Source organism: Oncorhynchus kisutch, linkage group LG6 (assembly GCF_002021735.2).
Source record: "Oncorhynchus kisutch isolate 150728-3 linkage group LG6, Okis_V2, whole genome shotgun sequence".
Taxonomy (NCBI): Eukaryota; Metazoa; Chordata; class Actinopteri; order Salmoniformes; family Salmonidae; genus Oncorhynchus; species Oncorhynchus kisutch.
Genome location: NC_034179.2, coordinates 33,031,175 through 33,134,857, shown reverse-complemented (window position 1 = coordinate 33,134,857; position 103,683 = coordinate 33,031,175). Strand labels below are relative to the sequence as shown.

Below are 103,683 nucleotides of genomic sequence, written 5' to 3'. Positions count from 1 at the left end.
ATCAACCACCATGAGTTGGCCCATATAAAGGGAATTACTTCAGGAGGGTATTTCTAAACAGTCCTCATTTTACAAATTTGCTCAAGTCTAATACCAAAACACATGGACTTTTATATGCAGAGATCCACTGCTGCTCAATGATTATATGGCAGCAACATATCTTGAAAGAGGCTTAATGACTAATTAGGCCCGCTGATAGTCCACAGATATGTGTTTTTCAGGTATAAAATGTCCTTAATCCAACATCTTTGTCCTCTAAAACAACGTATGTTGATTCAGTGCAGCCTGCTGCTGTATCTATTTCAGTGCAATTTAACAATGGTCTTTAATACGTGACATGTACCAGCCTGTTCTAGTGTTTCGTCTCATGCCAGCATCATGGACACAACACACAGCACCTCCAATTTGGCACCAGAATAAAGAGCTGTTTTTGTCTGAATGATTCTGCTTTATCAAACCAGAAACATGCCTTCCCCATTTCAAATCATACAAATCTGATTTGTGTTGAATTGATTGTTCAGTAGCCATCACCTTTAGCTTTATTATAGGGACTAAAACAAACAGACAGCTGTAGCTTCAGTAGACAGCTGTAATTGAGGAGCTTGTGAACCATAACAAATGTACCACTATGCTAATATTCTCTTTGTCCTCTAAAAATCTACATCACAATTAACACACGTGTAAACATGATGGACAACACATCATAAAGACAGGGTAACAGAGCCACCTCCTGGCCAGACAAAGTGCTACAGGTGCACAACCTGAACAAAGTCTCATGACCTCCAGCAGGTGGGGTGGGTGAACATTTTGGTTCTCTGCATTTTAGGGGGTGAAAAGTTAGGAACAAATATTTATTTAATCATGTAACCAGCTCCCAAAATGGATCTAATTCACTATGAAGAAGCACTTGTATTGTAAGAGGATGAACAACTCAAATGACTTATGCAGGCATGCACTGTATGTGGGCATACAACTACAGAGGCAAATGTACTATTTTAATCTGTAAATAATGTTGAACAAAATGAACAGATTGAAAATAGGCACATCAATAATAAAATACACAGTAACATAGTTGTCTATATTATCTAGACACAACAGAAATAATATTCATTAAACTGTTTGCTTTCCAATTCACTGGACATGATCCTGGTCATGCCTGTGATAACACCCACTAACCAGCCACCTTCTCTCTCTGCCTCTCGACTCAGTCAATGAGTAACTTTCCATGAGTTCAACACTGTGCTTTTAGCGTCTACGTATCCAGCCATTAATCTATATGAAATCATCATGTCTGCCTCAGTGCACCAACATCTTAACCCCGGGGCGATCTCTTGTCTACAGGTTGCTGCTTGTTCACAACTTCAGAGACACCAGCTCAGATCTGGTTAGACAAGCTCTGTCAGGTTACAAAAAAAGAAAGCAAAACAGTCCTCAGATTTCAGTGAACATGTGAATTGTTCTAGCTCTATGATGTAATATGTTAGGCTACTGTTAAATTACCACTGTTTCAGATAATCCCCTTCTCTAATCTGTCTTTCAATTTGGTATATTTAATTTTTTTAAACGGGTCAGTCTATTTGGCTAATGCTCCTGTTGTGTGACTGACTACTGACTAGAGTGTCTGATAAGATGACAAATAGTCTACTGGCTTGCGTAATTTCAACCTTTAGACTCTTGCCTTGTTTCCTTGTTTGAAACAACTGGGAGTTTGGAACTGGGAAAAAATTATCTCCAACTGGGTAAAAACAATTTGAATGATCATCCAACTCAGAATTCTAACTCGGGAACTCATTCCTCTTTCTAGAGCTCCGACATTTTCCGACAGCAAGGTCACTGACATCACGATTTGACCTCGTATTTTTCCAACTTCCCAGTTGTTTTGAACGCAGCATAAGTCTCCTGTCATTGAGGTGACTCCATTCATCACAAAAAGTCCCTGTTGTAGCATCCAGGTGAGCACAACCTGTACCAGTGTATTTCAGGGTAGGGATCACTTTACTTTTGAGACAGACCCCAACAGAAAAATGCTGAGCTAGTCAGATGACCACACAGAGAAAGTAAACAATAACATCTTGTTTCCAATGAAATACAGTTGGGGGTTATTCACTTTCAGATGGAATCACCTCAGGAATGTATCTGTTGTACAAACCAAATAGGCTACCATTAGAGATAATATTGTAATGACCTAAATAGATCATGATTAAATGAATGTCCAGGACATAGGATCAAGCTCTCTGCGAAATACAGAGCAAAGTGATAAACGTGTCCTAATCACCACACAACAAAATAACATCAGAACACAAGCACATAGCTGTCCAAGCAGGTCGCTACAATATTATTAATTGGGTGCATTTGTAAATTCTACGATTTCAGAGCACTCTAGTCTGTGTGCCAGAGTGCAGATTAACTGAGGAATTTGCAAACGCGTAACAGCCGTTGAATATGACCTGCATCAGTAAATGTCAGCAAAAAAAACATTTAATTGTTGCTAACAGCACAGTTACATTCTGAACACACTGCTGCATTGCATGACTGAGCGTTGCAAAATAAATGTACACATACATGTTAACGAGACTGTGTAGCCAGACGCTAAAATATAACTATTTTTGAAGCTTAATGCACTGCAAGTCCCGCCGCTCCCATCTCCTCATTGGTTTTTAGAAGCATACAACCACATGGTTGATTGAACACAAAGCTTTTACTATCTCATCCTGGAATATACAAGGTCGGAGGTCACCTGTCTTTGGCCTAAACAGCAGGAACCCAGACTTCCTCATATAAATTGGAAATACAGACATTGTCATCCTACAAGAAACATGGTACAGAGGAGACAGACCCACTGGTTGCCCTCTAGGTTACAGAGAGCTAGTAGTCCCATCCACCATACTACCAGGTGTGCAAAAAGGGAAGAGACTCTGGGGGTATGCTAATTTGATATAGAGCAGACCTAACCCTCTCTATTAAATTAGTCAAAACAGGAACATTTTACATAAGAGAAAAATGCCCTTGTGTGCGCTACATATCTCTCCCTCCAATAGAATCCCCATACTTTAATGATGACAGCTTCTCCATCCTAGGCCCAGGGACATGTACTCGTCTGTGGAAACCTAAATGCCAGAACTGGACAAAAACCTGATGCTCTCAGCAAACAGGGGGACAAACACCTACCTGGAGGTGACAGCATTCTGTCCCAAATATGCCCCCCAAGACACAACCAACAAAAACGGGTCACAACTCCTGCAGCACAGTCACTGGGTCTGGTGGGTCTGTACGTAGCCAAAGGTAGGCTTCGAGGAGACTTACAGTAGGTACACCTATAGCTCATCCTTTGGCAGCACTACTGTAGATTACTTTATCACTGACCTCAACCTGAATATTCAATCATGAGGCATCAAAGCCAAAGGAAATGCATAATGTTAAGAAATGCTATAGTTGGAAGGAAAGTAGTGTAGAAACCTACGAAAAAATTAGGCAACAACAAATTCTGTCTTTTTTATACAACTTCCTGGACAAAATGTTTCACTGTAATAGCGAAGGTGGAAACTTGGCAGTAGAAAACTTAAACAGTATAAACAGAAAACAGGTTTTAAGACATTTTTACAAAACTGAAATACCTTATTTTCCAAATGCACTGTATTTGACCTCTCAGCTTCCCAAACAAATCAAAATATTTCAAGCAGACAACCTAAGAAAATTAACAACAATGACAAATGGTTTGATGAAGAATCCAAAGATCTAAGAAAGAAACTGAGAAACCTATACAACCAAAAACATAGAGATCCAGAATACCAATACAGAAATAAATATAAGGTACAGCGTATCAGAAATCAGCTCAATGGAACTGAAGAATCCATAGAATCTAACCACTTCTAGGAAAATGGGAACACACTAAACCAACAACAACACAAAGATTTGTGTATGGAAATGTATGGGTATACCACTTCTCCAATCGTTTTGGCTCTATAACAAAGAACAAAGAACAAACAGCAAAAACATATACAGTACCAGTCAAAAGTTTGGCCACACCTACTCATTCAAGGGTTTTTCTTTAGTTTTACTATTTTCTACATCGTAGAATGTGAAGACATCAAAACTATGAAATAACACATATGGAATCATGTAGTAACCAAAAAAGTGTTCACCTTTGAAAGTAGGGGGCACTATTTTTATTTTTGGAAAAATAACGTTCCCAAAGTAAACGGCCTATTTCTCAGGACCAGATGCTAGAATATGCATATAATTGACAGCTTAGGATAGAAAACACTCTAAAGTTTCCAAAACGGTCAAAATATTGTCTGTGAGTATAACAGAACTGATATTGCAGGCGAAACCCTGAGGAAAATCCAATCAGGAAGTGCCTCTTATTTTGAAACCGTTGTGTTCCTATGCATCCCTATTGGCCATTGAAAGGGATATCAACCAGATTCCTTTTTCTACGTATTCCCTAAGGTGTCTACAGCCTTTAGACGTAGTTTCACGCCTTTATGTTGAAGAATGAGCCTAAACGACTACATTGCGTAAGTGGCCAGCTGAGGGCTCTCAGAGTGATTCTTGCGTAAAAGACAGAGGTAGTCATTTTTCCTCTCGCTCCTACTGAAAAGCCAATTGTCCCGGTTGATATATTATCGAATAGATATTTGAAAAACACCTTGAGGATTGATTATAAAAAACGTTTGCCATGTTTCTGTCGATATTATGAATATAATTTGGAATTTTTTCGGCGTTGTCGTGACCGCTATTTCCGGGGGATTTCTCAATGTAACGTGACCAACAAACGGAGGTATTTTGGGTATAAAAATAATCTTTATGGAACAAAAGGAACATTTGCTGTCTAACTGGGAGTCTCGTGAGTGAAAACATCCGAAGATCATCAAAGGTAAACGATTAATTTTGAATGCTTTTCTGATTTTCGTGACCAAGCTTCCTGCTGCTAGCTGGACATAATGCTATGCTAGGCTATCGATAAACTTACACAAACACTTGTCTTGCTTTGGCTGTAAAGCATAATATCAAAATCTGAGATGACAGGGTGATTAACAAAAGGCTAAGCTGTGTTTCGCTATATTTCACTTGTGATTTCATGAATATGAATATTTTCTAGTAATATTATTTGACCGTTGCTCTATGCTAATTAGTGTAGTTGATGACAATTCTCCCAGACAATTCACCCAGAGACAATATCTCTCTCATCATTACTCAATGCTTAGGATTACCTTCAATGTACTCACATCCTACCATACCTTTGTCTGTACATTATGCCTTGAATCTATTCTATCGCGCCCAGAAACCTGCTCCTTTTACAGTTCTGATAACCTTCAGCCGTACCCTTATCCTACTCCTCCTCTGTTCCTCGGGTGATGTAGAGGTTAACCCAGGCCCTGTGTGTCCTCAGGTGCTCTCATCTGTTGACTTCTGTAACCGTAAAAGCCTTGGTTTTATCCATGTTAACATTAGAAGCCTCCTCCCTAAGTTTGTTTTATTCACTGCTTTAGCACACTCTGCCAACCTGAATGTCCTAGCCGTGTCTGAATCCTGGCTTAGGAAGACCACCAAAAACCCTGAAATTTCCATCCCTAACTATAACATTTTCCAACAAGATAGAACTGCCAATGGGGGTGGAGTTGCAATCTACTGTAGAGATAGCCTGCAGAGTTCTGTCTTACTATCCAGGTCTGTACCCAAACAATTCAAGCTTCTACTTTTAAAAATCCACATATCCAGAAACAAGTCTCTCACCATTGCCGCTTGCTATAGACCACCCTCTGCCCCAGCTGTGCCCTGGAAACCATATGTGAATTGATTGCCCCGGACAGCAACACAATTAGACACAACCAAATCATGAAAAAACAAAAAGATCGTTACTTGACACAGTAGAAACAAAAAAAAACAGCGCAAACTAGAATGTTATTTGGCCCTAAACATAGAGTACACAGTGGCAGAATACCTGACCACTGTGGCTGACCCAAAACTAAGGAACGTTTTGACTATGTGAGTATAGCCTTGCTATTGAGAGAGGCTGCCATATGACCAGACCTGGCTCTCAAAAGAAAGGCTATGTGCACACTGCCCACAAAATTAGGTGGAAACTGAGCTGCACTTCCTAACCTCCAACCAAATGTATGACCATATTAGAGACAAATATTTCCCTCAGATTACACAGACACAGAAAGAATTTAAAAAACAAATCCAATTTTGAGAAACTCCCATATCTATTGGATTAAATACCACAGTGTGCAATCACAGCAGCAATATTTGTGACCTGTTGCCACAAGAAAAGAGCAAACTGTCACACCCTGATCTGTTTCACCTGTCCTCGTTATTGTCTCCACCCCCTCCAGGTGTCGCTTGTTTTCCCCAGTATATTTATCCCTGTGTTTCCTGTCTCTCTTTGCCAGTTCGTCTTGTATGTCCAAGCCTATCAGTGGTTTTCCCGTGTTGCCTTTTCTAGTCCTCCCGGTTTTGACCCTTGCTTGTTCTGGACTCTGTACCTGCCTACCTGACCATTCTGCCTGCCCTGACCTCGAGCCTGGCTGCCGCTCTGTACCTCCTGGACTCTGATCTGGTTATGACATTTTGCCTGTCCACGACCATTCTCTTGCCTATTCCCTTTGGATTGATTAAACATCTTAAACTCCAACCATCTGCATTTGGGTCTCACCTAGTGTAATGAAACAAACAGTAAAGAACAACCATTGTAAATACAACCCATATTTATGTTGATTTATATTCCCTTTTGTACTATTTGCACAACGTTACAACACTGTATATAGCCGTAATATGACATTTTAATTTTCTATATTCCTCTGGAACCTTTGAATGTAATATTTACTGTTTATTTTTTTGTTTATTTGTTTATCTTTTGCAATGTAAACATTTCCTATGCTAATAAAGCCCTTTTAATTTAATTGATTGAAATTCCGGGTTCAGGAAAAAGATTGCGGAAGTGGATGCTGAGTTTGAATCAAGCAGCGTGTCGAGCAAAGTTGGTGAAGACGAATGTTCTGAATGGACAACAGTAGTAGCAAAAACTGTAACAAAATGGAAATTTTCAAAAATTAGAGTGGACGATACGTGCATGAATAATAATGATTCACTTATTGTTTGGATGTGTTTGTTAAGTAAGGTGTTTTAAACTTCGGAGTAGAGCACCCGGCAAAGGAGTCATCTCAGGGGTGACGACAGATGTTCAGATTGAATACCTGAAGAAAATTCCCGTTGTGGTTGGTGCCTGGTGTCTGACCCGATGGGTGAATGGAGAAAAATAAGAAGTCTGTCGGTCCTGTAGTTTTTTGATAAAGAGTCATGTAAGATACACTGTAACCAAACTATTGCAGTGTAAGAATTGTAAAGGATTTGGCCATGTTTCAAGCGTGTGCAGACAGAGTATATTGAAGAACGGTGTGTAGAAGGGCAATGGTGTTGCAATTGTGTTGGGGATCATGATCCCGAGTGCCCTCTAAGAGTGAAGGAGATTGAGGTTAGAGTGGTCAATCTAATCTTCTATGCGGAAGCGATTAAAATAATTGAGAAAACAAGTGTTGCGAGTGAAAATATGGAAGTGGACGCACCCCAGCCTGTAGTAAATGTTTGCTGCCAGTCAAAAGATACTGTTTGTGTTAAAAAGGTGGATTAGTGCTGTTCATTGCCACAGTTATAAACTGTACGGCACAAGTCTCAAAGAAGTCTACAAAACGGGACATTATTGTGGCTGCGGCTGAAACGTTTTTGGGACTGAAACATTTTACATCTGAAGACTTGCAAAGGGTACTGGCTCCGGAAGACCAGCCCTCCTAGGTTCCCCTTTAGCCTGTGTAGGGATCAGATTGGTTTTATTTGTATTTTTAAAGAAATGTTATTTGATTTAGTTTATGAATGTATTTTTTGGTAGTTTATTTTGTCTTTGTATTTTGTTAAATCTTTGGGAATCCTGTTTCCATCCCGCAAAGTAGGTGGTGAGATGCACATTCAATTGCACGATCACCAATATACCACAGAAGAAGAAGACTGAAGGATGAGAGACTACTAGAAACTAACTAGGTTTCCTCTTTTATCTGTTGATTCATTGTCAGAGTAGAGAACACATGATTTTGTGTGACTCAAAATGGGTTGATATTCTACAAATATCCAGGGATCTTGTACAGTTCAGGTAAAATATCAACCTAATGTTTACAGTGCCTTGCGAAAGTATTCGGCCCCCTTGAACTTTGCGACCTTTTGCCACATTTCAGGCTTCAAACATAAAGATATAAAACTGTATTTCTTTGTGAAGAATCAACAACAAGTGGGACACAATCATGAAGTGGAACGACATTTATTGGATATTTCAATTTTTTTTAACAAATCATAAACTGAAAAATTGGGCGTGCAAAATTATTCAGCCCCCTTAAGTTAATACTTTGTAGCGCCACCTTTTGCTGCGATTACAGCTGTAAGTCGCTTGGTGTATGTCTCTATCAGTTTTGCACATGGAGAGACTGAAATCTTTTCCCATTCCTCCTTGCAAAACAGCTCGAGCTCAGTGAGGTTGGATGGAGAGCATTTGTGAACAGCAGTTTTCAGTTCTTTCCACAGATTCTCGATTGGATTCAGGTCTGGACTTTGACTTGGCCATTCTAAAACCTGGATATGTTTATTTTTTAACCATTCCATTGTAGATTTTGCTTTATGTTTTGGATCATTGTCTTGTTCGCAAGGCACTGTATATACTACGACAAATTAGCTAGTAACAGCAAGCTAGCTGGCTAAATGTCCATGAATGTTTCATGTGTTTCGAACTGTCCCAGAATTAATATTGTTGGTTCAGTGTTTGTTTTGATATTTCAACCTGCGTGTCCTGATTGCGTCCAGATGGACAAAATCACATGCGTGTGATGGCGCGTGCCCGTTGAAGTCAGCATGTTATAGCCACCAATGCTCTAGAGAACATGAAAACAGCCGAACCAGCTCTGCTAGGGCGAGTAAAATGGTTGGTGAGGTTCTCTCTCATTTCTGTCTGGAAGTAGCTAGCAAGCTAGCCAATTTTAGCCAGTTAGCTTGGGTGCTTGACTGCCATTGTGAGATCAGAACATTCTGATCAACCCTACTCCTCGGCCAGAGCGTCCAGTGTGCGCTCTGAATGCTCCAAGCACGAAATGCTCTGAATTTACAAAAGACCAGAGCGCACTCTGAGCGCACTCTGGCACTCCAGAGTGAATTTACAAGCACACCCATAGTCAAAAACATTTTGAATCTTAGAATGTCAAAATATCAATAGAACTTGGTTTCCACAGGAACAATAGCAGACAGAATGATCAGAAATCATTTGAATCACAACAAAACAATATAGTTCTCCCACCAGAATATTCTTATGTCATAAGGGCCTTCATCCATAGAACATCGTTGCCTCAGGAATGATGCCAAACAGAATGTTCAGAAATCACTTGAATTACAACAAAACCAAATGATCATTCACCATCTACTCTTGAAAGAAAGTGACATGATTCAATTCCCAACCTCAAAAGACCAACTTCTTCCTGTCAGAATAACTGGTGGCCTCTCTCCAGGTGAGACCTAGCTATATCTTCAACTTAATTGGTAGTTGTTCAAGTGAACGTAGCTTGCTTGGTAACCAAAATGTTGTGCTGTAAATTCAGGGAGAAACTTTCACACTGGGCTCAGACGTCAGTTCATCGTCTAGTTTTGATTTACATTTGGTTGAGTTGTCAACTAACAAGAATTCCTTGTGAAATCAACAAAAAATGTCACCATGTTATTGGATTTAGGTTCAAGTTTGGTGAAAAAAATACAAAATTCCCTTTTGGTGAAATGACGTCGAAACAACGTTGATTCAACCAGTTGTTGCCCAGTGGTTGTTGACATTCCATATTCATCTCTGTCTAGTGTGTGACATGAGACAAATGAGCTCCTCAGCCATGCTGGACACCACTTCCACGCAGATGCAGGCTCCATACATGTGGCCTCAGCAGCCCAAGGGGTCATGGGTCCACAGTCATGCCCAGGTGTACTACCCACAGACATGGACAGGGAGGACCCAGGGCTACCTATCCCATTCTGCCACCCAGGCCCAACGGGTGTCTGCCCAGTACATGCACAGTGCGTTCTACTGCCTGCCTCAACACCAGCTACACCAAGACCAGCGTGCCACACAGTGGAGGCCTGAGTCAAACAGGATGGCTTACCAGGCTAGGGTCCCCTGGTCCTACAGGCAACACCTCACAGGAGGGCCCATGGAGGCTAGGATGTACCCTATCTTCTCCACAGAGCCCCAACAAGCCCCCACTGGCCTCCTGCCTCAGGCCGGAGACAGCAGCACTCACCTGGCCCCTCACCATCAGCTTGGAGGTCACTTCCAGGCAGGCTCCAACCACCCTCTGTTCGAGTTCCAGAGCTATAGCCTCAGGGCTGCAAGAGTCTCCCAGGCCTCTCTGACCCAGGTCACCGGCCCCAGCCTGTCCCTGCAGGGGTTAGGAGATAGTTCCCTGCCTGCAGTCACCTCTCTGGAGGAGGCTATGAAGATTTTCCACTGTGAGTCTGAGGAGGAACCCAGCCAGCAGGCTGAGGTTGGGCTGAGTGTTCTGGTGCCACAGGGAGTGTTGTCCAGCCCCGCCCAAGAGGATTCAGGCAGGGGTCAGTGTCCCTCCACCCTGGATCACTCCCTGGACCAGGAGGACCTAGAGGCCTGTATGCAGCGCCTGCTGAAGTCTCAGGGATCAGAGGGGTCTGTGGGCATAACCGCAGCAGGGGAGTCTGGCATGGAGTTCTTCTATGAGGTAGACTGCCTGGGCAGCCTGTGTGACCTCCAGTTGTTTGGACAGTGTGTGTCCAGCAGCAACACAGAGGAGGGCAGTGCCAACAACATGGATAACTGAAATAACCACATCTTTTAGCCTTATTTTCATGTTCATTCATTATTATTTTTTTATTACCAAAGCATTATCATTAAAAATGGATTGTTGAAAAATCTTAATGACTTATGACTGCTTCATTACTGAACTACCAAGTACTCTAGATGATATATTTGAGTGTGAAAATGTTCTGCACATTGTCACAATCAAAAGATGTAGAGATGAGGGCCATTAAGAGGGAGCAATGAGTCATAGCAGTGTGTGCTATTCTCATGAGAGGCATATAGAGTCAAATCCATTTAAATGCTCTACTTACTTATTCATCAAACACTACAAGGGTGGCACAGTGCAATTATAGGGAGTGTACTTGGATAACAAGCTACTGTGTAAAGTATGTAGAAAGGGTACAGTGAAGGAACATAATAGAATGCCATGATAAGTGAGGCGGAAGATTGCTGTTACTCAATCTTCCCCAGATTGAGTAACGGAGGTTCCACACCACTGAGGCTTTTGTAGGATCACGCAGCAACAGGTGACACACACAGACACACACAACCCCCTCACCCACCCACCCACACACCCACACACACACACACCAAAGCCTCTGATTACACAGAACTCACCACTAAACCAGGGCAATTACAAGGCTCGCCGGAGCTCAGCTCGGGAGGGCTTCAGACTCGGGTCTCAAGAGGCCTAGCCCTGCAGGCGTCAACATCAAGGATGGAACGTTGGTTTAGGAGAGTGATGAGAATTTTAAATGGTCTGAGGAATTAGCCAACAGCCTGGAAAGCCAGGTATGTTCCCCCCTCCCTACCCCACTCCCCTCCCACTAACCCACCTGCCTGGCCTGCGATCCCCCCCGAGGGCAGTTCCCATGGATGATGCCAAGTTGAGAATGCTCTGTAGGGTCTGGGGGAGAGGCAGGCAGGAATGATAAGAATAAAGCCAGCTGCAGATAGAGACATGTCCATTCTGCCTGGCAGTGAAGATGGCCATCATTCTTTCATTCACACATTTACAGGGGCACGTGGGTGGGTGGGTGCGCGCGCACACACACACACACACACACACACACACACACACACACACACACACACACACACACACACACACACACACACACACACACACACACACACACACACACACACACACACTTGTATTGACACTGTTGTTTTATTAGAGAATATAGCTTATGGACATGTTTAAACATACCAGCTACAGTAAGTCGATAGCAAAGGAAAATACAAATGGCATTCCACAGATAATGTCAACATTATTTTTTACTGGGGGCCATGAATGTGCATATGCAAAGTAGAAAAGCTACACTATTAAGGGAAAAACATGACATGGAGTCTATATTTAACATAAAGGAACAAAGTGATTTATATGAGCTCATGGTTCTCTATACAGTATACATATTTACATTAAAACTTTCCTTCTCTGACAAGATACCAAAGTAATGAAGGGCGGTAACAGGGGCTTTGAGAGGCCCAAATAACCAAATAATCATAACATCTGGAAATGAATGATCAACCACAGATTGCCATAAAAATAAGACACAATCAAAATAGTATGTACAAAAAAAACGAATACAACTGCTGGTCTCTTTAGCTTGAGACACCTCTCCCATCACATCCAAGGGGAAGGGAATAGATGAGATCCCTGACTGTTTTTAATTCCAGGACAGTTCTGTACAATCCAGTCACAGCGTGACTCCCTCCTCTGGACAGTCATTTCCTTCACGCTCCGTCAGTTTCAAGATTACAACCTTTCTCTGGAGACACTTGGCCAACGAGCTTGGCTGATAATCCAGAAGCTTTGGGTAGTCCTCTGCTGCTGGCTGCAGTGTGTCATGGGGGATAGAGTCCTGTGGTACTTCCTCTGGTAGGGGTATGGAGTCCTGTGGTACTTCTTGTGATACCTCCACCCCCTGGGCTAGCAGCATGCTGGTGATATCTGTGTAGCCTCCTCTCACAGCCAGGTGAAGAGGGGTGAGGCCCTGCTCGTCTGACAGACTGGCACCCTCAGGGCAGTGGACCAGAAGCTCTTTGAAGACCTCACAGTGCCCCCCTTCTGCTGCCAGGTGGCAGGGGGTACGCAGGTTTTGGTTGGTGCAGTAGGGGTCTGCCCCTTCCTCAATCAGCATCTTCACTGTGGGCAGGTGGCCGCGCTGAGCAGCGAGGTGAAGGGCGGTATGACCCTGGGTGGTCCGGGCCTGGATATCGGCATGATGCTTGACTAAGAGGCGAGAGGTGCTGGTGTGGCCTGTCTCAGCCGCCACATGCAGGGGGGTGTGGAGGCCCGTGGAGGTCACGTGGACGTCTGCCCCCAGCTCTATCAGGATCCTTGCCACCCTATACTGCCCCCTATGGGAGGCCATGTGCAGCGGGGTGCGGCCATCAGTGGTCTGCCCATCTACGTCCGCCCCGGCCTGCTTCACCAGCAATTTGACGATGCCCAGGTGGCCCTGCCAGGCAGCCAAGTGAAGCACCGTCCAGTCATCTCTGCCCTTCACGTGGACGTCTGCCCCGCGGCTTAGCAGCACCCTGACCACGTTCTCCTGGCCATGCTGGCAGGCGATGTGTGCAGGTGTACGTCCCTGGGCATCCGTCTCATTGATGGAGGCGCCGCGGTCCAGCAGTAGGCGGGTGATGGCCTCGTCCCCGTTCTGAGCAGCACAGTGCAGGGCTGTGTATTGGTCTTCGTCCCGGGCGTTGGCGTTGGTGCTCCGGCGGCCCAGCAGCAGCTCGGCCAGGCCCTTCAGGTGCTTCTCGGTGGCCAGGTGGAGGGGGGTGGAGCCGTGGGCATTGGCCAGGTTGGTGTTGGCATGGTTGAGGAGCAGGAACTTGACGGCCTCCTCGTTGGCCTGCGTGACGGCGTGGTGGAGCAGGCTGTAGCCGCCCTCCAATAGGAGGTCCACGTCCTGAGGCTGCAGGATCTTCATCAGCTTGGACATGTCTTTGGTACGGATGGCGTCACACAGCTTCCTCCTCTGCACCTCCCCAGAGTCTAAACAACAAAGAGATAGAAGACACAGTATAGAGTCAGGGACAAAACCACAAAGAAATTATCCTAAAGTTAAAAGAGACACTCTGCATGCTCCAGAAGTCATTCAGAACTGTACTACTTATATGTAGGATATAACACCATGAGAAACAAGAATTCATGTCATCTGTTAAAGGAAACCATAGACAATGCCAAGGCACAACCATTCTTACCACATGTATTCTCTTTCTCAAAGGAGAGGGTAATGGAGTCTTGAGAGGAAAAGGCAGAGTCTACAGAGGAGATTCCTGACAGTCTCTTGCTGGTGTTGTCTTTGCTGGGACAGCAGTCCTCCTTCACATGGTCAAAGCTCCGAGATATCCCAGAGTCTACCTGGCTCAGCAGCTCTGATAGGCTGTAGTCTTTCTCTGGCAACATGGCAGACTTGGGCCTGACTGGCTTCTGCTCTTTATTCTGTTGGAGACACAGCTATGTTAGAAATACAATAACAAACCCCTTGACTCCTTGGCTCTTTGACAACCTTTATATTGACATGTTGACATCTAGTTATGTAGCTATGTACACTACCATCCAAAAGTTTGGGGTCACTTAGAAATGTCCTTGTTTTTTTGCCCATTAAAATAACATCAAATTGATCAGAAATACACTGTAGACATCGTTAAGCTGCCAGTTGAGTATTTGTGAGGCGTCTGTTTCGCAAACTAGACACTAATGTACTTTTCTCTTGCTCAGTTGTGCACCGGGGCCTCCCACTCCTCTTTCTATTCTGTTTAGAGCCAGTTTGCGCTGTTCGTGAAGGGAGTAGTACACAGCGTTGTATGAGATCTTCAGTTTGTTGGCAATTTCTCGCATGGAATAGCCTTCATTTCTCAGAACAAGAATTGACTGACTAGTTTCAGAAGAAAGGCCTTTGTTTCTGGCCATTTTGAGCCTGTAAACGAACCCACAAATGCTGATGCTCTAGATACTCAACTAGTCTAAAGAAGGCCAGTTTTATTGCTTCTTTAATCAGAACAACAGTTTTCAGCTGTGCTAACATAATTGCAAAAGGGTTTTCTAATGATCAATTAGCCTTTTAAAATGATCAACTTGGATTGGCTAACACAATGTGCCATTGGAACACAGGAGTGATGGTTGCTGATAATGGGCCTCTGTACGCCTATGTAGATATTCCATTAAAAATAAGCCATTTCGAGCTACAACAGTCATTTACAAGCAGGGCAATATAAGTTAATGGTATGTGTGGTTCTACCTGGTCAGTGGTTAGTCCATTGCAATGGTTATTCTCAGGCATAGGAGTTTGGTTCTTGGACTCCTCTTGGGGTTTAGAACACAGCTCCTCTGCTTCTGATGTGATTTCTGCAGACAGAAGACAACAAAGGTCAGGTTTGATGTACAGAATAGCATCCCATGGTTTACATTTCACCATTTCAGAAAAATATATGCACAGTACATCATGACTTTGTGTATGTATTACTACACTTGAATTGTGTTCTTCCTGCTTTCAAGCCTCAATATAAACACAAACACCTATCCCGTACAGGCATAGGCCCCATTGGATGTCTACTCACCCTGGAAGCTGGGTCTGGCATCAGGTAAGGAGGCCCAGCAGCGCTGCATGAGGCTCAGGAACCCCGTGCAGGCTTGGGGTCGACTCCGGGGCACAACATTGAGATCGGGACGCACCCCTCTCACCACCTTCACCATGATCTGCAGGATGTTGTTCTCCCCTGGAGGAAATAGAGGACATAAAGATACAATCAACACAATATATAAGACACATTGATACACTTCATTCATTTCTCTACTGTTCAAATGATAACTCAGTCCAAAAGGTGTACCAGGCCCCATTATTCAAAAGACAAATTAGAGCCTGGATCATATCAATGAATTATGCCTTGATCGTGTGCTGGTGAAAGTATGGAAAAGCAACATAAACAAATGTCTGGGTAGGACCAATTCAAGTATGTACCCCTCATTATTATAATCTTTCTGTATGCTCAGATAAGGAAGGCATATATAGGTTTTGTTAGAGTGGTTGAGTTAAATGCCGGAAGACACATTTCAGTTGAAGGCATTCAGTTGTACAACTGACTAGGTATCCTCTTTCCTTTCTCTCCCACACCAAGCCTGGAAAAACGTCTCAGACTTTCTTGGTCATGGTATCTTTGTTATTAGGCATTGGGATCAGCCAGGAAGCGATTCAAAGCAAACAGAAGCAGAGTTAAGCTCAGATCACCCTGGCTTCTTTTGTAGCTTTAATACCATTCAATAGAAGGATGAGGAACATGGGAGGAGGAGAGTGCTTTTCTAGGGCTTCATTATTGGCGGACACAGGTGCCAATGCCAAGGATGTCAATGCCCTGAACAAGAGCTTTCAATTCAAAGGATATGCCTGGGGAATACACCTGTCAGCCTGCCTCCCTTGAATTCACCAGGTAAACACTCAACGGCACGGTCAATATGTGCACTGTGACTAAATGTCTGTTACCTTCACTTAGTGAGACGCAGGACGAACTAACATGGGTGGTCATGTCACAAGGAGTCTATATGCTTAATCACGGTCCAGGAACCAGGCCTTTTGAGTTTAAGAAAGACTAGGAGTGAATCTTATAAGACAAACCCTAAACGACCACAACATGTCTCACACCAATCCTCAACCCATCCATACATTTCCTCAACATGTCTCACCTTGGTATGGTTTCTTCTGTGTGAGAATTCCCCAGATGACTATCGAAAAGCTGTAACAGGAAGGGAACAACAGGTCAGTAGCAAGGAATACTGATAAAGGTGATCAATGATTGAACTCACTATGTGTTGTCCAAGCATAATTTATAACTGATTAATATACATCCATTTCATATTCATAGTGATTAAAACCAATGTTGTGAAAACAAACAATGGAAGGGAGAATTGAAAAAAACAAACATCATGACTAAGCATTAAACAGACAACGTTCCACTCCTCTGACAGACAAGGGGAGAGAGAAGTGAAGGTGAAGAGGCTCACCTGTAGACGTCATGCTTAGTGTCTGATACCCTGTCCTTCTCGACGATGCTCTCCGGCGGCAGATAGGCGATAGTGCCACAGAACCCATCACGGCTGATTTCATCAACTCTGGATAGGCCGTTCCATCGGGCCAGACCAAAATCTGATATCTGAAGGGGAGATTGGAGATACAGAATATATCTTATTAAGACAAGAACCTACTTGACCTCTCCCTTTCCCATTTGTTGTCATGGCTATGGCTACCGATAACGAACTTTACCCTCAAGCTGATGGCTGAGCCCTTATTGTATTCTACGCATCCAGAGCCCTGATGAGGGCAGAGGCAGCCACGTCCTGTCCCAGTCTGAGGGTGCTTCCCAACCACGTCCTGTCCTAGCCTGTGGGTGCTCTACTTACCTCTCGTGTCAGGAGTTGAGGCCCTGTTTGACTGTGAGTTACATGTATGGGCGAGCAGCTGAACACACACTCAGTCAGTGTTGGCAGAGTACTGTACTCAGCCTGTTAAGACAGGCCCAGGCTCCTTGTTTACATCAAGGTATTAAAACAGATGAGGTTCCCACCCATTTCTCCTCCACCTCCATTAGTCATCCAGTGGGAGGTAGGAGAGCAGGTGGGCTGGGAGGGAGACACCTTTCTGCCCGTAGCATGTGTGTGCAGCAGGGCGGCCGTTTAAAGCAAAATGAAAGTGGAAAAAAGATTTCCTCCCTCTATACATCTCAGCTGTATATTCACACCTGAGCAAATCCTATTAAAGGACATACCACATGAAAGCTCTTGAGTTTGGGCTGTTGTTTTAAAGACTCACTCTGTAGTAGAAATTACATAATTTGGGTGAAAGTTTGCTAAATGCACACTACAAGGTTCTATTGGACAGTGTATTGATTTGACATATTTATGTCTCAAATGTACAAGGACTGCCCACACAGTGCCCTGTACGAACTCCAACGAACACACCAAGTAACTGTTGTGTCTCACCTTGACGTGGTAGTGTGCGTCCAGTAGGATGTTGGCAGGTTTAAGGTCCAGGTGCAGGAGGGGTGGGCTCATGCAGTGCAGGAAGTTCATTCCCACCGCCGTCTCGTGGATGATCCTGAACCGCAGCTCCCAGGGCAGAGGCTCAGCAGCCAGCAGGGTCTCCAGGGAGCCTGTCTCCATGTACTCCATCACCAGGCCCTGGGCGTCGCCACAGATCCCATACACTGGTAGGATGTAGCGGAACTTAGCCGCCTCCATCTTCTTAGCCTCCTCCAGCAGCTCTGCTCGCTCCCTACAGAGGACATGCTTGTCTGTTAACTTAGACTTCATCACACCAAGTGGACATAAAGCCCTCGTATAGCTGTCTGTTTAGACTGAACTACATAACTCATACACATAACAGTGATTTTAAATGTAGCTGCCCATCCATCCACGTCCCTCGATCCACAACAAATTCGTAAAATGCTGTTATTTTATCTTACTTACACAGGTATTCAAAGGCTTGTTAAAAATAGCAGCACTTGAAAAACCTTTTACCATCGACCAAAATTACACGAGGGAATAAAAGGAGACAGTAAACTGAGACGCATGATCTTTCCTATGCATTAACCTGTCTCTCTGACAGGTTAAATCAGTGAACCCCTGCACACATGACGCATTTATGGGACAGAGATTCTCCAAGTATGGCAGCCAGGCAGATCTGTCCCAGCGACATTCCTCAGAGAGCCTAAGAATCCATCTCGGTTCGGAGTTATGAACACAACAGACCTCTTGTTCTCTGTGCTCGTTGCTCAACCTTTGAACAATGATCTATTTATTACCTTTATCAGTGTTAGCCCGACTAGGCTAGCAGACTCAAACAGAGCCGTGTAGCCCATCACCACTGACCTTAGTATAGAGATCTAAAGAGAGGTGGCTTTGAAAAAAAACTTGGATAAACTGCTTAATCTCGTGAATAATGTGTGTGTATACGGTAGTGTCTTCACTACAAAGGCAATGAGCAACAACTTGGGATTTCAAAGGATACATTCAATATTAAATCAGCATGCTGATAAGATCTTAAAATGTAAAAAGCTAAATAAACAATGTAGTGTAGTCTCTCTGTCACTAAGGCGACCATTTTTTATGTTTCGAGGGGGACAATTCCATGGGAATGAATTACGCTGAGACTCAATATACCAAACAAAAAACATTGATTTCAAAGTTTTAAAAAAACATACAACTCTATGCACAACCACCACTTTTAACAATTTCCACTGAAAAGTTTACAAAAACACATTTACAAGAAGAACTGTGCAGATAAAAGTTTTGTAACAGAAAACCTTGCTGATAGCTTTGAGGAAAAATTTACTTACAATGACTGTGATATGTGGTTGTCCCACCTAGCTATTTTAAGATGAATGCACTAATTGTTAATTGCTCTGGATTAGATTGCCTGCTAAATTACTGAAATCTAAAAATCTAAAATGTAAATTTCAGGCAGTCATTTCAATCAGCTCTTACACTAAAATGGCATTATCATGATTTTCACAGTATTATTCCAACATCATAGTGTGGAAATATATATAAAACATGTTTTTGAGACAGGTGGGTCCACCCCAAAGTGCTGCATGTCATGATGACACTCGCATGTCTCCATCAATGAGAGAAGATTTGAAAGACAAGATGGCGGCATACACATTGTTGGATTACTTCATGGAGCTGGACACTGACATTTTAGAAGGTACATGTTTGGCCGAATCCAGAACAAAGGTAGTATCCCCAAGTTAAGGGTTTTATATATATATTTCAACACGGAGGTGAAAATTATGATAATGGCATTTTAAGAGCTGTTTAAAAAGACTGCCTGAAATTTCAACCTGTTTTGGTGGGATAGAGTTTTGGCCTGCATGGTGATATCACCAGGCGGTAAATTAGTTAGACTAATAAGAAAGAGAGTTCCAAACCTCTTTGCCAATAACAGCTAGTTTTCAGTTTTCCCTTCCCCACAGTCCTAGCAAAATTATTACTTGAGAAATTGCTCTTTGCTATGAAGCTTTGTATTTTTTAAATATTTTTGACCATTTAATTTAAAACAAATACAGTATTGTACTTTAATTGTTACCCCCCCAAATAATTGGATATTCAGAAAAACAGTTGCATTGCACCTTTAAAGTTGGTTGAAAATTCTCTGTGCTATGCAAAACAGTACCTATCCTGTAATGGCTAATGGAGCATCACATTAGACCATTACAATTCACTAGCTAGCTTTGAATCAGAGGAGTGTGTGGAGGCAGGGAGCAGGCAGGCAAATTACAGTTTATGTACTTTGCAGATGTTGAGAGAAGATAACATCTTTAGCTCAAGTTCAGTTGGTGCCATGAGTCTCGCTACTATTGATTGGAGAAGGATGTCAATGCTTGTCATTGGCAAAGCTAAAGAACTTCCTCCTTGTGCTTTGTATCCGACATATTTTTCTTTGTGAATGTTTTGCAAAAGCAATAGGGTAGAGAAGTGAGATAAATGGTCATAGGAAGTAACACAATCAAACACAAATAAAGGAGTCAATACACTCTGTTATGTTTGTCTGCTAAAGGACGATTCCATGTATAAGTCAACCTGAGAATGCACAAATAAAGTTAGTAATTTCCAAATGAAACCACTTTCATAATTATCCTTAAGGTCTATATGTTGGAGTTCAGGCTTAGTAGGTGATTGCATGAATTTTGACCATTACAGAGTAGGTGGCCAAGTCTCAAAAAAGGCTTTGCAGTCAATGATATTTCACAACTTAGTTAATGAAGAATTATATCCCAAATTGAAGTGTCTTGAGTTTTGTTTTGTATGTTCTACAGTCTTGTAAAGATAGAAGGTGACTGGAACAGGCAATGTAATATCCATAACCTTTTTAAGGAAAAGTTTAAAAAACAAACATGCACTACATCAGTTCATCTTGAAACTTTCTCTTTAAAGCCAACTTTTATTATGGTTTTATATGGTCTATAATTGGGATCTCTTTTCATTATCGTATCTTTTTTTCAGCGTTATGATATCTGCACCTTCCATAACGGCTGTGGATGTGATGGATATTGATGTATCATATCTTATCTTCAGAAGCTTGTGCATTCAACACATTTTGTCTGCTTGTTTCGGGATGTATTCTTCAGACTTGTACTGAAGCACTTATTGATATCTTGTTTCAGCTAAAATTCTCTTGGAAAATATATGCTGAAATGCATTTCTCATACATGGCAGTTCTTTTTTAGATAGAAAGATGAGAAGAGTGTTTATCAACAACCTGTGAATAGTGCTGGACCCAGTTTCCCAAAAGCATCTTAAGGTTAAGTTCATCGTTAATTGTTTTATTTTATATAACCTTTATTTAACTAGGCAAGTCAGTTAAGAACAAATTCTTATTTACAATGACGGCCTACCCCGGCCAAACCCTGACGACGCTGAGCCAATTGTGCACCGCCCTATGGGACTCCCAATCACGGCCAGATGTGATGCAGCCTGGATTTGAACCAGGGACTGTAGTGACACCTCTTGCACTGAGATGCAGTGCCTTAGACCGCTGAACTTAGCCTTAAGAAGCTTTTGGGAAACTGAGCCTGCGTCTTTTTCAAGTGAAAGCCCCCCAAAATATACTGACTTCATCCAGTATCCAGAAAAATGCATTTGCACTATAGGGACATGTATATTGTTTTATTATCATATTTTGTTACAATAGTTCTGAAAAAAAATGTTTTATACAAAATTGTAATTAAACTGTTAATTTTGATATGGTCTTGTATGATATTCAGACTACCTGTTATTGTCACGCCCTGACCATAGCTATCTTTGTTTTCTTTAATATTTTGGTCTGGTCAGGGTGTGACTAGGGTGGGTAGGTTTGTTTTTGCATTGTCTAGGGGTTTTTGTAAGTCTAGGTTTATGTAGGTCTATGGTGGCCTGAATTGGTTCCCAATCAGAGGCAGCTGTTTATCGTTGTCTCTGATTGGGGACCATATTTAGGTAGCCATATTCCTTGGGTATTTTGTGGGTTCTTGGTCTATGTTTAGTTGCCTGTCTGCACTATGCATATTAGCTTCACGGTTTGTTGTTTTGATAGTTTGTTCAGTGTTCTTTTTTTAATTAAAGAAGAATGTACGCTTACCACGCTGCGCGTTGGTCTCCTCACTATGATGAACGTGACAGTTATAATGCAATCTTAAGGTACTATGCCTCCTGTTGACATTTTACAAACATTCCGAATGACAACAAATTATAGATTTTGATCAAGAAATCTGTAAGAAATGAATGTCTATTTCAGACTCTGACATCCATAATGGAGAGTTTAACATCTATAGCGGTTTTTCCTTTCCGAAGTAATAATTTAAATTAATATTTTTTTAAATTAGCGTTTTTGTGTTCAGCTAAGCCTTTCCTTCGAAAATGCAATCCATGTTTTGACTTAAGACTTACAAATTCACAGACATATGCTAATATGTTCCGTCTTCCCAAAAAGCTTGTCCATTTAATGTAACATCCATTCTTACTTGCTTCATTTCTCCAACATATCAATATTTACAAGTCTGCTTTTTTGGGGATACACTCCCCCCAGGGGACACTATAGACACACACACATCAAAAGTTTCATTTATATTCTTTTGTCCATTCTGTGAGACATTTAAGTTGGGATGTTGCTAATGTAACATCCATAACGCTGCCCTAAATAACTCAAATGTAATATGCACTGAGTATACAAAACATTAAGAATACCTTCCTAATATTGAGTTACACCCCCCCCCCTTTTGCTCTCAGAACAGCCTCAATTCATCAGGACATGGACTCTGCAAGGTGTCAAAAGCATTCCACAGGGATGCTGGCCCATGTTGACTCCAATGCTTCCCACAGTTGTGTCAAGTTGGCTGGATATCCTTTGGGTGGTGGACCATTCTTGATACACACAGGAAACTGTTGAGCGTGAAAAACCCAGCCGCATTGCAGTTCTTGACACAAACAGGTGCGCCTGGCACCAACTACCATTCCCAGGCACATAAATCTCTGAACAATTGGTGTCTCACTTGTCTCAAGGCTTAAAAATCCTTCTTTAACCTGTCTTCTTCCCTTCATCTAGTATGTCAAAGAAAGAACAGGTGTTCTTAATGTTTTGTACACTCAGTGTAAGTGTCTGACTAAATCTCTCAACAAATTGTCAACAGCAAAAAGTTCAGCCTGTGGTCTATGGGTATATTGCCTCAAGTGAAATGAAGTTTTAGGAGCAACCTGATCCAATCATTGTATTCAAAGCTGTAAAAGCTCTCAAAACGACAGAGGCCTCTTGAATACAATGTTCCCAACCTCATTCTCTGACACCTTCAGAAACATTAACTTGATATGCCACCAAAAAAAAGTCAAATACACTAATATTTCTCACTGCTGGTGAACGTAAATAACAGTTGTTGTGCCAAAGGAATGAAAGGATATTGTACAGATTCTTGAGATAATGTGTTGTAAATCATTTACACATCCACTCCGCTACATTTTGAAATCAAGTAGGAAAGGAATATTGAAAGTAAATTAAGACTTGGTAGTCCTCTTTGAGGCTCCCGGAGGGAGTTGGGTCAGGGTGGTGACATGGCGTTCTACGGAGTGTAAGAGAGGAAGGAGAGTACTAGCATAATGTTGAACTTTTCCCCCCAGCACACCACGTTACACGCACACACACTTGGGACAACACCTGGCATAAAGGTCATACTACTTCTCATAATCATGAGTCAAAACAAACATCACCAAACTGAAGAAGAGGTTTACATTCCAGAGACATAGTGTAATGTCTGGCAGGGTCTCCTGGACAAAGGGCCAGGCATTAGAGTAAAGAAGACTGATCTGTTCATCGGAGCCTTTGTGGCTGGCTCCGATAATTGTAGTGGTAATGCCACCAGGGGTGAAAGAGTCCTCTTTCCCACACTACAGCAGAGCATGAGAGTGTATCACGTAAAAAAATCTAGTCAAACATTCACAGGTGTACTGCTCAAGGGCCTTCCATTGTAACCACATGTGAATGACTGCTAAGTGCTCACCTCAAAAACATCAACATTTACATAATAGAAATGTACCCCCATACATGTTCACCCTCCAGAACCCACAAGATAATGAGTCTGTGACATAAGGCTGACTAAGTTTCCAGCATACGTCACACCCTCAGATAGATGAACAAACTCATAGAGAACTCCTGCTTTTTAGTCTGATGCCCACAGAGGTTATCAAACATATAACATGTAATCTAGGCTTAAATACTTTAAACAACATTCTTCATACCCCCACACACCATCAATCTCAGAATAAAAACAGCTGTCCAACATACTTGTCATCTACATGAAGGCAGGGAGGGCACTTGATAGCCAGCCATGTTTTCCACTGTACATGCCGGACTTTGTATACTTGTCCAAAGCCGCCTGAGCCGATCTTCTCCCAGCTCCCAAACTCAGAGGAATCAAAGGTTCTCAGCAGCCCCATATTCCCATGGGAAGGGTCCGGAACATCCATATCAGTCTTTAGAAAGGCCCGAGTGGTGTTAAAATCCCCAAATCCTTATTTTTTCCCTCTCCAACACACATTCAGAAGAAGTAAACATACACACCTGCCTACCTACTGAGAGCTCCCTTCCTTGTTTTCACCTCTTGCCTAACTCAATCTGGCCCCTCCTCCTCTTCAGGTGAAAGAAGGGGAAGTGCTTATAGTTGTGACATCATTTCCTGGGTCTGGCCAGACAGACAGATAAGTCTTTCCAGGTAGCACGCCACTGACCAGGTTTATCATTAATCTAAGCCCCTGAACTCCAACTCTCTCATATTTCTGTCCAGAAAAAAATAGTATTTGTAAATAAGATGGAATTCAAGAACAGTGGAATGTTGTGATATCACCCAATACCTTTGTCCACCTGAGAACCCTAACACTACCAAAGACCCTGTAAATAACCAGAGGAAACATTGGGAATATCCTTCAACAATGGTTGGTTACGTGATATTGCCCAGATGGCTCTGGTTTGGAATGTGTGTTTATCTGGGAAGTATACTACCCTAATCATACGAGTTATACTACCAGGATAAATGTATCCAAAACCACAAGCCTTGTCATATACCTGCCCGATTCCTTTCCCGTTCACACTGAGTGTGAGAGATGCCAGTGACTCAGCAGTTGTCATACATATCAGCAAACATGAACAATGACTAAGTAGAGAAGACTTGTTTCTCGAAAGTACGAGTCGTGTAAAAAGTACCTAATTACCATATTTTCTTATTAAAGCTTTTCTATTAACTTAATAGAAAATGACTCAAACGGAAGTCAGCCAATGAAATTCTACTTGAGAAAGTCTGAAAGTATTGGGTTTTAAATATACTTAAGTATCAAAAGTAAATGTAATTGCTTAAATGTACTTAGTGCATTTAAAAAGTTTAAGTACAAATAATTTCAAATTCCTTATATTTAATCAAACTAGAAGGCGACATTTTCTTTTATTTACAGATAGCCAGGAGCACACTCCAACACTAGCACATAATATTGATAAGCACGTGAATTTGAATACTTTTGGGTGTCAGGGAAATTTTTTGAGTAAAAAGTACATTATTTTCTTCAGGAATGTAGTGAAGTAAAAGTTGTCAAAAATATGAATAGTAAAGTACAGTTAGCCCAAAAAAAACAAGTAGTACTTCAGTCTTTTTACTTACAGTGAGGGGAAAAAGTATTTGATCCCCTGCTGATTTTGTACATTTGCCCACTGACAAAGAAATGATCAGTCTATAATTTTAATGGTAGGTTTATTTGAACAGTGAGAGACAGAATAACAACAAAAAAATCCAGAAAAACACATGTCAAAAATTTTATAAATTGATTTGCATTTTAATGAGGGAAATAAGTATTTGATCCCCACTCAATCAGAAAGATTTGTCTCCCAGGTGTCTCTTATATAGGTAACGAGCTGAGATTAGGAGCACACTCTTGAAGGGAGTGCTCCTAATCTCAGTTTGTTACCTGTATAAAAGACACCTGTCCACAGAAGCAATCAATCAATCAGATTCTAAACTCTCCACCATGGCCAAGACCAAAGAGCTCTCCAAGGATGTTAGGGACAAGATTGTAGACCTACACAAGGCTGGAATGGGCTACAAGACCATCGCCAAGCAGCTTGGTGAGAAGGTGACAACAGTTGGTGCGATTATTCGCAAATGGAAGAAACACAAAAGAACTGTCAATCTCCCTCGGCCTGGGGCTCCATGCAAGATTTCACCTCGTGGAGTTGCAATGATCATGAGAACGGTGAGGAATCAGCCCAGAACTACATGGGAGGATCTTGTCAATGATCTCAAGGCAGCTGGGACCATAGTCACCAAGAAAACAATTGGTAACACACTACGCCTTGAAGGACTGAAATCCTGCAGCGCCCGCAAGGTCCCCCTGCTCAAGAAAGCACATATTCATGCCCGTCTGAAGTTTGCCAATGAACATCTGAATGATTCAGAGGACAACTGGGTGAAGGTGTTGTGGTCAGATGAGACCAAAATTTAGCTCTTTGGCATCAACTCAACTTGCTGTGTTTGGAGGAGGAGGAATGCTGCCTATGACCCCAAGAACACCATCCCCACCGTCAAACATGGAGGTGGAAACATTGTGCTTTGGGGGTGTTTTATAAGGGGACAGGACAACTTCACCGCATCAAAGGGACGATGGACGGGGCCATGTACCGCCAAATCTTGGGTGAGAACCTCCTTCCCTCAGCCAGGACATTGAAAATGGGTTGTGGATTGGTATTCCAGCATGACAATGACCCAAAACACACGGCCAAGCCAACAAAGGAGTGGTTCAAGAAGAAGCACATTAGGGTCCTGGAGTGGCCTAGCCAGTCTCCAGACCTTAATCCCATAGAAAATCTGTGGAGGGAGCTGAAGGTTCGACTTGCCAAACGTCAGCCTCGAAACCTTAATGACTTGGAGAAGATCTGCAAAGGGGAGTGGGACAAAATCCCTCCTGAGATGTGTGCAAACCTGGTGGACAACTACAAGAAATGTCTGACCTCTGTGATTGCCAACAAGGGTTTTGCCACCAAGTACTAACTCATGTTTTGCAGAGGGGTCAAATACTTATTTCCCCCATTAAAATGTAAATCAATTTATAACATTTTTGACATGCGTTTTTCTGGATTTTTTTGTTGTTATTCTGTCTCTCACTGTTCAAATAAACCTACCATTAAAATTAGACCGATAATTTCTTTGTCAGTGGGCAAACGTACAAAATCAAATACTTTTCCCCTCACTGTATGTACTTTATACCACTGAAAAGTATTGTTTATAGTAGCTTGTCCATGAATTAAGTAAAATTTTTAATGACTGGGTTCAAAAATATAATTGTTTTTGTTTACATATTCAGAGGGAAATCCCCCCAAAATGTCTTACAATGCATTTGTCAGACGCTCTTATCTAGAGCCATGTGCAATCAGTGCGTGCATCTTAAAATAGCTAGGTGAGGCAACTACAATTTAAGTACATTTTCCCTCAAAGTTAATCAGCAAAATTAGTGCTAATCGTAAATTACAATAGAAACCCTCAACCTGCGCTTCCAGACCTACTCGAACTACAGAACACATCCTGATTTGTATTAACATACAAGAGGTAAATAGGACATGTGGGAAACAATGAGATCTTAGCAGTTTGAGGCAGCCTTACATCACACCATAGTGATGCACATCACCACAGAGACATAGTTTAATGCTTGGGGCTAATAGAGAACAGAGACACTTGACACATCACATAGGGACATTAACAGTTGAAGGTGTCAACCCTGAGAATGAGGGTCTTTTGAGGTGATGGTCCATCTAGTGTAGAGGTTCATCCTTCTTGAGGGTGGACACCGTGGAAGGAGACAATAGCAAAAACCATACATACAAAAGACCAACGCTCTATTTTGCAGTCCTTCAAAACACCTTTCCTAGACAGAATGTCTCTGCATAATCTAATGCACATGTAACTCACGGTATGTCGGAGCTCGTATTTGTGAAGATAGCTCCCCCTTCTGGTTGGTCCAGGTTCTGACTCCGGGTAAGTTACAGGTGTACAACAGGTGGGCAGTTCATAGTCTAGTGGTTAAGCACGTTGGGTCAATAACCGAACGGTCGCTGGTTCGAGCAGACTAGGTGAAACAGTCTGTGCCCTTGAGCAAGGCACTTAACGCTAATTGCTCCTGTAAGTCGCTCTGGATAAGAGCATCTGCTAAATGTAAAAAGACTAACTGGTGCTTTTGACACACACACACACACACACACACACACACACACACACACACCACTGAGTACAATGCCAGCAGAGTTTCCCAGTTGGATAAATCATAATGCCAAAAAGTCTAGAAAACAAGCATGTACCATATTCTCAAAATGTATTACTCTATTTAAACATTGATATTTAGACAAACAGAAAATGGGCTAAAAACATTTAATTTTTGTGAGATTTAATTGAAAAACAATGGCAATAAAAAAGGCTTCCAGTATTTTTGACAATTGCTCAACAATGGTTTTAAGTTTCAATGCTTTCAGACATTTAAAAATAAAATATGGTTCTCTCTACTGGTTAAATGCTGTGTCTTGGCTGCTTTACACTATCTACTAAAAAATAATAATTAATTGTCTTCTATTAACCTCTTGTACAAGGCATTCAAAGCCATGTGCCAAAATCACTTAATATTTTAACCCCCAATGAGAATGAAAACAAACAAACACTATTGCATCTCCATAACCTAAATAATTCTGCAGTGAAAATATGCAAATATTGCGAGACGTGCATGTTTAAATTCACAAATTAGAATATTCCAATTTCTTGCTTAGGTTTATATTATAACTATTACATTGATCTGTTGATTGGTCAAAACTACACCTAACAATGCACCCAAATCATGTCATTATTTTTACCTGTACATGCATCCCTGTAAACTATACAGTTCAACAGCTTCCTCTGCAGGGTTTTTGACAAACAACTCACGTTGACTCAAGAGAAAGTGGCTCTTGGTTCATGTAAATGCTATCATCCTCCATCAATGTTCTCATTCAAGGGGTGTATTTTGGGGAATATAACACAGGCATTTGGGTGAGAGCATTCAAGGCCTCTAGTCCACACAGGCCTTCCATGTGTCTAGTCTATCCACTGTCCTTCACCAGGACTGAGGTGACCAGCACCTCCTCCCTTCAGTCTAGTAGCTGAACATCTGCTGTGTTGTGTTGGCCTGCTGTTGCTGTGCTGCCTGGGCTTGTCTAGCCTGTTCTGGGGTCTGGGTCTCAGAGTCCTGGGCGTCACCTGGAGCCCCCTCTGCTATAGGGGTGACCTGGACCCCCTCAGCCTGCGTGACAGGCCTCCAGGCCAGGGTGGGGGCCTCCAGGGGGTGGCCCATTGGGTTTACGAAGGTGGTAAGGTTGATAAAGTGGGCGACCGACTGTGGCCCAGTACTGGCACCTCCAGGCCCCACCGTCTCGGTCGTGAGCTCGGGGGGCCGGTTGTGGAGCATGGCGGAGCCGCTGACCGTGTCGAATGTGACAGTGAGGATGGAGCTGTCCAGAGTGAGGGGCCGGTGGTCGCTGGCTGTCAGGTGGCCCACGGCTACAGGCTGCAGGCTGGTGAACTGGGCAGGGGCATGGGTGGTGATGGGGGTCACTGTGATGTTGGTCAGTCCCACTGAGCTGTTGGGGGAGGAGGCGGAGGACACGTTGGGGTCGGCCAGCACCACCACCTACAACAGCACCATCCACACTGGGTCAGAGCATACACTACTAACAGTATGATAGAATCACACAATCTACAAACGATGTTGTGGACAATATGGAAAAATTTAAGGCCAAGTGCAGTCAAAAAAATGATTTTCCTGTGTTCTATATACACTGAGTGTACAAAACATAAGGAACACTGCTCTTCCCATGACATAGCTTTCACCTGGTCAGTATATGATCCCTTATTGACGTCACCTGTTAAATCCACTTCAAATCAGTGTAGATGAAGGGGAGGAGACGGGTTAAAGAAGGAATATTAAGCCTTGAGACAATTGAGACATGGATTGTGTGTGTGTGCCCTTCAGAGGGCGAATGGTTAAGACAAAAGATTTAAGTGCCTTTGAACGGGGTATGGTAGTAGGTGCCATGCGCACTGGTTTGAGTGTGAAAAGAACTGAAACACTCCTGGGTTTTTCATGCTCAACAGTTTCCTGTGTGTGTGTATCAAGAATGGTCTACCACCCAAAAGACATCCAGTCAACTTGACAACTGTGGGACGCACCCCTGTGAAACACTTTCAACACCTTGTAGTCCATGAGGCTGTTCTAAGGGCAAAAAGGGGTGCAACTCAATTAGGAGGGTGTTCCTAATGTTTTGTACACTGTATTACAGTGAGCTATGTAAAGAATCCAGTATATAAATAAGCGGTCTGTATAACAGTAGTAGATATTAGAATGAGCAATTTGAAGAATACAGTATATAATTACAGTGGGAGAAACAGTGGGAGAAACTGCATAAAGGACACGGGAAGTGTTTTCGGAAAGTATTCAGACCGCTTGACTCTCCACTTTGTTAGGTTACAGCCGTATTCTCATTTGTTATTATTTTTGAAATATCCACACACACAAAAACATTTACTAATTTATACAAAATTTAAAATATCACATTTATGTAAGTTCAGACCCTTTACCCAGTACTTTGTCGAAGCACCTTTGGCAGCGATTTCAGCCTTTAGTCTTCTTGGGTATGACGCTACAAGCTTGGCACACCTGTATTTGAGCAGTTTCTCCCATTCTTCTCTGCAGATCCTATCAAGCTCTGTCAGGTTGGATGGGAAGCATTTTCAGGTCTCTCCAGACATGTTCGATTGGGTTCAAGTCCGGGCTCTGGATGGGCCATTCAAGGACATTGAGACTTGTCCCAAAGCCACTCCTGCGTTGTCTTGGCTGTGTGCTTAGGGTCGTTGTCCTGTTGGAAGGTGAACCTTCACCCCAGTCTGAGGTCCTTAGCACTCTGGAGCAGGTGTTCATCAAGGATCTCTGTACTTTGCTCCCGTTCATCTTTTTTGCGATCCTGACTAGTCTCCCAGTCCCTGCCGCTGAAAGACACCCCCACGGCATGATGCTTCAGCGTAGGGATGGTGCAAGGTTTCCTCCAGACGTGATGCTTGAGATTCAGGCCAAAGAATCTTGTTTCTCATGGACAGAGGCCTTTAACTGCCTCTTGGCAAACTTCAAGCGGGCTGTCATGTACCTTTAACTGAGGAGTGTATAGAGCTCTGTTAGAGTGAACATCAGGTTCTTGGTCACCTCCCTGACCAAGGCCCTTCTCCCCAGATTGCTCAGTTTGGTCAGGCGGCCAGATCTTGGTGGTTCCAAACTTCTTCCATTTAAGAATGATGGAGGCCACTGTGTTCTCGGGAACCTTCAATGCTGCATTATCTTTTTGGTACCCTTCCCCAGATCTGTGCCTCGACACAATCCTGTCTCAGAGCTCTGCGGACTTGGCTTGGTTTTCGTGCTGACATGCACGGTCAATTATGGGGACCTGATATAAACAGGTGTGCGCCATTCCAAAATCATGTCCAATAAATTGAATTTACCACAGGTGATCAATAGGATGATCAGGATTCACTGGAGCTCAATTTCGAGTCGCATAGCTATGGGTCTGAATACATTTAGATAAGGTATAACTGGGTATTGTGTGTAGATTTTTAAATCCATTTTAGAATAAGGCTGTAACGTAACAAAATGTGGAAAAAGTCAAGGAGTCAAACTTTCCAAAGGCACTGTATATACATGGGACAGCAGCGTTGGCTGTGTGTGTGTGTGTGTGTGAATATAGGCATATGTATGCGTTTGAGTGTATAGATAAATACAGGAGTCTGCTTGTGTATGAGGTGTGTGTTCTTAAGAATGCAATTTCCTTATTGGAATTTGGCCTTTAGGTACCCTCTCTAATGGCAGAGGTCACCATAAAGTATGTCTTACTTAATGGTATCTATGCCCTTGAGCCATTTAAGAAAAATAAATAAAAATTCAGCCATGGGTGTTTTTAAGCGATTAAGATGTTTCAAATGTATAGTCTATTCAACCCCAAGGTCTCAGCCTTGATTTAATGCTTTGGCACCGGGCACAGAAGGATGAAACAACAAACAGATAAGGCAAGAGTATTTAGGTCTGCCCTCCACTCTGTAGGAGGGAGAGATTTGCTGCGAACCGGTTAGAGTTTGTCAAGAACTGCAAAGCTGTTGGGTTCACGCTAAACAGTTCCGTGTGTAACAATGGCCCCCCACCCAAAGGACAGCCTGCCAACTTAACAACTGTGGGAAGCATTGGAGTCAACATAGGCCTGCATCCCTGTGGAACGCTTTAGACACCTTGTAGTCCATGCCCCAACGAATTGAGGCTGTTGAGGACAAAAGGGGGTGCAACTCAATATTAGGAAAGTGATCCTAATGTTTTGTACACTAAATGTTTATTTCCACACGAGGTTGGACGAGGCACAAGAGCTGTTTGAAAAGACTGCCTGAAATTTCAGCCTGTTTTGGTGGGAAAATCACCATGTCCTTCCATGCGGTAAATCACCATGCTCTTCCATGCGGTAAATCATCATGCCCTTCCATGCGGTAAATCCCCATGCCCTTCCATGCGGTAAATCCCCATGCCCTTCCATGCGGTAAATCACCATGCTCTTCCATGCGGTAAATCCCCATGCCCTTCCATGCGGTAAATCCCCATGCCCTTCCATGCGGTAAATCCCCATGCCCTTCCATGCGGTAAATCCCCATGCCCTTCCATGCGGTAAATCCCCATGCCCTTCCATGCGGTAAATCCCCATGCCCTTCCATGCGGTAAATCCCCATGCCCTTCCATGCGGTAAATCCCCATGCCCTTCCATGCGGTAAATCCCCATGCCCTTCCATGCGGTAAATCCCCATGCCCTTCCATGCGGTAAATCCCCATGCCCTTCCATGCGGTAAATCCCCATGCCCTTCCATGCGGTAAATCCCCATGCCCTTCCATGCGGTAAATCCCCATGCCCTTCCATGCGGTAAATCCCCATGCCCTTCCATGCGGTAAATCCCCATGCCCTTCCATGCGGTAAATCCCCATGCCCTTCCATGCGGTAAATCCCCATGCCCTTCCATGCGGTAAATCCCCATGCCCTTCCATGCGGTAAATCACCATGCCCTTCCATGCGGTAAATCCCCATGCCCTTCCATGCGGTAAATTAGTTAACTTCTTGAGTGTAGGGGGCAGTATTTTTGTTTTTGGCAAAAAGAAAGTACCCATTTGAAACTGCCTATTTCACAGGCCCAGAAACTAGAATATGCAGATAAATTGTCAGATTAGGATAGAAAACTCTAAAGTTTCCAAAACTGTCAAAATATTGTCTGTGAGTATAACAGAACTGATATTGCAGGCGAAAACCTGAGGAAAAACTAACAAGGAAGTACTGATTTTCCTGAAAGCTCTCTGTTCCATTGGATGCCTTGCCTCCATTTAAAGGGATATCAACTATATTCCTTTTCCTATGGCTTCCTCAATCTGTGAACAGTCTTTAGACATAGTTTCGGGCTTTTATTTTTTTTAAATGAGCGAGAAAGAACCAATCGCGTCAGTGGATGGCTGGGTGCCAGCAGAGTTTTTCATGGTAATGGCCATTTTCTCTCTCTCGCCTATGGCAGAAGCTACATATCGGTTGACATTATCGATTATATATTGTAAAAACAACCTGAGGATTGATTATAAACATTTGACATCTTTCTACACACTTTACGGATACTATTTGGAATTTTCGTCTGCGATGTCGTGACCGCTCGAGCCTGTGGATTTCTGAACATAACAAATGGAGGAATTTTGGATATAAAAATTATCTTTATGGAACAAAAGGAACATTTATTGTGTAACTGGGAGTCTCGTGAGTGCAAACATCTGAAGATCAAAAGGTAAGCGATTTAATTTATTGCTTTTCTGACTTTTGTGACAATCTACTTGGCTGCTAGCTGTTTGTAATATTTTGTCTACTGAGAGAGATGTTCTTACATAAACACTTGGTATGCTTTCGCCGAAAAGCTTTATTGAAATCTGACATGCCAGGTGGATTAACAACAACGGTAAGCTGTGTTTTGTTATATTGCACTTGTAATTTCATGAAAATTTAATATTTTTAGTAATTTAATTTGAATTTGGCACTGTGCAATTCAGCGGATGTTGATGAAAATGATCCCGCTAACGGGATGGGTGAGTCAAGAAGTTTTAATAGACCAATTAGAGAGTTCCAAACCTCTCTGCCAATAACAGTTCATTTTCAGTTTTCCCCTCTAGTCAAACCGCTCCCAGACAGTCCTAGCAAAATTGTTTTAGAAATTGCTCTTTGCTAAGAAGCCATTTCATTGAACACAATAAGGTACTTAATTGTTACCCAGAAATAATTTGATATTGGGATAAAAACAGCTACATTGGACCTTTAAAATCCCATTATCCACAGCATTAATCGAGACATGTATAATGGACAGATGGACCCAATTGCAATAAATCAAACCTCAAACCTAATATAATTGCTAACATAGATCATCTGACAAATACATGACCCACCCACCTGCTGTATACTCTGCACAGCAGAGCTGGTCTCATCTCCCACTATGGTGGTGGTGTACTGTACTCCTTTGCCTGTGAAGTCAGCGTACTCGTCAGAGTCGGACAGCTCCGGCTCCTCCAGCTGTTTCTGCTTCTTCCTGGGCGGCCGTGGGGTCCGCTGGGGTCTCTCCCCAGAAAGAGCCTCCTTCTCCAGGGTTAGAGTGGGCTATGAGGGTGGTATGAGAACCAAGAGTATTAAAATAGTTCCATCTCTGCATATAGTGTAGTTAGCTCACCACCATAGGCATTGTATGGCACTCCTACCTGCACAATGCTGATGCTTGACTCATCGATTGTTGAGTCTTCTTGGAGCTCGTCAAACTCATCTATTCTCACAGTGACCACCTGGGGTAGGAAAGAGCAAACGTTTAAATAAAGCTGAGACTTCACCATCAATGACAGGTGGGATAGGAAATTATGTTGACAAGAGAGCTGGGCCTGGTCTGGAAAACATAATAGAAAATGTCAGTTTCAGCTGACACTAAGAACTCCATTCAAGATGTGGTAGATCTCATGTATATACTGTCCCAGCTCACCTCGGGGTGTTTGCGCCTCATGTGGCGGTTCATGGAGGCTCGGGTGGACACCTTGGTGCCACACATGTGACAGCTCTGGGCCTCCACCTTCTCATGCGTCAGCTGCACATGCTTCTGGAGCATGTATTCTGTCACATACTTCTTATCACACACCGCACACGACCACGTCTTCCCCACTGGGGAGCGAGAGAGAGAAATCTAGTAACGGTTCTCAAACAGAAGGGATTCGTGGAGTTGTCCAAAACGAAAACATACACTAGGAAACGCCGATCCAGGAACTTGCCTGTGTGAATGAGCTTGTGTGTCTCCATGGTGTTCCTCTCACTGAAGGTCTTCCCACACAACTCACACATGAAGTCCTTTATTCCTGCAGGAGTAGAAACGGTACCAGTGTAAGCCTTAACCAAATAAGCCCTTTGTACCTTACACGCTTCATTAGCTTGGTTGTATCTGTAAGATATGACAATGTTCAGCCATGCATGTTAGCTTACAATGCCCAACCCATGTTTATAGATGAAAGTGGCCTTTCTTCACCACTGCCTCTGGGTTGTTTTGTCTAGTTGTTGCTGGGACCATCTTACCCGTGTGTCTCTTGTAGTGTTTCAGCATGTTGACCTTCTGGGCAAACTTGCGGTTGCACTCCTTACACTCGTACTCTTTGATGCCCTTATGCAGCTTCATATGGTGCCTCAGCGCATGCTTGGTCTTCATCCCTGCAGAAAACACATTGGCTTAAGTTTCTTACCCCCTGTGGATGCTCTTCCCAAAAACAAGTACATGCATGCTTTGATCAGAACATTTTCCCAATTCATAGAGCCACATATTTCTTGCTATTACCATTCACGGTAAGTGCCTGGGTAAAGGCAAAAACAGCAATTGGAAAAGCCACCACCAATCTAGGTCAATTTGGTCTCAATTTCTAGTCTATTGTGCAAACGTCTTTTTCCCCCTAACTATTTGACAAAGACAGTTGTCATGGTGACAGCCTCACCTTTCCCACACTCAGCACATAGGAAGTCTCTGACGTTGTCATGGACCCTCAGGTGTTCCTTTAGCATGTCCTTCCTGGCAAACGACTTCCCACACTGGTCACATCCGTGGCTCTTCACCCCTGTGAGAACCACATTACAGAGGAGATAGCAATCCCCCCCAAAAAGTTGAATAAGTCTATAAAATTCAGATATTCTTTATCATGCCTTCAAGACAAATATTGGGTGGCTAACATAATGCCAAAATATGTCGTTCATGTGTGCTAAAGAACAAAATTTAATGTGGTCCAGTATCCAGAAAGTATCTTGTTAGAGATGAAGGGTGAGGTTCATACCTGTGTGAATGACCTTGTGTCTTTCCAGGTTGCCGATGCTGTTGAAGATTCGGCCACACATTTCACAGGGGTGGATGTACCTTAGGAGCAAAATGAAAAGTGTAACAGACAGGGTTATTGTCTGGGTGCTAGTAACGAGCCAAGAAGGAGAGTGTGCAACAGTGCACCTGTTTTATGTCCTACATCTCTGTGTACTGGTCCTTTTGTCTCTCCCTCATACATCCCTGTCCCTCATACCTCTGCACTGCAGGGTCTGGGAGCTGTTCTCTGTGGATGACCAGGTGGGCGTTGTAGGTGGCTTTCAGAGCGAAGCGCCGGTTACAGATGATGCAGCCATAACCCCTCTCTTTGTGCAGGTCCATGATGTGCTTCAGGTAGTCTCTGCCCTTGAAGAATGTCACCTAAAACACAAAAGACAGATTCGAACAGAGTTCATGGAGAGTGCGAGTGTGCTTATTTAACCGCCACTGTGGTGCGAGTGTGTTTGCGTGACAGAATGTGTGTCGGGATGTAGGCATGCGCGAGAGGTGCGTGACTGACCTGACACTTCTTGCAGCTGTACTTGTGGGTCTCTTGTCCGTAGTCTTCATCCTCCTCATCAGTGTCGTCGCTGCTGTCCACTGAGATGCCAATCTTCCTGATGAACTCCTCCCTCTCCTGCTCGTCCATCAGGGCTATGTCCTGGAGAACACACACAGGAAGTTGAGCAATGACACCATTATGGACCTAGTGTCAATCTCTATTTCTCTTTCATGTTTGAGTGTGAATGAAATGTGTGGTTATGTAGGAGTTCAAAAAGAAGCATGAACTAAACGTTTGATTGCAACATCCACATAATCTCCCTCACCTTAAAGTGCACGTGAATATGGTCCCTCAGGACGTCCACTCTGAAGAACTTGCGTCCGCAGATCTCACAGGTGTACTTCTTATCTCCGTGAGTCAGCAGATGCTTGTTCATGTTGCTCCTGCAGGAAAACACCTGGACACACACAGTCAGGGTAAATATCTTCTTTCAAGGCTTCTTTTTATTTTGACTCATTTGATCCAATGCCAAAATAAGTATATTTTCAGGTATCCGCGCCATAGCACCTTGCCACAGATAGGACATGCTGAAGGCTCCTTCCTGTATTTGGTCCCTTCCTCCCCATTGGCCTCCAGCTCTTCCCTCTTCAGGTGCTTTGGGTTTGCTGAGACATACAATAACAGTACAGCTGAGCTCAGAGAGAAGGCTGATTGATGCTTTGGGATAGAATACATTTCAGGATCATGAGCCATGCACTTGTAAAAGTTGCAAGCTCTGCTCTGTTGAAATAAACTAATCAAGTACATCATATACTATAACATACTTCAAATTTAGAGACCCACCGGGCAAAAAAATGTAATCAATGTTATTTCCACATTTCAACAACAAAAAATCTATGTGATGACATTGAATCAATGTGGGAAAACTGATTGGATTTGGAAAAAGTCATCAACAGAAGGGAATTTAATCTGTTTTCACCCAACTTTTAACCTTAATACAATGACATGGTGAAATGTTTTGTTTATCTCACGTTGAATTCACATTAGTTGTCAACAACCACATTTAAATCAAAACTAGACGCTGAGCTGACATCTGTGCCCAGCGGGGAGTATCACCAAAATATTCATCAATAGAGATGGATCATGTCCCCCTGGTCCCTCTGCCAGTACTGACCCACAGTATGTCTCTTCTGGTGGTCCTGCATAACGTCCTTGCGGTAGAACATCTTGCTGCAGATCTCACAGGCGTACAGCTTCTCTCCGTGCTTCTTCTTGTGCTTAGACAGGTTACTGTTGGTGGAGAAGAATCTCGAGCAGATCTCACACTGGAACGTCTTGTCATCTGCCACCACAGGAACAACAAACAATCTGACGTGTCATTCAATGAAATAAATAATGGATGGATAGGATACTGTGTCAAAGTCATCGATGGGACAACGAAGCCATACAGCACAACAGTAAAGTAACATACAGAAGTACTTCAAAGATGGATAAAGACAGCGGACATCCAAACAAAATGGCCTGCAACTAAATCATGTTTTTTAATTCATGCTGCACTTACCGGTTCTACAGTTGTGGAACTCTAATGCATTCTCCAGACGGAAGGCTTTGTCGCATGTGTTACATTTGTACCTGTACTCCACATCGGGCTGAGGGAGCGACGGACACACACACAATGTACAGTGAATCAAGGAGCTAACCACTGCAACACAATCAGTGACTATCCTGAGCAAAAGCTGTAAAGGCCAACATGTTGAGCATTGATCTAGGTGTGCCTACCTCATTTTTGCTGTGCTTGTATGAGATGTGCTGCTTCAAGCTCTCCTTGCGGCTGAACATCTTGTCACATTCATCACATTTAAAGAGCTTATCACCTAAAGAGAGCACAGACAAATACAACATATGCACTTGTGTGTGTCTATATGATATGATTAGTAAACACTGTGATCTCCACATATTCCATCTCTTTTCTCTGGAGAGCCGTGTTAGGAACAGTTCAGTAAGACATCCACAAAAAAAGGGGACAAAAAACAGAGGGAGGAGAGGAGAGAGCATTACCGTGGGAGCGGATGTGTCTGTTGAGATTGCTGCTGTTCTGGAAGACCTTGTTGCAGAGGGTGCACTTGTACAGCCTCTTGTGGTCTCCTCCCTGCCTCAGGAACCTCTTCCTCGACCCAGGTCTGAGGAAGAGGGAACAAGGACAAGAGAGAGTGGAGGGAGTGAGAGAGAGAAGGACGGGACAGAGGAGAGTGGAGGGAGTGAGAGAGAGGAGAAGGACGGGATAGAGTGAGAGAGAGGAGAGGGACAGGACAGAGTGAGAGAGGAGAGGGACAGGACAGAGTGAGAGAGAGGAGAGGGACAGGACAGTGAGTGGAGTGAGAGAGAGGAGGGACAGGACATAGTAGAGAGTGGAGGGAGTGAGAGTGAAGGGACAGGACAGAGTAGAGAGAGTGGAGGGAGTGAGAGAGAGGAGAGTGACGGGACAGAGTGGAGAGAGAGAGAGGAGAGTGACGGGACAGAGAGAGAGAGGGACAGGATAGAGTAGAGAGTGGAGAGAGAGAGGGACAGGACAGAGTAGAGAGTGGAGAGAGAGAGGGACAGGACAGAGTAGAGAGTGGAGAGAGAGAGGGACAGGACAGAGTAGAGAGTGGAGGGAGTGAGAGAGGAGAGGGACAGGACAGAGTAGAGTGCGGGCATGCCTGGTATCTTTCCAAGTCTATGGAAGAACTGATTGATGTTAACTGTACTTCAAAAGGAAATATGTGTACTGTAAATAAAGCATGCAATTGAAAGGTGAACTGCAGTTGAAGGATAGCAATGGAAAATGATGACTCGACTAAGAGGCATTTATTTTGGCTCAGTCAGTCATGACATAGTGGAGAGGGTGTTGATCCTTACATCCCAGCTGAGAGCAGGGTGCGGGTCACCCTAGGCATGGTGACAGCCACCCCGTCAGGGCCGATCTCCAGGTCATTGCCATCCAGCATGGCCTCTCCTCCGTCTGCAGGGACGGTGTTGAGGGCTTTCTCCGCTGGCTCCAAAAAGGCTGCAACTCGAAGCAGGAAGGTATGAATAGAATTCACATTTTAGGGGAGAATGTGGTGGAAACGGAACAGTGCATGTGAAGGGGTAGTCAATAATGTAACAACATAAGAGGCGGAATCTGTCTTACTTTTCTTCTTTGCTGCTATAGTTGCAGTGCTAGGTTTCCGTCCTCCTTTGGCCCTCTTCCCCGGCCTGCCCAGCCTTCTTTTGGGAGCAGGCAGAGGAGGAGCAGGGATGGGCTCAGCACTGAGGCCGTCGTCAGGGGTTACCAGTTCTGCTTCCTCCTGCCGCTGGGACTGGTCGTCAGGGGGCGGGGCTACATCTTTCACTTCCTGCAGGTGGCTCAGTAGGTGGTCTGGGAAGAAGACAGGCGGAAGGATGGGGAAATTGAGCCTTTCATGTAAAAACAGAAGAGCACCTCGTCCTCTTCACTACGGTCCTGATTAATACGAGCAATTCAGCTGCCCGTCTTCAGCCAGCTCTGAAGCCCTCAACCATCATGCCTCCCTTCTATGTAATGCAAGTGCTAGTGTTCATGAGGAGGAACTGTGTTTCCTGGCTCCAGCAGCAGAGTTGCTGCTCCAGTTTCAACTGTTCTGCCTGTGGCTATAGAACCCTGACCTGTTCACCGGACGTGCTACCTGTCCCAGACCTGCTGTTTTCAACTCTCTACAGACAGCAGAGGAGCGGTAGAGATACTCAATGATCGGCTATGAAAAGCCAACTGATATTTACTCCTGAGGTGCTGACCTGCTGCATCCTCTACAACCACTGTGATTATTATTATGACCCTCCTGGTCATCTATGAACATTTGAACATCTTGGCTATGTTCTGTTATAATCTCCACCCACCACAGCCAGAAGAGGACTGGCCACCCCTCACAGCCTGGTTTCTCGCTAGGTTTCTTTGTAGGTTCCGGGCCTTTCTAGGGAGTTTTTCCTAGCCACTGTGCTTCTACACCTGCATTGCTTGCTGTTTGGGATTTTAGGCTGAGTTTCTGTACAGCACTTTGAGATATCAGCTGATGTAAGAAGGGCTTTATAAATAAAGTTGATTGATTATAACAGTATGAAACCATCTACTTCTCCTTCCCTGACTTTCTATGGCTAGTCTTGGTGGTGTGGAGGTCACTCCCCGGTCAGGAGCTCTGGCTCCATAAACACAGCCCTTGCCTACTGGACACAAAGCATGGGTCGGGTCAACCCAGCAAGATCGGGCGTGTGGTGGTTTCTCTAAAACATACTTACTGTCCACTACAGCTGAACGAAACCCTGTGGCCATTATTCATTTCTGAAATGTATTCTGATCATATCATTCATATGAATGATATGGGTAGTTATTTCTCAAATGTTAATAAGCTGAATAATATGTGGCTGAACTGTTACTGTAACAGAAAGGGATCATTATTCACTTGTTGACAGCAGAGGTATTTCCTCTAGCAGTGGTTTCATGAGAAGGTGTTGATGATGTACACCCAGAAAGTATATGGCATCTCTGGGAGTGAGCTCACCAGCATCATTCTCTCCAACCACTAGGGCCTGTGACACTCCAGCTTTATTCAAAGCCCCCTCTGGCATGGTAGAAGTGGTATCCACAACTGAGAGATAAGGGAGGAACAAAAACAGGACAACACAGTCATATATTTCATATTGATTATGCGCCTAGCAATCGAGCCCTTAGTTGATCTGCATTAACAGAAGGGTTCACGCTACAGTACACCCGTTTGCATCTCAGGGGACAATAATGCTGAATCTAGTCTGCCAGAGGGGCTCCATACCTGCTGGTGGTGGATGGACTGGGGCCTTCAGCATGGGCCTCTCCATCTTCTTGGCATAGAAGGCCCCATACCAAACCCTCAGCTCAGACCCTGGCAGCACATCCTGGGGAAAAGACAGAGGGTTAACTTATGAAAGAGAAGGGAACCATCTGTGTCTCCTGGAAGAGATCTCTCTCCCATTTGTTCACCGCCTAGTATGTAGTGATGTATTGGCCATGGACACTAAATAGTATGCTAGTGTGGATATCGGGACATATCCAATAAAGAATGACCAAAACTGTCCTCAGTTGCTTTGTTTGGGGGAGTTGGTATATGATACCTGGGAGGTGTTGAAGTAGACCTCATCGTCCTGCTGGTAAGCAGTCAGGTTCTGGTGCTGATAGTCAGTGGCGGGCCGAACCAGCATCATCCAATTACAGTCATCCTCATTGGCTGAGTCAAAACAGACTACCAGGCCATCTCTCTGGAAGATCTGTCCAGGTCACAAACAAAACCAAAGAATACAGAGAGTGGGATATTAACACCACCGCAAAGAACACAAACATCTTTCTCCATAATAACAGCAGTCTAAGTTGAGAACACACCTTCAGAGGGAACAGGCCTTCTTTGTCCAGGTGGGATATTCTCCTAGCCTCAAAGGGACCAAACCTGGTCCTCTTGACCAGACGTTGGAGGACAAACACTCCCTCCTTCCCATCTGGCACCTGTCTGATCTCCAGACTCTCCGGCAGAGAGGACCTGACCCACAACAAAAAATACAACATCTATCAATACATAGCCTCCTACACTTCTGTTACTCCAATATCAGGTTCAAGATTTGCTGCTTTAAATACACAATTTGTAAGATGACCAGCTAAACTGGAAACCCACTCAACACCCTCTCACTGGGTAGCTTGCATGGTGGACTGTTACTCACCGTGCTCTGCTGAGAACGAATGAGTCCTGTACAGTCACCACTGGACCCAGCTCTGGACACTCAGAGTCATGATACTGCCCACAGTCCTCACACCCTGACAGGTACCATCAAAAAGTCACATATCAGATACCACATCCTCTGATGTCTAAATAGGCACAGGCATGCAACGTGAAATACACACACATGCGCATGTAGTGCTAGATACACACCACACGCACACATAGTGAGAGAGATACAATAGTAAATCAATGTGCACTATGTCTATATGTACATAGCTACCTCAATTACCTTGTACCCCTACATATTGGGCTGGTACTGGCACCATAGCCATGATATTTTTACTCTTCCTGTTATTCACGGTTCACTTATTACTCGGTCACTATTTCAATATTGCATGTTTAAATCTTTATATTGCATTGTTGGACAAGAACCTGCAAGTAAGTCTACACCTGTTGTTTACAAAGCGTGTGACAAATAAAATCTGATGCCATTTCGTTGAAGTTTTCAGTATACTCACAGATAAACTCATCTGGTTGCTCTGTCATCGTGACAATCTGCACATTCAAGAAAGGGATGTTGTTACTAATCTTCGTAAGGTGTGTAATTGTGTATGATTTTCTTTATCTAAATCATAACGTTTAAAGGGGATATCAGCAGTTGATACATCCATTTCTGGACTTTTAAATTAATAATGTATACGCATTGATTCTTGAAGGCTATAACTTTAGTTCAGTGCACGTGTCAAACTCATTCCACGGAGGGCCGAGTGTCTGCGGAGTTTGATCCTTCCTTGGACTTGATTGATGAATTCATGTCACGGATTAGAAAGGAACTCCCTTCACCTGGTTGCCTTGGTCTTAATTGAAAGGAAAAACCTGAACCCCAGACAGTAGGGCCTCCATGGAATGAGTTTGACTTCCCTGGTTTAGCGTAACTTTCCATCAGTACCCCAAATATAAGTTTATTTTACTCCAATGTTTGTAAACATTGTAAATGTTGGGCATAAACAACACTGTATAGCCTCAATATATGCTTAATACTGTTATTTCTATATATTGGATATATAATGCTTTGCATTAATAGCTCAATGAAATTCAGTGGTTGCATTTCTCCAGGCCCATCCCTCAGATTTTTACGAATAGAGATGGAGTTGCCGCTTTATTTACATGCTACATTATTACTTCATGATCATAGACGATGTATTTATGTTGCCAGTGGTGGTTGTAACATAAATACATTAAGAAATGCCAAATGGGTTCGTCAAATAAATGAATACTGAAGAATGTGTGCAATCCTCTGAAGCAGTTCAAAATAGTGGCAAATGTGAGGCCTACACTTCTTGACTAATGCGGATAACTCAACCTGGAGCTATATTCTGGTCAAAAACAGCGGTGTGGTAAATGTATGGGGACCTCAATAAAGCAAAGGCCATTCTTCTCCAGTATGCAAAATTACACTGTGCATTCCACGCTAATAACAATACAGCAGTGGAGTAGCTACATATTAATAAAGACGATCCAGTAAAGAACGGGATCCAGGATTTTAACAGATTCCAAACTCTAGCCGGGTTTTAACTCCGATCTCAGCCTACTCCGTCTTCTGCAGTCATGCAAATGTAACAAAGAACAATCGGCATGGCGGATGGAATGGAGACGCAAACTCCATCTGGAGCCAGTTAATTTCAATGTCAGAACGGCGTTATACTGGACTCTCCGCGAGATTCCGTGTGCACCTCGAAAACTAAAAATATATATTTCTGCACGGTGGCACAATTATTGTTTGTTCAAACTGCAGAAGTTAGAAATAAACATGTTACCTGTTTTCCAAACGACTACACATTTATTGAATCCTGACTCCGGGTTGCAATCCGCTCCAAGAAACCGCGCAGGACCGGAAATGCAGTGAAGTGCATCTTGGGAATCGTAGTTTTCTTCAATCGCTCGAGTTATCAATGGATTGCCAATAAAACAGCTACGTTTTCAAAATATCTAATTCATGACTCGATTTCTTTACACAATTAGCGCACATATTTGAATGCACTAGGTCTACATTACGTTAAAATGTAATTGCTTAAAACAGGTGTGGCCTCCAAACATAAAATACACATAGCACTATTAATCAGAGAAAGACAATAAGCATTTTGTCACAGAGATTCAAAGAAAACCGCACACTTGAGTGGTTATTCAGTTAATATTTATTGCTCAAGATGTTAAACCTGATATGTAAATAATTAGTCATAATCCCTGCATGGCATTGACTGTAATTAAATATTAGCAGGCAACCAGGTTCTGTACGTTTCACAGAGACAATATAAAATGTTAGCAAGCTGTTTAATAATATACAGGCCCACTGCTTATTGAAATGCATAATCTTGCACTTGTCAGTTGCCATTGATTAGGCTTAGAATCAAGTTTGCATGTTTAAAACACCCCACATTCTTTTCTGAAGTTTTAACAAGGTTTAAAGATGACTTTGGGTTTCAGCATACACCTCTAGCTGCAAGATGGCTCTAAAAGGGACCTTATTTACTGAAACAAGGAGCAGTCAGCTCATTGGGAACCCTTCCAGGAGCTTACGTCAATATTTGACCCACCACTGTACAAATATGTGACCGGTTACAGGATCGGAGGCGTTTGGCGCTCGTTCATACTTCACAGGAGGGACGTAAAAATAATAATAATAATATGGACACATAACCCATACAGTATCTGCAGCAGAGAACTTAGTTAATGCTGTTGTTCAAGATCAACACAAATGGCATACCCTTTTTTTCAGCAACCAGATACCCCAGTGTAATCAGTCATTGAAGGATATCATAAAAACACAGCTCATTGATTATGTTTTCATATGGGTTGTTGAGGGGAAATCCAACTGGCTCCTCTTTATGTCATTTTAAATGCTACTCAGCAACATTCTCAAGTCCTCTGAAAACACCAGATCATAGGTATAGATAGCACAGCTACTGCCGTTCTGGGACAGCATGTCCCAAGTCATTCGATGACTGGTCATACCTGAAGAATTGACCATTTCCAAGAGGTAATCCCACTACAGTTTGTCACTACTACACAGGTAGAACAACTGTTCTCCAGTCTCTTCAAAAGCCTTGTAAACAGTAGGGCATCTGACTACTATGTCCATGTTGAGTACTGCCATCATGTCCATAACAGTATAGCAGTCCTCTCAGTAGGCTCATTCAATGAGAATTAAAACAGTAGTTAGTAGGGAATTTCTTAAAACAACTCCTTTAATTTACCTGCTTAAATAAAAGTACAATAATTAGCTAGATAAAATCCCAAAGCAGTCAAACCATTCAGATTTCCCAAAGATGTATCATCCTTTCTGTTTAGACAATGTTTAAAGCGCTGATATGTTACATTTCATTTTTAAAACAAAAAACAGCAGAAACGCATGAGTGAATGACCCCTGTGTTTTTAGTGAACACTGCAACAAGTATGCCTTGAGGTAGTGTCACGTTCGTTCCCTCTCTCAGCATGATGTCACTGGGGTTCCATTTTCTACCTCACCAACCCCAGGCAGTTGTAGTGTAAGGAATCTTTAGGTCGGAAGACTAGAGGAAATTGCATTTAAAACACTGCAATATTTAAAAGAAAAGTGATAATACAAAGCAAAAAAATATTTTATAATGTTATCAAACAGAAAATTGCAATTTTCATGTTTTCCATAATGTCACTGCACTGTTTTGAAATAGTGTTTATGGTGGAAATTCCCAATTCTTTATTACCAAGTGTAATTTTGGACTTTACAAAACTGTATGAGATGACCAATGACATCAAAAAATAACTTACACAGAACTGCCATAACTGTTGATGTCTGAAATGTTTAGTCTGGCATAAGATTTTCACAGTAGCTCTGAAGTTTGTATGTGAATTTACTTTTGATAAGATGTCTTGAATTAAAAATGTTAGGCTTTATCATCTCCCACTAGTATCAGCCTTGCAGTGGAACAAACTGTCTCCCTTTGTCAACACAAACTCCTCTCTCAATCACAAAGTGCCTCCACAAACTGCTTGCTATTTATACAGATAGAGGTTATCACAAGAGCAGTTCAAGTAATTACTCTTAAAAAGCTTTTTTTTTTAAAATCACACCTTGAGTGTAAAACCTAGAAAATGTATCTAGCAATGTGTGCAAATCATGTCAACACCACTCTTCTCTCCTTCTTTGGTCCCTCTGGGCCACATTTCAATCGGACCCTTTAAGAGGTCAAAGGTCAGGGTTGACCTCACTACCAAATATTTTTATAACTAACCCAAGATAGACCAGAGCCTGTCTTTTCCAATGGGAGCAAATTAATCATACTGGGCAGAACAAACAAGGAGGTGGGCAGAGCCAAGCACGAGCTAGTGAGATATTATTAGCACTTTATAGAATTTATTTTAATATTTCCGTTAGGGAACGCCTACTATGAAGTGCGTGTGCAATAACAATTCGCCTTTGCACTCCAAAACAACGGCATCTTCAAAACTTTGGCAAAGGGTAAAGTCTACAAAGTGTAGTCCACTCGGTTTGTTACCGATTCTAGTTATGGAAGCAGAAAACTGTATGGACATCAAATGTTTAATCAATGAGAAAACTAGCAGAATGTTGGCCAAAATCCATCTCACTCCATCTTCTCCCGCTGACGACCACTTAGCCTTCTCTCATAACCATATCGGGTAGTGAGTGGAAACACCAACCAGATGCTTCACATTTATACATCCGGTGAAATATGTCTCATTGTTCTGTGTTACTACACTCTAATAGAATGAGGGTGCAGGTTGGCCACAAGTAGTTATTCTTCTGGTTTAGAAGGCCACAAATACAGAATATGTATTTTTTTTAATTACAAAAATATTATCATGAAATGGCATGGAGGTGAAGAAAAAAAACATTTCAAATTAGCATTACCCAAAAACACTATCAAATATTTCTGCTACAAAAAAAAGTGAGGTTGGTGGAAGAGCCGGAGGGAGGGAGATAAAGAGAATATTTTACCTCCATACTGCCTTCCAACCAGTAATGGAGGATTCACGGATCAGGAAGTGGAGTCTATCAGTCAGTGCAAGGTGGTAGATGTGGAGGCAACGTGGGGGGATGGAGGACTATCTGAGGGGAAGAAGAGGGTGGTGAGTACTATCGGAGGGGAAGAAAAGGGTGGTAGAGCGGAGAACTATCGGAGGGGAAGAAAAGGGTGGTGGAGCGGAGAACTTTCGGAGGAGAAGAAAAGGGTGGTGGAGCGGAGAACTATCGGAGGAGAAGAAAAGGGTGGTGGAGTGGAGAACTATCGGAGGAGAAGAAAAGGGTGGTGGAGTGGGAGGGGGGTGGAGAACTATCAGAGGGGAAGGCGACGTGGTGGACTGGAGAACTATCGGAGGGGAAGAAGAGGGTGGTGAGTACTATCGGAGGGGAAGAACTATTGGAGGGGAAGAAGAGGGTGGTGGAGTGGAGAACTATCGGAGGGGAAGAAAAGGGTGGTGGAGTGGGGGGGGGGGGGGGTGGGTGGAGAACTATCAGAGGGGAAGGAGAGCGTGATGGAGTAGAGAACTATCGGAGGGGAAGAAAAGGGTGGTGGAGTAGGAGGGGGGTGGAGAACTATCGGAGGGGAAGAAAAGGGTGGTGGAGTAGGAGGGGGGTGGAGAACTATCGGAGGGGAAGAAAAGGGTGGTGGAGTGGGGGGTGGAGAACTATCGGAGGGGAAGAAAAGGGTGGTGGAGTGGGGAGGTGGAGGACTATCAGAGTGGAAGGAGAGGGTGGTGGCGTGGAGGGGGGGTAGAGGACCATCGTAGGGGAAGTAGAGGGGGGCTGAAGGCCTAGAGGGGAAGGAGAGGGTGGTAGGGGTGGTGGAGTGGGGGGGTCAGGCTGCATGCTGCTCCCCTGGGGTAGGTACGGGTGTCACTGTTTGGGTGGTGGTGGAGCCGTTGGCTGTGCTCTTGCTCGTGGGCAGCAGCTTGCGGTTCAGCATCCGGCTGAAGGTGGACGTGCGTTTCTCCCGGTCTACAGTCACAGGCTGCTCCAAGTACACCAGGTCGTTGTGCGACTGGCTCATCCCCGGGTCTTTGCACTGGCGGCGTCGGCGGAAGAACAGCTTGGCACTCCTGTGCAGGAAGCTGCCTCCTAGTGGGAGGGAGAAAAGGAAACCAGAGGAGGTTGTCCTAAATTAATATAATTAATTTGACATTTAAGTAATTTAGCAGACGCTCGACTTACAGTTAGTGCATTCATCTTAAGGCAACCACGTATCACAAATGTACTTTCTATCAATCAAGGTAGAAGGGGGGGTTAAGTGCAGGTGAAGTTTTTGTAAATTGTTTTTGGGGGGGTATTATTTAAGATACTGTTTACAATGTTTTCAGAAGATGGCCAGGGACTGCTGTTCTAGCTGACAGTAACTGTCAGATAGTGTCCTCTACCCTCATAATCCCAGTTTATATTCACTAATACAATAGGGGAAAAAACATGAATTCTTGTTTGCACAATGCACCTCATAAATTGGAGCCAAGTTATATGCAAGAGATACTGTGAATATGTGGGCCAACGTTCACCCTTAGTTTAGGAAACTTGACACACGCTTCAATACAAAACATTGCCAGATACATCTAGATACCTATCATTTTATCTTGGGAGGAGTAGAAAGGTGAACCACACCTTTATGCAAACCACATATTGATGAATGGGAGTAAATTAGGGTAAGTTGGTAAACAACAAACACACACAAACACCATTGAACAAGGACAAAGACAAGCTGAAAACAAGGACAATCAAACACGGACAAAGACAAGGTCAAAAAGAGAAAGTGGATTAACTAATAAATCTGGACTTGAAAAATAGAACCAACCATGACAGAATGCGCCTATAACTGCTCCTTACAACCAAACTAGGCACTGCTCCAGCCTAAAACTGAATGGATGTTATACCATCTGAAAGCAAATGTGAATGTCACAGATGGATAGCATTCTAATCTAGTCAAGCTACTAACAGCTGTTCGGGAGGTGACTTACTCTTCTGGAAATCATTTCTGATTAGTTTCCTCTAAGAAGGCAAAGAAGAAAGTGACAAGGGAAGACATGATAAATTGTGTCAGGAGGAAGGAACGATGAGAAATTAGATACATGACATGGAAAGAGAGAGAAAGAGAAAGTGATATGCCCAGTATAATATTGTAGGAAATAATAAGGCCAAAAATAAACCCAGCAATGAGATCTGTCTGCACAGGGCTGGCATAGGGCACATTCCATCAAATCTCACCTCTGCTCTTTTTGGATCCAGACTCTGAGATGCATAGTGACATGGAGGTTTTGTCTGGATCTTGGTCTGTGCCCTGTCCTGCTTGGCACTCCAAGTCCTCCGGGGCCTGCTGGGCTTGAGCCTGGGCCACTCCACTGGGGCCCTCCTGGGGGTCTGACGACACCTCCAGGGGTTTGCTACTGGCTTTTACTACTGATGCAGTTGCCACAGCGATCTCCTGAGATCCCCCCTCCGACATAGAGGCATCCATCGCAGCAGCATAGCCCGCCATCAGAGCCATCTCATCATCCTGAGAGAGAGGAGTCTGGGAAATGGAGTACAGAACAGAAAACCCACTATTAGAGGTAGAGTGTACTGCCTAGCTGCTCTGTAAGGTACATAATTGGCTTTCAGAAAAGCCCTATATAAATCCTATGTATTATGGTACCTTGGTCACTCCTGAGATGATGATGGTGCTCTTCTTGACCGGGGACTTGAGCTTCTGCTTGGCGGACTCGTGGAGTTGGCGGATGGCAGCCTCGGCCACGGGGTCGGTCCCGTTGAGCATGAGTAGTTCTGTGTCGGAGGAGGACAAGGCCTTGCTCCCCATGATCCCCAGCACGGACGGCTGCCCCGACACCCTTCGTCCTGACACCTTGGACTTGGTGCCGCTGGGAGGATTGGAGGGGGTCTCTGAAAACATACAAGATCACTTGGATAAGTGGTTTATCAACTAATAACTTATACAAATATATATTTTTATTTTTGATACATTTGATTTAAAATAATCTGAGCCAATCTTCTATAAGCAACATCTCATAGTAAGGCTTAGCCTAGACTAGTGACAGTAATTTGTGTCAAAATGCCCGAACATCTGGTCTAGGGCACTGCATCGCAGCGCTAGCTGTGCCATCAGAGACTCTGAGTTCGCGCCCAGGCTCTGTCGCAGCCGGCTGAGACCGGGAGGTCCGTGGGACGACGCACAATTGGCCTAGCGTCGTCTGGGTTAGGGCCGGTTTGGCCGGTAGGGATATCCTTGTCTCATCGCGTACCAGCGACTCCAGTGGCGGGCCGGGTGCAGTGCCCGCTAACCAAGGTAGCCAGGTGCACGGTGTTTCCTCCGACACATTGGTGCGCCTGGCTTCAGGGTTGGAGGCGCCCTGTGTTAAGAAGCAGTGCGGCTTGATTGGGTTGTGTTTCGGAAGACGCATGGCTTTCGACCTTCGTCTCTCCCGAGCCCATACGGGAGTTGTAGCGATGAGACAAGATAGTAATTACTAACAATTGGATACCACGAAATTGGGGAGGAAATACAATTTTATAAAAAATAAATAAATGAAAACAAATAAAAAAATGCCTGAACATCAAAGCCCCAGAGAATGGTTGTCTGTAGTATGTGGATAAGGACCTTCAAATGAGTCTCTTATCGACATATTTTTAGTGTTCCAGATTAAAATGCTACTTCAATACGTACGCTGGGTTATATTTAGTCCAGGCAGTAGTGGTCGACCTGGTTTACTCTTCACTGCAGTGATTGTGGTGACCACAGTACCGCAGGGCATGACCGTGCGGTCCATCTCCACTCTCTTAGTGGGGGCTGGAGTAGGGGACTGCCACGACCGCACCTCACTGGGTTTCAGGTAGGTCAGCTGTGGTACAAAAGAAAGAAGGTAAAGACATGATTATCACACGTGTTCAAGTATAACTGATTGGAATTTCAATAAAACTTCAAAAACATTGTGTGAAACAATGTGTTGGATAGACTTGAATATGATATGCATTAAGTAGTTAAAAAGCTAGTTCTTACCTCCGCAGTAAGTGACCCTGTCACTTGATCTTTGGTCATGAGTGTAAATGTTTGCTGTCCTTTGGGCTGCTTCTTCACCAGATCAAAAGGCACAGACACTTGACCCAGTAAGGAGTCTGTCAGAAAGACAACACATCCCAATCAGTTTGCGATTACAAGACTTCATACCTACAGGAAAAATAAATGAGTAAAATGGCAGACAACATGATACAGAGGACATTTTAACTGTCAGACAAAGCTTTCATTGTTATTAAAAACTATTTCAAAGTGAAACTATTCTGGGTGCGTATGGGACAGATTATTAGCATCATTCCCTCTCCCTGTACCTAAAGACAGAGATTCAAAACAAAGATACACTTACTCTCCTGCGGTTTCCCATCATCAAGCAGCTGAATTTTCAGCTCTTTTGATCGTCCATTCAGCTCACTGATGAGAGAAAGAGAAACATTCACTAAACTGAAAATGAGTAACAAAGACAATGAGGGAGAGAGGAGAACTGTGGGTTGGATATTACGCAACCGGTGGCAAGTGTTTACTAAGCGATTGAGCTCACAGGCTACAAATTAATTTTTGCTTTCCCTATAGACCGGGGTCTGTAAAGACGGTTTCTGGCAGCATTGGAGCTGGACTCACAAGATAAAGGGCTGGTCCCAGGCTGGACTGGCTGTGTTCTGTAGGACTGAAGTGGAGAGTTTCTGTGGAGGGTCATCTAGCTGCAGCACACACAGGGGATTCAGACTGCCTGCAAAGTGCAAACAACAGAAGATGAGTTTAACAGAAATGCATTTTCACATACAAATCAATTAGTGTTGGGGATAATGAAACACCAGTCAATACAGTACACTGACAACTCCATTTATGAGCATTATGATTTTTGAACATTAGATCAAATTGACTTTAGATGTCTGACTTTGTGACCAGTATCTTTACATGTCAATGACTGAGATAAAGCAGCGCTGGCTATCAGGCTTGTAACAGAATGAATAATGCATCAACTGGTAGAGACAAGTTGCCCTGGCCATTGGCCAACTAAACACTCAGCTTCAGGCCGGACTGAGGCTAAGCTAAGGGGAATGGAGCCATTACAAGATAACAGGAAATTTCACTAGTGATTGGCAAGCCAGGCTGAAACTCAATGAAAGGGACCTGGATTGCTTTAATTCATTAAATATCTGCAGTTATGTAGAGCCTTTCAGACAGCACGCACCAAAAAGCTGCTGCCTCCTTAGCTTTGGGTCGCAGCCAATTTAAAAAATCCTAGCAGCATAATTGTCCACTTTGCTTTAATGAAAAAGAAGCCATGGGGGTGAGAAGTGGTGACCGCCACAAATTAATTTATCAATGGTAATCTATTCAGGGAGATACGCTCTGCCCCTGCTGTGGAGTGATGAGCTGCAGCTATGCCAGCCCTGCTACTGTAGGAGAGTTTAGAACCATAATGATTAGGGTTCAACAGAGGTCAGAAAATAACAAGTCTCAGTGGCTCCTTGGGTTCCATGATGCAGTCATCTCTTCTGGCATTCACCTCAAGATGAGGCACATTTGGAGATGTAACAAAACTTCAGTGTTTTGATCATGTTTCCATAGTCGAACCAGGTTGTGAGCCAGTGGTGTCCCTCACCTGCAGCACCATCCTCCTGCTCCTTACACGTTACCCGGATATTCTTTACCAGGAGCTTCCAGTCGTGAGCGCGGGGGGGCTTGGGCGGTGATGTCACCTCGTTACGGGCCTCCTAGAAAAGGTGACAGAGAACATGGAGATACTAGGCACTTCCATATGCCATGTAGTGCAGAGTAGAAATGTAGAGCTAGGGGATGTGCAGGCTATTGTTCCAGCTCAGCACTAACACATCTGACTCAAGAACGTGGGGTGTAGAGACTAAGCAACCTATCAATGTTGCTATGTAAGCGCTTCAGCACATCAATCAATGGAGAGGTATAGAGATGGCCACGGGGTGACAGGAGCACGATGTGCTGACGCGGTGCTTTTGTTGTCGTATGTCTTCCTCTCACCTTGACCTCTGTGGCCTGAGCAGGCCTGCAACTCAGCATAATGGAGGGACGCACCGCACACAGCAGCTGTCTCAGCCTGTCCTTTACTGCAGCCACACCGGGGCCTGTGGCATGGTCCTGACAGAGACGTACAACAAACAAACCGATCAACTATCCCATCATATCACTAGCAATCATCGCCATTACACTTTGACTTGTCTGGACTGATGGTTTTGGGATACATCCTAAAGGAACATGTTCAGGTTTGCAGTTTACACTCAAGAAGTATTGAAGTGCCCACTGAGACAGTGGGCTGTACCTGTGTGAAGCTGGGGCTGAGCTGCAGGTCCCAAGTCTCGAGATGGCACACCCCCCAGACCACCTGGACCTGCCCTTCAGCCTCCCTCATCTGCAAGTCCAACTGGGGAACAGAGGGCAACAGAACCACCATAAGCAACAACACCATTTCACACACACACACAGCTCAGAGTGTAAGCCAACACAATCAGTTGTAATTGAGCAGTGCAGCACAGAGAGAGTAAGTGAGAGCGAGTGAGTGAGCGAGAGTGGAGGTGATAGTCAAAGGTAGGACTGTACTAGTGACTGGGCCATCCTAGGACTGTTACGGTGACTGTATAACCGGCACACCAGCAGTCACGAGTCATGACTGCAGTCAAATTCCAGTAACTAGGCTTCTCCAAGCTCTGATGCAGCTGCTGGTCATTAGTAGCATACCAAACTTGCAAACTGCCTGGTACGCAGCACTCTATTGTCCCTCTAATCACTCTGACATCAATGCGAATGTAATCGAAAATCTACTCAAACACTTCATGAGAGCCCATGAGCTCATGTTGTGCAACATTTCTATAGGCTATGCAATTGCATGGCTCGCTGGGGCTCTCTCATGCCGTCCCTGGAGGGGGTGCGTCACCTGAGTGGGTTGATTCACTGTTGTGGTCATCCTGTCTGGGTTGGCGCCCCCCCCTTGGGTTGTGCCGTGGCGGAGATCTTTGTGGGCTATACTCAGCCTTGTCTCAGGATGGTAAGTTGGTGGTTGAAGATATCCCTCTAGTGGTGTGGGGGCTGTGCTTTGGCAAAGTGGGTGGGGTTATATCCTTCCTGTTTGGCCCTGTCCGGGGGTGTCCTCGGATGGGGCCACAGTGTCTCCTGACCCCTCCTGTCTCAGCCTCCAGTATTTATGCTGCAGTAGTTTATGTGTCGGGGGGCTGGGGTCATTTTGTTATATCTGGAGTACTTCTCCTGTCCTATTCGGTGTCCTGTGTGAATCTAAGTGTGCGTTCTCTAATTCTCTCCTTCTCTCTTTCTTTCTCTCTCTCGGAGCACCTGAGCCCTAGGACCATGCCCCAGGACTACCTGACATGATGACTCCTTGCTGTCCCCAGTCCACCTGGCCATGCTGCTGTTCCAGTTTCAACTGACCTGAGCCCTAGGACCATGCCCCAGGACTACCTGACATGATGACTCCTTGCTGTCCCCAGTCCACCTGGCCATGCTGCTGCTCCAGTTTCAACTTCCACCTGACTGTGCTGCTGCTCCAGTTTCAACTGTTCTGCCTTATTATTATTCGACCATGCTGGTCATTTATGAACATCTTGGCCATGTTCTGTTATAATCTCCACCCGGCACAGCCAGAAGAGGACTGGCCACCCCACATAGCCTGGTTTCTTCCTAGGTTTTGGCCTTTCTAGGGAGTTTTTCCTAGCCACCGTGCTTCTACACCTGCATTGCTTGCTGTTTGGGGTTTTAGGCTGGGTTTCTGTACAGCACTTTGAGATATCAGCTGATGTAGAAAGGGCTATATAAATACATTTGATTTGATGAGAATTGCATGAGTTTTTATGGCCTCTACTAAAAAGAGGGTCAGCTTTCTATAGGTTAAGCCTACTATATTTATTTATCCACTTTACTAATATTAAACCCATTGCTTTTCTTTACAACAGGAGTATAGCCTAATTGGCTAGCATAAAAATTAACCACAGGAAAAACATCCTCCATTCACAATTTAAGTGCAGAGATTTTTTTGTTTTGAGACCGGTGCATGATAACGGTCCATCCTAAATCAAAAGTAATTTCACACATATATTTAGTATATGTGAAGACAACATTAAATTAAGAAGTCTGATGTGTGACAATATTATCACTTGTGCATGATGTATTATCACTTGTGAATGACACCCAGCATGTGCAGTAAGGCAAGAAACAGCGCATGCCTTTTTTGTTGTTGCACTTTTTCAAATCCTAGTCGCGCACCTCATGTCGCCTAGCCCATAATCCTATATGTTTTGATAAGGACTGTATCACAACTAAAGTGGCCAAATAACTTCTTAAAATAAAGCACATTAATCCGCATTACAACCGGCATACAGTCGGCGCTTGAGCTTCAAGTTCGGCGAAGATGATTTAAACCATAAAAATGCACCTTTATATTAAAAAATGACATGCATAAATCAGATTTGCAGTCACTTTTGTGTTATCCCGCAAATTGATTGTATTTTAGAACATTCGCGCCTACTGCCGTGTGCGCATTGCTGCACTTATTATCTAAAGAAACAGCCTAATAGTTTAGATCTATCGCATCACACAACTGTCCCAAACTATGTTTCACTGGAATTGGGGAATTTGGCTTAGATTAATCAAAAGTTCTGTACATGGAATTGTTTTTGTTTTTTTTACTCATTTTTTTCTAATCTTTACTGCCCTGCCCACTTCACTTTTGCTCCAAGCAGAGGAAACTGCAGTTCTGAAATACATCAGACTTCTGCCTCAGCGTACATGTTGGACCCCAATGCTGGCAAGAGCATCCTGTCTGGTGCAGAGATCTTTACAACTGTGTCTCGCCACCTTGGCCTGGATGAGGGCAAGGTTCTTGGCAGTCTGGCGAAGTACACTTCCAAGAAAAGGCTTTGGGATGGAGATGCAATATGGCATATGGCCAACATATTCCATCAGCCACCTGGTTGAAGGGACTTTGTGGATCTGAGGCTCTTTCCCCAGTTGCCTCCATCATCCTCCAAATCCCACCAACATCAGCTGCCTCAGAGTGCAACTGGTCCTTGTTTGGGAACACACACCAATGCATGCAACAGGCTAACCAATACAAGGGTTGAAAAATTGGTGGCCATCCGGGCAAATTTGAGGCTTTTTGAGCCTGTCAACAAGCCATCCTCAACAAGGTTGGAAAGTGACAGTGAAGATGAGGCCACGGAGTCTGATGTTCAAGAGGTGGACATTGAGGAGGTCCAGGGAGAAGACACATAAGCCTGAGAGGAAGTCAACCAAAGCTTTAGTTTCTAGCATCATTTTACAGATGCGATGGATCATTGGGGGGGAATATTGAATGACCTTTTGTTGTTCATTGAAATCATCCCATGTGAAGAGTCAACTCATTTAGTTAAAGTTCAATTCTTACATAAATAGTTATTTTTATTTCTATTGGAAGTATTTAATCATTTGCAATTATGTCTACTTTTGATAAGGTAAAAGGTTTCTGTCTCCATATGATATGGTAAAAACATTCAATACAAAAAACATCTGCATTTAAATGGTATTAATATTCATTTGCATATATTCCCGTTAATTCCCATGGAAAGTTTCCACCTCTGAATATTCCCCAAAATGTGCAATCCTAACCGCCACAGCCCTGGGCCATCCTGTCCCAAAATGCCTAGATTCTGCTCTGGCTGTACAGACAAATCTGTGTTACCAAACAAAGGCTTTTTCTGATAGCACTGAAATAACCAGGTAAAATGCCTGGATTAAGTAAAACAAAAAGTTTGATCAGTAAAAGTAGATTTCGGTCAGACTGGAAACAGTGTAGGCCTAAGGGTTACTTAAATTCGCTTGTACTGTGCTCTAAGTAATGGAGAGCACAACAAACATACAGTGCATTCGGGAAAAGTATTCTGAACCCTTGACCTTTTCCACATTTTGTAATTTGACAGCCTTATCTAAAATTGATTAAATTAAAAAATGTTCCTGAATCTACAAACAATACCCTATAATGACAAAGCAAAAAGGTTTAGAAATTATTGCTAATTGTATTTTTATAAGATTTTTTAATCAGAAAGACTATTCAGACACTTTGCTATGACTCGAAATTGATCTCAGGTGCATCCTGTTTCCATTGATCATCCTTGAGATGTTTATACAACATGATTGGAGTCCACCTGTGGTAAATTCAATTGATTGGATATGATTTGGAAAGGCACACACCTGTCTATCAAGGTCCCACAGTTGGCAGTACATGTCAAAGCAAAAACCAAGCCATGAGGTTGAACGAATTGTCCGTAGAGGTTTGTGACAGGATTGTGTCAAGGCACAGATCTGGGGAAGGGTACCTAACAATTTTTGCAGCATTAAAGGGCCGAAGAACACAGTGGCCTCCATCATTCTTAAATGGAAGAAGTTTGGAAACACCAAAACTCTTCCTAAAGCTGGCCACCCTGCCAAACTGAGCAATCAGGGGGAGAAGGGCCTTGGTTAGGGAGGCGACCAGGAACCTGATGGTCACTCTGACAGAGCTCCAGAGTTCCTCTAAGGAGATGGGAAAACATTCCAGAAGGACAACCATCTCTGCAGCACTCCACCAATCAGGCCTTTGGCGGTAGTCGCCAGACGGAAGCCACTCCTCAGTAAAAGGCACATGACGGTCCGATTGGAATTTGCCTAAAGGCACCTAAAGGACTCTTGACCATAAGAAACAAGATTCTCTAGTCTGATAAAACAGGTTCGCCAAGCTTGTAGCGTCCTATCAAAGAAGACTTGAGGCTGTAATCGATGCCAAAAGTGCTTCAACAAAGTACTGAGTAGAGGGTCTGAACACTTACAGTACCAGTCAAAAGTTGACACACCTACTCATTCAAGGGTTTTTCTTTATTTTTTGTTGTTGTAGAACAATAGTGAAATAACATATGTAATCATGTAGTAACCAAAAAAAAAGTGTTTAACAAATGAAAATATATTTTATATTTGAGATTCTTCAAAGTAGCCACCCTATGCTTTGACAGCTTTGCACACTCTTGGCATTCTCTTAACCAGCTTCATGAGGTAGTCACCTGGAATGCATTTCAATTAACAGGTGTGCCTTGTTAAAAGTTCATTTGTGGAATTTCTTTCCTTAATGCATTTGAGCGAATCAGTTGTGTTGTGACAAGGTAGGGGTGGAATACATATGCCCTATTTGGTAAAATACCAAGTAAAAAAAACAGAAATGACAATCCATCATTACTTTAAGACATGAAGGTCAATCAATACTAGAGGTCGACCAATTAATCTGAATGGCCGATTAATTAGGTCCGAATTCAAGTTTTCATAACAAATAAAAGGTGAAAAAAATATACATGTTTTTTATTTATTTTTATCGGTGTCCAAAAATACCGATTTGGCCGATTAAAAAAAATATATAATTTTTTTTTTATACACCTTTAATCTTTATTTAACTAGGCAGTCAATTAAGAACGCATTCTTATTTTAAATGACGGCCTAGGAACGATGGGTTAACTGCCTTGTTCACTAGTCCAACGCTCTAACCACCTGCCTCCCATTGCACTCCACGAAGAGCCTGCCTGTTACGCGAATGCAGTAAGCCAAGATAAGTTGCTAGCTAGCATTAAACTTATCTTATAAAAAACAAATCAATCAATCATAATCACTAGTTAACTACACATGGTTGATGATATTACTAGTTTATCTAGCGTGTCCTGCGTTACATATAATCGATGCGGTGCGTATTGCTGCTCCAATGTGTACCTAACCATAAACATCAATGCCTTTCTTAAAACCAATACACAGAATTATATATTTTTAAACCTGCATATTTAGCTAAAAGAAATCCAGGTTAGCAGGCAATATTAACCAGGTGAAATTGTGTCACTTCTCTTGCGTTCATTGCACGCAGAGTCAGTGTATCTGGGCCGCCTAATTTGCCAGAATTTTACGTAATTATGACATAACATTGAAGGTTGTGCAATGTGACAGCAATATTTGTTCCTGTTCCCAAGAAAGCTAAGGTAACTGAGCTAAACGACGACCGCCCCGTAGCACTCACTTCCGTTATCATGAAGTGCTTTGAGAGACTAGTCAAGGACCATATAACCTCCACCCTACCTGACACCCGAGACCCACTCCAACTTGCTTACCGCCCCAATAGGTCCACAGACGACGCAATCGCAACCACACTGCCCTAACCCATCTGGACAAGAGGAGTACCTATGTGAGAATGCTGTTCATCGACTACAGCTCAGCATTTAACACCATAGTACCCTCCAAACTCATCAACCTCTCGACCCCGCCCTGTACAACTGGGTCCTGGACTTTGACGGGCCGCCCCCAGGTGGTGAAGGTAGGAAACAATATCTCCACCCCGCTGATCCTCAACACTGGGGCCCCACAAGGGTGCGTTCTGAGCCCTCTCCTGTACTCCCTGTTCACCCACGACTGCGTGGCCACGCACGCCTCCAACTCAATCATCAAGTTTGCGGACGACACTACAGTGGTAGGCTTGATTACCAACAACGATATGACGGCCTACAGGGAGGAGGTGAGGGCCCTCGGAGTGTGGTGTCAGGAAAATAACCCCACACTCAACGTCAACAAAACAAAGGAGATGATTGTGGACTTCAGGAAACAGCAGAGGGAGCACCACCCTATACACATCGACGGGACAGTAGTAGAGAGGGTAGTAAGTTTCAAGTTCCTCGGCGTACACATCACGGACAAACTGAATTGGTCCACCCACACAGACAGCATTGTGAAGAGGGCGCAGCAGCGAGCCACTGCCTGTTCACCCCACTATCATCCAGAAGGCGAGGTCAGTACAGGTGCATCAAAGCTGGGACCGAGAGACTGAAAAACAGCTTCTATCTCAAGGCCATCATACTGTTAAACAGCCACCACTAACATTGAGTGGCTGCTGCCAACACACTGACTCAACTCTAGCCACTTTAATATTGGAAATGTATGTAAAATATATCACTTGCCACTTTAAACAATGCCACTTAATATAATGTTTACATACCCTACATTACTCATCTCATATGTATATACTGTACTCTATATCATCTACTGCATCTTGCCATCTTATGTAATACATGTATCACTAGCCACTTTAAACTATGCCACTTTATGCTTATATACCCTACATTACTCATCTCATATGTATATACTGTACTCTATACCATCTACTGCATCTTGCCTATGCCGTTCTGTACCATCACTCATTCATATATCTTTATGTACATATTCTTTATCCCTTTACACTTGTGTGTATAAGGTAGTAGTTGTGGACTCGTTGGTTATGACTGCATTGTCAGAACTAGAAGCACAAGCATTTGGAGACTTATCTCCATCACCAACTTTAAACATCTGCTATCTGAGCAGCTAACCGATCGCTGCAGCTGTACATAGTCCATCGGTATATAGCCCACCCAATTTACCTACCTCAGCCCCATACTGTTTTTATTTTATTTACTTTTCTGCTCTTTTGCACACCAGTATCTCTACCTGCACATGTTCATCTGATCCTTTATCACTCCAGTGTTAATCTGCTAAATTGTAATTATTCACTCCTATGGCGTATTTATTGCCTACCTCCTCATGCACAAAATGTATATCGATTTTTTTTTCTTTTCTACTATGTTATTGACTTGTTTATTGTTTACTCCATGTGTAACTGTGTTGTTGTCTGTACACACTGCTATGCTTTATCTTGGCCAGGTCGCAGTTGCAAATGAGAAGTTGTTCTCAACTAGCCTACCTGGTTAAATAAAGGTTAAATAAAAAATAAATAAAAATAAATTTCGCTACACTCGCATTAACATCTGCTAACCATGTGTATGTGACAAATAAAAATGGGATATTTAGTCTTCTGGATGCCACCCGTTAGATAAAACACGGAACGGTTCCGTATTTCACTGAAAGAATAAACGTCTTGTTTACGAGATGATAGTTTCCTGATTCGACCATATTAATGACCTACGGCTCGTATTTCTATGTGTTATCATGTTATAACTAAGTCTATGATTTGATAGAGCAGTCTGACTGAGCGATGGTAGGTACCAGCAGGCTCGTAAGCCTTAATTCAAACAGCACTTTTGTGCGTTTGCCAGCAAGCGTTTTGACTTCAAGCGTATCAACTCCCGAGATTAGGCTGGTGTAACCGATGTGAAATGGCTAGCTAGTTAGCGGGGTGCGCGCTAATAGCGTTTCAAACGTCACTCGCTCTGAGACTTGGAGTGGTTGTTCCCCTTGCTCTGCAAGGGCCGCGGCTTTTGTGGAGCGATGGGTAACGCTGCTGCTTCGAGGGTGGCTGTTGTCAATGTGTTCCTGGTTCGAGCCCAGGTAGGAGCGAGGAGAGGGATGGAAGCTATACTGTTACACTGGCAATACTAAAGTGCCTATAAGAACATCCAATAGTCAAAGGTTAATTAAATACAAATTGTATAGAGAGAAATAGTCCTATAATGCAGGGAAACCATCATCCGTTTTACCACATTTCTATCAGCATGTTAAATGTGCAACCTGAGTGGGGGAAAAAATACACAAAAAAATTAAACTCTGGACCATCTTTACTCCACACACAGAGAAGCATACAAATCTCTCCCTTGACCTCCATTTGGCAAATCTGACCATAATTCTATCCTCCTGATTCCTGCTTACAAGCTAAAATTAAAGCAGGAAGCACCAGTGACTAGATCAATAATAAAGTGGTCAGATGAAGCAGATGCTAAGCTACAAGACTGTTTTGCTAGCTTAGACCGGAATATGTTCCGGGATTCCTCCAATGGCATTGAGGACTACACCACATCAGTCATTGGCTTCATCAATAAGTGCATCGATGACATCGTCCCCACGGTGACCATACATACATACCCCAGAAGCCATGGATTACAGGCAACATCCGCACTGAGCTAAAGGCTAGAGCTGCCGCTTTCAAGGAGCGGGACTCTAACCCGGAAGCTTATAAGAAATCCTGCAATTCCCTCCGACGAACCATCAAACAGGCAAAGAGTCCTGTATTGACGAAGATCGAATCATACTACACCGGCTCTGACGCTCGTCAGATGTGGCAAGGCTTGCAAACCATTACAGACTACAAAGGGAAGCACAGCCAAGAACTGTCCATGACACGAGCCTACCAGACGAGCTAAACTACTTCTATGCACGCTTCAAGGGAAATAAGACTGAAACATGCATGAGGGCACTAGCTGTTCCGGAAGACTGGCTATGGAGAGCGTGATCACACAATGTGAGTAAGACCTTTAAACAGGTCAACATTCACAAGGCCGCAGGGCCAGATGAATCACCAGGACGTGTACATGCGCTGACCAACTGGCAAGTCTTCACTGACATTTTCAACCTCTCCCTGACAGAGTCTGCAATAACAACATGCTTTAAGCAGACAACCATAGTGCCTGTGCCCAAGAACACTAAGGTAACCTGCCAAATGACTACCGACCCGTAGCACTCACGTCTGTAGCCATAAAGTGCTTTGAAAGGCTGGTCATGGCTCACATCAACACCATTATCCCAGAAATCCTAGACCCACTCCAACAACACCCTCAGGGGTGCTCAGTCCCCTCCTGTACTCCCTATTCACTCATGACTGCACGTCCAGGCACAACTCCAACACCATCATTAAGTTTGCAGATGACACAACAGTGATAGGCTTGATCATCGACAAGACAACCTATAGGGAGGTCAGAGACCTGGCCATGTGGTGCCAGGACAACAACCTCTCCCTCAACGTGATAAGACAAAGGAGATGATTGTGGACTATAAGAAAAGAGGACCAAGCACTCCCCTATTCTCATTGACAGAGCTGCAGTGGAGCAGGTTGATAGCTTCAAGTTCCTTGGTGTCCACATCATCAACAAACTAACATGGTCCAAGCACACCAAGATAGTTGTGAAGAGGGCAGGACAAAACCTATTTCCCCTCTGGAGACTGAAAAGTTTTGGCATGGGTCTTCAGATCCTCAAAAAGTTCTACAGCTGCACCATCGAGAGCATTCTGACTGGTTGAATCACTGCCTGGTAGGACAACTGCTCAGCCTCCGACCGCAAGGCAATACAGAGGGTAGTGCGAACGGCCCAGTACATCACTGCCATCCAGGACCTCTGTACTAGGCGGTGTCAGAGGAAGGCCCTAAAAATTGTCAAAGACTCCAGCCACCCTAGTCATAGACTGCTCTCTCTGCTACCGCATGGCAAGCGGTACCGGAGCACCAAGTCTAGGTCCAAGAGGCTTCTAAACAGCTTCTACCCCAAGCCTTAAGAATCCTGAACACCTAATCAAATGGCTACCCAGACTATTTGCACTGCACCCCCCTCCACCCCCCCTATTTTACACCGCTGCTACTCTCTGTTGTTATCATCTATGTATAGTCACTTTAATAACTCTCCCTTCATGTATATATTACCTCAACTAACCGGTGCCCCCGCATGAATGAGTCACATGAGTCACATGAAATGCCTCCACTGCAATCATACTACAGTAATGTTAGAACTGTGTGGTTTACATAGCCAAAATGCACTGAGCAGCGCAACCGCAGAGTGTGTGAGGCAGAAAGAGAAACACGCAGTCTCAATATACTGTATAAATACACTGTGTACAAAAAACATTAAGAACACCTTCCTAATATTGAGTTGCACCAATTTGTTGGGGTATGGACTCTACAAGATGTCGAAAGCGATCCACAGGGATGCTGGTCCATGTTGACTCCAATGCTTCCCACAGTTGTGTCAAGCACGTACCATCATAACCCGTTCAAAGGCACTTAAATACTTAGTCTTGCCCATTCACCCCCTGAATGGCACACATACACAATTCATATCGCAAGGCTTAAAAATCCTTCTTTAACATCTCCCCCAACCCCATCATCAACACTGATTGAAGTGGATTTAACAAGTGACATTAATAAGGGTTCATAGATATAATCTGGATTCTCCTGGTCAGTCTATGTCATGGAATTCACAACGTTTTGTACACTCAGTGTATATCTGTTCACAATTCCTCATGACAAGAACAAGAACCATTCTAGTGTTGGTTAGTCAGGCAATCGTCGCTACGTAAAAAAGGATGAAAATATTTCGAAAGGCCTGTCCCCTAGGACTTTTCCACACCAAACCGAAGAGACCTGTAAAAAACAAATAGTCTCCTTCTACACCACCCAAAAACAACAGCATATCCAAAACAATAACAAAGGTGTCCTGACCGAACTTAATCCAGGTTTCAGCTTATTAAAAGGGATTGCTAACTAGCATTAGCGCAATGACTGGAAGTCTATGGGTAACTGCTAGCATGTTAGTAGATTCCCATAGACGTCCAGTCATTGTGCTAACGCTAGTTAGCAATGGATCGCAAAACTACCTGTAACTTCCTTCATGCTGGACAGAGAGACATAAAAATGGTATCCACGAGTCCATCTGACTCTGGGAAAGTAGATACAGGGCCTCATTGCCCAAATCCAAAAAGTATCCTATTAAACCTCTCACTGGATTTGTATTTATGGCAGATTCAGATCAGGCCCACAATGAGGCAAAAACCAAAGCACCATATTTCGAAATAACTTTAATTTGAGCAGAGAGACAAAGGTTAGATTGCGTAAACATTGTGGGTAAACCTGAGACTTGACTGTAAATTGTGCCCAGTCAGTTATGGGCCGTGCTACTAAAATAGATGAATCAAGCCATCTCTACTTGGTTTTGCATGAAAGATAGCCTATCACTCAACGTCAAGACCATTATGTTTGGGTGGAAAATTCTTAATTCCATTAGTATGTGATTGTGTCTGTGATTATACTCCAACAATAAAAGTGGAGGTAGTAGGGAAAGTGGGGCACCTTTACCAAAAAATGAGGGAGCTGGGAACTCATCCCCTCCATTATTTTACATGACACTGACAGTAATTTAAACAAGGTCTCGAGGGCATTTATCAACCTCTGAGTCCTCGCCATTTAATCTGATTCTCGTAGCAGAAGCGAAGCTCTGCTGAAGTGCGTCATGTTCAATAAATCAGAGCTTCCTCCATTAAGACAACCAGGAACCCTGCCACCTCTGACTCGCTCTCCCTTTGTTCGTATTAAGCATAGCTCCAATTGAAATGGGAAGGATTATAGCTGCAGATGTAGTGAGCACAACTGTTGTGTTCATTTACCTGCAGTTCAAGTGGAGATATCTTTACGCTGTACCTACAGGGATCTCCTGGAGACATGGCTGATGGTGAAGCACTGAGGGAGAACTGAAGCTTGTCCCCGACCACCTTGCATCGTGCAGCCTATAGGAAGACAAGACAGCAAATAGTTACAATAGTACCATACAATAAGCGAGGGAACACTCAAAAATGTATTTGAGGTAAAAAGGTGCTTGGTGCTAAACATGCCTAACTAGGATTGTGGTATTCTTGCAAACTGCATACGTGGCTCACATTATAATTGGTTAACCTGTAGTTTTTCCTTAATGGGAACTATGTGTGTTGCTTATTTCAGAGTGTGACAACAATCAACTTGAAAGCGCAAACATGAAGCATCTCATTAAAGGAGGGTGGGGGGGGGCATACTAGGTAAAATCATGACATCAGTGATCTTCAGGTTGGAGCGCTAGAAAGATGCCAGAGTTTCCCACTTGGAAATCTGAGTTAGATGACCGTTCTAATGGTTTTTCCTAGTAAGAGCTAGTTTTTCGCCAATCCAGAGTTCCCGGTTGTCTTGCACACACTGGGGTCGGAAGTTGGAGAACTCGAGTTCTGAGTTGTTTTACAGTGCTGATCTGTACTGGGATGGCTATAAGGGGACAGCTACATAAGCGTCTTACTGCATACACATACCAATGGAGGCAGGGCAAGGACACCCCTTTGTTCACCAAAGTCTCTGGGAGCAGAAAACAATGAAGCAGCATCTGGATCTTGCATATTATAGAAAAGCCCCCAAAAAACTGAGCAGGCATTTAACACAGACTAGTTTAAATCGTTGCTTTGCTTTGTTTCTCCATACAAAATCTGCCAATGCTATTGTTGAAATTCTTATTGATAACTTGTTGTTCATCTTCCTTTTAGAAGAGGGCTGGTTATATGAGGATCCCATAAACTTAGAGCTGGAGAGGAGGTAGTAAAAGTGTGCTTACAGCATGAAAACTGTAAAGAGGCTGCTATTGGCTCCAGCCAGACAATTTAAGGGGAGGGGGAAATGTCTGGAAGTGCCAGTGAAGTTAATGGACATTGTAACTCAGGATATTGGCCACTGCAGACCTGAAATTAAGTTAAATGGCTGTAGCACCAGTAGATCAGCCCCTCTACATTGAATTACAGTGGAAGAGTGGATTGACTACAGAGCTGGGTTATGACATTAGGGCATGTTGATTAGGAAATGGCAACAGCATAAATGCTTGCTTTTCTAGCTGTAATGAATGTCAAAGAGGCCAACACTGCCAAAATAAAAATTATTTCATTGGCTATAGGAGGAGAATGAGGACGCTGCACTGGGTTCAACAATGACAACATTGATCCAGATTCCTCATCTTAACTCGATCTTGATTTTATCAGGAAAAGAAGCATTCAAAAACAATGATAAAACCATGTCTGGGCTATAATGCATTAATGTACTGAGCTTTTCATTGTGTGTGCAATTTATTGAGAACCATTGGATGAGAGCCAGTCCCTGTTTATCAGACTCTTACCTTCTGACTAGCAGACTTCTTGAAGCTGGACACTTGGCCAACCACCAGTTCTGATGACTCGAGGCCGTCCTCTTCTAATATTAGTTGCACTGGGCACTGTGTGAGTTAGGAGTACACCGGTCAGGTCAGGAGGTGATCAGCAATAGGCTATGCCCCAACAACGGTCATTATCTCAACATTACACTTCATTTTGACAGTTTCAGTCAAAGAGTTAGAGAACATGGAAGAAATGGGTCACCTTTACAATTTGGATCACGCTTACAGTTTGCGGCTACAGGAGCTTAAACTCTTGACAGTAGCTTGAGAGATGAGGTTTCAACAAGGCAGTGTCAATGTATGGGAATCAAGATTGTTGACACTGTATTCCGTGACAGGGAGCCTGTGCTGTCACGATGCTCACATGTGTACTCAAGTCTTGTTAGGTACATACAGATCCTGTATTCATATATTGTTTGTTTGGCTACAGTGGATTCTTTGTCATGTCTACCAGGGACTGTTTATGTTTATATATATATGTAGCTACAGTCAGCTCTGTAGTTTCCCAATAGTAATCTGTTAAGTGAAACAATCTATTGGTCGACATGGGACTTGAATTTTTCAAATAACCTGCTATTAGCGATACTGTATTTGTTTTCGTTTCGGAGGAAAAGGGTATCTTGTAAATGTTCATGTACTTTCAGGTGATTCTACAAAAACCACAGAAAGCTTAGAAAGATATTAAATCGACAGTAGCACCAAGAGCAGGTTATTTGAAAATTCCATGGTGGCGTTAAGAATAAGCTAACCTGTAACGCCCAGTAATGGAAACATATGTACCACATATATGTCGTACAAACGGTAGTTAGACTTACCCCAGACTTCGTCGATTCGTCATTCAAAGCTCTGCACCAAGCCCCTCTCCATTGACTTTTCCAACTGTTCAGTGAAAGTGCCCATCCCAACAGAACGTCCGCTTCCCCAGAACCAGCATTGTTTTGCTCAGGCATCTGTATCCGTAGATCGCTGTAAAAATACTGTACTAGATACAGTATCAATGTAATGATGGAGGCAATGAACAGCGTAACCATGCAAAGCCATGGCAAGTCTCCCAAACCGGAGTTTGAAGGGAGACTTTCTGAGTCAAATTCTCCCAAATCAGCATTTGAAAGATTAATTTCTGAGCCAGGCATCCTCAGCAATTTACTTGTTTAGCTAGCTATGTATTTAGCTAATAACAATGGTCCCTTAAAAGTAAGACCAGTACAAAAACATGGTCCGATGATCTGTGCAAGAAAGTCCCTGTCATTCAAGACAGCTAGCTAACGGAGGACGATATCCAACTATTATAGCAATGGGAGCTAGCCTTGCCACCACAAGTTCAACCACTGAACCAGTATGAAAGCTAATGTTAGCCTCTTGTCAATAATATCCTGGCTCCTGACTGAGGCGCAACTTTAAACGAAAATAAAATACCCAAGACGAGTAACTTGGCTGGCGACAGACTTCTCAAGGATGTAATCTTGCTATCTAACGTTATCTGGTTTGACAACGGCAGTCAGAAGAATGCTAGCTAGGTAGCTAAAAACATGCAAGTAAAATACATAGTTTCCTTATTGCAAGTAGCTAGCTAAAATAACGTGAGTGTTATTCTGAGTAACGTTAAGTTTTACCAAGCTTCTAAGTAAGTTCCACAGCTCTAGCTGAACAACATTGTATCAAATGTCTGTCTTTGGCTAGCTAGCCAACAACAGTAAGTCAGCTACACATGGTTAATGGCTTTTCATAAAAGTTAGCTAACTTCAGACCTTTCTTTCATTCGATTGCTAGCTAACGTGTATTCTAGTAAATTGCAGTTGGTAGCTAACAAGCAAGTTAGCTAGCTGCTACCACCAAGTAACACGTATTCCGAAATGTAATGTGCATGAATCATTTCTGGCGTCCATGGTGTAAAACAAAGTGCAACTAATATGTGGCTACCTTTAAACGGCGGAGGGGAAAATGATAATTTCGCGAGGTTCTTATAAAGCCTCATCTCAAACTTGCAGAGCATCTCCGATACCAACGATGACCGAAATCGAAAACTTGCCAATGCGATATATGTGGCATGAACTGTTATTCCCAGAGTGCATAGCGATATCTTAAAGCACCCCAAGTGCGCCCTGTTTTAACCTCTAGCGGGTCTTTCGAAACGATCAATTATATCTTCAAATACATTTTCTTATATAAGAAAATCAGCTTTCTGATGCGGGAATAACTGCAATTACAGAGCTATTATCGATACACGTTTTGTTACCTTGCAGAGATACAAGGCTCGGATTGGACCAAACTACATTCCGTAGATTTTCCAGTGTTGTGTTTACAGAAATGGCTCCTCCTCTCTAGTAAGAACGACGACATTACACTTTGTGTCAGCAAGTTATTATGAATAAATACATTTAAAGAACATAGATAGCAAGCAACAACATATGTAGCTATATAAATCAAGTGAATCTGAAAGTTGCGCCTTCTCTTGATAACCTTCGAACTTGTTCGAGGGAAATAACGTTTGCTGCGCGTTATAGCTAACTACTCACAATAGCTATATAGCAGTAGCATCTAACGTCCGCTAGCTAGCTCATTTGGATGTTTAGCCCTGTTTTATGGAACGTAAACATCCATTGAAGGGTGTGTTTCAATAGCTTGCTAGTTTCCCCATATATTCAACCTGCCACTGTGGGGAAGCAGATCATCATGAACTGCCGTTCGGAGGTTCTGGAGGTGTCGGTGGAGGGAAGACAGGTCGACGAGGCTATGCTGGCTCTGTTGCACACTATCCTATTGCATCGCAGCACTGGAAAATTTCACTACAAGAAAGAGGGCACCTACTCCATTGGCACTGTTGGCACACAGGACATTGACTGCGACTATATTGATTTCAGTTTTGTTCGTGTTTCTTCAGATGAGCTTGACAGGGTCATCAGGAAAGCAGTGGGCGAATTCAAGGTAAGGCCTGTCTGATTATTTTGATTGTTTGGCTATTGAAATTATACATTAAAACATGTAGCTAGCTGTATTTTTTTCCATTGACCTCTGGATCTATGTTGTTCTTTACAGGATGCCATGGGAAACGGGACTGATGGAATGGGACAAATCTCACTGGAGTTCTACCAGAAAAAGAAGTCTCGCTGGCCTTTCTCTGATGAGTGTATTCCATGGGAGGTCTGGAGCATTAAGGTCAACGTCGTCAACCTGGCCAACGAGCAGGAGAGACAGATCTGCCGGGAGAAAGTGGGCGAGAAGCTGGGCGAGAAGGTGATCAACATTGTGGAGGTGATCAACCAGCACGAGTACCTACCCAAAATGCCCACACAGTCGGAAGTGGACAATGTGTTTGACACCAGCCTCAAAGACGTACAGCCTTACCTGTACAAAATCACTTTTCAGATCACTGATACGCTGGGCACCTCAGTAAGCACCACCATGAGAAGGCTGATAAAAGACACCTTAGCACTGTGAGGGAGCCTCAAGATGATTTGCATCGTAAAACATGGCTGTGGGTAGCCTGGTTCCAGATCTGTTTGTGCTGTCTTGCCAACTCCTATGATTGTGACCATAGGATGTTATCAAGACAACACAAATGGATCAGGGGCTAGGCTGTGTACTTTATTGACTATGGGATGTAATTGCTTCATTGACATTGGCATTTGCAGGCCTGTGAGTGTCTTAAATATTAGTTAGAAGCACTGGTAGTACGCTAGAAGTATCACCATCAAATGTCTAATCCGCTTTATTCACATTTGTAAGCAGTCATTTTAGGATCCTACTTATCTATCCCTATTCTTTCACAAAATGCCTTTGTCAACACTGAAACATGACCTTTCACATCCGATAGTACAATTTGAGCTTTTATGTTTTTGTATGAAGAAAGTGCTGCAAAAGTAGCATGTCTGTCTGAAACAGGTTTTCATTTAATAACTGCTTTAAGTAATTGTAAAGTAACTATCTTATTTATGTTTATGACATTAGCTTTTGTTATTAGAAAATAATGTGCAGAAAGGTGTTTCACTTTTGAAAATAAAATTGATAATCCTAATTGACTTCACTTTGTTATTCTAGAAAACCACCTGGTTCTGTGCTTACTGATGTTAATTAAGGAAAAGACAGACTAACGCAAACTTTGGCCTTGCGCAGTGGGTGGCCGTCCTATTGCGTCTGACCACAGAACATTGGTCGTCATTTTCTGTTCATTTCCTGACTACACGTTGAATTGCCGCGCTTCTTCCACACCAAGCAGGTGATTTACTGCAGATGACATTCGTGTTAGTCTGTCTTCTCCTTTACAGGTTCAGATTTGTGCAGTATATTCAAAGACAGTACAGTATGAAGATAGGCAGAAACTGCTTCTACAATAGACAGTGGCGATTTTAGCATGTAAATGTTGGGGCAAACTCCCCACATTTTGTTTTAGATGCATGTCATTAAAGCCACTACACAACACTAAACAATACATTAATTGGACTATAACAGTGACAAACCGTGTTGGGACTGCTGCCCCACCACCGTACCAATTTTAATCCTGGCTATCAGCGGAGCCTTGTCTGGCAGTGAAACAGTTCATTCAGCCTCATTTACTGCCTTAAAAAAAACATCTCATATGGCTGACTGGCTTAAACAAATGTGGTTTCTACTGACAATTGAGATGTACAAACTATGGCATAAGGGGACGACGAGAGGGTAAATGGCAATCGTAATTTTGATTAAGACCATGAGCGAGCTAAGATGGACATAGTCAATATAACTAGTTGTTCAGCACTTTTTAAATGTACGACGACAAAATTCAGAACATGGACCGTTCTTACAGTATTCTCCCTGTACACCGAGTCAGAACCATAGGGTAAATAAAGGGGGCATATAAGCAGACAATTACATTCTTAAAATATTCAATGATGACATTTCTCTAAAACAGGCTATAGGTTACATGTGCACCACCAAGTCAGAACAGTTGGCTAAATTATGAGGGGAAATGGCCCAAATTATTAGGGTGGGGCACATGGGCTACTAACAGCTTAATACACAACATACATTTAGTATTACTATCTTAGCTACAGTATACATATCTCCCTGGCATATTACATCATTTATGCAGCAGCATACAATACATTTTTGAACTTGCCTTATTGTGCTATGCTCACTTGAACAGGAAGGTGGTGCGGCGGTCTTTCGTGGGCAAATTTTGTCATCAAAATCTGGCATTCTCTGGATTTATGGTGCTTTCAAGGAAAACTGGGAATTCTGAAAAAACAAGGTAGAATCATGACGTTAGTGATCTTCAGGTCGGAGCTCTCGAAAGAGGCCCGAGTTCCCGACTTGAAAAGTATTTTCCCAGTCAGAGCTTTTTTTTTTCAGAGTTCCCATTTGTCTTGAGTTTCTAGTTGTTTTGAAAGCGGCATAAGTCATGCTGGATTGACAGCATGGTCAATGTTTATCCTTTTAAGCTTGGAAAAGAAACCCTTAAAAGAGATTCTTAAAGACTTGGACCACACATCCACTCCACTGAATAGCAGGCTAGTGATTGCTTTGCAATGCTTGCAGTTAGCCACTGATTTTTCCAAACCACTAATTGTTGAATTTGCCATTTCCAACTTGTTGTGTAATGTTAATGTCCAATGGTCGATGAGCACCGATATGTTTTATCTATAATTTATCATCATATGACAAGGATTTAAAAGGATTTGCCAGTAGATTGTCGACTTGATTCATGATGATGACTGCTAACTAAGATTTTGAAAGTTGATGTTGACATGATCAGTCCAATCAAAGCTACTGTGATTTGACGTCATTTTATCTGTGGCCAATGACTTTGAGCCTTCTTGCATGGGCACTTCTAATGTAACTCTATGACAGCACCCCTTGGGCTTGAATTTTTGAGCTCTCCCCATAGATTTTGCAATAACGTGGCATCCCTATGAGTGAAAGAACACTGAGCCAATTACGACGCAACTAAAGAACATTACCACCCCTACGCAGAAAGCACTGAGCTGGGCTGAAACACCAACACCAACAGCATTTTGGAGCTGCCAAACTCAAGAAAGCAAAAAAGAGACCATGTTTGTATGCGGCTTTATTAACTAAATTATTATTTTTATATATTTTTTTACATTGTTTGCAAACTGATATGTGACACGTTTTAATGCCAAAACAACATGCAAAACAGCCAAAATCATAGCTAAACAGGTGGGGTTCAAAACACGTGGGGCTCTGGCCCTGAATGATGTGTCGCTACTGACAATAGAAATCCCAGATCACACTTATAGCCAATGTCATGGCAACGTTAGCTAGTTCATGCACAGAAACGCGTCATCAGGTATAAAGGTAATCTCGTGCCGAACTGCACATGTGCAGGCCTTCAATTCATAGGCACTCCTTCGAAATAAACCTGGTCTGTTAGGTCTATTTCGCAAGTATTCCGGGAAGTCTCACCATTTTGCCTCTCTGGGTAATTATCAACCTCATACAAAGTATTTCAGACTTAATCATACTAGTATTGAGCCGACAGAGAGTAAAATCCACATGTTCTTAGCCATTCAAATTCACTCTTGTGAATTCCATTCAAATTCACTCTACTATACAAGTCGCTTATGTGCTGTTGTATTTGTGTACCAAATTAATAATTAAAAACATCTACCATACACCACACCCAGTATATATATAATTTAGAAACTGTGGTATACTGTACACCAAGCATGCAGCTTCAGACAGGTCAAGTTGTAAAGATGTTGAGGAAATCTTCAAATAAAGAATTAGTAACTAAACAGTCAAGGCATTTTTTAGGTTGAGAGGCCAGATGCTATATTCAAAAGCAGTATTTGCCATGCAGCTGTGTGGATGTTTTTCCTCGTAAGTTGCAAAGGTTTCCTCTCCAATCATGTATTTTTCATTCACAGGATGACCTTGTACAATAATGGAGAGCAAAGCATTTCCAGTCTCTATATTCTCAAGGGCCACAGAGCAGACAGCAAATTCACTTCCAGAGTCACAGCCAAAAAATTAGTCACCACTGTCCAAGTGGCTAAACAGTTTGAAAAACATATCTGTGACCCACGGCAGTGACCATTTGTCCAAGGAAAAACTTTGGCACCATTTCTCTTTGTCATATTAGTTAATTTGAATCTATTTTGCATTGTTATCTGTAACAGCTTTGGTAATGCCTTAATAATGGTACAACTAGTGCAAACATGATAGCAGTTTCAACCGTTCCATAGTGGAAACGAAAGCCAACTAGAGACATTACTAATTTAAACACATACCAACTTCTCCTGAAAACAATCATGATTCCAGGTAGTGATGGGGGGGGGAATCGCTAGTTACATTTAGGGATATTATTTTTGACGCTATATCGTATAGTTTGGACAATAGAACAATATATTTTTGGTGTTAATTGGGTGTACCTGCACCAAAACTTCATCTTTTTAAATAGGGAGCCAATTTGTTTTCAGCACTTATTTCCATGCCTGATAAAAACTTGTTTTCTCATGGCTCTCTCTTGTCCCTCTGCAGCAGACACATGGTGAGCAATATGTTTAATATATCTAATCGCAATAAAATCACAGTATTGAATCGTAATATATATCGTATCGGCACCTAAGTATCGTGACAATATCGTATCGCAAGGTCCCTGTCAATTCCCAGCCCTAATTAAAGGGTGTTAGTTTCTTATAAGCACAATATAAAACAATATACACACTCAATATCAAGGCAGCTACTGAATTATCAACTCTTTATTACAGAAAAAAATTCAAGCACAAAAACTGTAGAAAAAAACTAAACAGCTGTAGTTCATGTCGAGCAACCATACAAATATTAATCATTGCAGAAATAGCACAGTAATACTAAAAGTATTTTCATAAACAAACAAATTATAGGTACACATTTATACAAATGCTGCCATATACACAAAATTATATTTCATTTCTTTGCACACAATTTCTTTTTTTAATGATCTTGCATAAAATCCAGAGCACAAATATAAATATATACTTTGTTTGAACCTAACCACCGAATTTCAAAATCCCTTTTCCATGTGTAATTAAGAAGCTATCACCACCACAGCAAAAAGTATACACTTAAACAACCAAAATACACACTTTAAATTCTGACTCTGTTATAGGACAGGGAATTATTTTCCAAATCCCCCCCCAAGGGGCAACAGTCTTGCTTTCACATGTTCTTAATTATTATATACATATATATATAATTAACTTTGAACAAGGCACACCTGTTAATTGAAATGCATTCCAGGTGACTAGAGTGTGCAAAAGTGTTAACAAATTCAAAGGGTGGCTACTTTGAAGAATATAAAATATATTTTTTAAACACTTTTTTGGTTTCTACATGATTCCATGTGTTATTTCATAGTTTTGATGTCTTCACTATTATTCTACAATATGGAAATAGTACAAATAAAAACCCTGGAATGAGTAGGTGTCCAAACTTTTGACTGGTACTGTATATATATATATATATATATATATATATATATATATATACACACACACATTTATTGGCTCTTGGTTGTAAAACCATTCTAAATAGCCATGTAAAAAAAGTTAATATGCAAAAACACTGACTGTGCTTCATTTTAACAGATCTATTGTAACATTGTCTCAGGATGCATATGCTAAGGCCATGCAATCAATTCATAGGATTACTTGTGTATTTATCAACCTCAAACTATTTCACACTTAATCATACTAGTATTGAGCTGACAGAGAGTAAAATACCCATGTTCTTATCCATTCGGGGCGGCAGCGTAGCCTAGTGGTTAGAGCGTTGGACTAGTAACCGGAAGGTTGCGAGTTCAAACCCCCGAGCTGACAAGGTACAAATCTGTCGTTCTGCCCCTGAACAGGCAGTTAACCCATTGTTCCCAGGCCGTCACTGAAAATAAGAATATGTTCTTAACTGACTTGCCTGGTTAAATAAAGGTAAAATAAATAAAATAAAAAATTCAAATTCACTCTACAAGTCGCTTGTGTGCTGTTTTATTTGTGTAACAAATTAATAATTAAAAACAAAATCTACCATACACCACACCCAGTGGGCAGAATGTAAACAAAACTCCTTTCCCAAAAGTACATATTTTCCATATTCTTTACACAATAATCCACTAATGATAATCTGTAATTTAATGAGTGATAGCTAAAATTAAACAATAAATTATTTATTTTACTCAGGATTTACAATAACAAAAAAAAAAGTGTCAGTTGAAATACTGCATGCGTTTCCAGTTCTTATCCCCCTGCTAATCTAACTGGTCTTTGGTCTTGTTAATTTGTGTTAATTCTTCATTCTGATTTTGTCATTGCCTCAATGATATTTCATGTAGATTATACAAATAGTCAATATGAAAACCATACTTTTATGGTACAAAACAGATTACAGCTGAAATGTTTAATGGAATGCAGAGGATCCAAAATAAAGATTCATATAACTGAAATTAAAATCAATGTAATTTGACCATTATAAGTAATGTAAATATTGAACAGAATTGCAAAGTGCATATCAATAAACATGATGCCTGAGGCCACTAATATCATCTTCACACATCAATCAACACAAATTCACAACGTGCAAAAGCACATAACTGTTCTTGAATTGTACAGTACAGCAATTCCTAAATAAAGCACTTTCTTGAATCCAAAAAATAGTTATATAGGTAAAGCCAACTGAAAGGGAGTTATCTGAAATAGGTCAGTACTGTGTAAATCCAATATCAAAGGCAAAGTAACCATTGTAAGGAGCTGATGAGTCAAATAGCAGTTCATTGCAGACATTCACTTTCTCACCTCTATGACACATGGCCACTGGAAAAGATAACATGAAGGCAAGCCAACTACCAACAGCAATAGATACATTCAAAATCTTTCTTGTGCCGGCTGAGTTGTATTTGATCTCTTACGATGCTGTGAGCATAAAGTATCATCTCAGAGGCTCAAAACAGAGTACAGGTGTTTGAGTGAGACACATTTAAATGTGACTATGGCTCTTCTCGTGGCTCCAAAGACTAAAGGCAGTCTTGAATGTTCTGTGGCAGAGCTTACACATGTACTGCCTCTTAAATGTGAGGGCAGAGAGAGTGGGGGCGTGGTAAAAAAGGGTTTCTGATTCCTGAGGGGTGAGGGAATTATCCACACTATCCATCTTGGGTAGGGGGCTACTGTGTGATCTGTCCATCTCTGGCCTCTTGGTCCTGGGCATTGACGATGAGCTCCCAGGCTTCTCCTTCTCTTTTGCTACCACAGCTTTAGCTACCACTGAATCTGCCTCCATTGGTTTAGGTGGAAAAACTTGTGGGGCAGGACATCCAGTTGCATGTGTGACCGCTGGGGGTGGTGAGGGGGAGGGAGACAAAGGGCGCCTGTCATCAACCTCTCTCGTTCCAGGTTCGTCGGAGGTTGACATGTGGGACTGGAAGTGGCTCCAAAGGCGGAAGTTGGTCCTGAAGGCCTTGTTGCAGATGTGACAGATGAAGGGTTTGATGTGGCACAGCAGCTCCTGGTGACGCTCCAGGTCTTTGTGGCCACCAAAGAGCTTGCCACATTTTTCGCATGGCCACACGCCTGGCTCCTCAGGTTCGACGGAGGCCCCAGACGTCATGTCCTCCCTCTCGCTCACGGCCTCCTCAATGGGCTCATCCTTCACGGTCAGCTCGCCGTGATGTTCGTTGTGACACTGGCTAGCATTCAGGTCCTCGGGCACAAATGATGAAGAATCCTCAGAGTCCAACATAGGAGGACCTGAGGAGTCACTGTCGATGATGTCCTCTCTAGAGCTCCCCACTCCCACAGACTCCTGGGTATGGAGAGGCCTTCCAAGGTGGTCAGATACCTCTCCATTGTTCTCCTCTTGATGGCTCAGCTGCTCCTTAACAGTCATAATGTTGTGGTTGTGAACCTCCACCTGGTGTCTCCATATGCTGAAGGAAGACTTGAAGGTCCTCATGCACTCCAGGCAGGTCAGTTTCTTGTACTTGCAGTGTGCTTCATGCTCTTTTTTAACCGCTGGGCTGGAGAATCGGAGGCCACAGTACGGGCACACGGTTGCGTGTCGACAGCCCCTCTCGTGGTCTCCCTGCTCAAAGAGAGAGGACAGCTTCTCATTGCAGAGCCTGCAGGAGTAAACCTCTGTGTCTGTGTTGTCTCTCTGACTGGGCTGGTCCTTTTGGCAGAGACCGCTCTCTCTCTCAGTCTCTTGGTTGTCTCTCTCCGCAGGGTGTGTCTTCAAATGCTGCTTGAATTGATAGAGAAACACAAACAATTTCCCACAGTAAGGGCATATCAAATTTGACTTGGACCTCAGGCCACCTTTTTTGGCAAACACCTGAGACTGCGAACCCTGCTTATTTCTCCTCAGCTTCATGAGCAAGGCTTTCTTTATTTCTCTCTCCCGCACAATATCAATCAGCTTCCTCTGAAACTTCTCATCCAGCTCAAATGAGCTAGAGGATGAAGCAGGGTTTTGTACCACTCCATGCTGGGTTTGGCAGTGGGTCCAGACTTTGAAGTTAGTGTGGAAGCGTTTGTGGCAGATGTCACAAGCATATGGCTTATCTGGGTTGTGATACATGTTAACATGACGGTGCAATCCAGCATTGGATCTGAACACTTTCAAACAGATCCAGCATTTAAACATCTTGCTCTTCCTGGGATCATCAGTCCAGTCATCCATGTTGGAGTTGTGAGGTACAGATTCTGACATATTGTCATCGTCATCTTCACATGAGAAATCATGTTCGTTCACCCCTTTAGACTTTTTGAATGGGTACCTTCGATTGTCTCTCCTCACCCTTCTCTTTCCAGGGAGTTTAGAAAATGGCTTAGTAGGGTCTTGGTCAAAATTAATTTCATTGTTTTTGATGTTAACTGGTAGAGAATCCCCAACTGTGATCCTAATGATCTCAGAGGGGTCAGACAGTGGGCTGCTAGGCTCGGTCTTCACATGGAACTCCTTTCCTGGAGTTTCATCTTTATCATGCCTACTGTGGTGCCTTGACTTGAGAAGAAGTGACGGAACTACTTTCACACTTTGTTTGTGCTCTGTCTGAATCTCTTCCTCTGTATTTTCCACCATCTTAACAACAGACTGTTCTCGGCCTTGCAGTTTATTGAGCTCCAGTGTGGGGGAGAAGACTGGGATGGGACTGTCCATGGATAAGGACCTGCGCAGCAGGCTTTTTATGAGTGGGCCACTCCTGTCAATGGTCTGACTAGGCTCCCCTACCTGGCCCTGAAATTGTGGTTTGGATCTGTAGAGCCTCTGCTCCTCCTCCTCTTCTTTAGTGCTTAGATCAGACTGTAACATGACTGTTGGAGATTCACTGAAGGAGACTGAGGAGGTGAGCTGTGGCCTTACTGATGACCCTGTGTGTGATGTCTTCCCCTTTAAGATGGAGGCATATGAACTGATGGGCTTGCTATCAGAACCCTCACCAGTTGCTTCAGCTGATTTTCTGGGATTGGATGCAGTGTTCCTGGCTGATTCGTTTGGTTTCCTGTGTCCTGAAGCTTGAGTCTGTTCTCCTTGATCATTTGGACCATAGCATCCGGCCCCGGGAGCATCACCCCTTCGGCTCTGGCGCACAATGACACTCCTCAGCTGGATGTCGTTATCGTCCTCTGAGAAGGACAGCCTTTTTCTGGAGACGCAGTAGGACACATGCGGCCTTGTTGACATAATGTTGGTTAGAAAATGGATTCCTAGACTGTAGCCCAGCTCCTGGATGGCTGCCAGGCTGCCTCTGTCCACGAAGAGGGAGGATGAGTATATGTAATTCAGTACTATCTCAAAGGCATCAGGCTCACAGAAGTCCAGCTGTATCACTTTGTGGGGCTCAGACTCCCTTCTTGTGAACAGTGATTGGAAATACTCACTGCTAGCGGCGAGCACACTCCTGTGGGCCTGGTACCGCTGATCCCCCACAACCAAGACTGTGTCACAGAGCTGCCCCCTCAGGCGCTGCTCATTGAGCACCCCCAGCACAGAGAGGCCATGGGATGGATTACTGTAGTGCACCAGACTCTCCATTCTGGCTGAAAGGCAAGAACAAAAAGGAGATCCTTTTTATTTCAAGACCCGCATTTTGATTCACATGTTTTCAGTAAAAAAGTTACCTAAAAATGTATAGGCCTATACATAAAATCAAACAAAAATCGAATCTGAAGAAATATATAACAGCAGAAAAGTTGCAATAAGTATAAGTATCTAATAGCATTATGGCAAATTCATATTTGACTATGTTTCAGAAAAGTATGAATGAGATACAGATGAAAGCATGTATATTTATTGCTACTGTATTTAGTTTGCTATGCAGTCTGTGCCAACTACATTAGTGAAAATAGACTATTATTTCTCGTTATATAAATCCTTCATTTTAGAATACCAAAACACATATCATTTTGAATAAAAGTAAGTTAAATGTAATTGAGTAGTTTAGATCAATCAGCTACTGGTAGGAGTTAATGCATCTAGGCCTATCTGTGGTAAAACGCAAATAACATGACGCATGCGCATTTATAGGTTCTATTTCGATTACATCATGTCTTTAAATCAGAAGACATGGCATGCCATGGTGTCATATTTAGCAGAGACGCAGGCAGCGTTCATTCCGTTCCACACACACATAACTGTGGACACCGATATCAATTCCACATGATAAATAAACGTGTCTGACACGTTCCATATCAGAAAAGTTTATAACGCTGCGCGCCCATAGAATGTGTCTGATGGGAAGTCAGGGAAGCAAGCATTAGATCATATGCGAGACGTGGCTTAAATTCCTGATACGTTAAAAATGAAACTGGTTTTATCACTCTGGCAAGTATCTTCCTCGTTATGGTATACATTGGTGAATGAAAATGTAAACAAATAACGCATATTGCGTGGTCTGTTTGTTACTGTTGCTGGCAGTGATATCACATGATCACTTGGTGTTACAATGTTTCCGAAAGAGAAAAGTTGCATCCGAAATGCGCATTCTGAGAATGATTCAGGACTTTCAATGGAACACAATCAAACCCCAGTCCTCGAGAAACGAGTGCGTGGTCAGTGAGTGTGCGCGCACACACCCGCTACTGTATTTTCGCCCTCATTACAGCGCAGACGCAGCATCTACAGCACACCTATTCAGTTGCTCGTGAGGCTTATAAAAATAAGAAACAACCCCCTCTGAGTTACGTCAGGAAAAAAACATTTTCTCCAAAGAAGACTTCAATATAAGGCACTACCGCCAGATAGTCTAAATCAAGTAGTTTTATGGCTTTCTAAACTTACCCCTATGTCTTCGTTCTGTTCTCACGGAGCACACGAACAAGAATTTATATCAGAATTCTGTTGAGTGTATGGTAGTCGTGATTCCATCCATCTTGAACTTGACGTCATCCCACTCCAGGGATGAGGTCATCAAATACAGCGCTCGTCACGTGTGCTGCGTTCTGATAGGCTGCTTTATACCCGTAGGCGGGAATGTAGGACGTGACAGGCAAATTTAAACCTCTTAAAGTGGCAGGTCATATTTTCGTTCTTTGAGACTTAAACATTTCATTGGGAAGCAATACGAATTAACATTTTTTTTAAACATATTCCTATCAGATCAACATTGCTGTCTCAGTGGCAAAGTATCAATATTCTGTAGGCGAGAATGTGATTCTCTAAAACCATAGACGGATAGCCTACTATTGATTTATGTGGAATTACTGAATGGAAATGCATCATGTGATCATGCTCTTATTACTAGTTATGTCAATTTATTTTTATATATCCAATGAATGACAACAATCATTTGAGGAAAGCATTAGGTAAAATCAGCATTTGACATTGGTGGATGAATGTGTTTCTCTGTAACCAGATCCACTGTACCACTGAAACTAAATAGAGAGTTGTGATTATAAGACATCACAGGCAGCCCAATTCAGATATTTTTTCCACTAATTGATCTTTTGACCAATCACATCAGATCTTTTTCATAGCTGATCTGATTGGTCAAAAGACTCATTTGTGAAACAATTATCAGAATTGGGCTGCCTGTGTAAACGTCTGCTTTCTCTCATTGCATATATCCAGAAGGCACTTGTTGCTGTGGTCTACTTGCCACATCCTGGAAAGTCTTCGAATCTTACAAATGAAGAACCATATAATGTATCTTCATTTGGAATGATTTAAAACAGCTGATGTAGTTGCATTTTAATAAACAATCTGAATCATTTGGAGTTAAATGTTACACATCATCTGAAAGGACACATCTGCTACTATTTACTTCTATGTCTGTAAACAACTCTTGATGTTACAGTCAGCAGATAATGACATTTGAAAACACCACTAATCTGAAAATGTAAAAGGCACATATGGTTATTCGTCTGTAGGGCTCATACTGTATGTAGTACCGTTTCTGGTAACCCGGGTGATCCATGGAAGGTGTGGCACTGCTATTGCCTCATTTTGACATGTATGTACAATCTGTGTGTATATGTGAATACTTTAAGGTAAACTACTTGACCACAAGTATATGGACACCTGCTCGTCAAACTTCTTATTCCAAAATCATGAGTATTAATATGGAGTTGGTTCCCCCTTTGCTGCTTTAACAGCCTCCACTCTTCTGGGAAGGCTTTCCACTAGATGTTGGAACATTGCTGCAGGGTCTTGCTTCCATTCAGCCACAAGAGCATTAGTGAGCTCGAACACTGATGTTGGGCGATTAGGCCTGGCTTGCAGTCTGCGTTCCAATTCACCCCAAAGGTGTTCAATGGGGTTGAGGTCAGGGCTCTGTGCAGGCCAGTCAAGTTCTTCCACACCGATCTCAACAAACCATTTCTGTATGGACCTTGCTTTGTGCACTGGAGCATTGTCATGCTGAAACAGGAAAGGGCCTTCCCCAAACTGTTGCCACAAAGTTGGAAGAACATAATCGTCTAGAATGTCATTGTATGCTGTAGCGTTAAGATTTCCCTTCACTGGAACTAATGGGCCTAGCCCGAACCATGAAAAACAGCCCCAGGCCATTATTCATCCTCCACCAAACTTTACAGTTGGAACTATGCATTCGGGCAGGTACCGTTCTCCTGGCATCTGCCAAACCCAGATTTGCCCGCCGGACTGACAGATGGTGAAGTGTGATTCATTGCGCCAGAGAAGGCGTGTCCACTGCTCCAGAGTCCAATGGTGGCGAGCTTTACACCACTCCAGCAGATGCTTGGCATTGCACATGGTGATCTTAGGCAGCTCTAGCAGGGAAGAAATTTGACGAACTGACTTGTTGGAATTGTTGCATCCTATGACGGTGCCACGTTGAAAGTCACTGAGCTCTTCATTAACGCCATTCTACTGCCAATGTTTGTTTATGGAGGTTGCATGACTGTGTGCTCGGGTTTTAGACATCTGTCACTAACGGGTGTGGCTGAACTAGCCAAATCCACACATTTTAATGGGTTTCCACATATTTCTGCATATGTAGTGCATGTGCATACACTGGATAGAACAACCGGAAACTGAGGGTGAGGCACTGTGATTGTGGTGCTGCAGATGATGGCCAGTACCATCATCTGTGGAACTAAGTAATGTGATGCCGACACCTTCAAATGGTTATTGTGCCACTCAGGTTGAGCCACCACATTCCTATTACTGATGGTTAAATTTCAAATCACATTAGAATTACAAGATGTAGAACATCCCCAAGCCAGTAAGGAATGTGCTGTGATGACTAAACCTTTTAAATTCCAGAGGATATAGAGATATTTTTCTGAAGGGGTGGAACATTATTTTTTTTTATTACAGTCTTTGAGGGAAATGTGACAAAATCAATACCCCTCCTGCCTGCCTCCCTGTCGGAGGCTGTGGGTGAGGAGATGAGTGAGGATATGAGAGTAAACACTGCCATGGGGACCTGAGCAGAAACCAAGTCACCTGGGACAGACACTGCTGCTCTCATCTCACAGATACCATTTTCCCCATCTTATCTCACAGCCACCATGTTGTTTGCTGGCACTGACAGTACCGTGGCAGGTCCTAACACAACCAGTACACAAAAGCAAAACTACAAATGTGTACAAATGCTTGTATGGTTATATATTATAACGTTTTGGGGTGATAATTTGCCACAGTTAGTGATTAACAGTAGTTTTAAATCCCTGAAATACTCTCTCAAAACATACAGAAACATAGGAACATACAAAGGAATCAATTTGACTCCAGAAATGGCACTTGAACCAAATGTGAATGAATACACCCTCTCCATGTAGTTGTATAATCTCTCCATCTAGATTCTACATATTGCCATGCAGTGTGTTACACTTGGGACTGTGGGAGCAAGGGAGAAGGTGATCAGGGGGTGTGGATGATGAGGGGAAAGAAACTCAGAACCGTTACCAACAACTCAGCTCTGAAAATGGACGTGCAGCAAGGTCCTTGAATGCATGCCATATTTTATGTATTCAAGATGAGTTGGATGTCCTTTCTCTGTCTGGCCACGGCCTTTCTGGACCTCTGTAGGGGACACAACACTTTGTTTGAAGGTATGAAAATAAGCCAAATTAAATTATGACACAATCAATATGATAATGTGTATGCTCTACTGTTTATTACCATGTTCCATGATATATCTTTGTAAATATGTACAAGAAGCCCTATGCAAATTATTTACTGTACCTGCATTTACTGTACCTACATTGATACTGTGGGCACTCCTTGGCTGTGGGCACTCCTTGGCTGCGGGCACTCCTTGGCTGCGGGCACTCCTTGGCTGCGGGCACTCCTTGGCTGCGGGCACTCCTTGGCTGCGGGCACTCCTTGGCTGCGGGCACTCCTTGGCTGCGGGCACTCCTATGAATGCTCGCAGTTGTGGAAATGAAAACCTGTTATTTGTTTGAGTTCAAATATTCTGTTATTTATGCAACATTGATCTGCAAATACTTATTTTCCAATATTATGTTTTTGTGACTGTTTTTTTGGAATGCCCTACCCATTTGTCTTAGATTCTGCAAACATAAAAACATGGATAGTCTCCATTAGATATATAATATAACTATTCCTGTATTTCAGGATATGACCTGTCTATGTCCAGCTACCACCTGTGTACTCGACATGAGAGCACAGTGGTGAGTAAAGTGTTGTCCTATAAGATCTCTTACACGGTCAGGAGGTCATGTGGTGGCTGGCTACCCTGGAAGATGTGTGAGGTCACAGTTTACAAAAAGGCATATCGGACTGAGTACATGAATGTCATCAAAGACGTTTTGAGGTGTTGTGATGGCTATGAACAAGTGGGCAGCTACTGTGCTTTACGTGAGTATTCTAGCTTGTATTTTAGGATTATTTAAAAAATAAATATATATTTTTACCTTTATTTAACTAGGCAAGTCAGTTAAGATGGCCTAGGAAGAGTATAACTGCCTGTTCAGGGGCAGAACAACAGATTTGCAGCTTATCTGCTCGGGGGTTTGAACTTGCAACATTCCGCTCACTAGTCCAACGCTCTAACCACTAGGCTACCCTGCCACCTCCTCATGTTGTTCAACATGAAGAGAAAAAATGTTTAGGAGAGCACAGAAGTATCTAAAAAGTGTAAGAAATGTACATCAGTACTATGGGCCTGCCCTAATACTATCAGGACCAGTCGTCATGGAGACATGTTTATATGGAGCAGCTAACAAAGAACACTAGATGGGGCTGTGGACCAAGAACACAGTTATAGTTTGCTATTTACAGTGCTCTTTGTAAACATTTAATTCTCTCTCTCTCTCTCTCTCTCTCTCTCTCTCTCTCTCTCTCTCTCTCTCTCTCTCTCTCTCTCTCTCTCTCTCTCTCTCTCTCCCTCTCTCTCTCTCTCTCTTCTCTCTCTCTCTCTCTTCTCTCTCTCTCTCTCTCGCTCTCTGCTCTCTCTCTCTCTCTCTCTCTCTCTCTCTCTCTCTCTCTCTCTCTCCTCTCTCTCTCTCTCTCTCCTCTCTCTCTCTCTCTCTCTCTCTCTCTCTCTCTCTCTCTCTCTCTCTCTCTCTCTCTCCTCTCTCTCTCTCTCTCTCTCTCTCTCTCTCTTCTCTCTCTCTCTCTCTCTCTCTCTCTCTCTCTCTCTCTCTCTCTCTCTCTCTCTCTCTCTCTCTCTCTCTCTCTCTCTCTCTCTCTCTCTCTCTCTCTCTCTCTCTCTCTCTCTCTCTCTCTCTCTCTCTCAACAGAAGTGGAGAGTTCACTGCTAAGCCAGGGTCCTGTCCTGAGGGTGTTGTGGAGGGTGTGAATGGGACTTAGACTGCACAGGCTGGAAAAAGTGCTGCCAGAGAGAAGGCCTTTCTCTCTGTACTGACCCTCAGTCTGCAGGTAAGTACAGATCCCAGATCAACTTCATAGTGATCAAAGATATACAGGTAAATGCCAAAATAAAGGAAACACCAACATAAAATGTCTTAATAGTTTGTTGGGCCACCATGAACCAGAACAGCTTCAATGCTCTTTGGCATGGATTCTAAATGTGTCTGGAAGTCCATTGGATGAATGAGACACCATTCTTCCATGAGAAGAATATAGTATAGTACAGCCACAGAAAATTATATTGTAAACATACTAGTATTCTTAATAAATTTCACTCAGGCAGCAGAAGCTGGTGCTTTCACGTCACTGTGACAGCGAAGATAGATTACCAGTGGCTGATATCCATGGACGGGGGAATCCTGAACCACACAAGGCTGCTGCACTCTGTGGTAGGTTCCTGTATCTCCCTATGTTCTTCTCAATGATGGTCCATTATATAGTCCCTATATTTCTCACCGTATGTGCCCAGTATAGGCCATGACCATTCTGTATTGGCTTACAGGTGACTGGAGCGCTGGACTCTTATGACGTCTTAGTATACTATATCAGATCCTGGCCTACATGGCCATTTAGAACCTCCTCCTCTCTGCTGATTAGTTCCCCTGAAATTCTGTCCCTGTCCAACACGACCACAAAGCTGCACCTTCTTCTCATACACATTGAAGAAGTCACCTCAGTGTCAGTTGAAGGTAAGGGGATACTGTACTGTACTGTGGGGCGTAAAATACACAGGGTTTTCTGGTGGATATAATGATGTGTGTGTTAGAGTTGTTCTCTTGTTACTGAAAACCCTGCTCAGGAAAAGCTGACTCAGTAACACCACGGTGTCCCACTTCCTCTTTACACTCATCTGTGACATGTTTCCTCTGGAAATGGAAAACTGTCCGTTGACACACACTCACAAAAACACACACCAGTGCGAACACACACACACAAAACGAATAGACACACACACTGAATAATGTATATCCTGTACACAGTATCTACTACACATTATGCTGCTGTCCTTTCAGACATGAATGAGTGTAGCCATGCCACTCTCAGCAGCTGCTCACGTCAGGCAGACTGTACCAACACAGAGGGCTCCTACAGCTGCACCTGCCATCCAGGATTAATTGATCTCAACCCCAACAACAAAGGGGTACACTGCCAAGGTAAGGACAGGGAGTGGTGTGTACTTACTCTGGGTTATATGAAATTCATGGAAAGATGTAAAAGTTTGTAGCTAACACTCAAACTGTTCATTCTCTTTTCAGCTGCTGACCCGGTGACCTCACTCGTGCCCAGTAATGCCACTCATATGTTCTGGTGGGCCAATGCTACAGAGTTGCCACCCAACAGTACCAGCTATCAGTCCTGGGTCTCCAGCTTTACTGATACCCCAACAGCCATAGCTACAACCACAAACAGGAGCATGATGCTCAGCTCGACCCATATACATGCTACCACACATAACCCAGTTAATGCCAGCTCCAACAGGTCTGAGACCAGTACCGCAGTGACACCCTCGAGTACTGTATTGACCTCCAGCAGGCCTGAAATCAGTACAGCTCTCACATCCTGGAGTAGTTCCACCTCACTCCAGCATACCACTAACCCCAACTCTCCAACCCCAACCCTCTCCACCTCTGCCCCCTCTGTACCGGCATGGCAGACACATCACCAGCAGACCAGCACTATGCCACAAACCAGCCTGGAGCCCACTCTGGTGGTGTCCCTGAGTGTATCACCACCATCTCCATCCACATGCTGTATGGAAATCAATAACACACCCATTATACATTGTACAACGGCAACAGTTTTAAGCGTATGGACTTTTTTAAATATCACTTCTAATATTTTGTTGATAGAAATTCCCCCAATGACTCCCCTGCTGTTTCTAAGAACCCCTGAGGCTGTTTGCATAATATTCTCCAAAGTGCTCCACATACATCTTTAATAATCATAATTGTAAAAAAATTTACTCACAAAGTCATTGATAAAATTATATTTCATAGAAGTTGAGATTGATTACTGTCTCACTTCTTTCCCAGACCCCGCCCCCATCACCAACCTGCAGGCTTCCAGCGTCACTGGCTCATCCTTCTACGTGTCCTGGATGACTGGCCAATCCCAGAGCGGGTTTAGCTTTCTGGTGGTGCTGATGGAGGGGTCAAAGGTCAGGGGACGCTGGGAGACGGGGCTGTCAGTCTGGGAGGTGACATTGTTGAAGCCTGGGGTTCTCCACAACGTTACTGTCATTTCCTGTCCCTATGGGAGTCAGGGGGCCAGCCTGCTGGTTAAGACTGGTAAGTCCCATGTAAAGAATGTGTTTAAAATGTAAACTTTCTGTCATCCTTTTCAGTTTTGTTATGTCAATATCACTTAAAATGTGTGCATACTTAAACTGATGCAGTACATTTTAGCGATATGTGCTTTATGCATAAGGAGGCTGATATGGTGTGCCCTATGCTGCTAGCCAAAGCCATCTGAACAAGGACAAGAGGAAAGCCCTCTATTATTCATTACACACTGACACAGCAATATGATTTGGTTTCACTTACGAAAGCACTTTCACGTTATGCTGACTCTTATAGCAGATATGAAACTGTTCTAGTGACTACAGTGCTTTGGCTGGATGTGTGTATCCAATTCACAGCTGCACAGACACTTGGAGCAACAGCTCACCTGACCAATGTGCAGTTCACTGATGCCCTGCTGGACCCTACTAGCCAGATGTATCAGAATCTTAGTCGTAGTATTATGGAAGAGGTAGGAGACTTCCACACAACGGCTGCTTTGACAAAACTTGAATGTTTGAATGTTGTCATTGTCCTCACTTATAGAATGTGGAATGAATGAAAGACACTTAAACATGTTTTGTAGTTGTTACATGTTGTAGTTTCTATCAAATGACAGACACGAACACACTGTCTCCTCTAACTGTCCCACAGATCATCCAGTCTCTCCCTCCTGATATTCTGGCCCTGGTAAACTCAGGAGATGTGAGGGTTCAGATCACAGGCCTGGCCCCCGGCAGTGTAGTAGTGAACTTCACCATCATCTTCACACCCAGTCAGTCCCTGGACATCCTGAAAGTGTCCTCTGTTCTGATGCAGGCCCTACAGAACAGCTCCAGATACACTGTTGACAGCAACAACACCAGCATAGATGGTAACGCTGTCTTAACCTTGTACAGTTGTAAGAATACGTAGACTTTGATAAAAGGATGTGTACAAGATAATGTGCCAGGTTCTCCAATGGGCCTTTCTTGAAAATTATTATTTGAATTAATGTGACTTCCTGCTTAAATATAGGTTGAATATGAAATAAAATAACTCTGTTAGCATTACATGGAGAGCACATTTAGTGATACCAATCTGCATAAACTGTTAACCTGATATTCAATGGCAGATTTTTGTTGTTGTTTCTAACAGATGTTGATGAGTGCAGTACAGGGGACATGGACTGCTCCCCATGGGCCCAGTGCACTAACACCTGGGGCTCCTACAGCTGTCTCTGTCTGGATGGATTCACGGACTCTAACCCCTCTAGGCCGGGACGGGTCTGTTCAGGTAGACAAAATGGAGTAATCGCTTTCACTTTTTTGATAGTCTAAATTCAGATCTGGATATGGTTAGAGTATTCGTCTCACACTGCCTAATCAGTTCACTACAGTTCAAACTGTAATTGTCTTTTTTTTGTTTCCATACAGCTCCTTTGACCACAACCACACCTATGTCCACAACCACACCTATGTCCACAACCACACCTATGTCCACAACCACACCTATGTCCACAACCACACCTATGTCCACAACCACACCTATGTCCACAACCACACCTATGTCCACAACCACACCTATGTCCGCAACCACACCTATGTCCACAACCACACCTATGTCCACAACCACACCTATGTCTACAACCACACCTATGTCCGCAACCACACCTATGTCCGCAACCACACCTATGTCCACAACCACACCTATGTCCACAACCACACCTATGTCCGCAACCACAACAAACACTCCGGTTACAACCAGCAATACAGTGTCAACCACTACCACCTATAATACAACCTCAATTACATCCAACAATACAGATGCAGCTACAATGAACGCACCCGTTACAACCACTGTCAACAATACAGTTAGAATCAACAACACAGTTTCAACCAAAACTCCAGTCACAATCACAACCATGGCGCCAGTTACAACCTCAACCATCACTGAAGTTCCTACAAAAATGACCAGCGGTCTCATCAAAACCAGTCTGCAGCCTGAGACTCCTACATCTCTGGCTCCTCTGGTCTCTTATACGGAAGCCATCTCAGTGGAGTGCAGGGCCAGTGCCATCACGGTGACAGTGGCCAGGGACTTCCTGTGGTCGGGGCACATTGGGGACTCTTCCCTGTTCCTAGGAACACAGGAGTGTGGCGTGAACGGAGGGAACAGTAGCCACGTCCAGCTGACGGTGGCTTGGGACGAGTGTAACACACAGCTCTTATATGTGAGTCAGTAAACTTGTCAGTCAGTGGCTAGAGGGTGCTACCTACTGCCCCCTTGTGTCACAAAGAGCATAGTCTCTGGTGTGTTTTGGCTAAATAAAAGGTTATTCTATAATGCACAAAACAGACCTGGATTTAACAGGATAAAATGTCCTTATTTATGTACCATTTATTCTATACATTAAAAACATGAAGCCTGTGACCAGTAGGTGCAGGTGTTGGATGACCAAACTAGATTGAACTGTCCTCATAGTCTGTTAGAAAATAAAATAACTAATTTCCCATTTTAACTTTTGCACTTCAGAACAGCACTCACTACACTGCTCAGGTGAATCTGTACAACTTGCCTGATGACACTACAAGGGTTCCCACAGTATGGCTGAAGGTCCCCATCATATGTACCTTCAGGAGGAGCATCATCATCTCCTCTGGTTACAGCACCGCAGGGTACGCTCTGCCAGGCGCCATGGTTACCTTATCTATGTCACTATGGTCACATGATATATTTAGCTATTTATTTACATCATATCTTATGGTGTATTGACAGGTATGATATGATCAATGATGCTGTCATGGGCTCAGGGACGTTCTACGTGACATTTCAGCTCCTGAATGGAATGTCACCCCTACCCCAGAACTACAGCCTGTCTCCTGAGGAGGACGTTGTGGTCGAGGTCAGCGTTGACTCCACGGTTGCCCAGATCAAAGTGGTCATCAACAAGTGCTGGGCCACCCAGAGCAGCAACCCCTTAGAGCCAACAACCTATGTTTTTCTGGAAAACAGGTCTGTTCTACAATTGCTTTTGAAGGTGCCCTATTATAGTTAGCTTAGATGCTAGGTTTTCATTCCGTGGCATATAATAGAATAACATTTATATGTATTGTCCAACCGAGGATGGACATTTGTTTGAAGATTCAGATGTGTTTGGGTACTTTCTAAGCTTTGTGCCAGTAATCTCTCTCTTTCTTATCAGCTGTCCCCTCCCAAACACATACACCACAGTCGTGGAGAACGGCAACTCCAGCAAGTCTCGCCTGTCTCTTCGCATCTTCTCCTACATCAACCTAAATGTCATCTACCTGCACTGCCAGATTCAGATCTGTATCGAGACTGGCTCGGCCACCTGCCAGCCTGTGAGCATCTGTCCAGATTTATTCATACTGTACTACTCAAATATACAGTATTTACTTTGATGTCTAGATTTACTGTCCAACCAGGGGTTAAATGGGGTATTTGGAGGTGGGGAAGCTCTGGCAGGTTGAATAAAAGGATTATGCCAAGATTAGGGTTAGAATTAGGGTTAGTGTTACTGCTGTAAGTACAATGTATTACTATTCTAGGGTTTGGGTTAGGGTTACTACTTTTTATTCTACTCCCATAAGGTGCTAGAGCTCAGCTCTGCCTGGCTCTCGCTTTGATCCAGATATCTCCAGTTCAATTTAACCACTGTGTTCAACCCCTTTGATAGGACTACCTAGAGGCTCTTGAAAAATGCTCTACTTGGAGAATGTTTAATTATACTGAACAAAAGTGTAAACAAAACATGTAAAGTGTTGATCCCATGTTTCATGAGCTGAAACGAAAGATCCCAGAAATGTTCCATACGTACAAAAAGCTTTCCCTCTCAAATGTTGTGCATAAATGTGTTTACATCCCTGTTAGTGAGCATTTCTCCTTTGCCAAAATAATTCATCCACCTGACAAGTGTGGCATATCAAGAAGCTTAAACAGCATGATCATTACACAGGTGCACCTTGTTCTGGGGACAATAAAATGCCACTCTAAAATGTGCAGTTGTGTCACACAACACAATGCCACAGATGTCTCAAGTTTTGGGGGAACGTGCAATTGGCATGCTGACTGCAGGAATGTCCACCAGAGCTGTTGTGAGAGATTTTAATGTTAATTTCTCTACCATAAGTAGTCTCCAACGTCGTTTTAGAGAATTTGGCAGTACATCCAACCGGCGCACAACCGCAGACCACGTGCAATCACGCCAGCCCTGGACCTCCACATCTGGCTTTTTCACCTGCGGGATTGTCTGAGACCAGCCACCTGGACAGCTGATGAAACTGTGGATTTATATAACCAAAGAATTTCTGCACAAACTGTCAGAAACCACCTCAGGGAAGCTCATCTGCGTGCTCGTCATCCTCACTAGGGTCTTGACCTGACTGCAGATCGGCTTCGTAATCAACTTCAGTGGGCTAATCTCACCTTCAATGGCTACTGGCATGCTGGAGAAGTGTGCTCTTCACGTATGAATCCCGGTTTCAACAGTACCGGGCAGATGGTAAATGTCAACGTTGTGAACAGTGCCCCATGGTGGAGTCATGGTATTGCAGGCATAAGCTTCGGACAACGAACACAATTTAATTTTCTCAATGGCAATTTGAATGCACAGAGATACCTTGACCAGATCCTGAGGCCCATTGCTGTGTCATTTATCCGCTGCCATCGCCTCATATTTCAGCATGATGTCACAAGGGTCTGTACACAACTTCTGGAAGCTGAAAATGTCCCAGTTCTTCCATGGCCTGCATACCCACCAGACATGTTGCTCTGGATCTATATGTACAATAGCATGTTCCAGTTCCCGCCAATATGGAGTAACTTTATGCGATGGAGATGTGTTGCGCTTCATGAGGCAAATGGTGGTCACACCAGAAACTGACTGGTTTTCTGATCCCCGCCCCTACATTTTTTAAAGGTATCTGTGACCAACAGATTCATATCTGTATTCCCAGTCATGTAAAATCTATAGATTAGGACCTCATTTATTTCTTTCAATTTTCTGATTTCCTTATTTGAACTGTAACTCTGTAAAACTCCTTGCTGTCCCCAGTCCACCTGGCCATGCTGCTGTTCCAGTTTCAACTGACCTGAGCCCTAGGACCATGCCCCAGGACTACCTGACATGATGACTCCTTGCTGTCCCCAGTCCACCTGGCCATGCTGCTGCTCCAGTTTCAACTTCCACCTGACTGTGCTGCTGCTCCAGTTTCAACTGTTCTGCCTTATTATTATTCGACCATGCTGGTCATTTATGAACATTTGAACATCTTGGCCATGTTCTGTTATAATCTCCACCCGGCACAGCCAGAAGAGGACTGGCCACCCCACATAGCCTGGTTCCTCTCTAGGTTTCTTCCTAGGTATTGGCCTTTCTAGGGAGTTTTTCCTAGCCACCGTGCTTCTACACCTGCATTGCTTGCTGTTTGGGGTTTTAGGCTGGGTTTCTGTACAGCACTTTGAGATATCAGCTGATGTACGAAGGGCTATATAAATAAATTTGATTTGATTTGATTTAAAATCTTTTAAATATTTGCATGTTGCGTTTATATTGTTGTTCAGTGTAGTTCAATGCTGTTCTCTTTCCATAATCTTTTCCTTCGTCGGGATTGCTTTGGGCGGACAGAAAGATTCTCCAATCTAATTGGAACAGCAAAAGCATCCGGTGGACCATTGCTTAGATCACACAAAGGTACAGTAAATACATTTCAAAGTGTGACTACATCAAAATAAGCTATACTGTGACAATGTGATGACTAGGCTACTGATAATTTCATAGACAGCCAAGTCCAAAATTATTGGCACCCTTGATAAAGATGAGCAAAAAGAATATATAAAATAAATCATGCAAATACAGAGCTATAAATAAATGGGAAAGTATATTATTTTATACTAATACAATTGCTCACCCAAAAGAGATGGTGTAACTTGTAATATTTTTTTCTCTCAAAAGGATAGGGGTCAAAATGATTGTCACCCATTTTTAATACCTTTCAATACCTCACCTTGCGAGGATAACGGCACTGAGCCTTTTTCTAAAACGTTTTAGGAGATTGGAGAACACATTGGGAGGGATTCATGTCATTCCATTTTGAAGGTCAACGACATCATGAACTTTACCCAGTACCAGGACATTTTAGACAAAAACCTGGTTGGCTCTGCCAGGAGGCTGAAACTTGTCCACAGGTGGATCTTCCAGTAAGACAATGACCCCAAGCACACATCAAGAAATGTTTCATTGACCCCCCAAAAAATCAACATTTTGCAATGGCCATCTCATATCCAGACTTGAACCCCATTGAAAACCTGTGGTTTGAAATGAAGAGGGCAGTCCATAAGGGTAGACGAAGGATATCAAGGATCTGGAAAGATTCTGTATGGAGGAATGGTCTAAGATCCCTCCTAATGTGTTCTCCAATCTAATAACACATTTTAGAAAAAGGCTCAGGATGGTTTGTACGAGGCTACATGATGTATAGGATGATCAACTGTACATATTGTGGAGTTAATATATTCTGACGTGTTTTCTGGCAGTGTCCGTCGAAGAGAGATCTGATACTCTTCGTCTGGTGGGCTACAGTTTACTGGGAATAGGACTATTCCTCCTCTTTATCGGGAGTCTCTCTTCCTTGTTCTTCAGCCACAGGAAGCGAATTGGAACCTACAGCTTCAGCCTCAAACCCAAACAAGATAACTATACCTATCATGTTTTCAATACTTAGTGCTGGAACACTTTTAGGCTAGTTTTAGTGAACTCAAAGACATAGTAAAGTTGGTATTTAATTTCTTCAAGCTGTTGCCTAGTAGTCAGAAATGAAGAGGTCAATACAGATAATTATGATTAAACTAAGGCATATTATTAAAAAACTAAGTGTATCAAAAGGGCAGAATTCATTATTAATTTGGATGACATCAGGGTCTCTTCAATTTTTTCAACATTGATACATTTAAATACATACTGTATACAAAGCACTGTTTGCCTTGGAAATTAATGTTGTCTTGTTAGGATTTGTATAGTGAATCTTATTTAAAAAATATCATATATTCTGCAATCCCTTCATCTTCATTTAAACTGATATTTTTCTATAACTGAGAAAATCTACCATTTATAAATATGGAAAATGCATGTATTTTATAAGTATATCCTGAAGTCTTCTAAAGTCAATAGCAGAAGTATCCTGAAATATTGACCTGCTAAAATATGTGAAATATGTTCATAAACGAACAACTAGAAATAAAAAGGAATTATTTGTATATTGGAACATTTGTAGCAGAGGGAGAGAATATTCCCCCAATCTTTATTTATGAGGTGAAATGCTGAATTTGTGATACAATCTAAGAACTACTGTAATGATCCATACACTAGAGGACACTGTTGGGTCATTGCATAAAAAAAATAAACATAGGTAGGACAACAGATGTTGTGATTTCACAGTGTTATGATATCATGAATAAGATATGGTCACACTATAAACATTTTGGATGATTGACATAAGCTAACATTACATGAGGGTATTGCATATTTACCAAATACATCAAAGACTTGGTGGTCTATATGTCTGTGCTGTGTGCATGTGTAAATGTGCAGGCCGGGCCCATCATGTGTATGATGACTTCACACCACCACTTCACACACACCTTTGTGACACACACACCTTTCCCTCTCTGAGAGGCGAGCCCTGTGGAGGGATACATGGTAAACAGCAGGAGGTTGGTTTCTTTCAGAGGCGTACCCTGGAGACCAGGAGGGTGGTGGGATGGGAGGGGTACAATCGGTGTGGACGAGGACTGATAAACCCTACCCCCAATTAACCCATACAACCCCAACCCACCTTCTTACTGGCAACCCATTTCTATGGAAACATGGGGGGGGGGGGGGGATAGAAGTAGGGAGGAGGATGTGAGGGGGGATGGAGGAAGGGAGGGTGAAACGGTGATCTGAGGCAAAGTATCAAAGGAACAAACCTCCATCAAAAGAAAACCAAAATAGTTGATTGTTACAGTTATAGAGCGTCGCACAGTTGGCCCAGCGTCGTTCGGGTTAGGGTTTGGCCGGGATAGGCCATCATTGTAAATAAGAACTTGCCTAGTTAAATAAAGGTTAAATTAAATGTTTAAAAAATACCCACATTGTAAAGCTGAGTGAACTGTAGATTGAAAATCTAATCAAATTGTATTTGTCACATGCACCGAATATAACAGGTGTAGACGTTACCGTGAAATGCTTACTTTACAAGCCCTTAACCAACAATGCAGTTCAAGAAATTAAGTTAGGAAAATATTTATAAATAAACTAAAAGTAAAAAATGTAAAGTAAGACAATAAATAATGAGGATATGTACAGGGGATTCCGGTACCTAATCAATGTGCGGGCTTACAGGTTAGTCGAGGTAATTTGTACATGTAGGTAGGGGTAAAGTTGGGGGGGGGGGTCAATGTAATAGTCCAGGTGGCCATCTGATTAATTGTTCAGCAGTCTTATGGCTTGGAGGTAGAAGCTGTTAAGGAGCCTTTTGGTCCTAGACTTCTCGCCCTGGTACCGCTTGACATGCGTGGCAGAGAGAACAGTCTATGACTTGGGTGACTGGAGTCATCGACAATTCTTTGGGCCAGCCTCTGACACCGCCTAGTATATAGGTCCTGGATGGCAGGAAGCTTGGCCACAGTGATGTAATGGGCCTTATGCAGTACCCTCTGAATCGCCTTACGGTCGGATGCCGAGCAGTTGCCATACCAGGCGGTGATGGAACCGGAAGTTGCCATACCATTACCCACCAGTATGATATAACATCCTCCTTCAATCAAATTCATCCAATGATTTTCAGCACCATAGGTTTGATTCCCAATTATCCACTTCTGCAATTTTGTTGATTTCATTTCACGCCAAAAATGAACAAGTAGGTGTTTTTCCCCTGATCTAATTACCCAATTACGGATTCCTTTAGCAATGAATCTGGCTTTAAGAACATTAGCCAGGGTTTTTGTTCACCCCTGTGGTGTGCAGATGTGTTGGATCATCCATAATATTCACAGAGTGAATAAGAAAACACTGCACTGAATTTCCAAAGAACCCCAATTGTTAAATACCACTATGAGTGTCTGGGAGTCCTTTCCAAACATGTTACATCGAATCTGGGGACTAGGCAGGGCCACAGAAGACTAATGTCTTTCTTTTTAACATCCCAATAAACAGTATTCTAAGAGGCAGCTGAGCCAAACATCCATGTAATGGTGGCAAATTGATCTTTCTGTCCTTTTTTCCTTCATCCTTCCCCTCCTCCTCCTCTCTTCCATCCTCAGTCCATTTGGCAGGTAGGAGGCACAGACAGCATTTATCACCCTAACTGCTGGCCTGTCTGTCTGTCATCTCCCTGGGCTTTCAGACCATTACTAATTCATGTTCTCTCTTCCTCTTACTTTCAGCCCATTGTCTGTTCATTTGCCATTAACAGCCAGGGCCGAATCTAAGCACCTCAACTACATAATTACTGCTGGTGGTGAGGATATTCACCATGCGCGTGCGCCATCGTGCATACATTTATTTTGTCCCCCTACACCAAATGCGATCATGGCATACAGGTTAAAATATCCAAACAAACTCTGAACCAATGATATAAATTTGGGGACAGTTCGAAAAGCATTAAACATTTTTGGCAATTTAGCTTACACTTGCTTGCTTATTTGTCCTATTTAGCTAGCTTGCTGTTGCTAGCTAATTTGTCCTGGATATAAACATTAGGTTGTTATCTTACCTGAAATGCATAAAGTCCTCTAATCCGACAATTAATCCACACATAAAAAACGTCAACTGAATTGTTTCTAGTCATCTCTCCTCCTTCCAGGCCTTTTCATTGTTTAACTTATATGGTGATTGGCATCTAAACTTTCATAGTATTACCACGACAACCGGGCAACAAAGTTCCGTCTTTCAATCACACACGTGGGTATAACCAATGAGGAGATGGCACATGTGTACCTGCTTCTATAAACCAATGAGGAGATGGGAGAGACAGGACTTGCAGCGCGATCAGCGTCAGAAATAGAAAGGACTATTATTTTACATGCTGACCAGACCGGAGACGTTGCGTGCGCGAGCGTCGCAAAATAAATTTTGAAATCCATGTTATTCAATTATTGCACCCACACTGCTCGCGCCGCCAACGAGCGTCTGCGTACCCAAGGGCTAAAACAGAACTCCTTCCTATTTCTGACGCAGATTGTGCTGCAAGTCCTGCCTCTTCCATCTCCTCATTGGTTTATAGAAGCAGGTACACACGTACCATCTCCTCATTGGGCACTCATTGGTTATACCCACGTGGGTGATTGAAAGACGGAACTTTGTTGCCAGTTGTCGTGGTAATGTAATGAAAGTTTAGATGCATCACCATATAAGTTCAATTATGAAAAAGCCTGGAAGGAGGAGAGATGACTGGAAACGATTTGGTTTGCCGTTTTATGTGTGGATTAATTGTCGGAGTAGAGGACCTTGTGCATTTCAGGTAAAATAACAACTCAATGTTTATATCCCAGGACAGGGATTTGACCTCCATTATGGCATCTGCTGAGCGATTCCTTCGTGCTGCATCCCCAGTTGCTCTCTTGTCAAACAGCATCCAAACAGCAGACGTTTATGGCACTACTGCTGGTGCTTCTGCTCCATCTGATCCCTCTTCTTCCTGGTGCCTGAGCCAGCTGACTGCTGGGGCTGTCCCTCCCTGCTGCTGAGGTTATTCTTTGAAGAGCCTCATCAATCGCTCTGGCATCACTGAAGGCTAACTTCTTAAACCTGGGGTCAAGTGCAACAGTTTCTGATAGCACGTGGTTATATTCCATTCTGTGTAACTTTCTGCCCATTGATGAACATAGGGTGTCCATCAACTCTGTCACATGTCCTGTGGTTACATTTGCTTCTCTCTGGTGTCTGACTGTGATTCGCTGCTTCAACATATATAATGTTGAATTCCACCTTGTAGTCCTGTCATGTTTAGGCCTCAGCTCAGGCATCCCCATTTGGCGTTGTGTAGACTTTAGTTTTTCAGCAACTACTGTGCTTCTGTGGAAGTATTCCCCAGCTGATTTCACTTTATCCACAGTGGGCTTCATCACCTTCAGAGCATCTCTTACAATCAGGTTGATTGTGTGGGCAAGACATGGATGATGGGTACATTTTTACATTTTCATGGCTTTGGTTATGTTAGCTGCATTGTTGCGAACACAACAGACCACTTTTCCATCTACTTGCCATTCTCTAGCCACTCTCAACAGTTCCTCTGCCAAGTTCTCTGAGGTGTGTCTGTCACTGAACTCAAAGCAGTCCAGAAGACAGCTAGACATCGAAAAATGTTCTATGAAGTGACATGTAACCGACATGTAAGAAGTGGTTACCCCTGATGTCCAGCAGTCAGTGGTAAGGCAAACTGCTGTTGCTTTTTGGACTCTTTCCCGCACTGAAGCCCGTGTCCTCTCCTACAGTTGCGGAATAAGTGATTTTGAAAGGGTTTTCCTGTTTGGAATTGTGTACATTGGATTTAGACTATTGCTATAATTTCTAAAATCTCTGTCCTCCACGATCGAAAATGGCTGGAAATTGGTGGCAATCATTTTAGCCAATGCAATCTCAATATGGCCTTGTTTTGCTACAGACATAGACTTTGGCATAAACTGGTCTATAGAAGAATGCGTTGCTGTAGGCCGCGGAGTAGACCTACTTGACTGAGTGGATACATCTCCACGTGTGGAGGTGCTGGCTCCACCACTTTCACTAGCAGGCCCGCTAGTTTCTCGAAGCTCTGCTACAGCTAGCTTCACAGTTGGGTGCACACTTCGCATATGCCGGTGTAGGTTGTGCGTAGAACCGGCTGTATATAAGATTTTGTTTTGGCAAATTCTACACTGTGCTCTAACATTGTCTACATTATTAAAATGCTACTGTGCTTCCGACTCATTTTCCAGCTTTTGTTTTCACAGCTGACCTTCCTCTCTCTCCTCGCTGCTAAATGTGTGACTGTGAGTGAGTTGGCTCCGCCCTCCCTCACGCATCTTTCGTTCCATTGATTGACACTACGTGTCTGATTGACAGGAACAACAGGTGAGGCTGTTAGTCTGAGCAGACAGTCAGAACGAATGCGTGCGCTTGAGCATTTAGGCCTTTTTTTTTTTGTTCTTTCAATTAGTTTTATTCTATTCAAATAAATCTTTTGATTATTCATATCTTAATTTTTTATATTTTTTTATAAAGGGCTCCCAAGGTTCACCTACAAGAGCCGGCTCTTAGACCCTAACTCGTTCGCGAACGACCCATCACTAATAGTGATGCTAATGATAGGCCTAGCAGTCTTCTGGTAGATGGAAAGGCTTTCCCAAACACTTAACACACTAGCCAGTAAGCATCCTCATAATCGTCTCAATTATAATTTAAAGATAATTTAAGAAATATGTAAATTATGTAATTTCAGTATACCTGTCAAAATGTAATGATTATTTGCATTAATCCAGTGGCCATTTCTTTTGCAAACTCCATCTCATGTACAACAGAAACACTGCTAACCAAACAACAGTGCTAGGTGCCTGCACATTTGAAAAAAAGGGAAACTACTAGATTTTTTCCAAGACCTCCTGATGTTGTTCAAATATTGTTATGGACATGCAATTTTGTTGTATTTCTGTTGTAAAAGTGTGACTTCGAGAGCGAAAACAGTTGACAGCCTAATCACTTTGTTTCAATAGTAGGCCTAATATTAGCCTTCTTGCACAGTGCAGCTTGGGTTGGTCTGACTGTGAAAGACCAATATGAGATTTATGATTTTAGGTCATTCAGAGTGAATGTCTCTGTTTCTCATCAAAAAAAATTCACACAGGGTACCTTTCCTTCTCCGGGCAGGCCATTTGGAAATGTTTTGGCAAAATTTGAGTATACCCACTTTTCCAGGCACCACTACACCACTGGACGTTTTTGTTTGGACTTCGTGAGTTTTTTCCCCGGCTGTTCGGGCACAGCACATTTTTTTCTGAAGTCGGTAGTTGAAGTCTGCGCCCCTTCGTCGGTGATTGGGTCAACAGTAGGGATTATTCAATAAAGTCTTTGTTGTCATTCAACTCAATTCTTGCGAAACATTTATTTGAGAAATACTGCACCAAACATCTTAGTTAGATGTAAAATTGTGCGACTAAAATCTCCTCTGCAAAAACAGATTTCTTGAGTTATTTTAGATTAATTCTGACTATTTTGAGGAAGTTTATACTGGCTACGGCGTCTCAAAATTGGTGAACAATACTATGGAAGTTTTTTTCTCGTTTTTCAAGCGAAGGTCTTTTATGGGAGTATGCGAGTTCGGCCAGCCGAAGTCATGTACTTTTACATATATTTGGTCCAGTATTTCTCAAGTTAAATAATGTGCATGAAAACTAGTCGTCTGTAGTTGAATGACAACAAACACTTCAATGAAGAATTCCTGCTGTGGATCATTCACCGACGAGGAGGCGTAGACTTCAGCAACAGCTGAAAATAACCCTGCCGAATGCTGCCGAACACCAAAACAAACAAAACATTTCTGCATAATATATGTGCGAACTACTGTTTCGACTGGGAAGCATACGGTAAGCTTAAGGGAAGATTGCCATACAGTCACTAGGTCAAAGGTCAATACGGGTCAACACTGTGCTCTCCAATACTGGGGAGGATTCATTGGTGCCCTTCCCCTCTACCCTGTTCCTGTCATAGACAACAGTTTTATGTGGACAATTGCTGAAAATCTCCTCTTAATCATTATGACCGACAATAACTGTACAAAAAGATTCTAGCTGGAAGGTTTGTACGCTATGATTTCCTATTCATTGCTTTTGAACATTGTAAGTACTGTAGATAGCTAAATGTTTACTGGTTGTAGGAGGAGACTTATGTGTGTTGTATTTGTATTTATTATGGATCCCCAGTACTCTTCCGGGGGTCCAGTAAAATTAAGGCAGTTCTACGTTTTAAAAACATTACAATACATTCACAATAGATTTCACAAAATATTAAGTGTGTACCCTCAGGCATCTACTCTACTACCACATATCTACAACACAAAATCCATGTGTATATGTGTGTATAGTGCGCATGTTATCGTGTGTTTGTATGCATGTGTCTATGTTTGTGTTGCTTCACAGTCCCTGCTGTTCCATAAGGTGTATTTGTATCTGTTTTTTAAAATAATTTTACTGCAGACATGAGTTACTTGATGTGGAATAGTGATGAGAGTGAGACACAGCCTATAGGAGGAGACTCATCCTTCCATGACTCATCTTTAGAGATACGAGTTCTTCATGTAGTCATGAGACACAGCCTATAGGAGGAGACTCATCCTTCCATGACTCATCCTTAGAGATACGAGTCCTCCATGTAGTCATGAGACACAGTCTATGGGAGGAGAATCATCCTTCCATGACTCATCCTTAGAGATACAAGTCCTCCATGTAGTAATGAAACACAGTCTATAGGAGGAGAATCATCCTTCCATGACTCATCCTTAGAGATACGAGTCCTCCATGTAGTCATGAGACACAGTCTATAGGAGGAGAATCATCCTTCCATGACTCATCCTTAGAGATACGAGTCCTCCATGTAGTCATGAGACACAGTCTATGGGAGGAGACTCATCCTTCCATGACTCATCCTTAGAGATACGAGTCCTCCGTGTAGTCATGAGACACAGTCTATAGGAGGAGAATCAAACTTAGAGATACGAGTCCTCCTATCCCGATGAGCAGCTCAAGTCTATGTGGCATCGTGAAGATGTGAAGGCTTCACATAA

General features: G+C 43.0%; 6 protein-coding genes across 13 annotated transcripts; 2 read left to right on the top strand and 4 right to left on the bottom strand.

The window, feature by feature from the left end:
* Positions 1–12,007: 12,007 nt before the first annotated feature.
* On the bottom strand, positions 12,008–24,495 carry LOC109892731 (receptor-interacting serine/threonine-protein kinase 4). Of its 2 annotated transcripts, none has more exons than XM_020485476.2 (8): positions 24,169–24,495; positions 17,841–18,132; positions 16,866–17,014; positions 16,548–16,597; positions 15,428–15,586; positions 15,109–15,215; positions 14,069–14,309; positions 12,008–13,859 (listed from the first exon to the last, which is right to left on the bottom strand). In XM_020485476.2, exons 1-8 carry the CDS (start codon positions 24,348–24,350, stop codon positions 12,553–12,555), a joined length of 2,487 nt encoding a protein of 828 aa, XP_020341065.1. In that variant the 5' UTR covers positions 24,351–24,495; the 3' UTR covers positions 12,008–12,552. The 2 variants fall into 2 exon arrangements, with proteins under 2 accessions (XP_020341065.1, XP_020341066.1); XM_020485477.1 differs by having other exon boundaries at positions 24,445–24,485.
* A 3,789-nt stretch (positions 24,496–28,284) lies between these two features.
* On the bottom strand, positions 28,285–44,480 carry prdm15 (PR domain containing 15). 5 transcript variants are annotated; one of them, XM_020485467.2, is made up of 25 exons: positions 44,407–44,480; positions 43,108–43,144; positions 42,591–42,684; positions 42,259–42,412; positions 41,994–42,146; positions 41,675–41,777; positions 41,408–41,494; positions 40,024–40,251; positions 39,750–39,903; positions 38,910–39,031; positions 38,631–38,725; positions 38,413–38,500; positions 38,026–38,193; positions 37,419–37,516; positions 37,177–37,308; positions 36,870–37,010; positions 36,567–36,730; positions 36,330–36,409; positions 35,997–36,116; positions 35,587–35,718; positions 35,289–35,372; positions 35,006–35,181; positions 34,734–34,814; positions 34,432–34,635; positions 28,285–29,570 (listed from the first exon to the last, which is right to left on the bottom strand). In XM_020485467.2, the coding sequence occupies exons 2-25, from the start codon at positions 43,133–43,135 to the stop codon at positions 29,037–29,039; spliced, it is 3,420 nt and encodes a 1,139-aa protein (XP_020341056.1). In that variant the 5' UTR covers positions 43,136–43,144; positions 44,407–44,480; the 3' UTR covers positions 28,285–29,036. The 5 variants fall into 5 exon arrangements, with proteins under 5 accessions (XP_020341056.1, XP_020341059.1, XP_020341057.1 ...); XM_020485470.2 differs by having other exon boundaries at positions 39,750–39,897; positions 44,407–44,464; XM_020485468.2 differs by lacking the exon at positions 44,407–44,480 and having other exon boundaries at positions 43,108–43,377.
* A 3,613-nt stretch (positions 44,481–48,093) lies between these two features.
* On the bottom strand, positions 48,094–69,368 carry LOC109892729 (C2 domain-containing protein 2). Of its 3 annotated transcripts, XM_020485472.2 has the most exons (14): positions 69,261–69,368; positions 68,156–68,322; positions 67,305–67,400; positions 65,788–65,907; positions 53,933–54,034; positions 53,635–53,751; positions 53,243–53,354; positions 52,255–52,363; positions 51,983–52,047; positions 51,622–51,737; positions 51,289–51,463; positions 50,263–50,507; positions 49,836–50,139; positions 48,094–48,704 (listed from the first exon to the last, which is right to left on the bottom strand). In XM_020485472.2, the coding sequence occupies exons 1-14, from the start codon at positions 69,331–69,333 to the stop codon at positions 48,445–48,447; spliced, it is 2,061 nt and encodes a 686-aa protein (XP_020341061.1). In that variant the 5' UTR covers positions 69,334–69,368; the 3' UTR covers positions 48,094–48,444. The 3 variants fall into 3 exon arrangements, with proteins under 3 accessions (XP_020341061.1, XP_020341060.1, XP_031682487.1); XM_020485471.2 differs by lacking the exon at positions 69,261–69,368 and having other exon boundaries at positions 68,156–68,590; XM_031826627.1 differs by lacking the exons at positions 48,094–48,704; positions 69,261–69,368 and adding an exon at positions 48,731–49,619 and having other exon boundaries at positions 68,156–68,590.
* On the top strand, positions 68,627–71,359 carry LOC109892730 (autophagy-related protein 101). The gene is made up of 2 exons (XM_020485475.2): positions 68,627–70,265; positions 70,377–71,359. Exons 1-2 carry the CDS (start codon positions 70,014–70,016, stop codon positions 70,776–70,778), a joined length of 654 nt encoding a protein of 217 aa, XP_020341064.1. The 5' UTR covers positions 68,627–70,013; the 3' UTR covers positions 70,779–71,359.
* Positions 71,360–75,018: 3,659 nt separating this feature from the next.
* On the bottom strand, positions 75,019–81,699 carry LOC109892726 (zinc finger and BTB domain-containing protein 21). Its single transcript, XM_020485466.2, has 2 exons — positions 81,591–81,699; positions 75,019–80,350 (listed from the first exon to the last, which is right to left on the bottom strand). Exon 2 carries the CDS (start codon positions 80,343–80,345, stop codon positions 77,289–77,291), a length of 3,057 nt encoding a protein of 1,018 aa, XP_020341055.1. The 5' UTR covers positions 80,346–80,350; positions 81,591–81,699; the 3' UTR covers positions 75,019–77,288.
* A 3,051-nt stretch (positions 81,700–84,750) lies between these two features.
* LOC109891805 (uromodulin-like 1) lies at positions 84,751–92,360 on the top strand. Its single transcript, XM_031825939.1, has 14 exons — positions 84,751–84,826; positions 85,353–85,595; positions 86,889–86,998; positions 87,112–87,298; positions 87,623–87,763; positions 87,866–87,949; positions 88,643–88,897; positions 89,248–89,360; positions 89,543–89,762; positions 90,026–90,169; positions 90,304–91,100; positions 91,403–91,545; positions 91,646–91,882; positions 92,073–92,360. The coding sequence occupies exons 1-14, from the start codon at positions 84,751–84,753 to the stop codon at positions 92,290–92,292; spliced, it is 2,970 nt and encodes a 989-aa protein (XP_031681799.1). The 3' UTR covers positions 92,293–92,360.
* Positions 92,361–103,683: the final 11,323 nt, after the last annotated feature.

Bases quoted from the DNA above. Each gene is read 5' to 3' on its own strand.
- LOC109892726 (XM_020485466.2), bottom strand. From the start codon at position 80,345: ATGGAGAGTCTGGTGCACTACAGTAATCCATCCCATGGCCTCTCTGTG.
- LOC109892729 (XM_020485471.2), bottom strand. From the start codon at position 68,473: ATGCCTGGCTCAGAAATTAATCTTTCAAATGCTGATTTGGGAGAATTT. The intron at 50,508-51,288 runs GTACGTATTGAA...GTATGTTTTCAG, and splicing joins TGGACTAAATATAACCCAGC to AGACCCCCTCCAATCCTCCC. The intron at 50,140-50,262 runs GTACCATAATAC...TCCATTTCCCAG, and splicing joins TCATCTCAGGAGTGACCAAG to ACTCCTCTCTCTCAGGATGA.
- LOC109891805 (XM_031825939.1), top strand. From the start codon at position 84,751: ATGAGTTGGATGTCCTTTCTCTGTCTGGCCACGGCCTTTCTGGACCTC. The intron at 87,950-88,642 runs GTACCAGCTATC...CTTCTTTCCCAG, and splicing joins TACAGAGTTGCCACCCAACA to ACCCCGCCCCCATCACCAAC. The intron at 91,101-91,402 runs GTGAGTCAGTAA...TTTGCACTTCAG, and splicing joins GTAACACACAGCTCTTATAT to AACAGCACTCACTACACTGC.
- prdm15 (XM_020485467.2), bottom strand. From the start codon at position 43,135: ATGACAGAGCAACCAGATGAGTTTATCT. The intron at 35,719-35,996 runs GTGAGGCTGTCA...TGTTTTCTGCAG, and splicing joins ATGTGCTGAGTGTGGGAAAG to GGATGAAGACCAAGCATGCG. The intron at 34,815-35,005 runs GTGAGCTGGGAC...TTCCTACCCCAG, and splicing joins TGAGGCGCAAACACCCCGAG to GTGGTCACTGTGAGAATAGA.
- LOC109892730 (XM_020485475.2), top strand. From the start codon at position 70,014: ATGAACTGCCGTTCGGAGGTTCTGGAGGTGTCGGTGGAGGGAAGACAG. The intron at 70,266-70,376 runs GTAAGGCCTGTC...TGTTCTTTACAG, and splicing joins AAGCAGTGGGCGAATTCAAG to GATGCCATGGGAAACGGGAC.
- LOC109892731 (XM_020485476.2), bottom strand. From the start codon at position 24,350: ATGGATGTTCCGGACCCTTCCCATGGGAATATGGGGCTGCTGAGAACC. The intron at 18,133-24,168 runs GTATGTTGGACA...TGTCCTCTGTAG, and splicing joins TGCCTTCATGTAGATGACAA to GGAGCGAGCAGAGCTGCTGG. The intron at 16,598-16,865 runs GTGAGCCTCTTC...TTCCTGTTACAG, and splicing joins ACTAAGCATGACGTCTACAG to CTTTTCGATAGTCATCTGGG.